The sequence below is a fragment of the Vigna unguiculata genome, chromosome 3 (assembly GCF_004118075.2).
Source record: "Vigna unguiculata cultivar IT97K-499-35 chromosome 3, ASM411807v1, whole genome shotgun sequence".
In the NCBI taxonomy this organism is placed as follows: Eukaryota; Viridiplantae; Streptophyta; class Magnoliopsida; order Fabales; family Fabaceae; genus Vigna; species Vigna unguiculata.
Window position 1 is genome coordinate 4,480,170 of NC_040281.1, and position 144,179 is coordinate 4,624,348.

Below are 144,179 nucleotides of genomic sequence, written 5' to 3' on the forward strand. Positions count from 1 at the left end.
TAATGGTTTAATGATTGATAAAATCTTTCAAAGCATTTGGAATGTCACATGCTAGTTAAATTAGGTACTTGATCTATTCCATCCATGGAGATATTGAATTCATAAATTGGAATGAAACAAAATTCAATTTTCATTCATTTTGTTTAATGACAATGATTAAAACTTTAATGTGACATAAAGTTGACACGGGAAAACCTTTAATATAAAATTAAAGTGTAGAAAATTCACAATTATTATTCTTTAAAATGAAGATACATTTTTTCTACTTTCAAAATTCTTGCCCTTCTTTAATTTAATTTTCAATTATTTTTTGCTCATAAACTTTTTTATTATTTTCTCCAATAAAAGATTTCATATAGTTTGACCTTGAAGAAATTTGAAATTATTGATTGTGATACAAAATTTGCATAGTTAACAGTTTATTAATTAATTAATTAAATATTTTAACATAGTAGTTAGTTGGCATCACATTGAACAAAATCTTAGAAGATAAGCAAAGAGCGTAATAAAAGGCACCGATCATGTATGTGACAGTGGCATTGCCTTTTTTCACCATTTTTTCACCCAAACAAACCCAACCAAATCATTACTTATAAAATTCAATTAATTCATGTTTCATTGGACCCACACCACCACTGTAACCCTAAACACATTCTATTAAAATAAAAATAAAAATTAAATCCAATCTTAAAATCTTGCACATGCATTTTACTCACCTGTCACTGTCTCACATTTTTTTTAGTAGCTTATGTTATCATATTTTATTAACATTTGTGTTTCTTTACAAGTGGAATAGAAAATTAATGTGTATGTTTTAATGTAATCAATATTGTGCTTTTTCCTAAGTGTCTTTTACTTTCCCCCCTTTTTTTTTTTATCTCGTTTGTTAATTTAATTTGGATACATAGATGCTGCCATAAATTTTATACTCCCAACTAGTTCAGATTTGAAAAATAGTTATTATCACAAAAAAAAATAATTATAGGCAAAGATGTAAGAGTATAACTTTATATTATTGATTATTGAAAATATCTTTTTACGATTGTTTGTCTTTTTTCTTTTGCTCATGTGGGCATGTTTTTTAGTGTTGAACGTCATGTTGGGATGATCTTTTCTGTGAACATAAAAGTTTGTAGAAAAAAAATTATATATGAACTAAAATTAGTTTATATATTAATTATAAATAAATTAAATAAATTATATGAGAAAAATTGGATAAATTAAAGGGAAATGGGTATCACTAACTCAATGGACATGATGATGAGAAGAAAGATATTGACTTGGGTTTGGTCACTCATAATTAGTTTTCTTTTTTATCAGAGTGGGAAAATCAATAAGATTTTTGAGTGGAATCTTTATAAGATTAGTCAACACAACACAACCACTCAATAATGCATTGTTTGGTACGAAATGAAATAATGGAAATATAATGTTTTTTTTTTACTACCTAAACCAAAATCTTAACCACTCATGTTCATCACGTCATATTATTAATTTTTTCTTATCTGTAGAAATAGTTGGCAGATATTATCACAAAGTAAAATCCTATTTTAAGACCCTTTTTTTTCTGAATAAGATTCTATTTTGTGGATATTATTACTAAAAAAAATCATATTTTTTATCAAATTTATTTAAATTTTTTTAATATAATATTTATAAATTTTGTCATAATATTTTATATAAAATATTTTTTACAATAAATTTTTTATAATTTTATAGAAAATAATTATCCACAAATAAATTATCTATCAGTTAAATTTTTTTAAAATAATCAGGAAAAATTATTTCATGCAAATTCTATTAATAAATTTATAAGAAAATTTACATGTAATATCAAAATTTTTAATAATAAATTTCACATTTTTAAAACAAAAACAGTTGATTTTCATTTTTTCATTTGGCGTTTTGTTTGAAAGCCAAAGAGTTTTAAATAATAAAATGAATATTTTTCACATTAATAAATTAATATATTTATATATATAAAGTTTAATTTTAGTATATTTTATGTATCTTCCTCCAAAATTTTTGTTTTTGAAAAGTGAATTAAAGTACACTCAAAAGCTGATACATAACTGTATCTAAAAGTTGATACATAACTGTACTTGGACGATAAATAATACACCTAAAAAAAACTTAGATATGAACAGAATACATAAGGGGGAAATATTAATAATTTATATAAAGAAGATAGTAACATTTTATATAGCATAAATTAAATACCTATGTCCATATTATTATATACCATAATTACATTTATAAGACATCACATATAGATCGCTAAATAATCGGTATATATACTTATTCGTGTATTTTGGTGGATCTTTGTTGAAAGTAAAGAAATATCGGTTTCCTAAATTCTTTTTTACATGTATAAATTAATATATAAATAAATATATTTTTTATTTCAGTATATTTTATTTATTTTGTATCTTCAAAATTTATGTATGTTTATTTTGACACTTTAATTTTTTCTTTAAATATCTGGTATTGTTCGTACAAATTTTAATTTAAATAATATTTTATTTCATTTAGATTTTCAAAATCTTTAATTAAGCTTGAACTACCAATTTTATTACTTTCATAAAAAGTTACATCTATACACGAAATACTCTGATCAACTATCTAAACGTACCAAGTTGCTAGTAAATTATTATTATTATTATTATTATTATTATTATATATATATATAAATAAGTAAATAAATGAATCTTTTAATTACGATAATTGTTGAGTAGTTTAGTATTTACTATGACATCAATAACATAAATGTACGATCTTAGTTTAAATAAAGCACAACTAAATTAATTAATGTTAGAGTAAGACACTGAAATAATAATCTAAGATCTGATGCAACTATTTGTCATCTTCTCAGTAATGGAGTGCATGTATGAGCATTGGAAGGATGAAATTAACACTGGTCTCAAATGTTGCACTATTTTTCTCATTATCTCAAACACCAGATTCAATTTTTTTAGACTTCACAAAATTAAAAGTTAAAATTCTTTATAAAAGAAGTTAAGTTGTTTATTGATATAATAAAAATGTAGGGTATATAAATAGATACAAATTTCTTTATAGTTATTTAAGTTAAATTTAAAATATCTTGAGTCAAATTTTGTGTAAAATTTAATCATAAACTAATTCCTTAGCCTGATGAGAAAATGTTTGAAATTTTCACACCTTTTAATTATGGATAATGATACTTTAACTCATTTTTTTACTTATTTTTAATTCACTACTCTTATCACCCTTAGATCATCGCATTACATCACTACAAAAAATTTAAATAGATAATCTAAAGATGATGAGAGTAATGAGTTAAAAGTGGATAAAAAAAATGGATTAAAATATATATTTTTTTAATTATATGGTAAAGTTGATGGCCTAGCTATATTGTCGAAAGTGTCAAATGATTCCTCAAACATTTCACGATTCTTTTGACAAATATAGTGTGAAAAAAAATAAATAAAATTGGTGTTTACTCTTTCACATCAAAGCTTTCACTTTGTTTTTTCCTCTTCTCTTCCCTATATATGTTAGCATGTCACATCGCATTTATACGCGTTATAATATTATAACATCCTAAAAAAAGTAGGTTAACTAAACAATAGTGTTTTGCGTAATATGTGTGTATTACGTAAAAAACATCGTAAGTTATTTCCTAGAGTTGTTTACCCATAAAAATATTATTTTAATATGGATTATGCGAATATAATTTTTTTTTAAAACCAAAATAACTTATTTACAATTAATTTTTTAAATTAAAATTATTTGTATTTAGGATTGTGTTAGTTTGACATTGACATTATTATAAAAAATAACGATATTTTAACAATTTTTTTAATCTATTTTTAATTTTTTTTTCTATCCACTTTTAACTCATTACTTCAATCACTTTTAGATAATCACATTACATCATTAAAAAAATTAAAATAAATTATCTAAGAGTGGTAGAAGTGGTGAGTTAAAAGTGGGTTAAAGTATCATTATCCTACTCTAAAATTAATAGATAATGATATTTTAACCTACTTTGTTGACTCACCATTAGATTATTACATCATATCACTAAAAAAATCAAAATAAATGATTTGGTGATGATTTTGAATCAATAAATTAAAAGTAAATTAAAAAAGATGAATTAAAATATCATTATCTAAAATTAATATTTTATTTAAATAATAATATTTTATTAAGAAAAACCCATATCAAATGGTTGTTATATGTGAATAGTGGTGTCAAAATATATTTTTCCTTGTATTTATATACTAATTGATATTTTAATATCATATTTGTATATTTGATTCGTTTTAGTTTTTTTATTCTTTTATTCTTATTTAATTTAGTTTTTATTAAAAAAAATAACGTGGTTTCCTATTTCTAGAAAACCAACGTGCTTCTTTAGTTTAAAACTGTTTTGAACGTGTTATTACATTTTAAAATATGGTTTAACTTTTACCTTTCAACTTCTGTTAGTTTTTTTTTTCCACCTTTCTCCACTTTCCACCACCTTCTTTCACCCTTTTTCTCTACTTCTTTCCCCTTCTTTTACTTTCGTAAATGACATTTTAAGTTAATATTAAACTGAAAAAAATGTCAAATGGTATAGATCACTCAAAAATTAATTTTAAACATCATTTAATACACACAAAAATTAACATAATTAAATTAGAAGAATTATATCATTTATTTTTAAAAATTGAAAATAAAACTATATAAATTTTTTAAATAAATGTAAGTTTTAGTTTTTACGTCAAAAATTAAAATATATTTAATTCTTTATATACAAAGTGTAACCAATTTCAGGATCAAGACAATAACCCATAGTGAGTTGACGGGACAAATTTATTAGATAATTTATTTTGTCATTTTTTCCGCTTAATTTATTAACTTGTAACTAAGTGGAACAAACCATGACAAATTGAGACGTGGTAGCTTATTAGCCAACCTTTTTTAAAGAAAAAAATAATTAACTTTACAAGAGTTGTTTATAAGTATAAAACATTATTTCAATGTCAATAATACGTACATCCGTTAATTAAATCCACTTATTATCTTAACCTCAATACCTTGAACTAAGAAATTGAAGTCTTTTAACTCGACTAGTAATATCTTAAATTAGTACTTACTAAAAGATAAAAGTATATTTGATCAATTCATATTGTTCTATATTAATACTACAATTCAATCAAGCTTATTATCTGTAATTGAATAAAAAATAATAATAATTATTTTAGAGAAATAAATAGCAATCCTTGTCAAATAATAAAAAGTATATATTATTTTAATTTCTAACCCTGTTTTCTTACGTGTGAATTAAGTTTGCAAGATTTATCATCACCGAGGTATGAATATTGGACACATCATATTCTATACAAAATCATAAATATTTGTGGTTTTTTATTTATTTTTATATGTCATCCAACTTCCAGATTCATACTCAATATAAAATTTATAAGTGTTATTTAATTTTTAACATCAATGAAGTTTTGTTTTATTTTTTAAAATATAATTCACAATTCGTCTTTAACTTATATATATATATATATATATATATATATGTTTTTTTTTTTAAATTAAAGACATTTTAGCTGTAGAAGAATATAAAATAGTTGAGAATTTAGCTACGAATACACAACTTATAAACGTTCAAAAGTTTTTTTTTTTCCTTTCAATATCCAGTTTAAGTGCTCATTAATAAAATTTTGTTATAAGATAACCCTTAAGTTGTTTGAAAAATGACCAAGAAAATATTGGTATCGTTGTTTAAGAATAAGTTTAAACCGTTCAATTTTAGACAACTTAATATGCAAATTTTGGAAGTTTGATTTTCTTTAATTGGATGGTTATATCCTAACTTATTTTCAATTTAATCCTTTAACAATACCTTCAAAATAAATACAAAACAACAAAATAAAGTGCAAAAAAAAAAAACGAAATTTCAGCCCAAAACACCAATTATTCAAAATTAATTAAAATAACAAAAATACAGAATGATTGTTTCTAAAATGTTGTAAAAAGTATGCGTTAAATGGAAAATATTAATTAGTAAAAAATATGTGTAAATCCTGTATTGATAATTCACTGAGAGAACTGGAAATATTAATTACAAAACCATGTGAAGCCTACATTTTAAATCCATATCATAACCTTCAATACAATATTTTAGGATATAATGTTTTTTATTTTATTAAATGATAATTTTTAGCAAATATACAGAACCATGGCATATTATTTATTTATAAATGATTGTTCATTTTAACTTCAAATTTAATTTAACAATCTAACAAACTAGTTTTATTAAAGTATAGTGACACTAATAAGATATTATTTATTTATAAACATGGAGAGAAATATACAGTTCTGAATTAAAATAATTTGAATTTGATAATGTATTATATATATGTGTTGGGAGACATATATATCTAATAGTGCGTAGACTTTAAGATAGCCAAAGTGAATGTAAGTGTGTTGTTTGGTGGAGGTTAATCACTCACCAATTCCACTTGGCAAAAAATGTTAGTTTTATATTCACAAGTGATATAATCAAGTTTTAAGAAACGAGTCTAAGAGTTACGGATAAAAAATATAAAACAATTCCACTTTTAATTAGCGATGACACGATTTTAAAGAAGATTAACATAAAAGTCAACAAATTATTATACACAATATTTCATGATTTAGATAACAATAAATAATTATACCGTAAATATATACATTAATTTACATCTAAAAAATTGTGACTGTTATAAAATGTCGGCAGACTCAGCTTATGCACAAATTTCTCCGTTTTCAAAGTTTGCTTGTGACTGCAACACTCATAATACGACAAAATTGCGAGTGGGCTACTGCAGCATAGGTTTAGGTTTCGAATACATTTATCACCACTACATTCTTATTCTTATCATAATAATATAATATACACAATGTGAAAGTAAACAAACAAATCCACGTGCATGGTTGATTTGTTTTACCTCATCAAATAACATACAATAAAATACTTTTTAAAAATTTTGTTACATAATTTCATATAGAAAAATATTAGGATAATTTTGATACCAAACATGTTGTGAAGTACTGTATTTAAACTATGAAAACTACATATTTCTTTATCATTTAGATTATAAAAGGTTTAATTAGTCGGATTAGTTGGATAATAGTCATTTTTGTTTAGATATGTCAGTTTGGTATTCATTTTTAAAAATGTGTTAATTTAGTCAAAATTTTTGAAAAAATGTCTTATTTAAGTTTCCTTCAAACAAAAATTACTAAAGCCGTTAACTTAATTAATAACTTTTACTATTAAATTTTAATATAAATATCAACACTTAATTTTGTAAGTTATTTTAAATATCAATTAAGTTAACTATGTTAATAATTTTTTGCTAAACAAAACCTAATTAAGATATCTTTTCAAAAGTTAAGACCAAATTGACATTTTTTAAAAAACGGTACTAAACTAACACATCTAAATGAAAGTTAGTATTATCCGACTAATTAAACCATTATAAAATTACGAAGAAAAACATTTTTTAAAAGTTAAAGATTAAAATTCCTAAGAATATATTTTTACATAGCTTCAAAATTCAAGTTCTAAACATATCTATCAAGTGACTTTTCAACAATTTCATAATTTAATCCTCAGTACAATAAACGATTCTAGAAAACTTACTGTTGAAAATGTTTTACGGACAATTTTTTATTTTATTTTTTATTTTTAACTAAGTTAAAATTTTATTTTAGCCTAAAAAAAATATATTCATTTAGTAAATTATTGAATTTGGATGTATAACCCTAGCCCAAACCTAATCCCGTAATTTTCTTAAATCGAGTGTTTTGGAGGGAAAATAATGGGAGCGAAAAGTCGTTTTTCTTCATTTTTACAGTTACTTAAATTCCCACACTCCCTAATTTCAAATTTTTGTTCTCATTCTCCTCTTCCATTTCTTCAATGGAATCTTCCACCATGATCAACCCCAATTCCAATCACAAGAGACCCTTCGCGCACGATTTTTCTTCATCTTCTTCATTCGACAATAACCCCAAAACTATCTCACTCTTTGTAAGAAATTTCGATGTCGCTCTCCTTTCATCCACTCAAAACGGCGCCGTTTCGCCCTGCGACTTTATGCGCCTCCGCGCGGACCACCCGTACTCGATCGGGCGCCGCCCCCGCGACTGCAGCTTCGTCTTCCGCGACCGGCGAGTGAGCAAGCGCCACTGCCAACTCCTCTTCGATTCTTCCCTCCGCAAACTCTACATCCTCAACGGCGTTCTTTTGACCGACGACTGCACCGCCGCGTGGCGCCTTGTCCACGAGTTCAGAAAAAGGGCCAGGACGTCGTCTCACGAAAACAACGATGGCTTCGTGCTTCGAGAAGCTTCCAACGGGGTTTTCGTGAACGGCGTTGAGATGGAGAAGGGAACGGCGGTGGAATTATCGGTTGGAGATAGGGTTTCGTTGGTTTGTGGGAACCAGAACGGTTCGTGTGGGGTTGGGAACGGAGTTGGGTTTGTTGTTGAGAGAATTGATTTCGAAGGGTGTGATAGTGAAATTGATGGGTTGAAAACATTCTCGGAACACTCGCAGAGTGGGAAGAGGAGTAAGAGGGTTTTTGCACTGAAGGCTAATGTTTCAAGGTATGAGGGAGTTGTTGGGAGAGGAAGGTTTCTTCTCGATAGGTGCAGAGATATATTGCTTAGTAGTGATCCTGTGTTGTGTGTTGTGCGTGATGGATCTGTGTGTGCTCCTTGCAATACTGAGGTGCAGTCAAGGTTGGGATTATTTGGTGAAAGTAAAAGGATGGGTTTGGATGCAAAAGTTGGAGTTGATGTTGCTGATAATGTTCCAAATACAAAGGTGCTGTTAGATTCTGCAGGGAAGGATAATCTTGATCATTCTTCTGTTGGTGGTGACTGTCAGGGACAGCTTGGCAGTGGTAACGACAATGTTTATCCCCAGCCTGGCAAGAATTTTTACTTGAACCGCCTTGAATTTATGAACCATGGCTCCTCGGCGTGTCATCGGTCGATATCTCTTCCTGAACTATTTCATCCTTTGGAAAACATTTCAAGGATATTTATAGCAACGTTTACAAGTGACATAAAATGGTGTGATTACCTAAAATTTTTCAATGTACTGTTTTCCTTTCATATTGCTCCCTTTTTAAACCGTTTTTGTTTTTTGCTTGTGTTTCCTATTGTTGTATCTTTACTTGTGATTGATTATGTGTTTTAGATTGGCTGGAAATGTGTCCTAACTGAAGTGTCTTGTTAGGTTCTTGACATATTGCAAGATTCCTTTTCACCTTCCAGTTACGATTGCATGTCATAATACCGAGAGATGTTGGAGTTCAAAACCCGAGGAAAGAGTATCTGTGCCTTACCAGGATTATCCTAACCTAGTTGTAGTGTAAGTTTTTTTTTTCTTTTGATTTCTTTGAATTTTTTTTTTCGAGGGTGAGGGAGATATGTAGCTTAAATTACGCCCTTGCGATTCACTACTTTATTTCTCCTATTTGTGAATGTCTTTCTTGTTGGATATTAGGTATCCCCAATTCCCCGAAACCATAGCATTTGGTAATGACCGCAAGAGACAAGGGATTGCTTGCCATCATCCAAAGTTGATTGTTTTACAAAGAAAAGGTAGCATTCGAATTGTTATCACATCTGCTAATTTGGTGGAAAAGCAGGTATTCTAATAACCTAACTTTTAGTTATTGACATTGATACATGATTTTACCTGATAAATTGAAGAGAAAATGTGTTTTCGCTGTTCATTTGTTTACATTGTTTATTTAGACATCACATACCTGATAGCTTATTGCCTTCACAAGATGAAATGTTTCTAGCTTAGGAGTAGTAAGGTGTTCTGGTATCTATATTAACAAACAGTAAGAATAATAATACTGAAATATCATAATTTATGTAGTATTTGAATTATTATTACTTATACTGATTTGGTGCAAAACTCAGTAATACTTTTATACTCAGTGACTCTTTGATCGGAACTAAGCGACACTAGAATCAGAAACCTATGGAAGGTACACTATACAGTGACACTACAAGTATGCAGTGCTTAACAAAACCCCACAGTCTGCAGCTAGCAGCTCTTCTCCAAGATAGAAGCCTTCCTAACCTTCTCTCCTCAAAATTCTTTGCTCTTTCAAATCCTTCCCTTCCTTCCCATTTCGCTCTCCTATCATGCCAGAATACTCTTCTCCAACCGAGAGGAGTGCTAGGAGCATATTCTCTATCACATATCCTTATCGGTTAAAAATTATTGAAAACTACAAAAATAGGATTGAAACTCAATAAGATGTGAGACTCTAAAAAGTTGTGATTTCTAATGAATTTCATTAAACAAGATTATATCCACAAAATTGTGATTTGCAATAAATTTCAGCCAATAGTAGAGAGTGTTCCAAACACTATATCAGAGTGTGGTGTCGACATTTATTCTCCAACCATGGTTTCTGCCTTATGTTTTGTTATTACATCCATCATGCTTTCCCTTGACCAAATCCTTCATTGTCTTATTCTGTGACATCAAAACTATATTGATTCTCAAAACTAAAGAATTAATAGAACATAACGCACACATACGGGGGGACATATCCAGTCGGATGAGAGGAGTAGGTTTTGGGCATACAACCACATATGGATGGTGAAAATTGTTTAGCTAGTTTTAGTCTTAACCATCTCTTTCGATATTATATGGTTGAAATATACTCCTCTTGCTCACACCTCTCACCTGATGCCATATCAACCGGAGAGTATTTTCTCCCGAGGAAAATATATATTAGTTGTTGGGTCTTACCATGAATAGTCAAAGATTAAAAGACAAGTTCTGTGAATATTTTAAAAAGTCACATAGCTTTTAAGAAATTTTTAATTTTGACCATTCATGTATGATTGTACATTCCAACTTATCTATTCGTATTCTCAAATAAAAATGATTTTCTCACTAGATACATTCTCGCTATCTCTCTGGATACATACATATATGCATGTATGTATATGTATATAGTAACCCAATGACTATACTTCATCTTGTATTTACTGTCCTTTATATTTCATTATTCATTGACATATAAATATGTTCTTTTTTGGATCATTTTATACACTATAAAAACAGTGCAAAATTTGTTTGGAGCAATAATGTGAAATAATGAAATAATCAAAACATAAGAAGGCAGAAAAAAACTTTTATTGTCCACCACAATCAAATAAGTTAATTTACATGATACTTGTATACAAACATTGGAGGACTCAGAATTATTCTTGTAAAATGTTTAGATGTAAGACATCAACTACTGCATTTACCATAGTTTCCCTAGTTTAAACTTTGAAGCCTGTAATAGCAACATTTGTATCATGTAAAATTATGTGTATTAGCATTTTAATAGGTATCCTTAGTCATGCTGATTGTAGGTTTACAACTATTCCTTGTTTGTATGTCATTATTCACTAACATGGCAAAACTATTGATTAATTTTTCAATTTTTCATGGTTGTGTAGTGGAACAGTGTGACTAACACTATATGGTGGCAAGATTTCCCTCATGCTACTTCTGTTGATTTTTCATCGCTTTTCCAAAAAATTGGCAATGCTGACATTCATCAATCAAAATGTGATTTTGCTGCTCAATTGGCTGGGTTTATGGCATCTCTTGTTATTAATGTACCCAGTCAGGCTCACTGGATTACACAGCTGACAAAATATGACTTTGGAGGCGCTACAGGACATCTTGTTGCTTCAGTACCTGGAATTCACTTTTATAGAACTTCTGTTTTGTCAGAATCTTTTCAGGCCTCTCCTGTTGTAAGTACTCAAGTATGTCATTCAATGATATTGCTTCTTTCAGCACTGGTTGACTGCCCTTGCCACTGCCTCTGTATTTATTTTTTGATATAAAGTATCATTTTTGTTCTTTTAAATTTAATATTTGCGAACTATATCCACCTAGCTTGGGTTGGAATGTTATACCCTTAAACGCCGACTTATGGTTAAGGTGATGCTAGTAGGATATCTTGGTTTAATATTGAATTCCAGCACTAATATTGTTAGCCATGTGATCATTTGGTGACTTTGGTGAAGCTACTTCTTCTATGGATTCTTTGACTACAATTTATACTCTGAAAGATGCTAATTTCTGTTCATATTTTTTTTTTTCTTTTCTGTTTTGAAGTTTCTTGGTTCAGTTGTGGCATCTGTGGTTGGTGTGAGCCATCTTTTCCGCACTGTAGTGGACTCAAACAGTGCTAGACTAAAATCACTGGCTTCATTCCTTGGAAAGTCCTGTAAGAATGCTTATGGGAAGTTGGAGATTGTTTTAAGAAGAAAGCCCATTGCGTCTGTTGATGAAAATGCTGTTATTGTTCTTGTTCCCAATCCTGATCAAGCTTTTGAGGGAGGTAAAAGCTACGTGACATGTGAATTCCTTTTGCATTATATTTACATTCGATTCTCCATTCATCTCAGGATTTTCAAATTAATTTTTTATTCTGTTTTTCTTAAATGTGTTTTGAACTTTCGTTATATTGTTATTGTTGTTTTGGACATGCCTGTATAGCGGGTGGATAGGGTTTTCATATTTTCAGGCTACCCATAATAATATCGATTGTTTTTGTTCCTTTCGGTAGACTGTGTTCAACTTGGTTTTCTGCCTAGAGATGTTGCAAAATGGGTTTCTCCTCTTTGGGATGCCGGATTCTTCACGTTTTCTGGATATGTTTGTGCAAAAGAGGCACTTGCTGCTGCCATGGGAGAAAACTCTAAGAAAGTTCAACTAATACTAAATGTCTCAGAGGTGTGTTGGATGTGTCTTCGAGAGGATTACTTGTTGGTTGCCTTCATTTATGTTACATGATTTTTGAGGCATTGTAACTTTGCAGGGGCACTATTTTAAAGATATGTCAAAGATGATGCAATCCGAACATATGGTGGCCTTTTGCTCACTCATTGCTTCCACTGAAAGATGTTATGGACTTTGGAGACTACAAGAGGTAAGTGGTGCCGGACCAGGAAGATCTTTTTGCATTGATTGTATTAAGATGTTCCACATTCAATATGAAATTGGCCAAAATGCCCCATATAAGACTTGTACAATCTTCTCTATTGAGCTACTTTCTTAATGAAGTTAGGCTTAACTCATTTCTGAGATGGTATGGGAGCCTATCTAATCTCTATGGTAGGCAACATGTAAGTTTAACTATTCAAATGTCTAGTTTTGGTTGTGAAGGATAGGTTTTAAGATGTCTCATTGGCTAGGCATATGGCGGAAATATTTCTTATAAGGCTTGTTATTTCTAATTTCTAATAGATCGAGATAGTCACACTTAGTTTACCGTTGAAATTAAGGTTAAGTTTGATTTCTTTTTCTACTTTTGTTATCTTGAAGTATAGTTACGAGTTTCTCTTTCTTTGTCACTCAAACATTCTTGATTTTGCATGTAAATGACGATGTTTATGCTATAAATAATTTTGAAAGATCCAGTTATGAATAATTATTATTACTTTTTTTCTACCAGATTCTAAATCGATACAAATGGCCCGAAGCATTAAAGTCTGAAATTATTTGCAGTAAGTGTTTTTTTTTTAATATTATTGAGTACAATGCCAACCCTACTAATTACAGGTCAAAATCGATAAGATGACCTCGTCGTTCTGTTTTCAATCTTCTGGACAATATTGTTTGACTCCTTTTCTGTCCATTAGGTGCATCTTCTATTGGTTCATCCATCAATTCAAAATTTCTTGCTGCTTTCTCGTCTGCTGTCGGGAAGAAATCATTGCAACATTTTGACTCTGAAGAGTCTGATCCTGAAGTAATCCGAAGGCCTTTGCTCTTTCATTAGATTCCCTTGAATTTTTTTTTTACATCTTTTCTACAAGAGGCATGATTTGTTTAGATTGTTCTTTTTTTAATTCAATAGTTTAATGATGGTTTGACAGTGGGGCTGCTGGAGTGCTAGTGAAGAACTAAAGAATCCTTCTGTTAGGATTCTATTTCCCACTATTGAAAGAGTGAAGAATGCTTACAATGGGATTTTGCCTTCAAGATATATCCTTTGCTTCACAGAGGTGATATGATTTTCTTTATGCTAGATTCCTTGGGTAACCTTGTGACAAGATCACGGGGAGAGACAGCCACACACTCATTCATACAAAGATTGCATGGGACAATTTGTAGGTCCCTATTTAGGATAAGTTAATCTCGCTTAACATGTGTAAAACACATTTTCAAAGGGTTATTTTAAAGGAATATATTGAGTCAGCGAATACGCTCCCCTTCCCTAACCATTTTCAAATGGTTAGTATTGAAACTTTTTCATCACAAATGTGAATACCATTTAGTTCGTGACCGTTTTATTGGTATTATCTCTTTTTTAAGAAATTGTTTTCAAAGTTATCTTCGGAAGGGGTAAAGTTTTGACTTGGTTTGTATAAATAAATTGTAATTATGTGTGAACAATGCATAATCGATTCTCTACTTTTGAACAGAAAACATGGCAAAGGTTGAAGACTTTAGATATACTTCGTGATGCTATTCCTCATCCGCCTGAAAGAATAGGGCATCCAATGCATATTAAGGTAAATTACTTCATATGGATTTATATTGATGTATCATGTATGTATTCTTGTTATGGAAAATATTCTCAAGTTAAATAGTTGCTGTACGCATTTATTCTTCCTGTGTTAAGGAAAAGTTGAGTTTGAGGGATTCGGGTACCTCTTTCCTCTTTGTGTCCTGTCATTCCCCATCTCTAGTTTTGATAGGGAAATTGGCAACTAATAATTCTTCAATCGGAATTAGAATGGGTTCAAATTGATGAACACGCTTAGGTTATTTGAATGGGTTTCACATTTTATGAGTACAACAATTAAAGGATTTCTAGTTTAGGCACTTCCCGGGTGCAGTTTGTCGATCTCATTTTAATCTTTAAAGTGTTAGTTTACATGCAATAACGGTGGTATCAATGAGCTTGCTATGAAGCTATAATTTATCCAATCCGTGAATCATTTATTTATTTTTGTTTGATTTCATCTGAGTGCAGTATTTATTATGCTAGATTTTTGGCTTCTTTTGTTGTGATGATCAGTGTTCTGGAGCTTTCCTGCCATTTATTTTCCTATTGTAAGTGCACCAGTTCTTCGTATTTGAACATGGCACTCATGTTTCTATGGAAAATGACAGCATTATCTGTCTGTAGGATGAGCTTTTGTCATGTCTTTTGTATTCTATTGCACAATATCAATGGCTTGCTTTCGATGCATTTTTACTCTATTTGTGTGAACAAGATTTCAGAGACCCCTTGTATGAATTGTACTCATTCATATGGTTGTCACCGAGTTCCTACATTAATCTATTTTTCAGATACTAAATACATATAGGATTTGACTTGAGTGATTAGCTTCTCAATTACTAAACCAATCTCTGCTTTTCCTCCCCACATAACAAATGTATGTTTGAAGTGATTTCATTGAAATTGGTTTGCGCAGGTGGTGCGTAGATGCTTCTGGTCTGGGAGGGATGCACCTTCCGTTGGTTGGGTATACTGTGGGTCTCATAATTTTAGTGCTGCTGCCTGGGGGCGACAGATTTCAAACCCATTTAGGATAAAAGCTGAAGGACCTAAAAAGGAGGACCCTTCTGTGAATTGTGGGCTTCACATTTGCAATTATGAACTTGGGATTATATTTACTTTTCCTCCTACAGAAAATAATGGTCGTCCTAAAGTTAAAAGCACAGAATTAAAGGATATAATTCTGCCGTTTGTTGTGCCTGCTCCTAAATATGGATCTAGTGATCGGCCAGCTACAAAGCAGGCTATGAGGGAGGTTATGGTTGAACTTGCTGAGCGAGAGAACGAGAAACGTACAGAAGAAGAAATGATGGAAGAGCTTGATGATGAAGAGGAATTTGTCGAGCTTCCAGAAGAACTGGAAGCAACCAATTATGTTGAACAGGAGAAGGAAGAGGAGAAGGAATATGCTGATATACTCTGGAGTCAGGTCGATTCATAGCAGTTGAGCTTCTGCAAGGAGCTACATTGGGAGCAAGAAAAAGTGATTATGGAGCTGTCAATAAGAGCATTTTATACAAAATCTTTAAGGTAAAAAATTGATTATAAAGAAACATGTGAACTATTTTTGACTTGTAATTCTTGCTTCGGGTCGTAAAATGTAGGCGACACTTGGATATAAATAGTAGCAGATATTCAACTTGCAAAGAGCGAAGCCGTTGAACTTTCAAAAGAAAGTGATTAGGAACACTCATCCTGGGTTGATTAAGTTTGGAGTAGAAAGTGGTATTTCGGATCTCTCGTGGTTCAGCCCATTTTAGACTTGATGGATTACTTAACCACTTTATAGCCCCAGGTCCCTTTCTTAGGTGGTGGATCCAACTCAATGTGGGTTTCTTAAGTAAAGATGGAAGATGGATTGATGGAGCAACTGTATCATTTCTTATAGTTCCAAGGATTCAAGTAAAGGATTTGAAAGTGGTGGCTAATCGTCAGGCAATAACCTTACGAATGAAATAATCCCAAGAAAATTGAAGCCATGGCCACCAGTCATGATTAGATGAAAATTATGTAAATTGTAAGTTTTGTGGGTGTGTTTCAGCGTATAATGGATTCCAGGCTGGCTTCAAGTTTCTCAACATGAATAGTTCAATAACAGGAATACCATTCTGTTGTTCAACTTGGGTTGGGGAAACGGTACTTGCAAAATCTTTGGCAGCATCAACATTCTACGTTGGATCAGTAAGGCATTATGTTGTACAATGTTTTAGCATTAATATCGAGTTCCGATACATTCTCTTTGACAAGAAACTTAAGAAAACGATGCGATCATCTCTTTGATTACAAGATCAATTGGTGTGTATTCCTATTTATGATGCAGCGGAGTGAAATGAGAGCTGTACCAGTAGACTCCGTTGTTCTGCTACCTCTGCAGCAGAGAAATTCAGGTGCAAATTCACTGTAACCATTCTTTTCCCCGTTTGATACTCTATGGAACCATTCTTTGGGAGTATTTATTCCCTATTTTTTATTTGTTAACTAGATAGGAATATATGCTCCAATCACGAGGGAATAAACATGTATATATGATCACTACTGGTATTTGGTAGGTGTAAGTGTAATTCATTTCTTATTCTTTTCACAATTTTCTAATTATATTTAAGACACTGATTTTACAATTCAGTTCTGGAGTTCAGATTCTTTATTAAATTTTTTGTATTTTTCTTTTGCTGAATATTAAAATTATATTATATTAATATTTTAAATATTTTTTTAATATATTTTAAAACGTCAATATTAAGACATAATAATGGAACAGAAAAAAAAAACTAGCAGAAAATCTAAATTTTTAGTTTTGCTGCCCATGTAAAATGCTTTTACATTAATTTATTTTATATTAAATTAAATTATAGTAAAAATCTGTGTATATAGATGTATGATGTGATGATTAGATGACGTGTTATATCGTCATAACTTTCTTGTATTCGGTTGTCAGATTTGAGATTATGTATGGAACATGTTTCGTGACAAAAAAATGGTCACAACTTCTCTTTTCATTAATTACACTTATTTTTTATTATTTTTACATAACGTTCATGGTTTTGACGCATACATTGGAAAGTCAATTAATAATTTCAATTTTATAAAACTATTATGTAATAACTTTCTCATATATATATATATATTAATTATTTATTTATTTCTAACGTATTATATGGAGTATTAACTAAAGGTTGTTCTGAAAAAAAAGTTAATGTAACATTACCTTTTGTAAAATGATAGCTAATTTAAAATATTATTGCTATATTATAAAATTGATATTTGAAATGTATTATACTCAGTCGATAAATAAATAGTTGGATGGTTAGTTATAACATTAGTTTAATATAATTAGAGATTTATTTCTATATATATAATTATAAGAAAATAGGAAAATGGCTAACTCTATTTTAAGGCATTTTTAGGATGTAAAACGGCATTATTAAAAAACAAAAAATAGTTCAAACTCTTTAGAGATTAATGTACAAATAAACATGTTTTAAGATATTTAACAAAGTCTCAACATTAGGATGTATTGTTTAAATGTGGGATTAGACGATCTACATTTATATCTAGACTAGTCTATACAGTATAGACTATTCAAACTTTAATTAAAGTTAAATGTTTATGGTTACGTATTGTTTGTAATTTTCTATGTTGTTTTTAAGCATTTACAATGAAATAATATATTGTCAAAAATAAAATAAGATAATTGGATCCATAATTAGAAGACACACTTTGAACTTCATTATCCTTATTTTAATTAAGAAACTCTAACTTAAATTTTATACTTGTTTATCTTTGACTTTGCAGGTTTTAATATCTTTTCACTAATCCTGTGATTGTATATATGTGTAAAGAGATTAAAAAAAAAACATACTTAGAGAAATAAGTAAAAATAATGTTTGAATATTTGACTAGAAATCCTATAAAGATTACTTATTGTATAAATTGATCTCTATAAAATAGAGGTTTCCAAAAACTATACCTAGATATCAGCTGATATTTTGTTTTTCTCTTTTTTATTTTTTCCAAATGAAGAAATTTTCTATCTATCAAAATATATATCTTTTAAAGAAAGAAGTGTATTAATGTTAAAAGTTTTTTAAAAAGCACACTTCACCTAATTTCTTGTGTCTTTATGGCTAACAAGTACACTATTTTATGACTTTATAACAAGTTCTTATATAATTTTAAAATTTTAATTCCTTAATGAATACCTTAAAACAGCAGTTAACACAATTGTAAAAATATAAACGGTTAATTAATTAAAATTATCATGAACAAGGTTTTTAAAACAACAATATTAAATTAATAATATTGTCGCACTCTATTACTAGAGTACAAAGCATAGAAAACTTAAGTGTAATAACTAAATAAACAGGTAATAGCAGCATAAAATGCAATCTGATATAACAGGTAATAGATAGATTCCGTAGATGATTGGGTGGATCTGACAGCGTTGAAATTTATGACGCACGTGAAAACTTCCGAAAAATAAAATTTGATAAAAATTTAAAGTCCGAAAACACAACAACATATGAGAGAAGATTGCGAGTCAACTTTAAGTTCACTTAGCTCTTCTGTTCTTCTTCCAACAACCTGCGATCCTTCTGATCTGAGTCTGAGGTACCATCTTCTTTCTTCTTCTCCAACCTTCTCTTTCTCTCTTAATCCGTTTTCCTTTTCACTTTTCCTTTTCTTCTTCTTCTACATGAGTTACCTGATACTGATATATCTGTATAGTAACCAATTTAAGCAGAAAAGAATCATCTTTCATTCATGGATCAGAAACGTCAGTTCCATACTGAGAACAGAAAGATACAACTAACTTTCCCATACCCGACAAACTGAATGTAACTGAAAATAGGCCATTTATGCACTTAATTAGACAAACTTCAAATTTACCTGCTCATTTACTGCTATTCTTAAGAAAAACCTCTCCTGTTGTTTCTATAATAAAAAAACTCTCGATTTAGTTTTGTATATGTCATTTTTAATCCTTTTATTTATCACAAGTGGAAGAAGAGATTAAAACAGTACGAGTAAAGAGTAAAATATGATGTTTTAAGTATAAGTACTGCAAAGATTTCTTTTTTATAGTATAGGATCAACTGTACTTAAATCATCAGAGAAAATTAGTTTTCTGAATGTTATAATAATCATCTTAAAATTATAGCAGTAATTATTTTCTATTTATTGTAAATGCATTTACTTTATTGCTGATGGATATGTTTCATAAAGTATTTTAAACTGACAACAAACAACTAATGTACACGAATTTGATTCTATTTTTTCTCGATGAAACATTATTTTAATGGTTGGAATTGAGGCCAATGGTTAACCCCTTTAATGGGGGGATTATTGCTTATAGTGTATATCAGTATTGCTTTATCTGTCAAGATAACTGCACTTGAAAGTAACCAACATGGTGCATGGTGTGTCACTCTAACTAATCATTCTGATTCGGTGAATTAAACTGCTATAACTAATCTGTGTTCGTATGTGGTATTATATATTATAATACTAGAAAACTTAATCAAGCTGAAAACAAATGAAAATCTTTGTTGGGAATCGTGTGTTTTATACTATCATTATTTGTTTAATATGAATTCTATGTTTTTGTGGACGATTGACGAGGTACAACAATTGTGTTCCAGAAAATGAGTTCAAAAAGAGGTGGGAGATCTTCCACTGTGGCAACCAATGGTGATTCTTCTTCCAAAGGGAAAAATGCATCAGAGTCTCTTCCAAAAGTTGAGCAATTGAGTCATGATGTTAACCTTCAGTCAGGAGAAGATGATGGTGAGTGGGTGGTGTATTCAAGGAAATCCAAGAATAGAGCCAAAAGCAGTGCTGCAAAACCATGGAGTCCTCCGGTTTCTGGGTATGATGGAGGAGTTGGAAGGGCTTCTGGTTCTGCAACTGGAACTGGAACTGGAAATGGAAATCCTTGGCATTCCAAAAATGCTAACTTTAGAAGAACTGCAGAAGGAAATGCAAGGACCCAGTTAAATGCAAGTAAATCTGACAGCAGCAATGTGATTTCTAGCACATTAATTCGACCTCCCTTGGAGCATGGGTGGAATTGGCAATCCAGAAGTGGTTCCATGCAGCAACGGGGTGATGATAGCATGGTAAAGGATGAGATTAGAGAAGAATCCCCTGTGAAGAATGATGGTGTTGATGAAGAGGGGGAGGAGGGATTTGATGCAATGGAAGATACTGATGAGGATCTAATGAGTGATGACTATGATTCTGATGCTAGTCAAAAGAGCCATGAGACTCGTAAGAAGAACAAATGGTTTAAGGTTTTCTTCGAGAATTTTGATAGCCTAACAATTGATAAGATTAACGAACCAGAAAGACAGTGGCACTGTCCGGCTTGTCGAGGTGGTCCTGGTGCCATTGATTGGTACAGAGGGCTTCAGCCTCTGATTACTCATGCCAAAACAAAAGGGTCAAAAAGGGTGAAGATCCACAGGGAGTTTGCAGAGCTTTTGGATGAGGAATTGCTCAGAAGAGGCACTGCAGTAATTCCACCAGGGGAAGTGTTTGGTATGTGGAAAGGCTTGAAAGATGAGGACAAAGATCATGAAATCGTTTGGCCTCCAATGGTTGTCGTTCAGAACACAAGACTAGAACAGGATGAAAATGACAAGGTATTGTTTTTATGTTAACCTCTTGTGATCATCAGTTACTTTTCCTGAAGTGGTTCTGGGTTTTGTGTTACATGTTTATTTTTTTCTTGATATGCAGTGGCTAGGTATGGGAAACCAAGAGCTTCTTAATTATTTCAGCACTTACGATGCTGTGAAAGCTCGACACTCTTATGGCCCCCATGGTCATCGAGGGTTGAGTGTTTTGATATTTGAAGCCTCAGCTATAGGTTATCTCGAGGCTGAGCGTCTTCACAAACACTTTGCAGAACAAGGAACTGACAGAGATGCCTGGTTTAGCCACCACCGGAGATTATTTCTCCCTGGTGGCCGGAGACAGCTCTATGGCTACATGGCAGTAAAAGAAGACCTGGACATTTTCAACAGACACTGCCAAGGTTTCTTTTTTAGTTCTTTTCCTTAATCTTTTTCTGGTTTTTGATGTCTTCTATGGAGACAGCATGTTGACTTTTATCTGGGGTGTCTTTTTATGTAAAATTGTGTTCAGGTAAATCTAGACTGAAATATGACATGAGATCATACCAGGATATGGTCGTAAACCAACTTCGGCAAATGAGTGAGGACAACCAGCTACTTGTTTATTTGAAGGACAGGGATGTCAGAAAACAAAAACAAACAAAAGCTCTCGAAGAATCCTTGGATATAGTGACCGAGAAGCTGCGAAGGACAATGGAGGAAAATCGCATTGTGAGGTTGAGAACTAAAATGCAACACGAAGAGAACAAGGAAGAGGTAACTGTTGGCAGTCAGTGACAAACTGTTTGATGGTTTATACTGTTTTCTTTTCTAGCTTATGAAACATTTCTTCTTTTTTTCTTGGTATCTTCTGATACTTTGTGTGAATGAAAGATGTACATGCAAGAACAATTTTTCAAGGAGCAGATCAGAATCATTCACGATTCAAGGGCTGCAAAGGAAGAAGAGTTTGAGAGGATGCAGCAGGAGAAACGTGAGAAGGTGAAGCCATTATGTTCCAGCCCCTTAAATGAAGAGGAAGGGAGAGTCAAGTAAGGACTAATTCTTGTGCATTATTTCAACCAAACCAAATTTCATTAAGAGATGTAAATACATATATAAGACAATGTTGGTGAGTTGTTAAGGTTGTGCAGTTGTAGTATTTAAATTTGTCTTTTGATTTTGGTTTGTTTGGATGATAGGGTTGATGAATATCTAAAATTTGTTGAGTTTCAAGATAAAGAAATGGAAAACTTTGTTGCTGAAGAGGAGAAACTTCGAGAAGCTCATAAAGAGAATGTTGCTGCAATGATGCGGAGGCACTGGGAGGAAAAGGTGGAGTTGGAGGAAAGTTTTAACAAGGGACTATCTAAGCTCATGGAAAAGTATTCACTTTCTCACCCAGAAACCAAGTTCAATGGTATCTGATGATAGGGTGTGTTGCACATAGCAGAAAAAGAGAGGATAAATACAGAAAAATAAACAAAAGATAAATGATTAGAGTGATTGTTCTGAGTCGAAGAAGGAAGAGCCATAAATCAGAAATTTAGTTCTTGAAGACAAGGACATTGCATATTCTCTCTTCTTTTATTACTGATTTTATATGTCTTGTTTAAATTTTCTCTAACACAGAACACACTTAGGTCAAAATGGTATATATTTACTATATATAATCTTTAATATTTTTTCTTTACAAATTAATTTGAAAATTAAAACAGAATTAGAGAAAACAATCAGATTAAAAAAATGAGAGGGATTGAAAAATGAAAGATGATGCTCTAACTTCATATTTAAGTTCCAACGATTAATCAATTCAATTATTTAATTTAATTGAATAAACATTGTATAATCAGAAAAAATATGAATCAAACCAAAATATGTTAATTTAATTTTTAAAATCAGAAATAAAAATTACGAAGAGTTAAGTTAAAAATGTATAATTTATTGTAACTAGAATAAGAAAATAATATATAAAAAAGGTTAAGAAAAAAAAATACACAAATGTCAAATTAAAAAAATAAAAAAATTAAACAATTATGTATATTGATCTCAATCTATTATAATTTAAAAAAATGAAAATAGAATATCTTTAAAATGTTTTAAATGTACAATAAAATATGAATGTATCTATATATATGTGATTGTGCAATATCAACTTCTTCATGTGACTGATTTTATGTATAACACCAAATTTAGATGAAGTGGAATACACCACTTAGGTTATCAATGGCTTTTGTGATGGAAATCAAAAGTCTTACATTATATATAAAGGAAAGTTAAGTAGTATATATAAATAAGAAAAACCCAAAAAATTTAAGATTTTCATGCTCTCATATTGTTGATTCAGTACCTATTAATGAAGATCTTCTAAAGGTTGTATTGTATTCAACAATGTAATAAATATTGTATTTTTTTTCTTTCACCAGTTAATATTTATGTTTGTTGTTGTGTTTTTCCCTAGAGAAGCAAGTTCCTCGTGTAAGAAATATAATGTGATGGCATTTTCAAATTACAGCAAGAAATTGTATTTATTGTTTCATAGTTTCATTTTAACGTAGTTGTGATTTGGTAGGTTGTAACCAATTTAAGAAGAATTTGGCAGATAAGAAAGATGAGAAAAGAAATGGTTGTGGACAGATGATGGTATACGACAGGTATCTTAAAAAAGGTAAAAATACTCAAGTTGTCTCTCTTAAGAATCATTGTTTTTTCTTCGAATTTGAGTTAAGATAATCCATTTTTGGCAGTAACTAGAAGGAAAGTGATAGGGTAGATTGCCCTTTACAACAGGTAGTTGATGTGGCAAAGCTAATACTATGACTACTTTTCTGAGGTCAGAGATTCTCTGTCTCAACTCTTTTCCAACCTTTGTACCAGAAATCTTTAACTACACTCACTTCCATTTCCCCTCTCTTCCACACTTTTTATTCTTCCTCTTCCTTTTCCTTTCTCTCTCAACTCATTCTCTTCTCTGCACATTCAGACACAACAACAACGCAACACCATCGTTTTTCTTACCTTAGGTAGGCCACAACATCTTCTTATGATTTCAAGTTTGACATGTCTTGTTTTATTCATGAAACCTCTGTTAATTGTTATAACTCTTAAGAGTTTCAATCGGTGTCATTCTTTCATTTTTGTATAGATAGTTTCTTGAAGTTTTATGGAATGCCTTTTTTCAAGCTGGATCCATATAGAAAACCTCAAAAGAACATTATTTGTGAGTTACCTGTTTGAAGGTAAAAAATGTCACGTTAGAGTAAAAGAAAAAAAACAGGCAAGTCCAATTCTAAGACCTTAATAGTGTTATGAGGTGCAAAATCTGATCCACATCCTATTATAAGAAAAACACAGTTCAGCATGGTTTTGAGGGTTGATTCGATAAATGCCAACCCTCCACCTAGAACATTATTGAGGGACATTTGTATGTTGTGGAGTTTCACATACATGTCCCGTGTTTATGGACACAGCTCCTAGGAAACCTTCTTTAACTCGTTAACCTTATCCCATTCCCAGAATTATTTGATATGACATGCTTTGGACAGAACACAAAACATTTGGTTTTCTCATTCTCCAAGGAGATGTGGGTCATCACGAATCATCAATTATTTAACTCTGCATATTTTCACACTGTCTATCCCTGGATCTCAAATCATATATACATATACCACACGTAACAACGCAGTGAAAAGTGCATATACATGATAATATGCTAAGTGATTGTAATTGTTCTCATTGTGAAAGTGTAGTGATGAGAATGGAGAAGGCAACGATCCATGGTGCAGCATCAGATTGCAGGCCACTGACCACCTTTGTTCAGACAAACTCAGATGCATTCAGGGAAGTGGTACAACGTTTGACAGGTCCATCGGAACCAAAAGTAGGAGAGTCTGCAAAGGTTTCGACCATGAAAAGGACAACCTCAAAACTCCATGAGAGAAGGAAATCCATGAAGCCAAAGCTTGAGATTGTGAAACCCATTTTGCATTTCAAAACAGGTGCATGTTCTTCACCCTCTAAGTCATCAAAAAGTTGTAGCTTTCCTCCGAGTCCTGGATCAGGAAGTTCAAGCCTTCTTCATAGCCCCACCACCCCTTCGACCTTGTTCTCCCATTTGAGCATTATGGAGAATGAAAAGAAACAAGAGTCGGTGATGCATGAATTGAACACAGAAGAAGAAGAGAAAGCTATCAGAGAAAGGAGATTTTATTTGCATCCATCACCACGTGCAAAACCAGGTTACAGTGACCCAGAATTACTTATTTTGTTTCCTCTGGCCTCTGCTAAACCATGTGAGAAACTAGAATTTTGACCATTCTCACATTCTACTCTGTTATCTTCACCATCATTACCAGATACCAATATTTAATTCATATAATTTTTAATCAAAATTATGCTTTTTAATTCATATGATTTATATTTAATTGATTCCATCCAGTTCATTTAAATCAAGCATATTAAGTTGGGGCTGTTAAACTTCCTATACTTCATAATTTTTTGGATGGAATCTCATTTATTTTGAAATAGACTTTCTAAGATTTAAAAAAGTTATTTCAAAATAGATTGAAGGTAATAAAAAAAAAGATGTAAAAAGAAACGTATTAAAACTAGATAACATGAAAGTTTGTTCAACTATGTATTCGATTCAATCCATTTAGCCCGTGGATTATAAGATTAGATTAAAAAAATTACATGACCATCATAGATTATTTATTTTTTCAAATATATAATTTTATATTCGTTACCTTTTTTTTGGTTTTTATAATTTTCGCGACCTATGGTAGTTTTTTTTTCTTATGATACATAATGATGAAAATTAAATATTTATATCAATTTACTATTTAAAGTTAATTAGTAAAACTATAAAAATGTATCCATAGAAAACAGTTATAAAAATAAATAAATTTTACTATTTTTTATATTTTTATGGTGGGTAATTTATTGTCTAGATAGTCGGTCAAATTAGTAAAGTAAGATTAATTGATTTTAAAAGAGAAAAACAATAAAAAAATACATAAAAAAATAGTTACTAAAAAGTAACTATTAGTATTACTGAAATTAATAACTAAAGATATGGATTCTAGACCGGTAAAGAGAGGTTAACCCAATTTTAAAATTATTAAAAATTCATTTAAATTTTTAAAATCACCAATTTTACTCAACTTAATCTTTATGTATATTATTTATATAAATATTTCGTGATTTATACTCCATCCACTACTAAAAAAACTCATATTTCATATCAGTTTTACTTTGAATTTTCTTTTTAGAAAATAGGCTTAAATACTTTTTGGTCCTCATTTTCGTAGTGTTTGTTGCGGATGGTCCTCATTTTCACAGAATGTTTAAAATGGTCTTCATTTTTACAGAATGTTTAAAATGATCCTCATTTTCGCAATTCGTGTTTTATTTGGTCATTGTCTGTAACACCGTTTAAATCATTAACGGAACATTGTACATGTGGCACGATTTGTATTAGGGTGTGTTACGTGTACTGTACAGGTGGCTTAATTAGATATTTGAGGATAAATAACTGAGCTAGGGTTTTGGTAGGGAATGTTTGGGCAGTTGGTGAGTTTTGGCAATCTTGTTCCTCAATTCCCAATTGGTGTTGCTGCAATCTTCTTCTTCCTGCAATCTCATTATATAGGTATGTTACGGTCCCAATCTTCTTCCTTTACCTCTGGCTGTAATTGTTGGAGACAATTGTGTTGTATCACTTCGTGCACTATTGGTGGTTCAACGAGAAACGAATTAACTCTGATTTGTAATTGCGGAGAGATGGCAACTTTGAGGATGACAAGAACTCCAAAGAATATTGGTAGAAAATTTTGGGTACAATCTATTTTTATTTTTGTGTTAATAATAAATATGTTTTAACTTTTGGTTTATTGATTTACAGAGTGGTGGTTCCAATAATGTGGGTTGCAACTTTTTCAAATGGTGGTGTTGATGAAAAGGATGTCATCATCATGACACAAATGAGGCAGATTAATGATTTGGAGAAGTCATTGAAGGTTGCTGAAAAGATGCTGCAATTAGTAATAGGGTTCACTTGTGTTGTTATTGTATTATTCGTACTGTTATTGTGTGTAATCTTTTAAAATCTATTTTGTACTATTCTTAAATGAAGAAATGAATTAGTTTGATTATGTTGATATTAGTCCCAACATGTTCAAAATGACATCTTAATCTGAACATTGAAGTAAGTGATATTGATCTAAGTTTGAGAAAAATTAAATTGATATAAGTCTGGAAGAAGTTAAATTCATAACGTTAATTCATCCTCATCAAAATGCACTACATCAATGTTTGGCAAGAGTGAAACTGAACGAAGTTTAAGGAAAGTCAAAATGCAGTACATCAATAATGAATTCTACATCAGAAATTCTAAAAAATAACTAAGACGTTTGTAGCTGCTATCATGGTCTCCTCCTAATCTGTAATTTCATCCTAAACTGCTGAGATGGCTCTTCTAGTGTTGGTAGTTGTGTTGCTTGACTCTCTACTTCATTCCTTGGTGGTTGAGTTGTTTGAGTTTCAGTAGTTGGTGTATTCTCGGCAGTTGGTGCATTCTCAGCAGTTTGGGCATCTGGTGCAGTCTCAGCAGGTGTTGCTGTCTGCTCATCCACAAGCTTATCTGGGAATTTGTTCCTGTTATGTCCAATCTGACGGCATATGCTACATTTTTTTCTATGACCTCCTTTGTTGATTTGTGTGTTATCCTTTCTCAACTCCCACTCTTCCAACCTTCTTTTTTTCTTGGGTCTTACTGGTAAGATCCTCTTATGTGATGGATGGACGTCAGGGTAGGGAGTTCTTTCCCATAAGACTTCACCATTGATTGGAAAGATGATGGATTGATATATTTCTTCATAGGTGGATCTCCTGAAACAGATTGGTATGAAGTCCTTAGCATTGACATTGATGAAATTCATTGCTGCAATAGCATGGCAGCAAGGGATAGCAGTCAGAAGCCATTTCCTACAGCTGCAATGTTGAGCATCCACATTCACTGTGTACTTATCTCCAACCATGGATAAGTGCCTCACTTCAAATAGCTTTTCTCCTGACCAACTGCAAATATCATTACACATATCAATACACGAATAAGTTGACTGTGTTAAAAAAAGACAAAAACCTAACTTTGGGATCCAATATTTGGTTAACTCCTTTTCCTTATGTAGTCTGTCAAGGACCTTGGGACAAATGTTTCCTTCAAAAGTTGTAACCTTTTTTCTCTTGGTGACCCACCTTTCCATTAAATAAACTCTGATTTCCTTGAGCATGGTGATTATGGGTTTGCCTCTTGCATCCACTATGACACTATTAAAAGCTCCACTCATATTGTTGACAATTGTGTCGCATATGGCTCGACCACTAAATCTAGACTTGGACCAGAACCTGCATAAATAATAGCGTTAGTATTGATATCATGTATTTGTACAGAAATCAGGTATTTGTACAAAAATCAGGTATTTGTACAAAAATAAGGTATTTGTACAGAAATCAGGTATTTGTACAGTAAAGATACTTTGGAGGTATAACAATAAGGTATCTGTAAGCATCAATATTTAACTCTTTAATTGTTAATATCACTCTTTCCCAAACTGTTGGGTGTGTGCTCCTAGCAGCCTTCCACATGAGTAACTTTAATTTTTGGTCAAAGAATCTTTTTCTGAAATTTGCATACAGATGCCTCATGCAAAACTTGTGCTCAACAGTGGGTAATAGGTCCTGAATGGCAGGTACTAATCCCTGTGCAATGATAAGATTATTAGTACTTACAACATTAAACAAAAATTAATAAATTGAACATATATTAAACATACCTTTTGTTGGTCAGACATAGAGGTCATTGTCCCACACACGTCAATACCTCCAAGATCACCAATAAGCAATTCCAATAACCATGTCCAAGTTTCTTTATTTTCAACTTCCACAACAGCATACGCTAAGGACAGTAACTAATCATTAGCATCTCTACCCACAAAAATCAACAACTCACCTCCGTATTTTCCTTTTAAAAAACATCATCAAAACCTATGATGGGTCTACAGAAGACAAAGGAATCTTTACATGCTTTTAAACAGGAGTAAAACCTCTGAAAAATTGCTTCATCATTATCATTTTTCACTTTAATTTTTATAGTTGATCCAGGATTACATTTTAGTAATTCATGTGCATAGTCATAGATTCTTTTATATTGCTCGCTCTTTAAATGACTCATCTACTATATTTGCAGTCATTGCCTTTGCTTTACGAGTTGTTGATATTGACACATGTGTATTCCATTTTCTTAAAGCCCTTTGTCTTACGTCATTTATCTTTAGCTTTGGATTCTCTATTAGAGTTTGGTCCAAGGTGAATGAACATCAAGTAGTTTCCTTAATTGCCAAATCTTACGGCTACGAACATAGGAACAATATGCGGACCATTGACATTTATTTTGTGCACCCAAACAACCAACCCTAACTCGCTTACTATCATTTTTCAAGAATTTCAAATTTCTCCTTGCATGAATAGCATAAGCCCTAATGGCATCCTTGAAGTGGTTGTTGTTTAGAAAAACAGTTCCTACTTCCCATTTGTAATCTGCCATACTTTTTGGCATTACAAATGTCTGGAATGGACCACATCCTGTCCTTTCATCATTTTTTTCTTCATTCCCAGTTGTTTCACTCTCGCTATCTGGCCCACTAAGTAATTCTTCTGAATGCCATTCATCATCAGATAACTCGATTAAATGACGTGTTTTATTTTCAAATTTACCTCTGCTAGAATCATCACTTTCAGGCATAGTTTCCACTTCAATTTCACCTTCCACTTCAACATCACTATTCAGACCACTAGCATCCCCAATCTCTACTTCAACAGCCTCTTCATGGGCCTCTACTTCACCACCGTGGTAGACAATAACATCGAACCTATCATCACTCATTGCCCTAAAGTAAATTAAATAGATAAAAAAGATGTATTATTAAGCCTACTTTAATGCAATGAGGGACCACTGCTACAATCAATTAAAAATAAAATATTGGGGACCATTACACCAACATCGACAACCGACAAACAAACCAACTAAAATAATACCCAGTGAAGTCCACCTACAGACACAAACTACACAAAATCATGGAAGTAATTTAAAAACCATGCAGAACATCACAACAATCGAAAGACAAACAAACCCAAAAATAGAATTACGAAAACTCTAACCCACGAGCAAACATAACCCAGAAAACCCTAAACCCACTTACCTCGTTGATGATGATTAACTGAAAAATTGAAATGAAGAGTGCAACTGCAATCCAATGATGAAATGACAAGTATTAGCTGTTTCCTCTACAAATCTGAGCTCAAGAAAGACGAAGATGAAGAAATTTCCCTAATTGTAGAATTTCTCCTAAATTTAAAAATTAACGTTAACTAGCCACCTGTACAGTACACGTAACACACTCTAATACAAACTGTGCCACCTATACAATGCTTCGTTAATGATTTAAATGACGTTACCAAAAAGGACAAAATAAAACACGAATTGCGAAAATGAGGATCATTCTAAACATTCGGTCAAAATGATGACCATTTTAAACATTATGTCAAAATGAGGACCATCCGCAACAAACACTACGAAAATGAGGACCAAAAAGGTATTTAAGCCTAGAAAATATTTATAAATTTTGTTATGAAAAAAAATTTGTAAAAAATTGCTGTCAAATTTTTTTGCAAAATATTTTGTATAAATCATTTTTCATAGCAAATTTTGTAGAAAATACTTATGAATTTTATAATTTTGTAGGAAATAATTATCCAAAAAAAATTATCTGTCAATTAAAATTTTTAAACAAAATAGAAAGAAAAAGCTTTTTTTACAAATTTTTTAAACAAATTTATAAAAAGAAAAAATTTATATAATATAAGAATTTTTAGTAATGATGATAAGTTGTTCTTCCCATATTTCCCATATTTACATAGTGAAAATTTTCTTTATCATTACTTATTCTCTTTCCAGACACTTATAAGCTCTATCGGAATCTGCATGGAGGATATATTTTCTTTGCATATTCTAAACATTCATCACCCGACTTGGAGTATCAGCTAGCACTTGGAACCTCATAAATCTTTGTTTTTCCTTTTATGGTTATTGATTTATCAACTCCTAGCACACCACTTTGAAAACAAATCACTTTTGGAATATGCTTTATGTTTCTCTCCTTTTATTGATTCAGCTATAGCCAAATTCTTGTCCATCACAAGAATAAATACCAGTGAGGGTGAAGTGACCTACAAGGTTGGTTCTGCTGAGTTTACTTTTTATGATTAACTTCATCTTCAATCAACATGTTATCATCTTTTTGATGTACTTTTTTTCTTGTGTTCAAATTCTTTATTCATTTTCATATCGGAAAACTCCATTTGCCATATTATATTTTGATCGTAAAATATTTCATATCGACCGACCGAATGAATATAAGGTAGATAATATTACATTAGATTTACGGTATATAAGTAAGGGAGTGTATCCTTTATCTTATAATATAATTTTTATAGAATTTAGTTAGGTTTAAAATCTATTTCTTAAAATAATATCAAAATTTTTTTAACATTGTTTGTTGACTTTTGTGTGTCACTTGAGACTACTATTTAATCATCTATTAATATTTAATTTTATGTACGATGTGTTAAAAATCTTGTATCATCTATTAGTAATAAAGTAAAATTCACTTTGTTATAGCCTGAACAGTGTGCATGTCCTTGTAATATATCTTGAGTATTCCTCTGGAGATTTGTCCACTAGTAATAATTGTTGAACCACAATGACCTCACTGCTACATAGAACCGACAATTTATACTTGATCGATTGTTATTATTAGAATCTTTTTCTTTGAATGGGGTGATAACTGGCACTTCTTAATAGTAGTAATAATTGTGGAATACATATGCTATAGTGTATGTGTTCTAGTTAGGGTTTTGAAGCAGTGAAGTATCAGTGATAGTAAACAAGGAAGTTGTATTATACAGGGACCAGTAGATATTGATGAAATTTCATTATCTAGATACATTTGTACACTAAATGATATAATTTAGTGGTGGTTGTGTAGTTTAAAATGATCATAAAATATTTTGTCATTTCAAGTATAAAGAAAAATAAATAAATTACAAGAAATATATGTAATCAAATGTTACAAAAGTTTAACAAATTACATTTAATTTCAAGTGAAAGAAGGATTTGTCGATAAGAACAATTCAATACAATAACTACAAAAAGATAATGAAGATCCTATGTTTCTAGACCACTAGTGAGCATCATTACATTCAATTAGTGGATATTCTTTGTGTAAAAAAATAATTTCTAATTCTTTTTACCATTTTTCTATAGACCTAATTTGCTTTAATTTATTTTATTGTATCAAAAAATTACTTGTCCTTGTGGTGTGGGTATTTCTTTTTCCTTTTCAACATCCTCTTGAACTTCTTGAAATTCAATATTATATATCATATTCCTAATATTTTGAGTCTTTTTAGTTTCAAAACTAATATCATATTCCGTAGTTAAAAAATAACAATTTATTTACATATAAAAGATAAAATTAGTTTTGTAGTATTTCCTATCTTAACATATCAATCAATAGAATAATAACATCCTTTAACATATTCAACTAGAGTTATTATAAAATTCAAAGGTATATTTCTTTCGTCTTTACAATGTCAAAATATCTTATTTTTTCAGTTGTTGCTTTCATGAGAACAAGTATGGAGATTTAAATTTCTTTAATTTATGTTTATGTTTGGGAGGAAAATAGGAAAAATGGGTGCCCCACGTGCCACGACATTTGTGCGTCATTTTCTTCTTTCATGTGACACATAATTCATGATAACTGCTACTGTTATGAAAAAGATGATAAATGATTCTACCAATCCCTTTCCTTAAGCTCAAAAAGAGTAAATAGTGGAAAATGACGGATTCTTATTTTTCTCCACATGAGCATTTTTTTTTCAGTAATAATCTTAAAACAATTTTAGTTTTAATACACTTTTAATGTAGCATTTAATATCAATATATGTTATATCAATATATGTTAGACAATGACAAGAAAAAAATCTTCTGTTAAATTTTATATGGAACATTTTCTATTAAATAACCTTTTAAAAGTAATAAATCTAAAATATATTTTTTTCAATAAATTGTTCCAAACAAGAAGGTTTTTAATGTATCTGGAAAACCCATACATTATAACTATCTACAAGATAAGAAAATAGCATGAAAATGCCCTTTCGAGGTCCTAAGATAAGGTAATGGGCCAATGACATGATATCTTGTAGAAAAAAAAGGCACCATAATTTTTCAACGTTTTAATAATCTCAGTAATGAATGCATAACAACTACCACAGAATCAACCATAATTGAGGTTGCTGATTAACAGTGAAAAAATTAAAAAAAAATGGTGAAGATGAAAAAAATTTCAAGAAAAGATGGGTCTTTTAATAGATAAGCAAAATTTGGTCAAGAAGCTACAAACAAGGTAAAAACTTATTTTTTTTGTGAATTTTGTCTCCAAGAAGTTACTTAAAGTAGCCCTCAATAACTTGATTGGACCCATTGTCTACTAACCCAAAAGCATCTCTTAAATTCAGTGTTTTTCTCATAGTTCTTCTTCCAATTCCTCCATTGCCCTTTCTCATCATGGCAGTGAATTCCCCATAATCTATTTGCCCATCCTGCACCACAGATCCGCCATTAATACCCCAACAAACAACTTGGTACCGACAGACACAATACAAGAAATGGAACAGTACTTACATTGTCTTGGTCAATTTCCTTGATCATGTCATCAATGTGAACATCATCTAAACCAAAGTCCTTACAAGCTTGTTGTATCTCATCAAGGGTTATGTAACCACTACCATCCTTGTCAAAATAGGAGAAGGCTGACACCAGGTTTTCCTCTCTCTCCAGCTTGTTTAAATGAACAGTGGCGGCAATGAATTCACCATAATCAATTGTTCCACTTTTATCAATATCTGCCTGTTCCATGCCATGTTACAAGATCTAGTGTCAGAATTAAAGGCAAAGCAGCATGAAAAATGGACTAGAAATTGATAGTAACAGACACATTTCAAACTAGCACCCTTTATGTTTGATTAAATTCCTGTGACCCTTAGTGAGGTCACATCCTATTTAGGTCAACACACAATCATTTCACTTCATCACAGTATGAGTCTATTTGGATACAAAACTAAAAGTGTTTTTTAGAGCTTTGTATCCAAACCACTTTTAACTTGTATCCAAACATGCCATATGTTGAGAAATGTTTCTGTTATTAGCATTCATCAAAAAATCTTACAGCATCCATAAGATCCTTGATTTCAGACTCCATGAGTTCAGATCCTACTCGCTTCAAGCCGTCTTTTAACTCATCAAACGTTATGGATCCACTGTTGTCGGTGTCAATCATCTTGAATAACTCTTTCAGGCCACCAATTTCTTCTTCAGACAGCCTCTCGGCAATAACCTAGGATTAAGCAAGCAAAAAACCATAAATGTTGTGGTATTAAGATGGCATGCAGAACGAATAAAAAAAAGTGGATCACTTTTGACTTCATGTTTTACTAACAACAGATAATATAATGGCATAGTGTTTCCTTTTTGCCGATTTGTCTTAATTTAATGGAAAACTAAGAATACCAATTATGGAAAAATATCACATTTTTTAAGATGGAATGCAAATAACCTTCTTTCAATATCTACTTATGTTAGCTTTCCAACCTTGGTATTTCCTACTTGAAGCAAAGCCAAAACTTCCAGCAAAGAATGGTTCAAGTTCCTTCAGAACTGAACCTTGTCTTCCAATTTTAAGGCTCATAGATATGAAAATCATGTAAGAATAAGGATGAGGCTGCCTCAAGATCCACATTCAATAAAACAATATATAACTCATAAGTCCAAACAGAGAACTGAAATTAAGAAACAGAATCCAAAAGAGCGTGTATAACCAGAATCAAAATACAAGTAAAAAGAAGCCACCATATCTATGAAGTGTATCTAACCAATGATAGCTGTTGAGAAATCCATTGGGACATAATCCAATTGTTTGATTTGATTCCAACCATGTAGCTTTTTCCGGCTCCAATACCCTTGGCCTTGCTTTGAGGGTAAGGGTGATCAAGAGTGAGAGTTCATCTTTATTTATTTACTTTTTTTAAGACAAAGTAAGAGTCATTAATGATACAGTTTTTTTTCTTCTTAATTTCCCAATAAAAATATATTAAAAATACCTTTTTTGACACTGTCAGTTTAAATATTTACATTATCAACTAATTTCACCACCATGCTTTGTAATAAACTTTACTACCGAGCAGCTTTTCTGGGTCTTGTTAAGAAGAATGCACAAGAAATTGAGTAACTACGAAAAAAAATGGCTTTCCAATGGATGTTGAAACAATTACAATCTGGTTAGCTGAAATTTATATTATATATGCATATGGTAACTTTTCATTGTAACAGGAAGACAGAGAAGTGAGTACTCTCGAAAGCAAACTTGTTCATCCATGCTCAGCATATATTAGAATATGTGGAAATAACCAAAAAGATCTCATCATATGTTGGATTATCTTCTAAATGTAGTTGTCTTATGTCATAATTATATCTTAGATCAGTTACCATGTTTCCTTATCTGGTTATGATTTGTTGTTGTAATTAATAAGGTTATGATTAGTATAAATAAGGGTTAGTAAGTACACTAGGTTTTATAAACACATTATTAAATAACATCAATACATTGTAACATCTTACATAAAAATCAAATCATTGCTTCATTATCTTTTATCCCTCTTCCCCTCAATACAAAAAATGTAAAATATCGTAATTTGGACAAACACAAATTCTCTAGCCAGCAAAAAGTTCTAAAGAAGCCTTACCCGCAATGCCATCTTTTTCAGTTTATTCATTGCAGAGAACTGTTTCAGGCGTGATAAAACTGCAGAATCTAGAGGTTTATCCGGTGCAATGCTGTCATCAACAATCCATGGGTGACCTGACACAGAAAGACATCTTACAGCTCTTAGGACATTCTCAGAATTTATGTAGTAACGTTGTAAACTTAATAATGTTATTTGCTCAACAAGAAGTTTTAGCAACTTACGGAGTACTTCATGTGCTGTAAGCCTGGTTTTTGGATTTTGATCAAGCATTTTCCGAATTAGATCCTTGGCACTGTCTGAAATGCTAGGCCAAGGCTCAGATTGAAAATCAAGTTTTCCCAATAAAATCTGTTTGAAGATCCCGGGTTCAGTTTCTGAAAGTAACAACTTGCAGATCAGTATCATCAATGAAGAAAACACAAATATGATAAGATCCCCAATTATTAGTTTAACATATAAATTGCTAGTAGTTACCAGCCCAAAATGGTGGCACCCCACTTAACAAAATGTACAGAATAACCCCTGCACTCCACACATCTGATTCAGGCCCATAGAGCTTGCGCAAGACCTCTGGTGCAACATAGTATGGGCTCCCGACAACGTCACAAAATGATTCACCTGAAAAAGGATCTCAGTTTATAAGCATTTGCAGTTTATATCTAACAACGAAGAAAGGAACAAAACATGAATTTTAACTGTAAGATGAGACTGCAAAACTTCTACTTAGTATAGTTTTACTGACAAATACTTTTCTCCATCCATAATATGCACAAAGATGAAACAGGTTGTTGCAAGGAAAAAACTGAGTCAATTATTCAGTTCATTCTTCAGTGCCCACAGGGATTTCTCACACAATAAGGTTCCTTATTCAATTTAATTGACGTCTTGAAAAAGGAGGACCATAATGTAGGAATGTCTACATTAAACACGACATCAGTGGACTATATTCTTCAAGGTTCCACCATGGAAAACCACTTGTGAACCCCCTCGTTGAAAAGGGAAAGGCAACATTCTCATCTCTAATTGATCACATTTCAAAAACAAACACAGACCACAAGCAACCACAACTATTCCCCACACCCCGTAGCTTCTTTAATTTCATCCTATCAGCAACCACCAGATCATAATCAATTCCACAATCACGCATCCAAATGACACAATCATACCTACAATATAACCAAACCCCTTTTTCACCATTTTCTATAAATAATCACCCAATTTCATTAAAGAAATAAAAACAGTGAAATTTTTATTGGAGTGAATCCAGATATTAATTTATCAATAAAACTCATTTAAAAGACCAACCTTTCATAACAAATACTCTACCAAGAATCAAATCCTGAACACTAACAACCCAAGAGATAAATAAATAAGCTTGGAATAAGGAATTCATCAATCCACCTCCAATCACAGCAACAATCTCCCCACCCCACTTCTAGAAACCAAAACACTAAGCAATGACAAGAAACCATTCACACTCTCACACATTAGAGAAAGCAAATTCAAGATTGTAAACACTAGTTTGAAGTATAACCAACGAATCCAGAATATAATCAGACCCCTTTCTCACCAAATTAAAAAACAGAACACCATTCCACCAAAAAAAAGTTGACAGCTTTTTTGAGGTGAACTCTGGTTATCTCTGAGCTAGAGTTAGAAACTAATTTCTCAGGACATTCTCTAACATATGTTCTTCCATAAACACAGAACACTGAAAACCCAACCCAAGAGACAACTTGGAGTAAGGAATCCATCAATCATCCAGCTTCAATCAGATCATCAATCTCCCCGACTGACGCACTTCCCAAATTTAGCAACCAAAAAACTTAAAAAGGAAAGAAAGCGCCAACACTCTCACATCGCATCACATCAACAAAGTAACCAAATTGAAGATTGTAAGAACAAGCGCACACTCCGATTGAATCCAAAACCCACCAGGCTTGTAAAAAACGGACAACCCGAAGTCGGTAGCTTTTAGCTTGGCATCCTCGTCAACAGTATCAAAGAGAAAGTTCTCGGGCTTGAGGTCCCTGTGCATGACTCCAAGCGAGTGACAAGCCTCGACAACCTCAACAATGGTCTTTATCAACCTCGCCGCCTGTCTCTCACTGTAGTGGCCCTTCTGGACGATCCGGTCGAAGAGCTCGCCACCCTCGCAGAGCTCCATCACGAGGTGCACGGCGGAAGAGTCCTCGTACGCACCCTCGATGCGAACCACGTTGGCGTGCTCCGACAAGTGGTGCATAATCTGAATCTCCCGCCACACGTCCTCGTAATCCTCCTTGCACAGAAGCTTCCGCTTCGGAATCGACTTGCACGCGAACTTTCCCCCAGTCGTCCGGTGCGTGCACAGGAACGTCGTCCCGAACTGCCCCTGCCCCAGTTTCCTACCCACCTCGTACACCTCCCGGATGTTCTGCGTCCGGTGCGGCAGAACCCACGCTGCTTTCACCGTCACGTTTGTCGAACTCGAACTCGATTTCGCCGCCATTGTTCTCTGTCGGGTCACCCAAAAAACAAACCTTTAAAGTAGTCAACGGCAGTGCAGTGCGTTAAGTTTGGAACAGAAAGGAAAGTTTTTGTTTTTCAGGTGCTGTGGTGGTGGCTACGAGTTACAAGTGAGAGCGTGCTCTTGGGCATGCTGTATTGTGTTCTCTCTCCTTGGAAGATGCCATGGTGATTTGATTTGGGAGCGGAAATGGAAAAAATTTAGGGGAAGAAGAAAGAAGGTGTGTGAAAATTTGTGCTTTTTGTAAGAACTATGGGAGTTTTGCTTTGAAGTTTGAATTGAATGAGTTGAATGAATGAATTGCGGAACATTGAATTGCGGACACAAGTTGTGTTGTTTTGTGTTGTGCTGTGAGATTATTAAATATCTGATGATGCTTTTCCCCAATTATATCCGCAGACATCTGCACCACTTGTCAAATAAATAAACCATATACCTTTATTTTATTTTAATCTTTATAAAAGTTGTGCTCACTGAATAATAGCAAATGTGTTTTAAGAAAATATGTTGCTATTTTTTTTTTCAGGTACTCTTTATCTGCTTTATAAATTGTGAAATATTTCACACTATGTATTGGATTTTCTCTTTACGTGCCTCATTTTCTTAAAATGCTTTCAAATAAATAAGAATATAGTCATATTTTAGTCACTATCACTTGTTTTAGAAGTGACAAAACTTACTTAAAAAAAAAAAAACATGATAAAAAATTGATCTGGAAGAGACACTAACACTGGCTGCGGAAATGAGTTCTGAAGAAGTCTAAAAAGTACAAAGAGTTGACTGATAAGAGAAAAAAAAAATGAAAGCTATAAGAGATATTTAAACCTTATCCTTTGATCAAAGATAACCACTTAAGTACTATTATTATTAAGTTGTTCGAAGTTGTTCATAACACAATATTTCTTCTGATTTTATATAACTTAATTAATCAATGATGTGTACAAACCAAATCTTATCGGAGAACTTTAAACTTGCCGAAATAACCATGTAAACTCATTGAATGGGTATTCTTTTTACTTATGGGATGTCGTTGTTATTCTTATTTCATGTTTTTTATTTTCCTTTTTGTTTCCATTTAAATTAACATTTTTAGTGGCTCCCTTGTCACTAACTTCACTACAATTAATTGATGATATTTATGGTTAGTGTTCTCATTTCACACAATTCTTATATTTTCTATCAAGTCATAATCGTATTGTCCAGTTTTAATATGGGCACCCCACAAATGTGGTCTAAATTAGAAGTTTGTAAAACCTAAGTAACCAAAAATATTTATTTCTAAGTAACCAAAAATATTTATTCCTTGTGAGAGAATTTCTCATCTATATTAAAGACTTGTCTTACCGATTAATCATTTCACAATCCATTTAATATTGGTATAACTCCATTTTTAAATAAATTTGATTAATTAGTGACTTTGACACATAAGCTTTAGTTTTTTATCTTCGACATGTTGTGACTAATGCCATGAGCTAGAATCAACCAAATTATGATCCAAATCTTTGTAGTACTCTAACAATTTGTTAGATTTATTTTCGTTAAATTTGTTTTTAAAACATATACTTAATTAGTCGGATGGTACCCACTTTTATTTAGATGTGTCAGTTTCATACCCGCTATTAAAAATGTGTCAATTGAGTCCCAATTTTTTAAAAGATGTCTCAATTAAGTTTTTTTCAACAAAAGAATATTAAGAACATTACCGATATTGACATTTAAAATGTCTTACAAAATTAAATATTTATATTTATATCAAAGTTTAGTGGTAAAAGTCATGAATTAAGTTAACGACTTTAGTAATTTTTGTCTGAAAAAGGTCTAATTAAGACAATGATTAAAACACTTTTTAAAAAATTAGGACTAAATTGACGCATTTTTCAAAACAGATATCAAACTGATATATTTAAATAAAAATGAGTATCATCCTACTTATTAAAATATGTGTTTGGCAACCTCACTTTAATATATCTATTGGCACAATCACAAAATAGTATATTAAATGAATAAAATAGTTATAATAAATCTTAAAAAGATACATTGTTAGAACCCACTAACTACCCCTCTCCCCACACTCTCTTCTACCACAGAAAACACTCCACTCCCTGTATTCCTTCTCTCTAAACCCTCTCACAACCTCCCTCTGAAGCAAACCATTCTCTCTTCTGATCACTTCCACTCTGTTGCAGCTGCTGGAACCCGGAACCAGGAGAGGAACTTCTCCTCAAGCTGAGCCATCTCCCCTTCCGGTAAGACAAATTCAGTTCCTCCCAATTCTCTTCAATTCTGGGATTTTTGGATTTTATGCTTACCAAACCGAATTAAGGTCTTAAACTCACCCTGAGTTATGAATTTCAGCCCCTTAGGTTGAGGACTTGAGGTGCCCTTGTGTTAGAGCCTTGCTTGTGGTGTTTTTTTTAAGGTAAAGGGAAAGCTAACCGATATTTTGTCCATTTGAGCTATAAATTATGTTTTGTATGAGATTGGTGTGTTGAATTGATTTCTGGAAATGTTTGTGCGCGTGTATGATCATGTTTGTCTTGAAAATTCGTTCTTGCATGTAAAAATAGTGGGATGATCTGTTATTTTCGCCTAGGCGGGCTGTTCTCACCTGAGCGAGAATATCAGGAAGACCCCCTCTGCTACTAAGCGAAATCTCGCCTAGGCGAGCTGGAGTCGCTTAAGCGAGACACACTCTCGTTTAAGCGAGCCAGTTTAGCCTGAGCGAGAGTTCGCTCAGTTTTAATGTTTGCCACTGTTTGATGTCTCGCCTAGGCGAGGTAGCCTCGCCTAAGCGAGATGGATATCTCGCCTGGGCTAGATTGCCTAGCTTAAGCGAGATTCACTGCAGTAGAGTACCTCAACTTCTGTTTTAAGGGAAAAATGACATGTTTTGCCATGATTCTATGCGAGGAAGCTTTCACATGTTTAATAAGTCATTACTTATTGTATTGTGTGATGAGATTTGAAGAGTATGAGTACTTAATGTGATGGTTGTAATGGAATTTCAAGGGAAGTTCATGTGAGTCGTTAGAGTGTAAGGACGTGTGGAATCCATATTTGGTTGGTATTCTGAAACTCCAATAATCATTCACGCTCAGATAGAGTAGAATGGATTATGTCGTGAGGAGTAGCAGGAGGTCCTAGTCTTTGGATTGATCTAGTCCTAGACGCGAAGGGGACTTACCCTGGGAACGGTCGGGTGATAACCCCTTGTGTCCAGACTCTGCAGAGTCTGGGAACCGTTGCAGGTGCAAGCCACCAAGAGCTCCAATGTCGCTTACACAATCCGGATATCGAGTCTAGAATTTTAATTACTAATCTATGTGTTGTGAGTGATGTACATGATGTTCTGCATTATCTTTCTTTTCTTTCAGTTAGCTTACCCTTTCTTTTGTTCATGTGGTTTTGCGCTCGCGGTTTCTCCTTTGCTATGATCGCCTATTGTTGGTGTGAGCAGAGCCTAGCCCAGATGATGATGCCCCCCTTCAGAGCAGGAACTGACCTCTCTTACTTATAGCTGTAGTAGTTTTGAACCAGGTTTTTGAGGAGTCTTAGTTTGGCAAGTTGTTAGGCCCTTCTTATAGTTTTAGATGACTGTACCAAACACTTATACTATATATATATATATATATATATATATATATATATATATATATATATATATATATATATATATATATATATATATATATATATATATAACTGCTAACTCCACTATCTGCTACCGTAATTACATAGATAACTGCTCCTCCCTTTCTCCGGCTTTAAGGCGAACCGTATGGCGGCCGGAAAGAAAAGAAAGACGACCTCCTCACCTTCTCGTAGATGGTGTCAGTGAGAGCAACTTTAGTATCCCCCGTTAACCTTCTTTTGTAGATAGAATCTTCAATGAGTGGAAACAACTTACTAATAAAGGTGCGCTTGTTGAGTAAGGCCGTTTTCTTGCAGGAGTGCTAACGCGCGCCCTTATTCTTCGCTTGCTCCGCAGTACGAGCCTCATATAGAGCTGCGCGATTGATCACGAGCTAATGTTTTGTTTGATAGTGTGAAAGACTATTAAATGGGATGTTACATACATCACACTTTTTATTGATATTATGTTTTCGGCAGTTATTTAATTTTCATTTCTAGTATATTAAAAAATATTCTTTATTAATATACTAACTTTTAACCCTTACCACTTATCTTATAGAACATTGCTTGATCCTTCAGTGGAATGACCTGAGAGATAAGAAACATAGAACCTCACAAAAACAAACAACAATTCCTGAGTGCTCAGATTTCAGCATCGAAAATCGAGACTTTGGTTAAAATAATTTATTTTATTTAGAACGAGTTTCTGTTGGTATTGTTAATTTATTTTATTGTATGAGTTTCGGTATTAAAGTTTATTAAATTTAGTATTAATTATTCAACTTTAGTATTAATTCAGCATCGAAAATCGAGACGTTGGCTAAAATAATTTATTTTATTTATAACGTCTGTTAGTATTATTATTTTATTTTATTGTATGAGTTTTAGTATTAAATTTTATTAAATTTAGTAGTAATTATTCAAGTTTGGTATTAATTATGATATTAAATAAATTTTGACCAGATAATTTTAATAAAATTTTACTTCATTCAAAAGATAAAATTATTTTAATATTTTATTTGATGTATATCAATAAAAAATTAATAAATAATAAAATAATTATATTATGTAATGTACCCAACTGGATCTGAGAAATGTCTTCTCAGAAGTGAGAAGATGGTGAAGTTGGTTTAGAATATTTCTTGGATTGTTTGACTTGGATAACACTTGAAGATTTCATATATTATTTTAGTTGAGTAGGTGAACAGTGAAATAAACATCAATTTTAAGAAAAAAAATTCTGCAAAATTAAAATGAGATGAAGTTGAAAGGGAAATTGCAATCGATCACATGTGTGACTGAATCAACGAATCAAAGTTAGGACAAAAGTCTTGTAACGTATACAATTGAGAGTTTTCTCAAAGAAAATGTTTTGTTGAATTGTTAACTCACTTCCATTATCTCCACGTTATTCTTATGCTCAAAATTTCAAACAAAATCATCACATAAACAACTTCTTTTACTTATGTTCCCCAACTAGCCTATTTACAAATTAAATATTCAAAATACCATGGGAATTTTTGTTTCTATTTTTTTTTTCTATGCACGTGAGTGCACCTGCCTCCATAGGGTGGTGTCCTCATAACAGGATAATAATAATATAAATTAATAACAAACAATGACAATTTGTGAATGATCCATCCTTGAAAAACGAGACTTAAGGATAATTAAGTTATTAAAAAAAAGGATTTGGTGCTTTCAAAAACATGAAATAGGTTTGAAGAATTATTTGGGAACATAAAAAATAAACTCTGTACCACGACAGAGAAACACAAAGTCTGAGGAATGATAATGTTATAATTGAGTAGTAAAATATATAAAGATGAAATAGGAGAAGAGAACAACGAAATAAAATATAAAGATGTCACATGAAACTTATGCTTTTAAGGAGGTATACATGCACACCATCATTGTTTCACTTTTTATTCATGTTATTGTGAATCTCATCATTATATAACACTTTTTTGTTAAAATTAGTTAAAAGTTTTCTTTTAATCTAATGATTTCTAAAATTTTATTGAGATTTTGTTGATAAAAAGGAAAAAGATAAAGTGGATAATAGTTATAATAGAATAGAAAACATGTGAAAAATAAAAGTAAAAATTAAAGATGCTTGATTGGAATCAAAGATAGACCTAAAGATATATTAATGATAAGAGGTGATAGACAAAGAGGTAAAAAATGTATTAATAAATCTAATTACTTTTAAAAATATTTTTATATTATTTCTACTGTACTAAATAATATTAATTCCTTCCATTCTCTCTTAATTTCTCATCATCCAAACAAGCTAGATCCTTGAATAACTTTCAATTTTTACATTTATTTATTATTTTATACAAAAACTCGATCTATAACGCTAAAATAATTAGTAGTAATACTAAAATCATATCAAGTGGGAGTTTAATAAGAATCGATTGTCAGATTTAGTTCAATAGAAAAATGTGAAAGAAAAATAGCAAATTAAAAAGTATTAAGCAAATGTCTCAGGAAAATAAGGTATGAACACTTAGGATATTTTTGGATTACAATTAAAAAAATTAAGTTTAATTAAATAAAATTAAAAATCTTATTCAATGAAAAAATTTAATGGTTTTGCTTTTTGAGCAGAATAAGTTTTGAACTCAATAAAACATAACAAAAATTTGTCAAAAATTTATTTATAACTTTCAATGCAAAATAAACCTCAATTTTTGAATTCCTAGACTGAAAACCAAACACACACTTAATTTTTAAATCGGAGAAAAAAAAAACCATGTTACATAATAGAATATTTATAATGAAATTTTTGGAATAGAACTTTTAAAACATGATTTTGGAATTTTTTTTTGTTTGAAACAAAGGAAATATATAAAGAATTTTTTCTTTAACACAATAATAGTGATGCAGGAAGAAAATAAGCCAAATTAAAATCTGAACCAACCAATCTCTATGTTCTAATGGTTAAACAGGTTCTTGAAGAAGAATCAACAACAACATTCTTACTCAAATCAACAACAAAAAATTGACAGGGAGGGACCAACAGGGTCCAAAAAGATAAATTTTCATAATGAAACAAAGTTTAACAGACCTACACTAGAATAAGCATATAAATTTATTGTGGGAAGGAAATATTAGAAATAAATGTTAATTTGTTATTGAACAACACTATCTAAAAACTTACACTGGTGGTTCATATATTATTTGTTTGATTTTAACAAAATGATTGTAAGCCATTAATTACCACCAGCTACAATGTGTCCAACTAAGTTACTAACAAACAGCAGAATTGTTACGGAAAAAACAAAAGGGAGAATTGGTTATATAATTATATAATCCAGCATATCAGATGAACTATACTGCAGAAATCCTACATATAGCAATTTATCCTCAAATAAGGTTTAGTACATGTTTTCATGGGTACTCGAGTCAAAAAAAGTTAAATTAAAGCCTACCAGAAGAGCTACCGAGAGGAGCTTAATTTACTTAACAAAACTAAAAAAACTGTCATTTGAAATAACAGTCCTACCGATAAAGACCTAGTAGTGAACTTTGAAGCGTGAATAAACTGATTGACTGTACTGTGAAAGGCCAGGGGAAAGTATCAACAATTTGCAGCTTACTGTAGGTGTGAAGCTTCTATTTGTGGTGGGAAAAAGGATTATACTTCACCATTAGACTGTTAAAGCTGTACAGTATCTAAACCCTACACTCTGAGAGTAACAAAAGAAAATGGTTAAAAATTAGAATCCTCAAATTAGGCTCCATACTTTGATTTCATGTACCGTCTATTCGGTTGTCAGCATGCCATATACAGTATTTGATATTTCCAATAACTGCTGGTCCATTTTATCCCTCCATGTAAATAATTCCAAGAACATTTCCTGCGAGATAAATATTATAAAATAAATATTAAACTGAAATTATAAAAATTGAGAAAATAGTAACACTATCAACATCACCTTATACAATATCAACGAATTGTCAAGGTCTGACTTAGAATTAACAGCCACAGAAGAATCAGGGATCACATTAGGTTGATCTTCACCGAGCTTCTTTGGCACCAAATCATGCAAATTGCTGTAATCAAAAGTTGGTAAAATAAGGGAACCACTGAAAGAAGAAAACCAACATTTTCCCCCCTTTGTCATTTGTTTCCGTGGAAGGATGCATGGAATGGCTTTAAAGAATATAATTTTAATTATAATACCTCTTCATGTTAGTCTGTTCTTCACTTTGCAGCTGAATTGGTAGGGTAGAGTTCGGCTCTTGAAGTACAATCTCTTGTGGAACATCAAGCAGCTCAGGATTCCCAAACCATGGTGAAAATTCGTTTCCATGAACAATGTCTAGGTTGGTGCTTTCTAGCCAATCCTCCCAGCTTACCGGAAGATAATTTGAAGTGGTGAGTTCTCTCAATGGTCGCACATCACTCAATTTATTGTCTATTTCCATTAGCTGTTGCTCAACTTTAGTTTTCCAAATCAACATGTCTTCATTAATACCCTGTCAGTATGTAAAGCTACAGTAAATCATATAAAAAGCGCTTATACATGAATATGTCTTCATTCAACATAAACTGAATCCCATTAAGGCCTAGTTTGTTTTAAGACATAAAAAGCGCTTACCTATATAGCTCACTTTCAGAAGCTACTATCTTTAGAAATCTCTTAAATGTATATTTTATTTAAGGAAGTGAACCTTTTCTTCAAAAAAAGACACTGCCAAACAAGACCTATAATCTAAAATAGTGGGAAGTGTGGAAATAAGCTGCTTAGATACCTGCACACCCTTCAAAAAAGTAAAAATCTCAGTTACACGCTTCTCAGTCATGGCTTTCCAATTCACAAAACTTTTCTGTGTCTCCTGTCAAGAGATAACGAAATAAAAGTTCATAAAGTTCTATTTGAGAGAACAGACCACTGAATTATGAACTTATTTACCTCCATCAAACACCTTTCCCTTTTTTCTTTCTTTTTTGCAATGAGCTCCTGCATGTCCCTGCTATGCAAACTAACATCTTAAAATCGAACATTTAACAGTAATCATACAGAATTATTTATGAAATTTGAGTTTCCAAGTTCAATACCTCTTCATCTGGGCCATTTCTATTTTGAGCATTTTCAGTTCATCAACAGAATCCATATTCTGCATAGGAACACTTCCTGCCCTTAATTTAGACGGTTGTATCCGATAAGGGTCTTGCATTCCAGTCTCCTGGCGAATTTCATCCAAATTAGCACTCTCGGACCAATACTCCATGATTCCTTTGGTGTTGAAACGCCGTCGGAACCGCTCAGTGCCTCCAGGTGCCAATCTACCATCAATGTGCTTCAGTAAGTGGTCTAATAGTCCAGTATCACCGATGTGTTTACGGACGGCCATTCTTAATGCAGGTCGGGTAATTGGACTTTCAAACGTTGCACCTTCACCTTTTAAGACCTCCCACATGCTTTGCTCAGCCAACGTATACCTACATTACATTACGGTCTAGTCTTAATATATTTTTAAAGAGTGTAAACAGAAAGGATATCATAAATTATTTACCTCTTAGTTGACCACCTATCTCTGTTTTCACTCTTCTTTGTTTCAGGCATGACGCTGCTACTTTCCCTTGTACTGGCACACATATCCGCTTTAATCTCTCTTAGACGATTTAGGCTAAGGCGTTTTCTTTTTTTAAATTTTGGCATGAAGATAGGTTCACCTTTCGTGATATTTTCTTTATCATTTGATTCCTCCACCGTAGGAATACTGGAAGAAAGTTTGCTTCCATTTTCCTCATGATGAGCAATGAACATGACTCGGTGAGAAACACCCAAATGACCCATCGTGCAGCTCTCTGTTAAACTCTATCGGTCCCTCACAGCTTCCGTAAACTCAATCAGCTGCATTCCTGCATTACAAAACATTAAAAGCAATTCTTTCACATAAATAATCCCAGAAATTAAGAATCCAATATTTGTACTAGCATTACCATTTAAAAGTTCAGAGAAAGAATCAAGTGGAACCAAAATGCTTGGCGCTTACCTAGATGTGTCATTTTATAACCAACAGTGTACATACAGGAAGCCAAAATATTACAATTATAGAATACGAATTTTGGTACTATTTAGTATGAAGCAGAAAAGGAAATGCAGGATGGCAATACAATTAAATTCAGGGATAAACTTTGATGAAGTCGAAAAAAGATGTCCATCCCTGTTAAAATTCAGAGTCCTAAGGTTCAACAACAAAGCAAACTCAGCTTGGTAACTATGGAAGTACATAGATATCAGAATATGTATTACAGAATTATCATTGTTTATACCCCAGTCAACTTATCCAAAATAACTGCTTGGTGTCTGAATAGCTATCCTGTGCAAGTTATTCAATGTCTCGATTCTAATGCAAACACATGGGTTCAAGGTTGTTGGAACAGAATAATACTGCAAGTAGTCATCAGCATACTTTTATGGATTATTTTGCCTTGCAAATAGATTAGCCTAGTAAATCAATGGCATGAGCTCAATTTCTCCAACTAAAACAACTTTGTCTGAATTAACTCTTCCCTTTTATAAGATGGCCACTAAAATTAACAGAAATGTAAACCGTGTCCATAATTACATGAGTTCAGTTTATCAAACTACACCAACTTTGTCTGAATTATGTATCCATCTTTATATAAATAGCCAGTAAAATTAAGAGAAATGCCCCAGTCAATTTATCCAAAATAACTGCTTGGTGTCTGAACAGCTATCCTGTGTAAGTTGCTATAACAAACTCCCTCCATGGTTACAGTGCATGATAGTAAACAACACTATTTCATCAATCCTATTATCCCTTCATTAATCATTTTCTATCCATCATCACAGATACTACGCTCTTGAACACGAGCAACTTCATCTCAATTACGTCTTACTTTGTATCCAGTGTACCCCATTCCCCTAGAGATGATCTTGATCAAAAAGAATGACAAAATTAGTAAAAATTTGAACCATACCTAAATGCCTTTAACTTCTATGATAAGCCATGAACAGTCTAGCACAATGATGTGGAAACAAAAATGAAGAATATATAATATTGCATTGCATACTCAAAAAGAACATGGTAATCAAACATTGAATATTTTCAGCAATAAAATCAAACAGTAAAATACAGAACAAAAAACAACCACAGTCCACAACAATTAATTTGTAGGTAAAAAAGAAGTTTGGTTGATTGAATAAAAGCAAATAGCTGTGGATAGAAACCACTGGAAGCAAAGGTCAAGCTAAGCACAATGTAATAATCAAATAGAATGAGGACGAATCACCGATTAAGAGTGCAAAACAACGAAACCTTAATGAACGAAGATGGGACGAGAGGAAGGGCAAAGAGTTTTACAATGGCAAGAGTGTGAGAGGCGGACAGAGTACCAAGAAACCAAGCCAGCGAGCTGTGAAGCTAACTAACGAACGACATGGCCTCAAACCTTTCTTTTCTCACTTTTTTAAACCCTAACCGCCAAAACCCACAAAACTCTCTACTTATTAACATGTGTCATCATAATCTTAATAATAATCATAATAATATTATTTAAATAAATAATAAATAACTACCACATGCAAGCCATGCTTCTCTCAACACCTCTCTCATCTCTCATTCCGATTTTATTTATTTATAGAAAATATAAACATTTACATGAAATATATGTATTTAAAAATTTGAAATATATATATATATATATATATATATCAAAAAAAAATTGGTACAATATTATAAACAAATATATATGAATAACGAGTGTAAATATATTTTATACTCGCATGTTAATCTATATATAATAAAATTTATATTTCGAAATTTTACTAATTATTGAAATTTATTAAGTGATTGTTTATTTTTTAAGTGACATTTCAATAGTTATAGATTACAATATGTATTTCTTTTAGTTTTTTCCCATCAATTTTTCATACCTTTTTGTGTTAAACATTTTTTCCATTTTGATCTTCGACAAAACTTATATTTTTAAGTTAATTTTTTTATTTATTAACATCTTTAAATAAATTGTGTATCATATAAGATTAGACATAACTAAATTAGGCTGGATTCGAGTCTAACAAGACCAATTCAGCCCAACCCAAATTTTAATATTTGAAATTTATACCGGACTATTTTCGTTTCCAAATTAAACAAATTCAAGTTGATTTATATAGTTTATGTTATTTGTTGTACCCATAGGATTAGAGGTTTTGAAAGATTGTTGCATTGGTTTTCAAAAGTCCCAAGTGTATAAGGTTGAGGAGATAGGTCGTAGCAAATTAGGTTAGGAAAAAGTTATAGTTAGTGGTTCTGAGTTAGATATCCACAAAAATATTTAAAACAAATTTTAAAAAATTAAAAAAAAAAACAAAAACTAATAACACGCAATTAACGACATTCATAATTTGCTTGAATCTAATTAAGACAATTTTTTAATAGTTAGAACGCAATTTACACTATTTAAAAAATAGAAATCAAACTTAATATTATAAAAGTATCACTAATTAAGTCTTTTTATGTTAAATAAGGAAAGATATAAAGAAAAAAAAAAAGTTAGGTAATACAATTCTTTTGACCGAGGTGAATGACATTGACATTTTTTCTATCGCATAAGTTACTTTTATTTTTTTTCCTTAATGAAATAATTTTTAAAACATACAAATATCATTTGTTTAATGATATGATTATTTAATGAATAATTCACGACTTAAAAAATGTCGATATACCACAAAAAAATAAAATTAAAAATCATTTTATTAAAGACTAAAAATAAAATATAAAAAATTATTGATATAAAAAACAAAAACAAAAAAAAATTAATACCAAGCATGTTGATATGTTCATGCAAGCTTTTGAACCTATCAATACCAACAAAACCTTTAAAGTTTGAACTTGAACCTTTGTACTCTCCACTTCACCGACCAAAGAGGCTATTCTTGAGGCCTTTCTTGTGATCAATGGAGGAAAGGGGAGAATGCTCGTCTTCAACTTCAGCCAATAACTTAGATGAAATTTGGGCCAAACTTGGTAATAATAATTTCTTATCTTCAATTTCATTCCTGTTATTCACAGTCGCACTCACATTTTATAGATACCAACCAAAGTTTCAAACTTGGTGCTTTCCATTTCTCCCCCTCCCCACCTAATTGGGATATCACTGTATGTATTCGAATTTAAGTGGATTCTGAAGTCTGAGCATGAAAAGGCTAAATTTTTTTGATTGGTTTGATGACCAAGTTCACATTTTTGTGAAATGTCGAAGCCCCCATTTCATGGTAGGTTACTGCATAGTTCCTCTTACTGATTAATCGTACCCAGGCTGTAACAATTGGTAGTTGTGGATGTCTTGGGGCTTTGAAGAATTTAAAGGAAGTTGTTAAACGTGCATCCCGTTATTGGGGTGCATGGCAGAAAGAAGAGAGAGATACGCAAGAAAAGAAAGAAAGGAGAAGATAAAAAATGCTGGATGATGTGATCGGAAATAATGAGAAAAGTAGGAAGAAAATGAGGCGAAAATGAGAGATATAGAGAGTGGATGTATGGTAATTTTAATCTAATTTGAAAGGTGGTGCTGTTTTCGCAATGACAAGAACTTGTAGGGTTGGATAGAAAAAAGAGTTGGATTTGTGTGCCTATTGTTTTGAAGTGGGTGGCAATGAATGGAGATGCTAGTGGTAGCTCGCTGTTCTATTGGGTTTATACATTTCAAGGGGTTGCTGAGAATGTCATTTGAATGCTTTTTACAAGGATAGTTATTTTAACTGTTAGTATCATTTTTTGTTCCCCTAAAAGTAAACCACCTAAAACGCATGTATCTGTATGAACTTTATTTGGAAATTTGAATGAAAAACACATCTGATTTTTTTCATCCCACATTTTAAGGGGATGCCAAATTGACTCCTAGATATAAACAATTGAAGAGGCAAATAAAGTGTGAAGTTTTAAACCTCCTTACGTTTCTTATTTTAATCAAACTATTTCCTTTTTATAGTTTCATCAGATGAGAGATATTCAGATGTGGAGATAAGGTCAGATGAAAAAGTAATAACTTCAGAGACATCAGCTACTTCTAGTGACACACATAGCTGGTGCAAAATAGTAAGGAATCCTGACCTATGTTCGGCCACATTGGAGAACAAGAGGTAAAATCTTGACTAGTTAACAACTTGTATGTATTTGAGTAAATCATGTTCCCTATTATCCATTATAAATATCAGTCCTTTGTTAGTTTGAGAAGAATGTTGGTAATCCAAGGGGGAGAAACACTAGGAAGATCTTTATCAATAGATCATGAACCAACATACCGGAAAACATGACACCACTTTCATGAACCAACATATTTAACCTGTCCTTTACTGCACAATGTATGAGTCTCACTTACACTTGAACTCTAGCAAACCCTCCTTCTAGTGAGTTCCTTCCATACTGTAAACTCTCCCTCAAGTTACTTGTCCATTACTTACACTTCTGTTCACCGCAATGGCACACTTTTTGGATTCAAAAGGGATCATCTGCAAATGTGGGTCCAACACCAAATCCATTGTATTTGTCTGAATTGGTCACTAGGACTAACCATCAACTATGATACTACTGCTAAGAAATCCAAGGGGAGAAACACCTGGGAGATATTCACTAATGTGGATCAAGAACCAGCTACATAAGTGAACAAGACACTACAGTCAACCCAAAATTTTAGGATAATAGGTCTGGAGGTCTTTCTTATTTATATATTTCTTAGCTTGCCCATTTCTAAACAATATAGGATTTCAACTCACATTTGAATTCCATTAAAATCAGAGGAACAACTGTATTATTAGAATCAGTTCTCTGCTTTGCTAGGTTTGAAATCCCATAACATTTTTCTGCTTCATGATCATGAATCAATACCAATTTACTTGTAATTAATCATAATGATGTTCTTACAACCTCCAACCTCATTTGAACTATTAAATGTTTATTTATCTCTTCAAGAAGGGTGTTATCTCCTTTCCTTTGAGTATTTTACTCCTTTTATTTTAATTAATTTGGTTTTGGGTGTATCATGTATTCCTGCTGTAGTCAAGATGCAATTCTTGTTGATGGGGCTGTGATACACAGTGATGACACCATTGTCATTAAGGATGGAAGCCAAATTATCCCAGGTCCTGATAGGGAAGGTCAGATTCTTTTAATATTTATGCCAGCGTAACAATTTCTATTACTAACAACATTTATGTTTTACAAATTGTAAAATTGTGTTGTCTATCTGTTGTAGTTCCATAAAGTAGCGTTGCCATTGTGCTACTGTCAATCCATTCATTTGTTTCAAGCAAAGTTGTTATCCAAGTTTTCTTTGTAGTGAGCGGCAGGTTATAGTGTTCTCTTTAATGTGATTCAAACTTGGTTTGACAAAAGTGGTAATATTTATTATTCAGCATGCTAAATTACTAAGATAATGGATGGCCTAAGGGTGGAAAATGGGTGATTGATTGTGCATCAATTAACTTGGACAGTGATGTGGCCAAAAACTCTAGCACAGTAATTTGTATCAGTTTTACCCACATTATGAGCCGTGAGTGGGAATTACCTGTCTCAATAGTATTATGCTACCATATAATTAATTATAATTTAAGATGATTTTTGGGTCTTTTGAATAATTAGTAAAGATTTTTAATTTAGAGTGTTGGACAGAACAAAATCTGTCTGCTAATTATTAAGTTTTTGATACTGTTTTTTAAAAATTATAAGATGGTTATTAATTGCTTTAATTCTCCATTTCTCTCTTCATTGCATTAGGATTTGTAAGCTACAAATTTCATATAATGTCCAGCCCAGATGGCTCCCAGAGGCAGCTAAAGGTTGGCATTGTCTAATATTCTCTGCCTCCTTAATGTCTTTAATAATGTTTTATCTTTAGTAATATTGATGACTGGCTGTGTTTCTTTTCCAGATATGTGTAGATGCTGATCACGCAAAGTGTAGCATCTGCTTAAACATATGGCATGATGTTGTTACTGTAGCACCATGCCTTCATAATTTTTGGTATGGATACCATTTCTCCATCCTTTTCTTAGTATTGTAGTTCTGTTTCAGTTCTTTGACTTTTGCTTGAGTTGCTATGTGGCCCTACAGCAATGGTTGCTTCTCAGAGTGGTTAAGGAGATCAAATGAAAGACATTCAGCTGTACTTTGTCCTCAATGCAGAGCAGTAGTTCTCTTTGTTGGAAAAAATCACTTTTTGCGTACAATTGCTGAGGTAAGTTTAATGCCAAATTATTCTGTGTGGAGGAGGGAGTCAGATGTGTTTATTACTGAATCGGAGTGTGCTTATCTGCTTATGGTAGTTACAAAAGATGACGTTGGGCATAGATGAGAGGATAGTTTGATGCATAAACCAAAGTTTAAGCCTTATTCTCATGCACAATTTCTAGGAAAAGGACATGTCCAAAATTATGGTTTTCTAAAGCTCTCATGCTAGTATTTGTTAACAGCTTTACAAACAAAATATTAATCAGGCAACTTTTTATTGTTGTTGTTGGTGGGGAGATGGAAGAATGGAACAATGAAACATGTGTAATTCTTTCTCTGCCATGATGTTCCAATTTTATTTAATTACAAGTCCAGATCTTTTGGGTTCAATAGCCCCTCAGCTCTTAAATTATGTTTACCGGGTTTGACATGATATATTTTGATCTCTAAAAGCTCCATCTGTTGATTTGTCTTTATTATAAATCTGTTTTATTTCTTTTGCCTTGGCAAATAGAAACTCTAAAGCTTTGCATGTGCAATAACTTCCCATCTATTAACCTGTGGGCCCATGATGGAGGAAGGGTCACTTGTTCCGAGTAAAATGTGTTCATCAGTTCTGATTCGATATATTATTAAACTTAAGTTTTATCTATTGACTTTTCTTAATGCTCTAGGTCACACACTTTTGAATACTTTATATATGCTCGTCACTAATGACACATTCTTGTTAAAACTCGAACTAATCTACCCAAATGTTGACATCATTTATTAGTGAAGGATAGCATCAGGACATGATAATTAATATTTGTCTGCATTCATTGAAGCTGACATATTTTGCCCATTATTTTCATGAACTCTAGGCCGTAGATAGGATAGTTCTATTTTCAATATGTTGTTGTGCCTTGTGATTTATTAATTTTCTTTTCCTTTTACCTTTAGTTGATCCATCTAATGTAATAAATTTTTGTTGTCACTTAGTACTTTTCTATTTTCTAATATACATATTTTTTTTTAGGATATGCTGAGGGCTGATTCTTCACTGAGACGCCCAGAGGACGAAATTTCACTTTTGGACTCTTATGCATTAGTACGATCAAACCTTGTGAGTAAGATGATCCTTTGAGCGATCAAATTTTACCTTCCTTTGCTGTATTAGGCCGATCTTGTCCAACCTTACTAAAAATTGATACACACACACGTGAAGTTATCTTAATGATTATTTGTATCAAAATGATTTAGGTATTGGTAAATTTGTATGTTAAACTATAGGAAATACGAGACAATGAGCTGAAATATTTCTGAGACAACACATGTTTTTTTATTTTTCATTGAGAAAACATAATTCAATAAAATAAATAGAGGAGGTTTGATATATAATAAATATATGATATGGGAATACATAAAAACATTCTTAACTAATAAATAGAACAGTTTTTAAATACCTTTATTTTTAGGATTTTATGATTTTGTATCATGGTTCTGGTTTTAGATATTGTGGGCTTATTCTTTACTTTTTTGTTGTTTATTTTTACTATTAGGTCATTGGATCTGGAAAGAAGAATCGAAAGAGGGCTTACACACCACTGGATGATCAAAGTGATGGCACATATCATCAGTGCCCACAGTGTGGTAATAACAATACAGCATTAGATCTGGAATAATGTCTCTTGTACAATGCAATCTATGTAGCAAAACGTTTCCTCCAGAGTCTCCTTTGTTTGCTGTGCTTATTATTCAGGGTGTTCAACTATAAGTTATGCTGTTCATATGAATATCAGTGTTTGTAATGTAGCCTGAGCTGACCTGCATGAAAGATATTTTTATCGTCTCTTTGAAAACGATTATTGAGCTTATATGTTTAATTAGATATGGTTGTGCCTTGTCCGTATACTTGAAATAGATTTGAAGTTTTTTTGTTTGTGTAAACAAAATTGTGACTTTTTTCTTTATTTCATGTTCTCATCATACTCATTGAATTCTTTACTTATTATTTTTAGTTACTGAAGTTGGTGACTTTGGTTGCAAACATGACACTGTTCATCTCCAATGTCAAGCATGTGGAGGAATGATGCCTTCCCGTACTGGTTTTGGCATTCCTCAGTATTGTAAGTTATCGTGTTTAATTTAGTCAATGACATTGTCAAATTTATGATTTTGTTTTTATATGAATAGCTTTTTGATTTGGGTTAAAAGTATTTTTGTGCAGCTTGTAATAGTGTGACACCTTGTAGGTTATTCATTGATAATGTCAGATAATTCATGTTTTTCTTTCCACAGGTTCAGGATGTGATAGGCCATTCTGTGGGGCTTACTGGCATGCTCTAGGAGTAACTGGGAATGGCTCTTACCCTGTTTGCTCCCAGGATACATTTAGGCCTGTATGGATTATTGTTCATCACAGTTGTTAATTTTAACGAATGTTTCTATTACTTGCCTCATAGATTAAAGAACAAGATAGAGCAAAAAAAAAAACAAGACCCTTTTTCTGTATTATTTCTGCAATTGTCAACTCTGAACACAAACATCACCTTACAAAGGAAATCTATTCCTTTCACACAGGGAATTCCCTGTTGCAACAATTAAAACTCTTATTGTCTGAACACCCACAAGATTATAATATACAGACTTTGTACAATTTAACTACTTTTTTAAATTTCTTCCTATAATACACTTTTCAAACCCTCTCATTACTTCCCTGCCTAACAGTTTCATTCTAGAAAGATCTCTTGTTTTTGTGTAATTATTGTGGTGCCATTACATGCTGGATATTTTTATCAATTTCCATCATCAAGTTAACTGCGCAAAACAATATTTCCTTTCTTGGTTGTTTTATGCCTTGTGAATTAAAGGTAGTGGATATGGTATAAAGGTCACTTTAGCCACGATCTTTGTCCCTTTTTTTCAGATCTCAGAACACCCTATTTCGAGCATTCCATTGTTGACACATGAAAAGAATCTCCATGAACAGAAGGTATGTGCTTTCTGATCCCTTTATTTTTATTGCTTTTGGTCTGTTTTTTGAACTTGCATCTGTTATGATGATATTTTGGTTTGTGGTGTTTTAGATAACTGATAGTTGCATTAGACAAATGGGAAGGACATTGCCGGATGTGATATCAGAGTGGATACAAAAGCTGGACAACAGAGAAATCGGTAAAGTGATAAATTTACCATCCATGAAATAGTTAATAAGAAGCATTCCTCGTTAAATGTCCCTTGTTTCCTTGTTTCCGAAGCATTTCTCAGAGTGGATATGTTTTAGTTATATTTACAAAATGTTAAGGTTCAATGCAATGCTGAATAACTGCAGCAAGAGGACTGTACTACTGAAAATGAAAAGAATAAAAAACAGGCCCTAAGGTTTCTCATGAAAATTTATTTGTTGTTGTAAATTGATGTGATGTACAGTGACAATGTCAACACATTTTGACTTACACCGTGTCTCCTTTTTTCTCTTGGCAGATAGATCGCGAATGATGCTAAATCATGCTGAGATGATTACTGCTCGAACTTTTGTGTGCCGGTAAGCTTTGTCCTGAAATTTCTATCCATATATTTGAAGTTATTAACACCTTGAGCTAGTTTGATATAAAAAGTGACTATAATAAAGTGTGGAATTAAGTCAGAATGTCATCACATTATTTTCATATTCATAATGCTTTAATGTAATCATGCAGTGACTGTCATCACAAGTTGGTGTCATTTCTCCTTTACTGGTTTCGCGTCTCTATACCCAAATATGTAAGTACTTTCAACCCAAAGCATTATGCTAATCATGATCTGTGTACTCTTTAGTGATAAATTTTCACTTGTTACTAATATTTGGTGAAAAAAAAATGGCTGACCTGATGAATAAATAAAATTTTTCCCTTGGATAATCTATGTTGTGCTTATGAAAATTCCATCTATTAAATCTGAACAAACAGAAAATAACTCGTAAGTTTTTTTTTGTTCTATATATACTATGAAACTGGTGTGCAAAGTTGACCAAGTTTTACTGTTTTTGTGTATGTTACGAAAAGCTTCTTCCACCAGATGCATCAGCAAGACAAGATTGCTGGTATGGATATGCTTGTCGAACACAGCACCGTAGTGAAGAGCATGCTCGTAAGAGGAATCATGTGTGCCGTCCAACCAGAGGCTCAAACGTTTGACTATAATGTCACCATTTTTCTTTCTAGTTCCAACTGTTTTCTTGTTCTTCCCCTTTTCAACAATACTATGTGTTGTGTCAGTTAGACTTTTCCTTTTGTTGGATTCAAAGCAGTTCAAAATTTAAAAAGTGCTGATTATCTAGCAAGTTGGTTCTATATTGCAGAAACTGTAGACTATAAGTTTTTTTTTTTTTTTTTTTTTATAATGCTATATTCTTTGTTGTTGGTCATCATAAATTTTATTTTCATGACACCCATCATTGCTTTAAAAAAATTTAAATAAATTATATGCTCCTATAGAACAGAAAATTGACTAGGAAAATTTTGAAGGATGAAGAATGGTCAATGCTATATCCGATTAAATCTGAGTTATTTATTGGTTTTACTATATAGTTTTATTTTATTTTTTCTTTATTTACAGATACAGGGTAAGTTTAGTAGTCTAGAAGGGGATATATATGTATTTCACAAATTAAATTAGGCATAAAGTAATTTTAATTATAAGTATTTAAAGTGTTTTTTCTACATGACAAACAAAAGTAAACTATAATATAATTTTTACATATCGTCGGAAGAATACTTAACTTATGCTGGACAGTATACTTTATAATTTCATTTAAGAAACACAATTTTCTATAATAATTTAAAAATGAAATATATATTTAACAATTTTTTCATAGTTATCTCAATAGTTTTAATAGTCTATAAATATGATAATATTGAAACATAATTTCCACAATATTATTCTGAAATTGAATTAGAAAATATCACTTCAGAAGAAGCAAACTCCATACAATGCAGCAACATAAAAAAACATGAGTCCCATATAATTACATTAACTTCAAGTTTAATATATAATTTTCTTACCAATAAGTATAGTTTCTAGTCATTATTTTAAGTTGGTATGGATAAATATTTTTATTTTTATGAACATTATGTTTATGAATTAAAACATCAATTGTTAATTTTTTTATATTTTAATTTCGTAACTAAAATTGAATTAGCATTTCAAAAACAAAAGTCAAATTAATAAAATCTCTTTTAAAATGTACTGAAAGTTAGTGAATATATTAAAATGAGATATACCATAAAAATAAAAGGTAAATAAAATATTCAGAAATCTTATATCCTATTTAATAATATAAAAAATCCCACGAGAAAAAAGTTATACACAATTTTAAGATAAGATGGTTGTAAAATTCAATGTTGATATTTGGTACATTAGAAAAAAAAATACTTATATAGTCACTATTATTTACTCGTGTGAGTAAATATTTTTTTTTTAGATAATATTACAAATGATGTGATGTAAACAAAAAAACATTATAGAAATAATATAACAATTATTAGAATTAAAGGGCTAAGGTGATATTTCAAGGAATTATTATAAATTTAATGAATTAATTATATATATTTGATAACCATTTATAAATTTATCTATTTCATCCATGTTTAATTATATAAATTTGAGAATTTTTAATTGATTCCCTAATAAATTTTGATAGTATATTAAGTACTTAATAAATTTAATTTTTTCAATTGAATTTTCGCATTTGACTTATTTTGCTAATTCGGTGACGTGGTTGTTAATTGGTGGGGACTTACATGTAGAGTAGTTGGAGCATGGACAAAGATTCCTTGATTTATTAAAATTGTTACCAAATATATGAAAAAAAAAATATTTTGCTCCCGTTAATTATTTACTTCTACTTTAAAAGGGTGTTTGATTGAGACCCAACTAATTTCTATTTGTCTCCAAAGACTTAGAGTCTTAGATCCATCATTGTTTATTATTTTGTCTTGTCAACGTGCTTAGTTGTCGTCACATGTAATTTTATTATTTTATTACTCTAAAATTTTATAAATTATAATTTTAAAATTGTATAATTGTATAATTGTATAATTTTATAAATAGGACAACATGACGATACAACAATATGATACGGTAATATAACAATAACACGATATAACGATATGATGATAATATGCCAATATAACGATATGATGATATGACGATATGTCGATATAACGATATAACAATATGATAATATAACGATATGACAATATGAAGATATGATGATATATGATATGACGATATAACAATAGAACAATATGACAATATAACGATAAGACGATATATGATATGATGATATGATGATATAATGATAACAATATGATGATATGACAAGATAACGATATGACGATATAACGATATGACGATATAATATGATGTTATGATGATATAACAATATGACGATATGACAATATAACGATATAACGATGTGATAATATGACGATATGATGATATAACGTTATGATAATATGACGATATAACAATATGACAATAAAATTATAAAATTTATAAAATTATAAAATCATAAATTATAATTTATAAAATTTTACAAATAATAAAATTACATGTGACAACCATCCAGTAATATGACATCACAAAATAATAACCATGTCAACTACTTAACAGTTACATCACTAAGTTACAAAAAAATTAGGGGGGCGAGGATTCAATTGAAAAATTCATATTTATTGAGTATTCAATAGATCATAAAAATTTATTAGGGACTCAATTGAAAGTTCCCAAATTTATCAGAGACTTAAAACATAATTAAGTCTTGTATCTATTATTGCGTTATGTGAAAATACTCCACATAGTATAAAATGATTGTAATTTTAAATCCTTTTACCTATAAAAAGTTAGAAAAAGATAATTGAATATTGTTCCTACCACACCCAATAATCACACATCGCTTAAATACTTCTTCTCCCTTTCACCCTCAGAGGCGCCTTTTAAGGATAAAACTGTGACGGGATAAAGCAGACCCTAATACCTAAAAAAATGGGTGATTGATCCTAACGATGTCTTGAGATCAGAACACATCTTATGTTGCTTTGACTACAAGAAAACTCTAAAATGATGACCAATTTAGTGACCAGAAATATGTTTAGAGACTAATTTTTTAATTAGAGATTAATTATTTTGATAACCAAAATCTTAATGATTATTGTTAATAACTAATTTAGAGAAATATGTTTATAGACTAATTTTCCAATTAGAGATTAATTCTTTTGATAACTACAACTTTGATCATTAGTGTTAATAACATATTTAGAAAATAATTCTTATTTTTTAAAATTATTTTAGTTACTAATAATTTCTAATTTATAAATTGATATTTAAACCAGTTATTATAATTAAATTAGTTATAATAATAATTAATTATTATTAAAATTGATTATTATTTAAGATTTTTTTATAATATTTTACTTTCTATTAAATTTATTTTAATAAAAGAAAAAAAACCATAGATAGTATTTAATGCTCATTACGACATGGTTATAAATATATGTATTTGTGCTTACTAATGCTTTTGTTTGGATTCTCATCTTGGAAATTGCAACATCTAACATGTAACATCACATCACATAAAATTATAATAACAAGAAGAGCCGCCAGTTAACAATACTTTCAGAATGACCACTTTCTCAGTAGTTTGTGTGCATGAGGTTTTTGAATCGGTCCTTCCTGAAAATGTGTTTGCTTTTAACGTTTTTGTTCTAAGCAGTTTTGCATGTAACTGCAATGAAATAAATAGTTGTGATTCACGATGAAACAAACTCGCAGTTGTTCTTGTCTGTATCTTTCTCTTACCATGTCAGGTTTGGTCTGACCCCACCAAACTCTTCTTCTCTGTCTTCAATCATACATAACAACACAACACAAGCCAGTTCAGTTCTGTTCTGTTCTGATATATGACGTGACTCACATGCATTCTCCTTCATCTATGCTTGCAAGACCTTCTATATCACTATATCTTAGGTGTAAATGATAAATATACACATGTATAACTTTTCTTTAGAAGGACAACATTAATGTAGTTTCAATGTTGTTTTAAAATCAGAATTAAAGTTTTGTCTGAGTTATTTATACAATTTCTTTTTTTATTACATAAAGGTGTAACCATTGCCACTAAAAGAATTTATTTATCTTGGTAATGTACTGGAAGAATATTTGAAACCACATCTAAAGCTAGATATATTAAAATAGAGGTTATGATATGTAACCATCCGTTTCATAATTTTTAACTATTATTTTTATAATAATATTCAGAGAATTAAATACAGCACTCCAATAAATATATAAAATAAATTACAAAAATAAAAAAGTGAGTCAGCACTCACCCACCATGATGAATCAAATTAGATTACAAAATTTATGACTCACCAAAAAATAGTTAGAGCTTTAGGCTGTGTTCACATGGAAAGATAGATTTAGGGGAGAGTGTGAAGATGAATTTGTGTGGATTTATGTAGATGAATATGTGTATTTTTTTGTGTGGATTTATAAGGTAAAGTGAATGGATTTGTAGATAAATTGTATGAAAGTTAGTGAATGATTTAAATAATGTGATAGATAAAATAAAAAATTATAATAGATAAAATTTTAAATTTACTAAAATACCCTTAATATAAAAATATATTAAATAATTTTTATATTAGTTAAAAATATTACATTTTTAAAAACTATTATTTAATAATACAAAATTATTATTTAAAATTATTTAATAAACTATTATTTAATAATAAAACTATTATTTAATAAATGATATTATATTATTATAATTATTTTTATAATAATAATTATTATTTAAAATTATTAGTTAATATATAATATTATATATCTTTTTATTATTTATTGTGGTATGCAGTATTTATTTTTCCTTGAAAAATAATCGAAAAAACTTTTGAACTTATTTTTTAAAAATTAAAATTATTATTAACAAATTGAGAGCAAATCAATTCACGTTGTACGTTGCATTGCTGTAATAATCTATCTACAAAACACATATTTCATGAGGTCATAAATGTCAAATTGCCATTAATCGTTTCAAATTTGTGCCTTTACGGAGAGATGATATTTAAATGGTTATTCGCAAATCCATCTTTGGAAATCTGTACAAATCACCTAAAAGGAACACATATTTTTTTAATAATTCATCTTCGCAGATCCACTGATTTTAAGAGTCATCTCATACGAACACACCCTTAAGGATGTGTTCCTTTGAAGGTATAAAGTTGTGGGAGAGTGTAAAGATGAATTTGTGTGGATTTGTCCGGATGAATTTGTGTGCTTTTTTTAATGGATTTAGAGGGTTAAGTGAGTGAATTTGAAGATAAGTTTTATGAAAGTTAGTGAGAGATTTGATTGATATGATAGATACAATAAATTGTAAAAATAGATAGAATTATAAAGTTACCAAAATACCATTGTGTAATAAGAGAATGACTTTGTAATTTGATGTTATAAAAATAATTAATATGAATTAAAAAAATTATTAAAATAATTAATATGAATTAAAATTATTTCCTGCAAAAACACAAACACAGTTAAAACAAATAAACACACACACACACACACACACACTGGTTATGTAACCGGTGTCACTCTTCCTTTTGCACAGGCACTGGTTATGTAATCAGTGCCACACACACACACTGCACTACACCGGTTATGTAACCGGTGTGCATCCCCCTTCCATCAGCCTTCCTCCACCACCATCTTCCTCCACCACATCTACTATCTTCCTCCCCTACCACAGCCCATCACGTCTACCATCTTCCTCCCCTACCACAACCCATGTGTCTTTCTGCACTCACAAACCCATACCACACACCAACACCGGTGCATTCACTCGTGCAAAATGCAATCACATGACACCACCACACCAATGCTTCAATTCACACATACACACACACACCACTTTTGTTCTTACGATGAAATAAGACCACCAGTCACCTTTGAACAAATGAAAGACCAGGGTGGGAATGTCCAACTCCAAAGCATCCACGAATATTTACAACCACACATTCGCACAACAACCCATTTTAAATGATAGGGCAAAGTTCAAACGGATAAGAATCTTGTTAGCAGGAATGTTTAGGTGTAGGTTCAGGAATCTAGCAGGTTGGAAGTGCGAAAATGAAAAGAATCTTGGCAGCTTGAAGCAAAAAGGAACCTGGGAAAGGAGCAGCTGGTTCACTGGCACGAGTTTAAAATAAGGGTTAATTTCGTAATGTTACCCAAAATGCACTCAAATCAGTTCACTTTTGGGTGGATGGAATAAACACTTCATCCTGCAAATCGGCACCCGCAAATCGCTGCATATACTCTGAAAAGAACACAAGCAAAGTCAAAAAGTCATCACCAATACACATAAATAGTACCATCGCCTGAAAGGAACACCGCATAAGTGAAATATTTTATTTTGGGTTAAATATCATTATAGTTTTAAATTTGGATGTGAAATTAGAATTTATCATTCTTTCAAATTTTGATATATTTTAGTCACAAAACTTAAAAAATGAATGGATATAAGTATGATGATAGAATATGACATCTTATACTTGTCGTACATATGCATTTCTTTTGCTGACGAAGAAAATGGCTACTTAGCATAATTTTAAATGTTCAAATTTGTAAACCAAAGTCCCCGTTCATTCTCAAGTCCATGAAGATCAAATATTAAACAAAGACCTCAACACGTTAGAGATGAAATTTAGAGAAAAGGAATTAAATTCAAAATGTTCAAGTTAAAATTTATTCTAAGAAAATTATAGATTCATACAAAAGAATTCATACAAAATTTGTATATATGTTAGATAACCTAATTGTTTCCTTATATATATATATATATATATATATATTTTTTTTTTTTTTTTCATAAAAAAGGAATTTATTGTAGATCTTTATTGTACAGAAGAAGAAAAAATAAATCAAAAACTCAAAAAAAAAAAAAATCTACGAGAAATTTATTGTAGATCTTTACTAGCAACACTTTCTCTATTGAACATATGTCAAATAAAAATATCATGTTTAAAAATGTACCATTTAAAAACATTAGAGTTGATTAAAACAAAAAAGCGACGAAGACTCGGCAATGGTTTTCTATCTTCACCATCAACAACTAAATAAATTAATGTCTCAGGAAAAAAAAAGGAAGCAGAAACCCTTGTACATAATTAGCATTCATAAAACAGTGTACCAAATCCATAATTTTACACCAAGATCCTACTGTTAATGTTGGTTGGCCTGTCTCATTGACATTAATTGTCAGTGGACATGTAAAATGAAGTTTTTCAAGTTGATTCAGTGAAACCAAAATCATCTGAAAATTTCTAAAGTTTCTGGAATTCAACAGCTACTAAGCCTTCGATTATAAACCTAAGATGTTCATGTTTTCGTCCCATGAGATGATCCTCAGTAATCATCACTGTAGTAGCATCATCATCAATCATCACTGCTACCCTTGTCTTTGCGGCTACAAGCATGGTTACTTTGCAACCCTAGACTGCACCACAGACACACACCTCGGTTACCACCATCAACATTCATATTCCTTGCAGACAAAGCTCGCTCCTTTTGTTGCCCTTGTGGTTGCACCCATTCAGGGTTCATGCAAAAACCTTGGGGCTTTGGTGGTGGAGATAAGGAAAGGTTCAAGTTGATTCGAGGCTGAGCTTCCTCTATGGTAACACCACTACTGTTATTAGAGCATTCACCAGTTGAGTAACCATAACTTCTGATCTGCACCTTTGAATTGAGAAAAACATTGAAATAGCTGTTGTCGTTGTTGTTGTTGTTCTCACTTGTGGTGACAACCTCAGACACTTGAGAATTCGCAGGTGGATCTGTCATGTCCTTGTTGAGTGGTTTATGGGTCACAGGGTCGATTCCGTTGGCATAGAGCTGACGTTTGATGTGGGTGTTCCAGTAGTTTTTTATCTCGTTATCTGTTCTTCCAGGTAAAATTGCTGCTATCTGTGCCCATCTGAGAAACCATAACAAAAAGCACAAAACATCTCAAATCTATCTCATCACAAAACCTAAGGACAAGAACCCTACGCATGAAGTCATTGTTTGGTTGACTTGACGCTGTTTCTTCAATTAAAATTAGAGAGTAATGAACACAATTCATACACACACCAAAAGCTTTCTAATTTTTCTTGTAGAATTGGTAAAATCAAACAATTATTTAGTGACGTGAAGGAGATACTTGAATGAATGTGCATAGAATCACTTGGTTTGTGTTCATACTTGTTTCCCAGTAAGCTATGGTGGTGAATGATGAGATCAGTTTCTTCTTGAGTGAAGTTCCCCTTCTTGAGGTTGGGTCTCAGGTAATTCATCCATCTCAGTCTGCAACTTTTACCACACCGAAGCAAACCTGTGCAAATAATATCAATCCATTGATTATTAGAATTCAAGAGAAAACTCAGATTTTCAGATATTAATTATTTTTGAAATTCTATTGTAGAATACACGTTCGATCTATATATATCAAATTTTGTATACTTTTTCTTCTGTTACAGTTTCATTTCAATGATACACAAACTGATATGTCAGCTTTTACTTCAAATTCTGATGAAAGAACAAAAACAAGAAGAAAAAAATGTAGAACTTGAAGTGTTGTAAAAAATACCTGCTGCCTCAGGAAGCCATCTCCAGTTTCCTTCTCCATGACGGTTGATATAATGAATGAGGAGTTGATCTTCCTCCTTAGACCATGGTCCTTTAGAAAGGTGGTGTTTTTCAGTGCAGGGTGTTCTACCCATTATTTGGTGTTTGAGAATTGAAGAGAGAAAGAGAGAAGAGAGAAGAGAGAATGGTGCAATTGAGTGAGTTGGTGAGAAAGGAGGAGCAGTTACAATTAAGTTTGTGCTCCACACTGGGTAGGTAGCATCACTTTTTTCTCTCTCTCAACTTCTTTCCATTTTTTCTTCACTACCCTCATTTATTTGTATTTCTAATACCACCTCTTCTTTTATTTACACTTTCCACTCATGCTAAAGCTTCTTTTATGAAAGCATTTATTAAATCATTTTCTAAATACCTTTTTTTTTGATTTTTTTTTTGTCACGTTTGTGTTACTTCTATGTTGTCTCTTCAATATTATATATGTTTGTGGTGTTATTTCTAACTTTAAAGTAAAAATGCATGTTAATTTTAATGTTTTAAAATATATTAAACATTTTTAATATATCAAAATAGATTTAGTTTTTGAGAGAGAAGCAACAAGAAAAAAAATAATTTTTTGACACCAAATACATGAAAAATCAGTTTTAAGAGTAATATAATTATTAAGAATTGAAGTTTTCTATTTTAAAAAATTAAAAATAAAATAGTGAATATATAATCAAAATAAAATTTGTTCGACGTCAAAATAATAACGAATTTGGATTTCAATTATTAATTTTTTCATTTTTCTTTAACAATTATTACTTTTCATTTTTAACATTTTTTAAATATCGAGGAAGAAATGTATATTTTAGGATAATTAGGCTCCATACTTTGATTTCATGTACCGTCTATTCGGTTGTCAGCATGCCATATACAGTATTTGATATTTCCAATAACTGCTGGTCCATTTTAAATATCGAATTTGGATCTCAAACTGTTTTTTTCACGTTTCTCAATTTAGTCTCTATTTTAAAAAATTTAATACAGTCAAGTTCTTGCAATTAAACAATGACACTGTCACGTGGTATGACAGTGACATGTGGCATGTCAGCATCATATTGTCATTGTCAAGTGGTACGACGTCAATTTCACACGTGACAAATTTTATTTTTTATTTTAAAATATTTTTTTTTAAATTCAAATAAATTTTAAAAAATAAATAAATAATTTTAAAACAAATCACAAACGGACATATGACATATCTTTAATATTGTTAGTACAGTACTAACAAAAATAACTTATTATATCAAATTTCCGAAAATAAGAATCACATTGAGACTAATAAAAACAGACTAATTTGAGATTTTCCTAATAGGGATGAATAAAATGATTTAACTTTTTCATTATTATCTCTATGTTACACCTTAAAAATATGCATTTATCTCTGGCTTCAAATTATATTATGGTGTGTTGATTTTAATGTATGTTAGACATTCTTTTTTAATATATCAAAATAAATAAAATTTAAAAACACAATAAAGTGAAAACAAAAAACAACAAAAAAATTCTGGACTCTGTTCATTTTCCTTAGATAAATATTACTTGTCATGCAAAATTTCTCGAGATTCATATTTTCCTTTAAATTTAAATTGAAAGAATAATAAACATGTTTACATAATATTTTAAGATGATAATTCAATGCTAGCAATATATTTTGAATTTCATAAAAATATAATGGCAATCACACTCCCTTCTCTTTTCTTTTTAAATATCAAACTAGAGATTAAGAACCAATTAAAGTCACAGCAATGTTTTGAAAATATTGAAGTAAACTTTATTCAAATTTAGTACCAGCTTTGATGAACGGTCTGTCATTAGATTTTCATATATATATATATATATATATATATATATATATATATATATATATATATATATATATATATATATATATATATATATATATATATATATATATATATATATATATATATATATATATATATATATATAAAGAAAATTATTTAAGTTAAATTAAACATTTAATGACATTTTCAATTTCATAAAATAATATTATATATCAAGTTTTCCATTATTTAAATTTTTATATATGCTATCTAATAATGAGTGTCTAAATATTATTAAATATATTATACATTCAAATTTATTAAGTGGCATGATAAACTTACAAATAACTTTAAAGTTATGCGAAATTTTGCATGCCTAATCTAATTTATAAGTATATACAATTATGGTTAGATCATTAAATTTATATTTTACAAAAAAGTATTAAAGCCTTAATTCGATCACTTTTTGCACAAGTATAAACCGTTTTAATTTTGAAGAGTTATTTGCATACCCACAAACATATAATTTTATAAATTTTCATGTTTTTTAAATAAATAATAAATATTAAAGAAGATAAAATTCTCTTCATATTAATCCAATATAGTCAATTATTTCTAATTATTTCATTTGTCAAACGTAAATGAAGTTTTTAATTCTCATCTCATTTTGAGACCACCATGTGAATTTTTACGAACTTTTTTTAGTTTTTGCTGCTTCTAGAAACTTCACAGAAAAAATATAAGTGTATAATAAGATCACCAACCTTTTCACACGAGACTTTCTGATACTCTTCCTCACAAATGCTTTTTGCTGGTCAGAATATAAAAAACACCATTATACTTAACAATTATTTTATCAATAAAAAATTTGTTGGTTAAATTTTAAATTTTCAATGAAATTTACCAATACAATTTACTCAAAAAATTTAATGTCAGATACATTTTGATATAAATATTCCTTAATAATACAAATTTTAATTTATCGATGAATTTTACTCACAAATTCATTACCATTTTATATTTCTACATGTAATTTAAATTCTTGTAATGACTCTTAATAAAAACTTCATTGGTTAAGTTTTTAATGATTCCTTTTCTAGTTATATATCTTTTTAAACTTAATTCGGATTCTTATTCATAACTCAGTTTCAGTTTCAATAACTTAAAATCATCATTACATCCAATAAATTATAAGTTGAAGAGAGGGAAAAAAATTACGTTTTGTTGATTACTATATAAACTATTATATGCGTCATTTTTAAATACTGTTTTCGTCTTTTATATATACTTTCAACTTTAAGAAAAATAAATTAACTGATGATACTAATTTTTAACAAAAATAGTAAAATTATTTTATTTATTGTCCCAAATAAATTAATTCAATATTGATGGTTTTTAGTGCCGTAAATATTAATGCAAAGACAGAGAATTTTTCTTCTCCAAATACAAAATTGGTTACCTTAAAGTATGTACTTTGGACAGCTAGATTAGAATAACTCATTTGTAGTGAAAAATGACAATTTGGGCCGGTTTCTAGGCCCTTTTAAAAGGAAGTGGGCTAGCCCGTGCGTAGCCCGCTATTAAAACGGGCGCCTTCTCCTTGCACCTCCAAGAAATCTCCTGTACCCCCAAAATTTATGTTTTTGCCCTTATTTAATAATCTGTGAGAATGGGTGAAAGTGGGTACGGACGCAGTAAATTTCATTTACTGCGTCAACGTCCCTGCACCCCCCAAAACACGTTACTATACGTTCCTATTTCATATTATGTCTGTTCTCCATCATTTTCATTCGTGCTTCTTCAGTCCTTCATTCTCAGTCCTTCATTCTCTCTGCAGTGGTCCCTCTCATTCGTGCTTCTTCAGTCCTTCATTCTCTGCAGGTCCCTCGTGTCTTCGTTCGTTCATTCTGTCTGTGGTGGTCCCTCGAAGAGGAGGTTTGTATTGTATGACTTTGATTTATGTTTTTTTAAGTAATTCTGATTTGTTTATTCTGTTTGAGTATGCATTTGATTATTGTTTTGTTTATTCTGTCACACTGAGTATGCATTATTGTGATTATTATTGTGATTGAAGGTTGATAAGTTCTTCTGAGTAACTATGTTAGCTCCTCCAAGTGGTATTTCCGTCCAGGTTAGCCTTCATACCACCATAACTTTGTAAATGGAATTTGTTTGAAGGGATTATGTGGAATTCAAAATGTATGGGAAACGGAACACAGAATCCGTTTCAGAACTGTATGAAACGGATTCTGTATTCCGTTTCATAAAAAAATTTGCAAATTTTTTTATGAAACGGAATACAGAATCCGTTTCAAAACTGTATGAAACGGATTATGTATTCCGTTTCATAAAAATTATGATTTTCGTGCATGTATCATGGTAGAATTGAATAACTTATTTGGTTGAAATTTCCGCTCCTTATTTGTATGGATGTTTTGTCCAACACACCAAACACTTGAAGTCCAAACACTTGAACATGAAATAGAAACCACAAATTTGGTTTTACCAAACGGATTACATAATCCGTGTCTTAAAATGTGAAACGGAATAGCTATTCCGTTTCATAGTATTCCGTTTCATACTTTGATTTTGTGTGTTGGTGTGTATATTGTGTTATTGGTGAATTTTTAATGTGAGTGAATATATACTGTGTGATTGGTGAATTTTCTAACGTAAATTATGCAATGAATATCAACATGCAATTAGTTTTCAATTTTTGATACGTGTTGCATTCACTCGTTTTCTGTGATACGTGTTGCATTCTTTATGCATTTAGATGGGTTATTTACTTATTAAAATTTATTTTTTTATTATAGTTCATTATGGAAGATCATCATTTTAGTTATTTGAGTTTCTTGGATTCTCAAGCGGATTCTCAACAAAATTGTAGTCTCATGTCAGAGTTTTCTGATTTTGTTCATGATATCTGCGAACAAGATTATACATCTCATTTTACAACCGATGATATTTTCTCCACACGTGAAGATTTAATTAAATGGGTTAGAGGGGTTGCTTATAATCTTGGGTTTGTCGTTATTATTCTAAGATCGGATAAATACAATGGACAACCAGGAAGAAAGACCCATGTATTATTAGGTTGTGAAAGAGGTGGAAAATATAGAAAATACAAGTGTGATGCAGAACCGAGTTTATCTGGGACAAGAAAATGTGATTGTCCCTTTAGATTGAGAGGGAGACCCATCTCTCAAGGGGAGGGATGGGTGTTGAACGTAAAATGTGGTTACCATAATCACGATGTCTCTTCTACTCTAGTTGGTCACCCCTATGCGGGTAGGTTGAAGTCTACTGAACAGTCGTTGCTTGTTGATATGACCAAAAGTCAAGTCAAACCTGCAAATATACTTCTCACTTTGAAAGAGAAAGATGATTGTAATGTTACAACTCTGAAGCAAGTGTATAATGCGAGATATAGGTACAAACGTTCAATAAGAGGTTCAAGAACTGAGTTACAACAGTTAATGTTGATGTTGGAACGTGATCACTACATCCATTTTAGTAGATGTCTTGATGAATCTGATGTGGTAAGCGATTTGTTCTGGACCCATCCTGATGCTGTGAAGTTGTTAAATTCATTCAATATTGTGTTCTTAATGGATAGTACCTATAAAACCAACAAATATCGGTTGTCATTACTTGAGATTGTTGGTGTGACCTCAACAGGATTAACTTTCTCAGCCGCTTTTGCATTTTTATCTAGTGAGAAGCAAAATAATTTCATTTGGGCTCTTGAAAGGCTCAGAGGTCTATTTATGACGTGCGAGGGTGGTCCACAAGTCATTGTAACTGATAGGGATCTTGCTCTAATGAATGTTGTTGGCATTGTGTTCCCTGAGTGTTATCATCTTCTATGCCGTTTCCACATTCAAAAATATGTGCAGGCAAAGTGCAAAATGTTAGTAAATTCTGTTGACGCATGGGATGTTGTACTTCAAGCCTGGGAGAATGTCATGGACTGTGAAGATGAATTAAAGTTTAAGGAGTGTGTTCATCGTCTTGAGCTTGTTTGCCAGCCGTGGCCTGTATTCTTTGAATATGTTAACGACTCGTGGATCATTCCTTACAAGAAATTCTTTGTGAAGGCATGAACGAACAAAGTTATGCATTTGGGAAATACAACATCAAACAGGTATATTTGCATTTTGCTATTAATTAAATTTATTTATTAATGGTTTATATGATTTCCTTGTATAAATTGTACTAGGGTTGAGTCTGCTCACTGGAGTCTGAAGAAAGTTCTTAGCAATAGTATGGGAGACCTTTGTTCGTGTTGGGATGACATTCACAACGTCATTATCTTGCAACATAACGAAATTAAAGCGTCTTTTGAAAGAAGTATAAATCTGATCAGTGACTCTTACAAGGCATTGAGTTATAGAAGATTAGTGGGAAATATTTCTAGATGTGCCTTAGAACTCCTTGCTCCAGAGTTGGAAAGAGTAAAGAAGATTGGATTCGATAGTAGTCGTTGTGGCTGCATTCTCAGACAAACTTATGGTCTACCATGTGCGTGTGAATTAGCACGATATGATCCTGGGATTATTCCTCTCCAAGAAATTCATGTCATGTGGACTAGGTTGAGCTTCTCCAATGTCTCGTCTTCACAATCTGAAGGGCAATTATCTATTCAGAGGGAGGTTGATCTACTGCTTAATCTTTTCAAAGAAGTTGATATTGCAGGAAAAGTGACCATAAAACATAAATTACTTGACATAGTTAGCCCTTCCATGACATCGATGTTACCACCACCGAGTAAAGTTAAGACGAAAGGTGCAGCTAAGAGTCATAGATCAAAGAAGTCAACGAAACGTGATCCCTCCTATTTTGAGCATGTGGACGCCTTCATTGAGTCCTCAAGACAAGACACATGTGTTGCAAAAATAGAAAACAAGGTGAAGAGTAAACATGTAATTGAAGAGAAAGTAATACCCATGCTAGAACAGTTCAATCCTGTATTTCATCCTTATATACTCGATGTTGTCGATGTTGTGGCGGACGGTCATTGTGGATATAGATGCATTGCTGCATTGTTGGGTATGGGTGAGGAGTCGTGGCCTCTAATCAGACATGATCTATACAAAGAACTTAGCCAATGGCGAGATGAATATGCAACGTTAGTTGGAGGCTATGATCGTCTGGAAGAACTGAGAAAGTCTTTGCTAGTTCAATCACCATCAGGGGTATAATCTCTATACACCACTGTTGAAATTTATGTATTACAAGTTTTTTATGATTTTGTTTTATTATAATCTAATTAATTATATACAGGCTAATCGAGACAAGTGGATGACTATACCAGACATGGGGTATGCGATTGCTAATCGGTATAATGTAATCCTCTTGTGCTTGTCATCAGTTCAGAATTTGACTATATTCCCACTTCGTACATTCCCACCTATTTCGCAAAGTCAACATCGACTAATTTGTATCGGACATGTTTACAATTCTCATTTTGTGCAGGTATATATGTTTATATATATTATTTTTATAAAGAACTTTATTTCTCTATTGACTAATTGTGTATTTACAGGTTCGTCTACAAGAAGGCTGTCCATTACCGACAGTGGATATCATATCATCTAGCAATTGTTACCCAAAGGCAAAAGGGTGGGCATCATTTTATAGAGATAGGATGCAAGCATTCCTAGATTTACACATAGTGGATCGTAGTTATGTAGATCTCATGGAAGACTGATATTTGTTGATTGTATTTAAGTATTCCTCTAGTCTCTTCTTCTTCAACGCCATCTTGAGCCATCTGCAATAACTCATGAGTGCGATCCCAGGCAACTGTGCCCTCAGTAACGTCTCTACAGTCTATCATCCGCTGAAGACCACCTACGATGCGTTTCACGAGACCCTGTCATAATAACAAGTTAATGTCAAATATTAAAAGTTACTAATAATATGAACAACTAAATGTGTTACATACCAATAAACCACTGGAAGATGATGACGGTGACGTCCTCTGAACTGTTATGTCATCTGGAAAATTCCGACGAAGTCGGGGCACAAGCACAAGGCTAGGTCGGTCGGCCTCAGCTCCACGTAAAATGTATGGATGGGAGACTCTCCTAAACCACTGCAAATATCCATCAGAACATGAAAAAGGAGCTGGTGCTTGGACCACTTGATGTACAACAAACTGCTCGTGCTTTTTCCACCGATCATCAATAGCCTCAAAGTCCATCATGGGAATCGAACTAGGCGGTCGTGGAATAGGCTGGATGAAGCCAAATTGTCGCAACACACGCTCCGACAAATGACGTTGTACGACGGTCCCAACCCTCAGGAAGCCAGAAAACATGCCATGTGTTACCAGTTGTCGAGCAGCTCTGTGTGCTACATATGGGTTCCAAATCATCCCATCATATGTCAAGCCATCCAACTGGACTCTAACATCAGCTATAGCGGAAATGGCGCGTCCAGTGACATAACGTAGAGCACGGGGTTCGGTCTCCACATATGTATCCCGTACTTGCTTCCTTCCCAATGTAGGGAAGTGCTCGTATATCCAAGCCTGTATCAAATAATATTTCATTTAACCATTGTCATATAAAACTAAAAACAAGTCAAATAAAGAATAAAATGTTATATAAATGGGTACCTGCAGAAGAGATAGATATCCAGCTAATTGCTTTGTATTTGCAAAGCTGGCATCTCCTAGCTGCTCATATAAGTGGACAAGAGCAGCAACTCCCCAACCATATGTACGACATGTGGAGAGATCTCTAAATAGCTCCAGATAATGTGTACGAACATAGGTGGCGCTTTTGTTAGCAAATATCGTGCACCCTACAAGATGCAAAAGATATGCACGTGCAGCAAACTCCCATTGCTCGTTTTCACAACAGCTGTGATACAAGTCTCTCAGCCAGCTCAGTCGGACCTGTGCACCCCGACTTTGATTCAGCTCCACACATGCCATGGCCCGGTCAACACCAAGAAGTGTCGTCAAAATCTGAACAGAATCTTCATATTCAAGATTTTCAGTTGAGCAAAAGTTTCCACTGATGGAAACATGGAGAAGTGACCATACATCATCCAAAGTGATGGTCATCTCCCCAATGGGTAAATGAAAAGTATTAGTCTCGGGATGCCATCTCTCCACGAAACCCAATACTAACCCAAGGTCGATATATTCATATAAAATGTCGCACAAAGGCGATAATCCCGAAGCTAACACAAAAGGTGCAACAGCAGGGTGAGGACGTCCTAATTTCTTAACTTTTTTAATATGGGAGACCACTTTCACAATTCGATCCTAACAGAAGAAACAAACAACAATAAAAATACTTAACAACAACAAAAAATTAAACCTATATAAAAACTTCTTACACACCTGACCATCCCATATCATGCGTGCAACATGATCCTGGTACTGCGTCAATAAAGATGTATCATACACCATCGTTATCAATGACCTGCTCGTCCTCCCGAGGAACGTCAGGAACCTCATTCTCAACAATGTCATCCTCAACAACATTAGCCTCATGCTGACCTCTTCTACGAGCCGATGCTGTCGGTCTCTTTCGTGCAACACCCTGTCTGGAACTCTTGGGTGCATCATTTGAACCACGTCTAGATATATTTTCTCTGGTCCTAACCATATCTATAATAAAATAAAATACAAATTAATAAATAAAAAAGAATAAATACTCGCACTCATACAAACACAAGTGCACGTTCAATTTCATCAAACGAATTTAAATAAAAAACATTAAACGCATCCAAAAAAACAAACAGAAACGGATTTTGAAAAAAAAAAAATTAAACGTCAAACGGATTCCAAAATCCGTTTTCTAAAAAAAAAAAGTGAAACAATCCGTTTCAAAAAAATAAAAATAAAATAAAGAAACGGATTCCAAAATCCGTTTTCTAAAAAAAAAAAAGTGAAACGGATTACACAATCCGTTTCAAAAAAAAAAAATAAAGAAACGGATTCCAAAATCCGTTTTCTAAAAAAAAAAGTGAAACGGATTACACAATCCGTTTCCCAAAAAAAAATAAAATAAACACGGATTCCATAATCCGTTTTGAAAAAAAAAATTGAAAAATGGGGAAACGGATTCCACAATCCGTTTCCTTAGAAAAAATAAAAACACCACCTTCTTCCTCTCCAACACACACCACTCATCAACACAACCCACCGTTCCAGATTTAACAAAAAGCTACATGTAAAAACCTTCAAATAAAAATATAGACATGCATTCAAATAAAAATATACATTGTCTAATATTAAAAAACAAAAAACGAGTATGACTTACCTGCAAAAATTGAGAAGCCGCGGGAAAGGATCAAAGGTGGTTGCCGACGGTGGGGAGAAGAATGGTGTGTGGAGGAGAAAAGGAAAAAAGGATGGCGTGGCGGCGAGAATGGTTTGTTGGAGAAGAGGGAGAATGAGTCGCTGCAGTGGGGGAGAAGGATGTTTTGTGGGGTGCAGTGGGGGAGAAGGAAGCTTTGTGGGGAGGCTAGGTCAAAGATTCCAAGGGTGGTGCAGAGTGCGTGCAGCGTGCAGAGAGAGGGAATCTGCTTTTTATTGGGGTGCGGGTAGAGGGGTTTTGGGGGTGCAGTGTGGTGAGGGGTGTGAGGGGTGCAGGGGTATTTGGGGTGCGCGGTGAAATTGAGAAAAGACACACACAGTAACTTTTTTTTAACCAGGGACAACGTTGGAAATAAAGGAGGTTTTGGGGGTACAGGAGAGTTTATTGGAGGTGCAGGGAGAAGCCCCCATTAAAACGAAGGGAGCCTTCTCCCTGTACTTCTAAAGACTTATTCTTTACCCTTAATTATTTTTCGAATTCCCAATTTGCCCCATTGACTTTAACTAGTTAAAATTTAATTTATCTTCTCCCTCCTTTTTCCTATTTCATCCCTATTTACCTATCTCATCCACACTCCCAATTTTTGCGAATTTGGAAGGATGAGCTTTTGAGTATATGAACATGTTACAGATATTCTTTTTCATAATTAATATGTTACCAGATATAAAAATCTGGTTTATAACTGATTTTGAATTCCGACATTGAGTGTGTTTGAAAATATTTTAAGAAAATTGATTCTATTTGATGTTAGAAAATCAATTTTAGTTGATGAAAATAATTATTTCTTATGTAAATTTTCAATTTATAATTGATTTTAGAAATTAATTTTGGGTATCTCTAAATAATTTATTAATATGAATTGATTTTAACAATTGATTTTGGACGTTTTCAAAGTGAAACCAAACATTCACATTAATGATAAATCCATCTTGTAATAATTATCAGATTTTGAAATCTTATATATATATATATATATATATATTTTTTTTTGTTAGTTTTACTTTTATGAAGATTTATAAAAAGTTAAAAAAATAAATAAAATTAACAGGATGTCAACATAATTAACCACATAACTGAAATTTGAAACCTAGTAGAATTGTTAATCGAATTTTAAAATATGATATGCATCAAGAAAACAAGTGTCATGATGTATACTAGATTTCAAAATTCGGCTAACATATCTACCGGATTTCAAAATCTTGTGGTTAATACAAGATGCGTTTATCACTAATGTCGAAATTCAAAATCAATAGCCTCATAAAACAGATTTCAACATCTGATAGCCTATTATTCATGCAAACGCTGAGGTGCATGGAAAAGGCCCCAAACAAAATGGGTTAGATATTTAAATCTCTCCTCCTCCTCAATTTCTTTTCTTCTTTTTCTTCCTCTTCCTTCTCTACCTTCTCTAACTCCAACAATCACCATCTGACCACCTCCTCCGCCTTCTCCTCATCTTTTCTTATTTTCTTTTTCTCAACCATCTTTTCTTAATATATAAATTTAATGATGAATTTATTAATAGAAAAATCCATCAAACAAAAGTATCCATCGGTAATGCATATTCTAATTTAATGATAGATCTAACCAACGAATCTTACCAACATATTCAATATCAGTGGAAAATTTTGTCGATAATTTAAATTCTATAATTCATTGGTAAAAATATGTTTGTAAATTTTACTAACATATCTATATATGTCAGTAAAATTTCGCTGGTAATTACGAAAATTCTTGTACTGCCTATTGTTCAATTTTTCTATTAACTCTAATGTGAGTATTAATTGGGTGATATGATTATTCTCTTGTCTCGTCACCTTACATAGTTATGGTCAAATGTAAAATTATTATTTTATAATCTTATAATCTTGTAATCTTATAATCTTATAACTTATAATCTTATAATCTAAAAGTATGGGGTGCCTAACTAAGGTAATCTTAAATCAATTATATTCATTCCTATGGTCTATGTGAAAGTGCTAGAGACTGCATTATTTGAGAGGTTAAACTTTATATTCAAATATCTATGTGGTGTAAGGATTTTGGTTTAAACAAAGTTTTTAATGATTTCCATATCTTTACGGGTGATGTTGATTTGTAGCATACACTTGATGAAATTACATGTATGAGTGTTGAGCGAGGCCACTTGTATGAGATTTTGACATGATCTATAGGCCATGCGCGTGAATATCATACATGCACATGGCTAGTAAGAGCAACACAAACGATAACAACAATTGTGCGGGTGTATTGTGATTGGCAAACTACTAACACATACTAAATATTTTTTGTTTATATAGCTTGTTATACCAACTACATTGTGTATTAAGTGTCTCAATCTAGAACTGGTTCATATAGTTTGTTATACCAACTCCTTAAGTGTCTCAATCTAGAACTGGTTCATATAGTTTGTTATACCAACTCCGATGCATTAATTACATCTTAAATGAGGCTTAGGATATTTTTTTTTCAATTTTTCTATATTTTATCTATTGCAATAGATTGTTATAAAAACAGAGTTTGTTGATGTATTGCAAAAAGTTATTTAAATCTTCCGGAGAAAGATAGAGAGTACATGGTGAGTGGGAGATTTTTTCATGAAATCTTCTCCCTTTTCTATAGCAACAATCACAGGATTTTGGTCCATCTCGATACTCTTTCTCCATCTATAAATAAATGCCTTTTACCTCTTCCAAAACAACAACTTTCACTTCTTCTCTTATCTCTATCCTTCTCTCATTCTCTTTTTCTTTTTATTTTATTTTATTATTTGGGTTTACTATTTTATCTTTTCTAAAATTTCTTGTTAGTTCTGAAATTCTCAAAAAAATAAAAAAAAAATTGAGAAATTCTTGTTGTATTTTGAAAGACTTACTTATGCACAAAATAAGTCATTGAAGACAATGATTATTCTTACCTCAGGAATCAAGATTTGTTCATGTTTTCGGCAACTTTTACAACACTAATAGCATAGCATATATTATCTTACAAAGAAGCCATACGGTGAAGATGAAAATCAAGCAAATCTGAATAGAAAAAGCATGGTTGGAGAAAGACATAATTAGAAGTTCTCATTAATTAATAGTTTTTATAACTGCATCTAAAAATGACTACATATGAAGTTTTTATTAATGAAAAAAGTTGGATGAGTGAATTAATTTCAACAAGGTCTAACGCAGTGACAATGGAGAAGAAAGCCTTTACATTTGCCACCGGCGGCACCTTCAGTACGGCACACGATTGCACATACATGACTGTTCACACATAAACCCCTGAAAGAGTAGCTTGGTGACCAACATTCCTTCGCCTCTGTTCTCTTTACCGTCACATCTATTTAATCATTCCATTCATCAATTTCGCTTCATTTCATTCAGACAAAACAACATTAATAGACATTATATCTTACCGGCAGATAAGATTAGGAAGAGAAGAAACATGGTAAACCTTAGCACTTTTGTCTCCATCACACCCCAATTGTTGTTGTTGTTTCTTGTTCAAAATGAAGTTGGATCTTTCTGCTCTCCACTTCTTTATATAACAGTTTCATATGCACAAGTGCCACGTGTGAATAGAGCATGCAACACCATTTGGGACCCAACTCACATCTTTACATGTGCTGTCAACATTTCTTAATTACTACATTAAATACATTTATTGCTTTTTTTCTTATTACTAAGTTAGATGAGTTTTATTTATCAATATAAATTAATATTATGTTTAATGTAAAATGGTAAGTAAACCTTGTTACTTTAATTGAGAATATATTAAACTTTATTTTGATGTTTTTTTCTAAATGAAATTTGATTATCAATTTTTAAAATTTATAATGTTCGTTTTTATTTTATTTTATTGTGAATGTAATATGTGTACGTTATAATAACTAAGAAACAAGTAACAAACGTTACAAATTTTAAAAAATAATAATTAAATTACACAAAAAATAAAAATTTTTCCTTGAAAATTAGTTTGTTATTAAAATTTCTCATCTATTAATATAATACTTTAGATATATTACTTTAGTGCAAGTTTAATAAATGTAAGTTTTTTTAGAATTTTAGAGGGAATATCTTGCGAAATTTCTTTGCAAATAAAACACCATTTTAATATATGTACATGAATTTTCTAAAATTGAAAGACATTATTTATGTAATAAAATATTTTTAATATTAAACATCTCATATTAGTTGTAGACAATATTAATAATTTTGTATTAGTGAGAAATCTTTACTGCATCATGAAAATATTTTTATGAGAAATTGAGTTTGATAAGCAAATGTAAAACTTTATTTTTTTAAACGGAAAGAGACAAATATAACATATAACATATCACGAATAATACAAATATTAAAGAGTTCATCAAATTTTAGTTTTATATTAAATATTCATAGATCACACATGTCAATCAGATTTCATCTTAAAAGTTAGAAAACATTGACTTTGCTAACATCACCTAGAATTCAACGTTGAATTTTGTTTACCAATGAATTTAGTTTGGTCGATAAAAAATTATTTATTATTACAAAACTCTTATAAAGTAATGCTTGATGTTAAATTTTTTTGTTAAATAATCGAGTGAGAGTGATACGACTATTGTTTTGTCTGGTCACTTTACATTAGTGGTTACATATAAATTTATAATTTTATAATTACATAATTTTTGAAATTTATTATTTTATAATTTTACAATATAAAAATTTTATAACTTTATAATTTCATAAATTTATAGTTTTATAATTTTATAAATTTATAAATTTTTAATTTTATAAATTTTGTAACTTCTTAATTTATGCTGATCACACTCCAGTCAATTTTAATGAATCAACAAAAATAAATCAACCCTACCTTTTTCTTAAAGTAATTTTACAAATGTAAATAAAAATAATAATAATTTTTTTCTTCAATTACACTCTTACATTTCTTTTAATATAATATATTTTTAAATAATTTAAACATGTATTTATTATGTAAATTCAATTATACTTATTTTATATATATATATATATATATATATATATATATATATATATATAAAATTTAGAATATAATACATAATAAATCGAGAGAAAAATAAACTAGTATATAATTATTTTATTAGAGTCATAAAAGTTATTGAATTTCTTAGGTAGTTGAATTTTACGATGTAACATATATTGTTTTAATAAAAAGAAGGGATGGAGTGAGCAGGGATAAACATGAAAATTAAGCAAAATGTGAGTAGAAAACATTATGGTCGGAGAAAGACATGTTTAGAAGTTCGAAGTTCTCATTAATTAATATTGTGTATAACCGCAGTTGAAAATATTACATACGAGACTTTTATTAATGAAAAATATTGAAGGAGTGAATTAATTTCAACAGACATAGAAGCAGTCGCAACTGGGAGGAGAGCCTCTACATTTGCCACCAGTCATACCTTCGTTGTAGCACATTTTTGCACAGAGGTCACTGTTCACGCATAGACCCTTAAAGGTCTTGCTTGGTTGCCAACAATCATTCGCCTCTGTTCTCTTCACCGTCACATCTATTTCATCATTTCATTCGTCAATTTCACATCATTTCATTAAGACAAAACACAAGTCATTAAACATATATATCTTACCTGCGGCTAAGACTAGAAACAGAAGGAACATACTAAACCTTAGCATTTTGGTCTCCATCACACCCTAATTGTTGTAGTTGTTCCTGGTTCAAAATGATGAAGTTGGATCTTTCTCCTTTACACTTCTTTATATAACATCATTCGTCGGACAATGAGATGTGTACAAGTGCCACGTGTGAATAGAATGAACATGCAGCACCATTTGGTCAACTACTGATTCACATTGACGTGTGCTGTAAACGTTTTTTATTTAGGGTAACGTTATTAACTGTTTTCAAGTATGTGATTAAGAATAATTAATATATATATTAATATTATAAAAATTTATTGGTAATTGTGATATTAAATAAAATTTGATATAATAATTATTAATGTAGTTTTATTTTATTTGAAGGACAAAAATGTCATTAAATATTAGAACTATGTTTAATATTTTACTTAATGTTCAAAAATAAAAGTTAAAGAATAATTAAATGATAAAATAATTATATTTTAATATTATTAAAAATTAAAATGTAATTAAACTTAAAAAAAGTTTAAATTAATAGAAAAACTAAAAAAGAACGGTGTTAAACGTCTAAAAAGTTTACAAAAAAAATAATAATTAAAGTATTAATTTTGAATTTTTTTCTCTAACTTTTCAATAACCTTTTACGACATTTTTGTTAACTTAACCAAATATCGAAGAAACAGACAATATTTCAATATCTGAAATTATTAATTATAAACATATAAAGCTAGTAATATAAAAAGAATTAATTATATAAACTTTTAACAAAGACCTTAGAAAATATAAAGTGCTTATTTTGTATCAGAGTTATTATTTAACAATTTCAAAAGATAGTTTTGTCTTTATAAAATTTGTGATATGCATTTATATTATTTTAATTAATGGACTTAATTATTCCAATTTTCAATGTAAAAATGGTGAAACTAATGCACATTAATTATTCATTAACCAGTGTCGCTGATTAGCATTCTCCATTTAATTATCACATTAAATACATTTATTATTTTGTTATTACTACATTAAATTAGTTTTAGTATTAGTATAAATGCTTAGGAAAATTATACTATTGACTTCCTTTGTTTAAATTTCATCCTTTACTCAATGACGTGACTTAGTGTAAGTCATTATTTTTTCAAAAGAGAAGATAATGATACATTCCACAGGAAAAAAGATAATGATACATTAATCAATGATTCACACTAAGTCATGTTAGAAAGTAAAGGATGAGAGTAAAAAAAAAATGAGAGTCATAATATCATTCTCCAAAGGCTTAATACTTAATTTCGTCCTACAATTTTAGTGAAATTCTCAAAAAGACCTATAATTTTTCATTTGTCCAATTTAGTACTCTAATTTTTCAAATAAATTCAATTAAATCCAAGTTATTGATACGGTTAGAACAACTAACAAAATAGTGAATATGATTGTATATATGGCACATTTTTAGACAACTTGAAAAATTCATATTTAATTGATCAGAAAAGTGTTTAATTGTGTTTTTAATACTATGTAAAATGAAAATATATTAACTTTATTTTTGATGTTTTTCAAATGAAATTTGATTATATTTTTTAAAATTTATAACGTTTTTTTTTTTTTGTCAATGTAAATTTTACGTTATAATAACTAAGAAACAAGTAACAAATGTTACAAATTTTAAAAATAATAATTAAATTTTATTAAAAAACACAAAAAATAAAAAATTTTCCTTGAAAATTAGTTTGTTATTAAAATTTCTCATCTATTAATATATTACTTTAATGCAAGTTTAATAAATGTAAGTTTTTTTAGAGTTTTAGTGGGAATATTTTGCCAAATTTCTTTGTAAACAAAAGACCATTTTAATATGTATATGAATTTCTTAATTTTTAAAGACATTGTAATAAAACATTTTTAATATTGAACATCTCATATTAGTGTACACAATATTAAAAATAATTTTATATTAGTGACAAATCTTTGGTGCATGATACAAATTTTATTGTTATGAGAAATTGGGTTTGATTGACATATGTAAACCTTTTTTATTTTTTCTTGAAACGGAAAGAGACAAATATAACATATAACATATCACAAATAATTCAAACATTACGACGGAATTCATCAAATTTTAGTTTTATATTAAATATTCATAGATCATCACACAAGTCAATCATATTTCAAAGTTAGAAAACATTTTTGTTTTACTAATGAATTTAGTTTTGTCGATAAAAAGTTATCTGTAATTACAAAAATTATAATATGTAATGCTTAATGTTTATTTTTTATCAAAAATATGATGTGATTGTTAGTTGAGTAACGTAAGTGTTAATGAAATGATATGACTATTTTCTAGTCCTGTCATCTTGCATCACTTTATATGCACTTTATATAATTGTTACCACGGATACAATTTATACATTTATAATTTTATTATGTTATAGTTTTATAATCACATAATTTTATAAATTTTTTATTTTGTAATTTTATAATTTTAAAATTTCATAAGTTTATAATTTTATATATTTATACTTTTGTAATTTTATTATCTTATAATTCCATAATTTCACAATTTCACAATGTTATAATTTTGTAATCTTATAAACTTAAAACTTTATAATTTCTCAATTTTAATGAATCAACAAAAATAAATCAACCCGCATTTTATCATTTTTGAATAACTTTATAAATGTAAATACAAAACATTAGATCCATTTAACTCATTCTTTTTCATCAATTATACTTTTAAATAATTTAAACATGTATTTATTATGTAAATTCAATTATACTTTATATATATATAATATCTAAAATATAATACACATATTTACCGTATAAAATAAAGCGAGCGAAAATAAAATGAATATTATATAATTATTTTATTATAATCATAAAACTTATTGTATTTTGTACTTAGTTGAGATTTACTATCTAACATATATTGGTTTAAAAGAACGATGGAGTGAGCACCAAGAACGTGAAAATTAAGCAAAATTAAGCAAAGTATGAGTAGAAAAATTATGGTTAGAAAGACATATTTAGAAGTTCTCACTAATTAATATATTTTATAACAGCAGTCGAAAATATTACATAGAAAGCTTTTATTAATCGGAAACGTTGAAGGAGTGAATTAATTTCAACAGATGTAGTAGCAGTCGCAGTGAGGAGGGAAGCCTCTACATCTGCCACCAGTTTCACCTTCGGTGCGACACACTATTGCACAGTTGTTACTGTTCAAGCATACACCCTTGAATGTCAGACTTGGTTGCCAACATTGTTTCGCCTCTGTTCTCTTCAGAGCCACATCTATTTAATCGTTTCATTCGTCAATTTTACATCATTTCATTAAGATAAAACACAGGTTATTAGACATGTGTATATCTTACCAGCGGCTAAGACTATAAAGAGAACCAACATACTAAACCTTAGCATTTTTGTCTCCATCACACCCAAATTGTTGTACCTGTTCCTAGTTCAAAATGATGATGTTGGGTCTTTCTCCTTCACACTTCTTTATATAACATCATCGTAGCTGCAACCGGAATGAAATATACACAAGTGCCTCGTGTGAATAGAGCATGCAACACCGTTTAGGGAACTCTACTAACTCACATCTTTAGAGCATGCAACACCATCTGGGGAACTGCTAACTCACATCTTTGACCTGTGCCGGAAATGTTTCTTAATTACTACATTAAATACATTTATTGCTTTTTTTATATTACTAGGTTAAATTAGTTTTAGTAATAGTATAAATTAATATTATGTTGATACTATACATATATTGAATATGACATGTATACCAATATGTTTTTATTTATTTAAAAATCTAATAACTATATAATTGTATTATATGAATTTAAATTAAAATCATATCTATTAAATATTGTCATAATAAAAAATTATAAATTATTGTCATCATAAAAATAATACTATTTTACAAATTAGATATTTTATTATTAAGTATCGAATAAAAATAAGATACAAATATGTATCAAACACAAATACGTGACTCACTTTAAATTATCGATGATGTGAGTAATGTTTGTTCTCATGTCTTATTCAATGTAGCAAATAACAAGTATGTAACCAGAAAACTCAAACAAACGTTACAAATTTTAAAAAATAATAATCAAATTTTCATTTTAAAACACAAAAATTTACTAGAATTTAAAACTTTCTTGAAAATTTTTGTTATTAAAAATTATCATCTATGAATATATTATTTTAACAATGATCATATAGTATAAATGTAAGTGTTTTTAACAATTTTAGTGGGAGTATATGCAAAATTTCTTTGTAACTAAAACACTATTTTAATATGCATGTCGTACATGAATTTGAAAGACATTATTTATACGTTATAAAATATTTCTAATATTAGACAACACATATTAGTGGAGACTATATTAAAAATAATTTTGTATAACTGAGAGATCCTTAGTGCAGATAAAAATTTAAATTTTATAATAAACAGGGTTTGATTTGTGTAACATCTTTTTTTTAATAGCATAATTTCACTAAAATAAAACATGTAATTATGAATATTCTGAAAAAATACATAACTCAATGCATATTTTATATTAGTATAGTCTTACCATATATGACTATATTGTATATAATAATATTATTTATATACATTTTCAAGCTATGTTATTATAATTTTGTCATAAGACCATACCTAAGAAGATCTAATATCATTCACGACTCAAAATACCGGCTCTTCATTCACAAGAGGTATTTTCAATTTGCTCACACAAATAATCATTGCAAAGAAAAAAAAAACACAACAACCACAAAACTCACAATAGGGTAAGCTAGCTGAAAAAAAAAGGTAACACAAATCTAAAATATAATGATTCATTCAATTTCCATAGAGAAGCATATATACAACCAAACTCTTCTAGATTCAATCATCCAAATACAAACATTGATGTCAAATCTCGAAAGGGTTTTGCACTTGTAGTGACCTCTACTACACCGTAGAAGATAGGTTTCACCCTTTCATTCACAAGGTTAATCCTCTACTATCACAAGAACTACATTGTTCTTTAGATTAGGACCGCTTATAATTCTTACCACATATCTCATTCTATTCTATCTGCCTGAATGGTTATTAGAGTGTCAAGATAACCTCCAACCATGGACTCCCACATCAATACAAACACTAAAGAAACATCGTCAATGGAATTTTCTCCCTAGAAATACCTTATAAGCCAACCATTCATACCTTTGTTTTACTTCACAAACTAAATACATTATTAGGATAACAGTTGATATCATAAAAGCATGGAAAAACCAATAATACATGTAGAACAGATGACGACTAACAACATCAAAGGTGCGCCCAAAGCTAACCCTTCAAGGGCTTGGTGCCCAACGAGCCACACTGATGCCCGATGAGATAAGGCCCCTGGAACACCTCTGGATAAAATAAAAATGGCGTCCAACGACACAAAGTCCGTGAGCTCACTGACTTTGGTTTTGCCCAACGGAGCACAGGTTGGTCCAACGAGAACCAAGTCAGAGGCTCACTGTCAAAGTGACACCCAACAGTGCCTTCCTATATCCAACGCCCTAAAACGAAATGCTCCTACTAGACTTTGGAATATCAAGTTGGCACTCAACGCCCCTCTGCTACCGTCCAATGCGGTATCGAAAACCAGAAAATAAATAGGAAGGATCTAGCTTGATCAATTGACTCTTATTGATATCTATACTTTTTTCTTTTAGTTTAAACAACTATAAACTAGACTTTAATCGATACCAATAAAGACAAATTGCTCAATTTAGAGTCTTCTCATTCAATTTCCATATCAAATCACCAATTTATATAACACTTAGTTAATAAAATTTGCACTCTATGCATATGATTACATACTAGAACAAATTTAACAGAAGCAAAAACATATTGTCCTACTTCACTCTAACATCAACATACCGTAGCACAATTAAACTAATTTCACAAATTCATTTACCAAATGCTAGCTTCCCTTACATGTTAGAATTGTTCAACTAGCTCTAAGACACCAAAATACCCTTAACTCCACATGATACTCTATCTACATAGATAATGGCGGATCTTCAATCAATATTTTGGGGTGTCAAAATTTTGGTTGAATTATTTTTTTGGTCCATTCTTTCGTCAAATGGTCCATTTTTTGTCAAAAAATGTCAAGTTACTTTTCTAGTTTTTTTAAGTTTCAATTTGGTTCCAATATTTTAGAAATTGATGTACTTTGATATTTTTTGTTATATTTTTTAAAGTAGAAGAAAGATTTTTCATCGAAATTGACACTAGGATTATGTCAATTATACCAACAAATCAAACCATCCTTATTCAACTTTAATTTTGAAGAAAATTTTGGTTTAACAAAAATGAAAAAATTGCATCATCTTTCATTTTTTTCAAAAATCATGATCAAATTGAAAAAAAAAAAAACTGAAAGACTAACTATATATTTTTGAACAAAAATAGAACCAAAAGAGTAATCTCAAATTATAAAAAATAATAAAAACTAGTAAAAACATTGTATTTACTTTTTTCATGATAATAAAAAATAATAAATTATAATCATTGTTATTATTATAATTATAAAATTAAATATAAATAATTTTATAATTTTATTATAATTAATTTTCATTTATAATGATTAAGTTTAAGAAAATACTTAAATTATACAAATAATCATTTAAAAGATAATGTTAATAAAATAATTATTTTAATTTAAAAATTATTTAAAATTTATAATTTAAAAATAAATGTAGATAACCAAAGAAATAAGAAATAAGATTTATAAAACATCACATTTATTCTCGCAATTTCCAAAAACGCGGGAAAATTAAAAGTTCAACATCGCTTCCGTAGTAATTAAAATCGTACTATTCAGTTATTACAAAACCAAACCATAAAAAAATACAAAAGAAAATCATAATAAAACTGAGTAAATAATCCCGTCGTGATCCCCACTCCGTCTCTACGTATCCGCTTGCTCACCTGCATTAACATCTGCTCCTATGTAACAAGTTACATGATCATCGCCACACACACACAGATATGGTGAGCTCATTTAAATAAAACCAAACAAATATAATATTAAATTCAACGTCGACATTAAAACTCCGGGTTAGTATTCTTCTCCCTTTTTCCTTTACTCTCCACTTCCAGTACTTGCATTTAGACATCTATCATTTCTATACCCTTTAGGTGAGAACAATGATCGATCTTTGCTGCACGAGTGTCTACTCGCCCCTCCAACTACAGGCCACCACCTGATAGTCCACACGTGGGAATAACCTTGCCAGAGCATCTCACCGTGACACCAAGTGGAGCTCCCCGGAACAAACATAAAGTTTGTAGCTGTTCCAGACTACCAAAACTCTATCAGAATACTCTGAAGAGGGCAATCACCCGAACCTCGCTGTACGAGCCACAACTCGCACACTCCACTGGACTTCCTAAACCACCAGGCTACAACCTAGAGTGGTCACGTGTTACTCCAATATGGGTTACACTCGTAATTGGACCCCCAGCCAAAGCCTCGCATCATGAACATAACCTGAAGTTGTTTAGAAACCTTTCCTCGCGCACCATCACTGAACCAAAACCGTTTGGCGCGCATCTCAAGTCGCCAAGCACACACTAGGTTCAGACTGCCTGGCGGGCATCACACACCGCCACGCGCCACGCGCCTGCAGCATCATCACTGCATCGTCACCGCTGGGCGGACCCACCATGCCGCCAGGCGCCACTCACCGTCACCGCCTGGCGCACCTGCCTCGCACCGCCAGACGCCACCGCACCATCAGAGTCTCTGCTGCACCATTTCGCCTGGCGGAACCCTCCCTACTGCCAGGCGCTATGACCATTGTCGCTGATTGCGTTCCGTCCGCCTGGCGGCTCGCTCGCGCCGCTAGGCGCCATACCAGTAGCGCACTGTTATTGGTTCCTTGGCACTTAAACAGATCCCCAAGGGATCCCAATCATACAACATAACAATTTACAACACAACCTGGTTTTCCAGTCATACAACTATAATAAGATTACACCACACCCATTCAAACATGCCATCAAATCAAGTATTGTCATGAACTCCTTCACTTACCCCTTTAAACATGCCACATACACCCCATCATAGGATCATACAGTCTGATATTTTTATAAACTCATGACACCACACTTTTGTCAATATTGCATATGTACCTCAATAAAAATTCACAAGCACAAAACCACGACTAGGGTAAAGTTTCACCATCCATACTATATCTCACATAATTATCTCACTCGTACCCAATTAACATACATTCTGAATTTAACTTACCACATGCACCCAATTATGCTTCATTAGAAGTTACTTGAACTTATCAAAGGCTTATTCATGTATTTTACAAACTCCAAAATCAGCAATATTAAGTAATGTATATCTCTAGCTACTGACCTCCAAATCCAATCTCCACCGTTCAAAGTGAAGAAACACATGTTATGGACCACTTGTCAAAATTTCACCTAAATTGACGGTTAACGAACCGAGAAATGCAATTTTACGAAAACTGCGCGAACTAGAAAAATTAGTGGCGCCTAGCGCCCAAAATCAGACGACTGGCGCCCGGTGGGACTAAAATACCGCCCGACGGTTACTATTATGCGAAAAGTACGAAAAACAGCGTTTTTCGTGAATCAACACACCACGCACCTATGGTGTGGCGCCTGGCGGCCAATATGGTGCCGCCAGGTGGTTCCTGTAGTTCCAGGAACCCAGAAATATCCTCAACACCTACAAACCTTATTCCAACCCCTACAATTCTGATTCCACTCGATTTACGATCCAATAGGCTGCCTTCACATGTTTATATTCATTATTCCTTCGTAATACTCCTCCATATACGAAATTCCACTAACCTTACCACTTAATCTAGTGCGACTATGAAATCCCCAATTCATCAACCCACCAATTGATATTCATGCAATTTTCAAGTTCATGCAATGTCCAATCAATTTAGTAACTACAATCCCATAATTCATCATGCCAATTAAATATGTACAATAGAAATACAACCCAAACACCGCGGCATCGCGGACAAACCAACCAAAACGAGAAAATGAGAAGACGCACGCTGCGTCGCCTGGCGAGCCATCCTCAGCCGCCAGGCGGTTCATAAGCGAACCCAGGAAATAGACTAAAAACACATAGGCCGCCTGGCGGCACATGACCTACCGCCAGGCGGTTTCTGGAAAACCCAGAAACGCGAGCAAAACTTGATTTTTAATAGAGATGTAGGCTTTACTAGTTTCATACATTACATGATTACACAAAATCACTATTTAAAACCATGAAGGAACTCCCCTAACCTCGATCCTTTTGCTTAAAACTTGAATGGCTCTAGATTTTCACTTGCTTTCAAAGGTCTCTCTTAGCCCTCCTGAAAAATGCCTTACAGATTCACCCAACTCACTCTCTTCACTCTGATTTCTCTCCCTTTTCGTGCAGTACCAGTCCAGACCAAGAAAAACCTTTTTCTCCCTTCAATTTTTGTCTTTTAATTACTTCTTAATGAAAGTTAATTAGCCAAAACGAAAATGGGTTTTATTGCTTGTGATAAGTGTCATTCAAGACCATTATGGGGTTGTTTTTCAGCCCCTTTGGATGCCTTAACGTGGCTGCTGGTTTTCTACCTCCTCTCTTCTTTGCCAAAAGTCAAGTTTAGCAAAAAGAAAACTTAATTTAGGTCTTACCAAGGTTTGAACCCCTAACCATGCAAATATTAAGTCAATGCTAACCATCATGCCAAATCATGTTTCATGCTAAACTAACATAACTCAATTACTATATTCTTACTTAACACGCACATTCATATTATTAAAACAATGATAATTAAATACACATAAGTGGCATACACAAGACTCACACCCAAGTCCTCTTACATAATAAAGTACTCTCAACCATTTGAGCTAGTACTTTTCCACATCACATTAACCACTATTAAATGTCATAAAGGCTTCCACGACCCGCATTTATTAATTAATTATTTATTTAATTAATTAAATTTCACGGGTCTTACAATTTTGGGGTGTCAAAATTTTGGTTGAATTATTTTTTTGGTCCATTCTTTCGTCAAATGGTCCATTTTTTTGTCAAAAAATGTCAAGTTACTTTTCTAGTTTTTTTAAGTTTTAATTTGGTTCCAATATTTTAGAAATTGATGTACTTTGATATTTTTTGTTATATTTTTTTAAGTAGAAGAAAGATTTTTCATCGAAATTGACACTAGGATTATGTCAATTATACCAACAAATCAAACCATCCTTATTCAACTTTAATTTTGAAGAAAATTTTGATTTAACAAAAATGAAAAAATTGCATCATCTTTCATTTTTTTTCAAAAATCATGATCAAATTGAAAAAAAAAAAACTGAAAGACTAACTATATATTTTTGAACAAAAATAGAACCAAAAGAGTAATCTCAAATTTTTATATAAACTAGTAAAAATATTGTATTTACTTTTTTCATGATAATAAAAAAATAAAAAAATTATAATCATTATTATTATTATAATTATAAAATTAAATATAAATAATTTTTATTTATAATGATTAAGTTTAAAACAATATTTAAATTACATAAATAATCATTTAAAAGATAATATTAATAAAATAATTATTTTAATTTAAAAATTATTTAAAATTTAAAATTTAAAAATAAATGTAGATAACCAAAGAATTTTTTTTTCCTTATATATAAATATATTTATTGTGTGAATTCAATTATACTTTATATATATATATATATATATATATATATATATATATATATATATATATATATATATATATATATATATATATATATATATATATATATATATATATATATATATATATTATACAAATATAATTATCGTGTGGAATAAACAAGAGAAAATAAAATAAAATACTATATAATTATTTATTGGAGTCATAAAACTTATTGTATTTTTCAGTTAGTTCAAATTAACTATGTAATAACATATATTCTTTTAAAAAGAACTCGGTGTAAGGCCTGTTAATATTATTCCTTTTTTTGTTTCCTGCCCTAAACTAAAGGGCTGCCCTTGTAAGTGGGCCTAAGGGCTGGCCCAGTAGATAAAACCCTTCTCGGTTGCCTTAAGTCACATTTTCATTTCATTTCAAAGAACTTAAGCTACAGCCGTCAACCCCCTCCGCTAGGGTTTTATTTCCACTGTCACATTGAGCTAAGAGAACTCGTGCTCCATGTAAGTATCTCTTCTAGCCGTACTGGTTTCCTTTTTACCATCTTTTCGTGATTTCGGTTGAAAGCCTCTGTTAACGTCATTTGTCTGGTTCTGTTCCACCCCTATTTCAGCCCATAGTCCATCCTTAGAGTTGTTACGTCCGTGGTCGTGCTGTCAAGGTTCTGTTAACCCTTTTTTCAGGTACGAGAAGTTAGGGTTCGAGTCTAAGTTGTGTTTTATGCCTGTTCTTGAGCTTGCGAATCGTTTGTATGGAATAATCGTGGTTCTTGGTATGTAAGATGCTTTGTGTGATTGGCTGGGTTGAGTGATGCATCTGTTGCAGGTGAGGCTATGGCGATGACTGATAATCTCGTCCAGGCGAGTCGGACTCGCCTAAGCGAGTCTGGTGGAGGCTCGCCCAAGCCTTTTTCGCCAGAGGTCGCCCAGGCGGCCAACTCTTTAATTTTGAGCGAGCTGACAACTCGCCCAGGCGAGAGGGGTCTCGCCTAAGTGAGATCCTGCATTGTTTCCTGTTCCTGTTTTGAGCCCTCGCCTAGGCGGAGGGGGACTCGACTGAGCGAGACTGTCTCGCCTGAGCGAGACCCCTCAGCCAGAGCGAGGTGCTGGATGATCTGTTTTGGTTGGGTATGAATGTTATGATGAGGGACATATATATAATGGAGTATGATGTATACGTAGCATGATTCATGAATTATAAATGATGGGTTTGGTATGAGTATTGCCATGTGAACTAAATGAGATTGGTGTTATTAAAGTGGCATGATAATGAGATGAGTTGGATTCTATGTACATGGATGGATTATGATGAGTTGGAATGGGTTGGACCTGGAAATGTGAAAGGTAACGACTTTAAAGGTTGACATAATGAATGTATTTTTGCATGATGAATATTATTTGAATGTATGATCGTATTTTGTCTGTGTCAGTGCATAATTCCTTGGGGTCTCTAGGTGAGACTTTCAGGGTCGCGCTTCAGTGGTCGGAACGTAATTCCATGGCCCCTGTTAGTGGGTGTCCATGGTGGTGCCCCATCTGTATAGCTAGGTAAGGATTCAAGATAAGGTTGCATCCTGACACTCTGAGGAGTCAGTTAGTCTCACCTAGAGCGGACTAACTCCTGTGGTGAGAGTAGCAGGAGGCCTGAAATTCATTAAGGGCTAACCTTGTGGTGAGGGAGAATTGATCCATTGTAACACTTGTAACACATAGCTCCGGGTGAGCAGCTCGGGGGTGAGCAGAGGTATCCACCACAAGCGCAAGCATCCGCTACCAAGTTATACGTATCCGGATGAGTCGAGTCGTAATGTATCGATTGAAAGTCATAACATGCTTGGTTTTTGTATGGATATTGAATTGTGAAAATATATTTGACTGTATGATGAGAGTATTGTTGGCTCTAACTTACCCTGTTTGTTGTATGGTTGTCTTGTATGTGACTATTCTTTCTTGCGATGATCATCAATTTAATTGATGGGAGCAGATGGGCGAGGTTCCCGCGGTCAACAAGGGAATGACGATTCCGCAGCTTAGCCATCTGGGTTGGACTTTATATTTCTTTTCTTCATGGTTTTCGTTAGGGCTATGACCCATGTATTGTTTCACGTCTTGCTATTCTTTTCTCTTTGCTAGACTTGTATTTTGGGTTCCGTTGACATCGTGGTGTGCCCAAGTTGTAGGGATTGTGTTAAGGATCCCAGGATTTCGCTACAGTACTTTCTTGTTGTGTGACGTTTACTTTAATTTCGCATAATAATTAAATGGGACGTTACAGCCAGTGAGCACAGCTGGATATGAAAATTAAGCAAGTCTTAATATAAAAACTATGATTAGAGAAAGACATAATTAGTACTTCCCATTAATTAATAACGTTTATAACCGCATCTAAAAATGACTACAATTTGTGAACAGAGACGGAGGATAAACTTTTATTAACCGGAAAGGTTGAATGAGTTAATTAATTTCGACATATTTCACTGCAGTAGCATTTGTGACGAACGCCTTTGCATTTGCCACCGGAGAAACCTTCAGTGAAACACACGGCTTCACAGTTACTGCTGCTGAAGCATAAACCCTTGAAGGTCCTGCTTGATGTCCAACATTCTCTTGCCTCTGTTCTTTTCACAGCCACATCTGTTTAATCATTCCATTATTCAGTTTCACATCATTTCATTCAGACAAACACAAGTTGTATAATAGACATATGTGTCTTACCAGCGGCTAAGACTAGGAAGAGAAGAAACATAGTAAACCTTAACACTTTTGTCTCCATCACACCCTAATTGTTGAAGCTTGTTCCTAGTTCAAAATGATGAAGTTGGTTCTTTCTCCTTTTCACTTCTTTATATACCAGGGATAGTTTTACATCTTACATGCAGAGGTGCCACGTGTGAATAGAGACATGCAACACCATTTGGGAAACTATCAAACTCACACCTCTGTCCTGTATATATTAAACTATTAAAGGTTGCCTTCTTCTTAATTACTACATTAAATACATTTATTGCCTTTTATAATCACTACAATAAACGCGTTTTAGCTATTAATACAAATTAATATTTTATTTAATGTAAAATGGTAAGTAACAGCTGTTACTTTAATTATAAAGTTTATTGAATAATAAGGAACCATTGTGATCAGTTACATCAACCATGTGATCAATAATAATTACCACACTTCCTTGTCCTGAGATAGAAATCATAAAAAAAATAATAATAATAATCTTATTGTCTAACGCCAATTAAAATAATATAAATTACTTATTATTTTATTGTGTTAATTATTAACTATAAAAGATTATACTTATTGATACATCGAGACAAGTAAATAAGATGTAAAATAACGTTTACTTGATTAATGAAAAAAATAAATAACAAATACTCAATTAAAATATATAAAACTTTGAATACTCAAAATTTTCATTAAAAATTTAATTAAAAATATTTATATTTATAAATAACTTAAAAATTAATTGAATTTAAAATTAATTTGGGATTTTTACTAGCTCTCTTCTCATTGTTTCACATTTAATTTAACAATATTTGATATATTGTTTTCGATACAAAAAGTTGATGATTTCAATAAGTTCTACACGTTCCGACCAACTCACCTTGTAAGAATTCGATTTTTATTCTTAAAACATACTTTAAAGATGCCCTTACTAATAAAAAGAAATGCTATGTAATATAGTTTCCACGAACATGAGTTGCTTAATATTAAAAATAGTTCATCATACAAATACATTTTTGATAGAATAAGTTATAGGGAATTCGTACACCTACGATATGGATTACAATAACATCTCTAATTATAAAGTAATATTGTAAAAAAAATCTTATTAAAATTGCTCTGAAAAATCTATATAGTTGTAAGACTATCATTAAAATAATATAATTTAGATACTAAATTTTAATAAAAAAACTAAATTTCAATGAAATTTTGAATTCTCTAGACTAAAATTTATTTATGTATTTTTTTAAATGAAAATTAAGAATTTTCCATTTTTAAAATATATTTCAAATTCATGAAATTATTTATTCTTCATCAATTACACTCTTACTACCATTTAATTTCTAAACAATTTAAAGATATATGTTTTGTGCATTCATCAATTATACTTTACATGTATTTTAATTTTAAATAAAATACAAACATATTTATTAAGTGAAATAACGATAGAAAAAATAGAATAGAAAACGATTTCATTATTCGATTAGAATCATAAAATTTATTGTATTTCCTCCTTGTTCAAGTTAGCTACGGAAGAACATGTATTTTCTTTCCGGGAGAAAGGTAGAATTAATACTAAGATGAGTTGCCATGATTTAATATTTTTTTATCAGCATGAATTATAACTATTAATTTGTAATCGCATATAGAAATGATTAAGCTTAGTAGATAGAGCGAGAAGCTGTGTAGACAGAGCGAGATATATAAAATTATTGATAAATGGATTTATTCAGTTTTTATATAAGATGATAAGTTGATTTATTCACAGAAAAGTGAATAAATTTTCAACAATTTCTGATACACATGCATCGTTGACGGAGACCTTCGCACTTGCCGTTGGGAAAACCTTCGGTGTTACACACAGCTTCACAGTTCCTGTCGCTTATGCATAAACCCCTGAAGGTCTTGCTGGGTGTTTCACATTCTCTCGCCTCTGTTTTCTTCACAGCCACATCTATTTCATCACATGATTCATTCATTTCACATTTCTTCATTCAAAGAACACAAAACAAGTTAATGAATATAATATCTTACCGGAAGCAAAGATTAGGACCAGAAGCAGCATAAACCCTAAGATTGTTTTTCTCTCCATCGACGCTAATTCTTCGAGCTCTCTAAAATCACTTCAAAGGGAAGATATTGGGATTAGTCTCTTCTGCGCTTCTTTATATAATGAGGTGATAGATGTAGTTGCACGTGCAAAAAGAGGACACGTGTGTGCACGTAGAGACATGCAACTCCATTTGGGAATTACTCTCACTCGTAACTAGAAATGACAAATAAATTTATTTATGTAGATGTTGTTTGAACTCGTTCTCGTTTTGATAAAAAATTCTTGGATTAATTGGGTATGAGAAATTTTCGACTTTTTCAATTGAGTATGAAAATGAGGAGGACTGTGTACATATCTGTCTCGTATCTGTCCTCATACCTATTATAATACTTATCTTTGCATATCCCATCCCAGTTTAAATTATTAAAATATTTACAGTTAATAAAGTAACATCATATATATATATATATATATATATAATACACTTTCTATTTTTTATTTCTTTTAATTGTTTGGTTTGTCATGAAATTCATTTGCATCTCCAATATATTTTTTATCTTATCATAACCTTTATACAATTATATTCAACTAATGTATGCCAATTAAATATTTTTTATATCTCACATTTCAATATTTCTATTCATTTTTAATATTTTATTTATTGTATATTTTTCTTTCGCATGAAAATGTTTAACACTCTCAATTTAAGTGTTCTATAGTATAAACCTTTCATTTATTATGTAATATGAAAAATTTACCTTCTTTGCTTTATTATTATTATTATTAATTTTTGTTTCATTTTGAAGAACTCTTTTGTTTTGCTAAAACAATTTTCGCTATTTCTCAACCATTGACTTGACTATGTTGATATTTGAAAAGTTTTCTTAAATCCCTAATATATTTTTCATCTTTCATCTTATCATACCCTTAATTATATATTTGTTTTCCTCTGTGTGATTTCATTTAATAGTCTCTCAAATAGTTTTTAAGACACACATTTGATAATTTTTAATATTTTTATTTGTTGTTTATTTTTATCATATAGAATAATATTTTGATATTTTTTATATAATTATTTTTAGTTTCCTAACTTATTATCAATCAACTGTAATTTTGTCACTATAATTGTCTAAATCAATTTTATTTACTATAGTATAAAAGTTTAATGTAATTGCCATGATTTTTTTATCACCATCTAACATATATTGAAGTTCAAAGGATACAAGATCTATATTAAAAGTTTATTATTATTAGTTTAATAATTTTTTTTTGCGTGATTTTGATCAATTTTGATTGAGTGATGTATTATAACTTATTAGGGTATAAAAAAAGATTCATTGAAATTTAAAAATTTGAAGTAAACAAATATTTAAAATATATTTTACTTTGAATATTTTTTTTTTTATAATTTCTTAAAAATATTTTTAAAAATTTTATCATCTAGGTTCCATTAATGTTTGTCATTAATGTTTGCAAATTTCATAAATGTTTTGGCTCTTATGGGAATTTATTTGGTATTCTAATTTGAAATGTATATAATTATAATTTCTTTCTAGGTGAGTATTTGATATCGAAGAAACAACTCTCCTCTTAATATTGAATATTTGATAATATTATATTTTATTTACCGTGATTTTTTATCATCTTATAAAAATTAATTAATTAATATTGAAATAGTAAAATGAAGAGTATGAGTATGGGTACAAGAATATACTCATTACTCGTACTCGGTAGAGATAGGTACGTGACAAAAATTTGATATCCCTTGAATTTGGTTTGGATATGTGAATAGAAGATAAATTTTTTCTATGAAAATGAAAATTGGATAACTAAACTCGTTTTCACCCGTCCAGCTGTATTATCATCCCTACTCACACTTTCACCTTTCGCGTACTGCTAAAATTTATAAAAAAAAAATTCTTCTTTGATACAGACAAATCTTAATATTGTATTAATTAATTTTTCGGCTACTGAATATTAGAAAATCACTTATTTCCTAAAATTTTTACGTGAAAATCCGTAAAAAACTAGAAGTGGATTCATCAAATACCCGTAAATTTTTATGCGGATTCATAAAACCATGCATGCGTATTCTCTTCTCTTTTTTATACTATTTTCAATTGCTTCTTTTTTTATGCTTTTTTGGATTTTGAAAATAGTTTCTGCACTCTCTGTTCAAAACATGTTTTAGCCTTTACTGTTATGGGAGAAAGCAAGACAGAATTAACAGTTCACCAACTAATCCTGATCATAATTAACCCCATTTTAGATTGATTAATCTTTTGCAAAAGATGGTAATAACTGGTAGAAGATTACTATTAGGTACGTAACACTTGATATGGTGTGATGAGTCACATATTAATGGATTCAACAATTCTTGCTGCAGAAGCATAGGCGACGGGAGCCTCCACAGTCGCCGCCGTCGAAACCATCGCCCTTACAATAATTTGCACAGATTTCGTTGCTGTAGCAAGGACTCGTGTACACCCGGCTTTTACTCCAGCAAACTTTTCCCTCCACCTTCTTCACCGCCACATCTGCTTCATTCATTCATTTGTTCCATTGAGAAAAATAATACTATTGTATAAAAATAACAATTAAGACGCAAAATATGTTAATGTTAATCTTCATTACCAGTAGCGAAGACAAGGAAGAGCAAGAACAAAAACCCCAATGTTTTCCTCTCCATTAGATGATAATCTCTCTCTATATATGTGATTCAATAGTTGAAGCTCTGGTTATGACAGAAAGTGATGATGAAAATGTTGTGTTTTGGAGGTTCTTATATACAGTAAAATTGCAGTGATATATATATATATATATATATATATATATATATATATATATATATATATATATATATAATCTTCTGTATTTGATAGTAGTATTTGACTTAACATTAAAATAAAAATATGTCAAACCGTATAAACAACTCAAATACATTTCTGAAATGTGTACGAAACATCAAATAAACTTAACAAAATTTGATTAAAAGAACTAAATTCACGTATTTCGAAAGATGAAGAACTAAATCGGTCTAAAGTTTCAAAATTGACTAATTTCAAAATTTATTAAAAGTCAAGGGATCAAAAACATATTTAATCCTAATTGTTGTTGATATACTACAAAAAAAACTTCTAAATAGTAATTAATTTTAGTGACAAATAATTATTAGTAACTATAGTGACCAAATTAGATGTCAATTTACAAAACTAAAATTTATTAATTATTAAAATAATCACTATTATGAATAAAAAATTATAATTGGACACAAAATTGGTCTATAAAACTAGCTATTATGATTTTGGCTACTAAAGAAAATTAATCACTAAAAATTAACTATTAGGTTTTGGCTACCAAAATGACTTGTTTCTAAATTGGTCTCTAACTAATTAGTGTTAATTTAGTGATGGATAGTAATTTTTTATTTATAATAATGACTATTTTAATAACTAATAATTTTTAATTTTGTAAATTGGTATCTAAATTGGTCACTGTCACTACTAAAAAATTCATATTTCCTGACAATTTTATTTGGAATTTTTTTTGTAAAAAATACTTATAAATTTTGTTATGAAAAATATTTTGCAGGAAATTGTTGCCAATTTTTTGTAAAATATTTTGCATAAAATACTTTCTCAACAAATTTTGTAAGAAATACTTAATTAAAAAATATAAAATTTTGAACACTAAAAGATTTCAATAAAAAATCAATTAAAAATACTCATATTTATACATAAGTTAAAACTTTTTAATTAAATTTAAATTTTATTTTAAGATTTTTACTAACTCTCTTCTCATGTTCAATTCTAAAATTTGATGAGTTCAAGAACTTGTTCTACAGGCTCCAACCAACCTATCACCTTCTAAGAATTGGATTTGTATTCTTATAACATACTTTAAAGAAGCCGTTACTAATCAAAAAATGTTATTTTAATATAGTTTCTACGAATTTCAGTTGCTTAATATTAAAAATAGTTCATTACATAAATAATTTTTTGATAAAATTATAAGGAATTCATATACCTACGATATGGATTAGAATAACATTTCTATTTATAAAGTAATATTGTAAAAAACTATTATTAAAATTACTCTGGAAAATTTACATTTGTTAAACTATGATTAAAATAATATATTTACAGATAAGAAATTTTTATAAAAAGAGAATTTCTCAAGGAAATTTTAAATTCTCTAGACTAAAATTTTATTTAGGTATTTTGAAATGAAATTTAAGAAGCGTTAAATATGTTTTTTATCCCTCAAGTTTGAGTAAAATTCGGAATTAGTCTATGTTCGAAACTTTTGACCAATTTAATCCTTTATCTTTAGAAAATCCATGAATTTAATCATTTTAACTAAATTTTGTTAAGTTTATCTGATATTTCAAGCATATTTTACGATAGTATTTGAATTGTTTACGACATTTGATATATTTTCTCTACAATGTTAACTCAAATATTATCATAAAATGCTTTTGAAATATCAAATAAACTTAACAAAATTTGGTTAAAAGAGCTAGATTCATATATTTCTAAAGATGAATGACTAAATTGGTCAAAAGTTTTGAAGAGGGACTAATTTCAAATTTCATTACAACTTGAGGGACCAAACTTGAGGAACCAAAAACATATTTAACTCATTTAAGAATTATCAATCTTTATAATATATTTTAAATTCATGAAATTAATTAATTTTCATCAATTACATCTCACTACCATTTAATTTCTATACAATTTAAAGTTATATATATGTTGTGCACATTCATCAATTATACTTACATGTATTTCAGTTTTAAATAAAATACTCACATATTTATTAGGTGAAATAACAAGAGAAAAAAATAAAATAGAGAACGATGTCATTATTTGATTAGAATGATAACATTTATTGTATTCTTTGTTCAAATAAACTATGGAAGAACATATATTGTTTTTCGGAGAAAGGTAGAATACTAAAATGAGTTGCCACTAATTAATAGTTATTAATAATTGTTATAATCACACATAGAAATGATTAAACTGTGTAGACAGAGAGATATATAAGATGATTGATAAATGGATTTATTTGTTTTTAATATAAGATGATTGATAAGTTGATTTATTCACAGAAAAGTGAATAAATTTCAACAATGTATGGTACACATGCATTTTTGACGGACACACTTGCCGCCGGGGAAACGTTCGGTGTTGCACACAGCTTCACAGTTCCTATCGCTGAAGCATAAACCCTTGAAGTTCTTGCTCGGCGTTGAACATTCTCTCGCCTCTGTTCTCTTCACGCCAACATCTATTTCATCACATCATTCATTAATTTCATCATAAACAATACTATTCTATAGAAGTAACAATTAAGACGCAAAATATGTTATAATGTTAATCTTCATTTACCAGTAGCGAAGACAAGGAAGAGCAAGAACAAAAACCCTAATGTTTTCCTCTCCATTAGATGATAGTCTCTGTGATTCAATAGTTGAAGCTCTGGTTATGACAGAAAGTGATGATGAAAATGTTGTGTTTTGGAGGTTCTTATATACAGTAAGATTGCAGTGACACAGTTTGGCGTATAACTACAAAACCACACTTTCATACACATGGCTGGATTATTGAAGGAGTAGGGCTGCCATGACTCCGTAATTATAAAATTATGTTCAATGATGGCTAGATGAAAGAAAAAAGTTAATTATAAAATTTCATGCAAAATTATTATTTAATTGTTTTAAAGATACAATTATGTTAAAGTTATTTTATTATTTCATTATTTTTTAACTTTTTCCATAAACTTCAAATAAATTATACATGATAATTGTATAACACTTACAAATATTCACTACAACAATTTATAGTTTAGACCACACTAAAATAGATAATGGTTAAATAAATGTAGCCTAAACATGTAATAAACAATATTTTTATAAATGATGTATAAATATCATGAAAGTCCATGATTATATAATTGTTGCTTTAAACTATGTGGGCAAAACTAGTAAAAATGTGGTCTAAAAACATAGGTAAGGTATAAAATCAACATGTCAAATTGTTGTCTATTGTGAGAATTTTAAGCAACGGTTTTAAAAATATTGTCATACTAAAAACCAAACCGTTGTCTATTATCTATAGCTACACTCACCTATACCACACCTAAAAAATTGTGGTCTAATCTTTAGACCACAGTTTTTATAATTTATATCATAATTTTATGTCGTTGTCTAAAGTGATTTTTGTTGTAGTGATTTTTATCTTTTAAATAAATTAAAACTATATTAATAATTATTAAAATTAAATTATAAATAATAATTCTATAAATTAAAATTGTATTAATAATTATTAAAATTAAATTATAAATAATAATTATATAATATTTATGAGCATTTATGTATTGCATTAATTATTATAGAGGTTTAAATTAATTTAATATTATAATTAACTATAAAATTTAATATTTATTAATTATCATAACCGATGATAACCTCTAATATAAATTAAAACTGTATTAATAGTTATTAAGATTAAATTATAAATAATAATTACATAATATTTATGAGCATTAATGTATTGTATTAATTATTATAGAGGTTTAAATTAATTTAATATTATAATTAACTATAAAATTTATAAAATTTAATATTTAGTAATTATTCATAACCTCTCTAATTGAAATGTTAGAAATAATTTTATTTTATTTATAGGACGAAGCAAAAACAATCTATTTAATAATTTATTTGATACACACTTATAAAAATTTAAAAAATAATTAAATAATAAAATAACAATATTTTAATACAGCTAAAAATGAAAATATAATTAAATGTAAAAGAAGAAAATTAATTTGAAGGAGTGACAAATAATATATCCACCAGTGCAGTAAAGGCTTTCTACCCTGATTATTTTCCACAATTTACCTCGGGTCTGGAACCGAGACTTATTAGCACCCGAAGCCATATATCCAATTTTATGCCTCAGTTATTTCAAAACCGGTGCCATATACCCAGTTTTCTGCCTCGGGTCAGATAGGACCGAGGCCATAGGGTAAAAATATTTTTTTTTTATAATTATCATAGATCTAAATGAAAATCTGAAAATTATAGAATCCACGGGTCACTCAAGATGCAAGCGACATACAAGATCATCCAATCTAAACCCACACTTGTCAACGTTGTCTAATTGAGAGACCACAAAATCAAATTGACCCATCCCTCAACGTTCTATCTACTCCCTAGTTTCCAACTACAACAATCAAATTTTCAAATTTTTAAATTGAAGTTGTGTTTTCACGACAATCCTTGACAATACGGATAAATGTAGCCAGTCTTAGAGAGCTCCAAACCCTGACATAAACCCAGCAGTCTCGTTAATCACTGGGTGGCATCATCATTATCTTGCTCTACTTCAGAAGCTGGCTCATCTTCTTCTTCGAAACCATCGATGCCATAAGCTGCATGGCCACTTCCAAAAGCTTTAATATGGTCTTTAAGAGATCTCTTGTGCTTGAAATCGGAGTCACAGATGCAGTACCAGAGCTTGCCACGAGCAATTCATAATCTTGACAAAATTATTGAGACTCCCACTTCCGCCTAGCGAGCCTCTCCTTCTCCCTGCGGCGCTGTCTCCGGGACCGGTCCCCGCCAGGACTCCGCGGATTCGCGAAATGCCGGTAAATCTCCGCCATCAGTTTCTCCGGCGGCGATCCACTCTCCACCACCTCATCTCCGCAATCATCACTGATAGAACCCCTAAACTGCTTTTCCTCCACAACAAAGTGTGTTTTCCCCATTAAACTAACCTCCATAGCAACCAATTCGCTCTGAATCCTGCGTTCCACCCCGGGTTTTCCATCAGGATCGAGAAATGTAACCACGTCCCCATCTTCCGAGAGACTCATCCATAGGAAAGGCGTTTTGGTGACTCCATAGGCGAGGGATTCGGAAGGGGAAACCCTAGACGCAGAGATAAACGAGGGACACCATTCGAAGAATAGCAACAAAGGGGTTTCAGATCCGCTTCGGCGCAAGAGAGAGAGACGCGCGAGAGAGAGAGAGAGAGCGAGAGAGAGAGAGAGAGAGACGCGAAATGGAGGTTCAACACAGGGGGCTCGTTCGCGTGGTGGTTGCAATGGCCGGAGGTGGTCGAAGGTGGCCGGAGGGTGTGGTGGCAGTGGGTGCAGCGAAGAGAGAGAGAGAGAGCACGCGAGAGAGAGAGCGAGGGGAGTGAGTTGCAGAGGCGCAGGCGCGGGAAAGAAGAAGGGTTCGCGAAATTCAAACCCTAAATAAACCCTATGGCTTCAGTTGTTAGGGGAACCAAAGTCATAAACCCCTTTTGGCACTAGGTCTCCTTGGACCGATGCCAAACAGCTAACGTCCAGCCACTTTTTGGCTTCGGGTCTTACTGGACCGATGCCTATACCACTATTTGGCACCGGTTTTGGGTGAACCGGGGCCTATACCCCTCTTTGGCTTCGGGTATTTGGAGAACCGAGGCCTAAAACTTGGCTCTAATTGCAAAAATGTCGTCGCGCCATTATATGCTTCGGTTCCTGGCCAATCGAGCCATATAAGGCGAGGTAAAATGGGAGTTCTGCACTAGTACTCGTCACACTTAAAGAGTTTCTCTATTGAAACTTGAAAGGTTTGAAAGATCCAGTTTTTAATTTTTGCAACAAAAAAAAAATCTCTTTGAAATTTATAAATTTTTAAAATTTGTTTGTGATGAAAATATTACATTTTCATGTAAAAAAATTTCCTTTTTATTTATAATTTTTTTGTCACTCTTTCAAATTATTTTTCTTTTTTACATTTAATTTTATTTTAACTTTTAACAATATATAATTGTTTTATTATTTTTAACTTTAATAAGTGTGCATCAAATAAATTATTAATTAGAATTATATTTATTTTTGAACATTTTTATCATTAAAATAAAATAAAATTATATTTACAATGCTTAGGTCAATATTTATTTATTATTCTATTTCATAATTAACATAAAATAAATTATATTATTTTATGTTAATTATGAAATTGTACGTTTATATATATATATATATATATATATATATATATATAAATAAGCGGACAAAACAATGAGTTACTCTAATAAAAAAATAAAACAATAAATACTTAATTAAAAAATGTAAATTTTTGAACACTCCGAAAATTTCAATGAAAATTCAATTAAAAATGCTTATATTTATAAATAGCTTAAAACTTAATTAAATGTAAAATTTATTTTGAGATTCTTACTACCATTTAATTTCTAAACAGTTTAAAGTTATATGTTGTGCGCATTCATCAATTATACTTTACATGTATTTTAGTTTTAAATAAAATACTCCCATATATATTACGTGAAATAACGACAGTAAAAAATAGAAAACAATGTCTTTATTTGATTAAAATCATAAAATTTATTGTATTTCTTACTTGTTCAAATTAACTATGAAAGAACATATATTGTTTCCGGAGGAAGGTAGAATACTAAAATGAGTTGCCATTAATCAATAGTTATTAATAATTGTTATAATTAATCTATAACCATAAAGATAATTTCTCTTTTTTTTCATATTTTATAATATGCGTTTTATCTTTAATTATTTTAAAATTAATTATTTTTTAAAAAAACTTTTTTCTTTTAAGTTATTATTTAAAATTTTCTTTTATATATATTTTTTTTTAATTTTATATTTAATAATTATTCTAAAAATTATATATTTATTACTGATCTTAAATTTTTTAAAAATAAAAAATTACACTCGCACCTGTGTTCGCTAATGGCATATAAAAATGATTAAAATGTGTAGAGAAAGCCAGATATACAAGATAATTTATAAATGAATTTATTAGGATTTTATATAAGATGATCGATAAAGTGATTCATTGACAGAAAAATGAATAAATATCAACAATTTGGTTGGATACACATGCATTGTTGATTTTCACATCTGCCGGTGGGAAAACCTTGGAGTTTACAGATAATCTCACAATCCTTCTCGATTATGCATTGACCCTTGAAGATCTTCGCCGTTACTTCACATTCCTTCGCCTCTGTTCTCTGCACGCCCTCATCTATTTCATCACATTTTTCATTCATTTCACATTTCTTCATTCAAAAACACAAAACAACTTAATCAATATAATATCTTACCGGAAGCAAAGATTAGGACCAGAAGCAGCATAAACCCTAATATTGTTTTTCTCTCCATTGACGCCGATTCTTCAAGCTCTCTAAAATCACTTCAAAGGACGGAAGATATTGAGGTTTTTCTCTTTTTCTCTTCTGCGCTTCTTTATATAATCAATGAGGTGATAGATGTAGTTGCACGTGCAAAGATGAGACGTGTGTCCATATGGTAATTACTCTCACTCACACTGCACGTGTGTGCTTGCAACTCCATTTGGGAACTACTCCCACTCACACCTTTTTCATGCTGTTATAGAATTTGCGTTTAATAATAAAAATGTTAAATTATACTTTTGATTTTTTCTTTATTAAGAAATGTCAAGATCATCTTCTATTTTATTATTTTCATGCTGTTGTAGAATTTGCGTTTAATAATAAAAATCTTAAATTATTCTTTTGATTTTTTCTTTATTAAGAAATGTCATATGATCTTCTATTTTATTTTTTTCTCAATTTGATTATGATTTTGTTAAAATTGATTTAATTTGGTCTTTCTCGTTAATTCTTTATAAACAATGTTAAAGTCAGTGTTACGTATCAATTTGTGATTTGTTTGAATTTAATACAATTTGTAAAAAACTAACAACAATGACCAAATTGAATCAATTAAAAAAAAATGAATCAAATTGAGACTATAAAGATTGAAGACCAATTAAGATTTTTTGACAAAAATAAGAACTAAAAGAATAATTTAACCAGACAAAAACTTAAAACGGAAAACAGCTTTTATAAATTTTTGTGGATTAGAAAATAAAATACTGAAAACAAAAATAAAGTCCCGTGAACTAAAATTTAGGAAATTAAAACTTTTGGAATTAAAAATAGATTTAATCGGTGATTTGGTTTTTATATTTAGATATTTGACTCAATTTGATTTGTATATTTGTTTTTTATGCAATTGAGTTTAATGAATTTGTTTATCTATGATGCAATAAACAAAAACTAATATCTTGAATTTGTGATCTTGAATATAAAAGTCGATTGTAAATATGAAGATGATGTCAATAAAATTGTGTTGCCGGAGATAAAAGAATTTGAGAGAAAACAAGGTTTGGATTCACTTCTCTCCTAATGATGTTAATGTTTATTTCACTAATGAGGACATATCGTCTTTATTTAAACATTATAAGGATTCAATTAAGTAAGAAAAGAGACATAAGGATTAAATTAATAATTAAAAATTTTATTAAATTGATACGTAGTTATCTTCTTGGTGATATTAACGCTAATTTAATGGTCACGTCAATTCAAATTAACAAAAATTAAACTCAATTACTAAAATGTAAATACAAGGTACAAAATGAAAGAAAGACCTAATTATAAAGACAATATTGTTAATTAAGCCTTGAAAACATGTATTAAAATAACTTTCATAAAAGAGTAACATTAATATCCTTAACACTCCAATAACATCATACAATTAATTAATGTTTAAGTATTTGACCTTTAAAAATTATAAAATTGTTTTTTTAATAATTATATTATTCTCAAATGTGTTAATTTTTTTACATGTGAAATGATAACATCTTAACAAGAATGTGTCAAATGTGGTAAAAACTCAAACATTAACCCAAAACGTCACTTGGCATGTCAAAAAAGTTGAACACAATTGAGTTAAAAAAATTTATTAATTCATTTTTAAAATTTGAGGACCAAATTGTATTAAAAAGTTTCAAACATGAACAAATTTCAATTTAATATTAAAATTTAAGGATTAACAATATATTTTTATTTAACAAGTTCAAAAAGTATAATTATCACAAATCCTACTTAAATCAATCTTTTTAAACACAAAAAATCAATTAATAATAAGAAAAATTAAACATTAAATGAGTGTATAAATTTGCATTCATCACTTATGAATATGGGATACATGTATGACAACACAGCAATAACAACAAGGATTGTGCAGGTGTATTGTGATTGATAAAACGCCAACACACACTAGGTGTTTTTGGTTCATATAACTGACTATACCAACTCTGATGCATTACATCTTATATGAGGCCTAGGGTTTTCTTCTTTCAGTCTTTCTATATCTTATCTTTTGCAATATGTGAGAGATTGTTATAAAAACAAAGTTTATTGTTGTATTGCAAAAAGTTATTTAAATCTTCTAGAGGAAGATAAAGAGTACATGATAGTGGGAGATCTTCTTCACGAGATCTTCCGCCTTTTAGCGAAAATAACTACTTGTGCAGATTTGTCTGTTGTTCGTTTTGTCTCCATCGTTGATCATCCTCAGATCATGGAGAATGTTTTCAGGTTGTTATCGTTTTCATCCTCCGCAAGTTAGGGGTCTTCCGCAAGTTATGGGATTTCGGCCCATCTCAACCCCCTTCCTCTATCTATAAATAGATGTCTTTTGCCTCCTCCAAAAACAAAACTCATTCTTCTTCTCTCTCGTTCTCTCATTCTCATTTTCTCCTTTCTTTATTTTATTATCCTGGGTTTAGTATTTTACTCTTTTTAGAGTTCCTCGTTAGCTTTGAAATTCTCAAAAAATCCGGAAAGTTTCTATTGTACCACTATAAAAAATTTGTATATTATTTATAGAAAATTTCTTAGCTAATATTTAGTGAATTCTTTGCTAACAACTTTTGCTATAGATTAACTATGAAATTGCTAGGAAATATTTCATAACTAAATCCAAATAGCTAAATCCAAGTGATTCAATTTTGTACTCACTACAAAAAATCGTGTAAATTATAACAATTTTAATATGATAGTTATTTAAAACCGTCACTTTTTACATAATAATATGATAGTTTTAAAACTGGCATATTTTACATATAAAATATGACGATTTTAACGGTCATCTTTTGAACCGCCATATTTTACATGCAACATACGACCATTTTAATTGTCATATTTTAAATAAATATTATAAACAGTTTTTCCCAATTTTACTATCCCCTGAAAATTTAATCCAAACTTAAATGTTTTGGCCCTCCACTCTTACTCTTGTTCCAAAATTTCATTTTCCCCCTTCTACTAAACATTGAGTCAGACCAAACCCAAGAATCATTTACCTTCGTCTTCTCCAAAAGAGAACACTCAAAGGTTTTTTCCATTTTCATCTTCAACTCGCTGTACACTAGTACCAAGGCAGACACAATGTCGCTTGTCACTAAGGTCGTTGCCCTATCTTTTTCCACGCGACAAACATCTTCCTTCTCTTCGTCCACGCACAAGCGCAATTCCTCTTCCAGTTTTAGGTATATGAAATCTCTCCAACACTATCATTCAACTTCTATGTTCATCTTTCCTTTTTATTTTGTAGTAGAATGGTGGGGAACGAGAATATATTTAGGGTTTTACTCTTGAAAATTTGGTAATTGATTTAGGGTTTTCATAGATTATCACTACCAAAAGTGATTTGGAATCAAAGGAACAAAGTGAGATAGATGGGTGGTGCATTGTAATGGAGATCATGAGAAGCATGACTTTGGAGGACTCCTTTGGAAGAGAAGCAACTCACCACACCTGTAAAGCCAGTGCCGAGGAGCGCCCGCATTTTGGAGGTTCCCATCTCTCTATCTCTTTATCCCTCTTTTGTGGGGTTTTGTTTTTTTTTCTTCTTTCTCCACAATCACATATTTCTTCTATTCTTCTAAATTAGATTTTGGTTGGAAGAAGATGCAAAGGCAGTAAATTGAAGAAGTATGAAGAAGGAGAGAAGGAAACGAGTTGTGATCATCCACTCATGAATTGTTTGTTAATATTCTTCTTTTAGTAATTTGAGTCTAGTTTGTTTTATTGAGAAACTATTTGCTTTATCGTTGTTGTGATATTTCTTGCACCCCTTTTGTTTCGAGGATGCACCATTTGGTCATCCTCCAATATCTAGAGTTGTTAATTGTCGCACCATTACTGCCATGACAATAAAAATATTGCCACTACCATTGAATTATTCTATGTTACAAAAATTTAGTTCATATGCTAGATTGCTAATAAGAAAGTTGTGAACAATATTATTTAAATGTTTCATATACTAGTCTATTTCGTGGACAACTCACTAATAAGGTTGGTTACATTGTATTTTGCAGGTTGTAAGCTTCATTTAGTAAAAGTGTTATTTTGCTTAATGCAACACCTTTTAGGAGGTTTCTTCGAATCTGATAAAAAACCCAAGACTAGTCAAAGTATTTCCATAGGTTGGAACATTTCTCATCCCTTCAAGTATAAACAATCTTACAAAGTTTTTATTTTGTAAGTATGGATTTATGGTTATTTATTGCTTCATTTCTTTATTTTTCACATGGTTTCAATATTTTAGTTAAGAACTTGTATACATATAAATGAGGTACTAAGGAATGTAGTAGAGCTTAAGCTTGAACTAAGGGTACATGTTATGTGAATTTAATTGAAAGTGTACATCTCACTACATTAAAATCTTTCATTAATATTGTATTTTCAACAATAGAGCAATATATAAAATTGTTGCTGCATATTCTTATACTTTTTTGTTTTGCAGAATTTAGGTTCCACTCTATCTTAGTACACTTTTTTAGGAGAAACTGATGGTGAAGGAATGAGTATTGTTTTGTACTTTAAACTTTCGGAAAGTTACTCCAAGGAACTTTCACTACCTTTTGAAGAAAGTATCAGATTAAGATAGAGTCTTCATGTGTAAATTACTTGCTCCTTAGCAATATGTTCTTCAAGTTGATTTGGAGCGTCTCTCAAAAGTTTAGAAGCTTTAAGCTTTATGAAGATCACTTGATAAAGAGATTTCACGTGAATTTTTTTTACATTTACATAAATTAAGAATGAGGTTTATCCATTTATTAGTAAGATATACTTTTGTTTGTTAATTTCTCTTTTTAGTGTTATAATTTTTTATATACTTTAAATTATCATCAAAAATTAATTTTATTGAATTATGAAAATATAAATGTTTCTAAAAAATAATAATAAAATATTAAATTACAACACTTGATAATGATGTAATTTATCTAAGAATTAATTATAATAATAATAATTAAAAATATTATAATATAATGACAATAATGTCAATTCTAAGCGTCATTTTTTTCATTAAATTTGTTCTTTAGTAAAAATATTACGTCAGTTATAAGTGACGTTATTTACCTCTTCAAAATGATGTCATTATATACATAGTATAAAATGACGGATGTTACGACGGTTCATCTAAAATCTTCATATTATATTTTATGATGACAAGAATTACAACGTTTTTAGAAACTGTCGCTCCAGTCAAATACAACGGTTAAAAATGACGCAAGATACATAATTAATTGTCATTATTTACATCTTTTTTTATAGTGACTTCCTCACATATTAACAACATATTAATTACAAATATTTTTCTTCATTAAATTCTCTAGTAAAATATCTTTTTGTAATAATCTTGGAAGATTCACGCAACATACCTCAAATAAATTTTTAAAGAAAATGATCATATACGCATCAAAATTCAAAATTTGTCTTTATTTTTGTCAGTTTTTACAATAGTCAATAATATATATATATATATATATATATATATATATATATATATATATATATATATATATATATATATATATTCCTTTACAAAGAAGCGATCGAGTAAGCACGGGTGGACATGAAAATTAAGTAAAGTTTGAATAGAAAAACTATGGTTGGAGAAGGACATAATTAGAAGTTCTCATTAATTAATAATTTTTGTAACCACAACTGAAAATGACTACAAATGAAGTTTTTATTAATGAGAAATGTTGAATGAGTGAATTAATTTCAACAAGGTCTAACGCAGTGACACCGGAGAAGAAAGCCTTTACATTTGCCACTGGTAGCACCTTCCGTACGGCACACAATTGCACAATCGTTGTTGTTCACACATAAACCCTTGAAAGAGCTGCTTGGTGACCAACATTCCTTCGCCTCTGTTCTATTCACCGTCACATCTATTTAATCATTTCATTTGTCAATTTTTAATCATTTCATTTCATTCAGAAAAAACACACATCAATAGACATATATATCTTACCAGCTACTAAGACTACAAAGACAAGGAACATGGTAAATCTTTGCATTTTTGTCTCCATCGCACCCTAATTATTATACTTGTTCTCAAAATGATGAAGTTGGCTCTTCTACTTTCCACTTCTTTATATAACAGTTTCACATGCACAAGTCCCGCTTGAAAATAGAGCACCCAGCACCATTTGGGATCAAACTCTAATCTTTAACATATGATATCAATGTTTCTTATATCTATGATGCACGGATACAATATGTGTATCAGACACGATACATATCTTATACGTTAATATATTTATTTTGAAGAAGATAATAAGATATAATACGTGATAGATACGTGATATATGGATATTGAAAAAATGTATTGATAATTCTTAAAAACATAATAAATATATGATTATTATTGTGTGAATCAAAATTAAAACTATATGTACTAAAGTTGTCAACATAAAAAATATAAATTATTGTCATCATGAAAGTACTGCTACAATAAAACTTTTAAATAATTACCAATTTTAGTAACCAAAAATAGGTTAGAGATCAATTTCCTAATTAGAAACCAATTTAGAGATAAATTATTTTTGTAGTCAAAACCTTGGTAGTTAATGTTATTGCCTAATTTAGAAATTAATTATTTTGATAGTCGAAACCTTTGTAGCTAATGATAATGATCAATTTAGAAACCAATTCATAATGAATACTATTTTAATTATCTATTTAGAGACCAAGTATAATTTTGTGGAACTATTTTAGTTGCCAATAATTTTTAGTTTTTAAATTGGTACTTAAATTGGTCACTGTATAGTAACTAATTATATTTTTTTTCATAAAATTGGTCATTATTCAAATATTTTCTTGTAGTGTCCTATGACTTTACAAATTATATACTTCATTGATAAGTATCGATAAAGTATCGAACACGAATATGTGTTGGACACAAATACGTGACCCAAGTTGAAGTATCGGTGTATCATAGCTTATCGTAAATTTCACTTAAGTCCGTATTCATTTAAGTTTATATTCCGTCTAAATCCACATTTGAAAAAAGAAAACTTTTGAATCAATAATTTTGTGACTTTATTTTCACAAAAAACCACATAAAGTCAGTTGACTTTACATTTTATTATATAGTAACAAGTTTCTTCTGTAGTATATGTTTTATATTTATCATATATCATATATCTCTCATATTTTTATAATCTCTACAAATCCACAACACTCATAATATTTCATAGTATAATTATATGAACCATAATATCCTATATTATAATTTGACTCTTAAAATTTTATAAGTCCGCATTCCAATTAAGTCCGTATCAAACTCTCTGGTCCAAAATACAAACTTAAACGAATGTTTACTTATAATTAATTTTATAATGTTTACTGTAATTACTGCATTACACTTATTGCTTTTTTCTATTATTAAGTTAAATCAGTTTTTGTTATCAATATAAACTAAATATTATGTTTAATGACGGGTAAGTAGTAACACTTGTTACTTTAACTGAAAACTTGAATTAAAAATATATTAAACTTTATTTTTGATGTTTTTTTTAATGAAATTTGACTATTATTTTTTATATTTTATAACGTTTGTTCCTTATTTCTTGGTTATTGTAGTATGTGTAAGTTACATTGATTGAGAAACAAGTACATTGACTAAGAAACAAGTAAACGCTACAAATTTTAAAAAATAATAATTAAATTCTATTTAAAAAGCATAACAAATAAAATTTCAGCATAGAGAATTTAAATTTTCTTGAGAATCAGTTTGTTATTAAGAATGTTCATCAATTAACATATTATTTTAGTGCAAGTTTGATAAATGTTTTTTTGGAATTTCAGTGAGAATATCTTGCAAAATTTCTTTGTAAATAAAACACTATTTTAATATAATGATTTTTTTAAATTAAAAGACATTATTATTTATGTAATAAAATATTTCTAATATTAAACATCTTATATTAGTGGAGACTATATTAAAAATATTTTTTATTAGTGAATAATACATGATAAAAATTTAATTTTTATAAAAAGTTGGATCTGACTGGCATATGTAAGACCATTTTTTTAAACAATTAATTAATGTAAAGGAAAAAAAGAAATACGAAAAGAAATATAACAATCATGAATTATTCAAATAGTAAAGAAAGAGTTCATCAACTTTTAGTATTAAAGACAAAAATTTAAATATTTATCAATAGATCATGCACACAAGTTAATCGTATTTTCCATCTTAATTGATTTTATTAACGTTAGAAAGATGTGTCGTTAAAATTAATTTTACTAACGAATTTAATTTGGTTTTGATAAAATATTATTTGTAATTACAACATTTGTTGTAGTTGATATGCAGGTTGGTCCTTCGTTGTGATAGAATTTTTTTCATCTTTATATAAATAAATATATAATTTAAATTATCTTAAAAAATTCATATATTTTATATATTTAACATTCAAAAAAATATTTCTACATTTTTATAAAATTTGACACCTTTATAATATTTGTAAAAAATATGTCACTGATATAATTATTATCTTTATCTCGTGACTTTACATACTTGTCACCATAATTAAATTTATAATTTTATAATTATATCATTTTACAATTTTATAATTTCATAATTTATAGTTTTGTAATTTTATGATTTTATAATATTATGATTTTATAGATTATATAATTTTTTATTTCATAATTTTATATTTATATAATTTTATAATTTTATGATTTTGTAAATTTTTATTTTTATAATTTCATAATTATCTAAAGATTTAGCTCCCAATTTTTACTTTCATCTCTATGTTATATTAGTTAATAATGCAACTCAATATGCATTGCTATCACATCCTTTCCTTATGTTTGGCTTAAGAAATTTTTATTTGAAAGTGTTAACAGAATGGAGGAATAAAGGCAACCATTATGGAGGAAGTTGCCAATTAGTCTAATCAAGATCAGTTCATGAATGATTCAAGTGAATACTATTTTGGTCTGAAGTCTACTTGCTCAAAATGTTGTATATTTTGTGATTAAATCAGCAAAATGTCGTATATTCTGGTCTGAAATCTACTCGGTGATACTTCAACAGTCTATATTTTCACTTTTTTGTACACTATTCTTTGCTATTGAACTGACACTTCTCTTTTCAGGTCTCAAAGTCTTATATTGGAGTTGCTTTAAAGGTTTTAAATTTTGCAATATATCACAAAGAACTTACAGAAATGGAAAAGTGAGACGGAAAACGCGAGACTGATCATAATAAAATGATGGTCCTAATCACGGTTCTAAAGATAGAAGGTGAGAAATAATTTAAACAAATTGAAAAATCTGAATATAATGCAAGCATCTTTTCGTTCTAATTACTACTATAATTAGATTACACAAAAATTCATTTATTGTCATATTCTACCACAAAAGTGTTTTTCTTTCTAACTCTCATAATTTAGCATCTTTGCACCTTTGTAAGCATTAAGCTTTTACGTTGCCATGCAAATTTTGAGGGGTCGATGTGTCTACATTTCTTCAAATATATTTGTTCATTATGAACTAATAATACTAGTACTTTCTTTTTTCTAAATTAAGTTCATAATTGAATGCATGAAGAAAAATCTTAATCTTAATAATACTAGTTCTTGCATAACAGTTTGAAATTTGGAGTTATGAATATCACTTTAACTTTGTTTTAATTTTATAGAGTTTTGATAGATTAATGCCTCTAGAATAAACTATAATAATCTGATAAACAATTTTAGACATATAAGTTGGATTACTATCTAAAATTTTATCCTTCTCATTGTAGATTTATATTTTTTGTTTCATTTTTTCTAACTTCTAAATTTTAAACTTTATTTCACTTTAATATTTTTCTTTTATCATTTCAGATAGTTGACGATACAAATGAGTCCAAATTTATATTGAGGACAAACACTTTGAAAAAAAATGGTAATGAATTAGGAAGAACAACAATAAAGAATCAATAATTTTATCTTTGTATAAGTAGGTTTAAACTCTAAACTCGGATTTTTTAATATTTAGAACATTATGTATTTTCTTTTTCCTAACATTATGTATTTTCTTTATTTATATTTACATTGTAATTGTTAATCATTTATCTAATAATTAATAAAATTAATTTTGGTTAATTTCTGTATACTTTACAAATTCATATATTTTGTTTATTTTTCATTATAAAATAATTTTATTAAATTAATAAATTATAAATGCATATAGGCAATTACAAATAAAAGAAGTTTTAAACCTCTACAAAATAATAATCATTGATAAAAGAGGTTAAAACCTTTCATAAAACAATCTCCTCAATATAACTCAAATATTAGGGGTCACTTAAATCTCTACAAATAATTTGTGATGACTTCAATTGTGGAGGTTTAAAAAACTCTTGCAAATTAATTTGCGAGAATAAAAATCCCCGTAGATTAAAAAAAAAAACTCCATTAAATAATTTTTTCAATTATATGAAATGAGTGCGTCATATTAATCCAAAAATTGTATGCCCATCACACTCTGCAATCCATTTTGATGAATCAAAACAAAAATAAATTGACCTGCATTATAAGTGAAAACCTTTTTTATTTTAAAGTAATTTTACAGATGTAAATACAGAAAATTAAATCCTATTAACTCATGAATTTAATTATTCTTTTTCTATCAATTACACTCTTACATTTCATTTAATATAATATATTAGGTTGTTGTCATTTTCCTCTTCCGCAAGTTGGAGGTCTTTCGCAAGTCATGGGATTTTGATCATCTCGACCCTCGCCTTCATTTATAAATTTCTTTTTCTTCGTCCAAAAACACAACTCATTCTTCTTCTCTTATCTCTTGTTCTCATTCTCATTTTATCCTTTCTTTATTTTATTATCATGGGTTAAGTATTTTCTAAAATTCTCGAAAAAATTCAAAAAGTTACTATTGCATATTGAAAGACGTATACAAGATATCCCGAATAAATTCTTAAAGACAATAATCATACACGAAATAATATATATATATATATATATATATATATATATATATATATATATAGTCATATATATTGCTTTTTAAAAAGTGATGGAGTAAGCATGGGTGGACGTGAAAATTAAGCAAATAGAAAAACTATGGTAGGAGAAAGACATCATTAGAAGTTCTTATAAATTAATAATTTTTGTAACCACAACTGAAAATGACTACATATATATGAAATTTTTATTAATAGAAAAGGTTGAATGAATGAATTAATTTGAACAAGGTCTAGTGCAGTAACAGAGGAGAAGAAAGCTTCTACATTCGCCACCGATGGCACCTTCCCTACGGCACACAGTTGCACAATCGTCATTGTTCTGACATATACCCTTGAAAGAGGTGGTTGGTACCCAACATTCCTCCGCCTCTGTTCTCTTCACTGTCACATCTATTTAATTATTTCATTTGTCAATTTCAAATGTTGTATTTCATTCAGACAAAACACACATTAATAGACATATATCTTACCAGCGACTAAAACTAGGAAGAGAAGGAACATGATAAACCTTAGCACTTTTGTCTCCATCACACCCCAATTGTTGTAACTGTACCTTGTTCAGTATGATGAAGTGGGATCTTTTTGCTTTTGCTTTCCACTTCTTTATATAACACTTTCACATGCGCAAGTGCCACGTGTGAATAGAGCATGCAGCACCTTGGTGAACCACCCAATTCACATCTTTGACATTAAATATATATTTATTGTTTTTTATTATTATTAAGTAAATGATATTTAGTTATTAATAATATAAATTAATATTGTATAATGTAAAATGGTAAGTAACACTGGTTACTTTAATTGAAAACTTGAATTAAAACTATATTAAACTTTATTTTTAATTTTTTTTAAATGAAATTTGACTATTATTTTTGTTTAGCAGTAGTATAGTAAGACACATATTATTTTTATTTAATACTGAATCATATTTCAAATACTTGAAATTCTTTATTTGTTTTATTGTTGATTTATCTTTAAATCTTTGAACTTAAATAGTAGTTACTAAAATTAGCAAATTAATAGAACTAAAAAAATATTTTTTACTATGATAATTATATTACAATTAATAATAATTATTATTATATTACTATAGTGATATTGTTGTTATTGTTATTATTATCACTACAAGATATTATTATAGTGATATTATTATTATTACTATTGTTATTAGTATTTTTATCACTATGGGATATTATTACAGGATATTATTACAGTGATATTATTATTACTATTATTATTATTATAGTTAAACACACATTTTACTTTTGTTTACTACGGGAGCTTATATAAATTATTTTCAAATTTTATTTATTGTGTTGTTTATTTATCTATATATCTGAGTATTATTTGAATTCAAATAAGTAGTTACAAGTAGAAAATAATGAAATTGAAAATAATTTTTTTATTGTGAAAAATTATTTAAATTTAAAAAACAACAATTACAAGGATAAAATTTTTAAAATAAAAGGAAGACACTGAATATGTGTATCAATTTACATATATGTAGTTGATGTATTATTATTATTATTTTTTATCACGAGATATTATCATAGCGATATTTATTACACGAGATACACATCTTACTTTTATTTAATATGAGATCATATCTTAATTACGTGTATTTTTTATTTGTTTTGTTGTTGATTTATATTTAAATTTTTGAATCCAAAAAGTAGTTACTAAAATTAGTAAATTAAAAGAACTAAAAAATAATTATTTATAATGATAATTATATTGCATTTATAATAATAATTATTATTATATTACTATATAGTGGTATTATTATTATATTATTACATGATATTATTATAGTGATATAATTATAATAATTATTATTATCATAGTTACACACACATTTTGTTTTTGTTTATTACGGGACCATATTTCAATTATTTACACTTTTTATTTGTTTTGTTGTTAATTTATCTCAACATCGAAATAATTATTTGAAATAAAAAATTAATTACTAAAACTAGTAAAATGATAAAATTGAAAAGTAAATTTTTTATAAGAATAATTATTTCAATTTAAAAATAATAATTTAGAAGATAAATTAAAAAATTTAAAAGAGGACACAAAAAATATGTATTTTTTTATATATAGTTATAAATTATTTTTGTTAATATTAGTCTTAGTATTAATATTTATATTAATAATTTTAGCATAAACATTTTTATTATTATTGTTGATAATGTTGTTATTATTATAAATATTTTTTTAATTATAAAAAATGTTATTGTACTACATAATTTTATGAAATAAATTTTTAATTTTTAAATATTTATAATTTATAATTATTTATAATATAATTATTAGTATTTTTAATTATTAAATATACAATTTTTAAATTCATTTAAATAAATGTAATAAATATTATATTGTTATTTTAAAAAAAACAGAAAAAAAATCCGTGCATATGTACGGTCACAAACTAATTTAAAATAAAAATTAATTCTAATTTTTAATAAAATTCGATGAATCAAATATATATATTTAACCCATAAAAAATTTATAAATATTTATAAATATTTCATCAAACTGTTAGTATTAAAGGCAAAACATTAAATATTTATAAATAGATCATGCACACAAATTAATATGATTTCCATCTTAATTGATTTTATTAACATTAGTAAGATTCGTCGTTAAATTTTATTTTACTAACAAATTAATACTATGATAAAAATTATTCATAATTGTAGTTTTGCTGTTTAATTTTTCTGTTGGGTGTTGGGTTTATCATTAGGGATGGCAACGGGGCGGGTACGGGTATCATGATTCCATCCCCATCCCCATAATAAAAATTCATCCCCATCCCCATTCCCAAACCCAACGGGTATACAACTTTTGACCCATCCCCATCCCCACCGGATAACGGGTAATTTCTTATACCCATACCCATACCCATTTTTTTATTGTTCCATATATCAATTAAATATTTTTTATAAAAAAAATTTAAAAATCACACCAACGGAATCATGATACTATCAAAATATTCAATATTAAAATAACATACTCTTTTTGATTTTCATGATGTCAAATATTAAGAAAAATATTATAATAGTATAAATCTCAAATTAAAGTATCAAATAACAACTAAATAAAATTCAAATAATTATATAAAAGCTAAAAAATTACACATTACTAAAATTTTATAATAACCAAAATATTTATTAATTTTACAAATGATCAGTGGTTTCATTTGCATTCGATCCACCTACACATAGAAAAAAAATGAAAAATTAGATATGATATAATAATTGAAATTGAAAATTTTAATTACTAGAATATAATGTACCTTCTTCATCAGATTCATTTTCACTCATGAGAACATCTTTTCCTTTTAATTTTTTAACACCTACAAACACCAAATGTAGAATATTAGATGAGAATTCACAAAAAATACTAACAAAAAATATTAATAAATTTGAGTAACTTACCTAGATGGTTTGAGTTCCATATCCAACTTCTTGTACACATCAAAGCCTCTATAGTAAATAATTAAACATTATCATGAAACAAAAAATAAATAATAAATAAAATTATCATAAAGGAGTAAAGATAATTAAATGTGTGACCCAAATTTGAGAATATCCATTTGAACATAACATAACGGAAAAAAAATGTATAATTAAGATTATGATAAAAGGAAAAGTACCTTGAAGATCTGCTTAAACCTTAAAGAACAAGCCAAACAATTAAAAAGAGAGTAAAAAAGTGTATAACCAAAGTAACAAAAAGAAGAGCTACAAAATAAGAGTCAAACATTTTCATGAAAATAAATAAATAAATAAAGATAATCAAATGTGTAACCTAAAAATTATTTCATAGAATGAAATTGAGGAACACCTATTTGAACATAACCATGTACAGAGAGTAAAAATTATGTAATAAGAAGAAGAAAAATTACCTTCAAAATTAAATCTTGAAAAACAAACCAGACAATTGAGAGAGTAAACAAAGTGTATAACAAAAAACAAAGAGAATGAGAAATATGTTATATATATATATATATATATATATATATATATATATATATATATATATTATATTATATTATATTATATTATATTATATTACTATGTATATATATATTATATGTGTGGATATCTTATGTTTATATATATATATAATTATTTATATATATTATATTATATTATATATTATATTATTATTACTATGTATATATATTATATGTGTGGATATCTTATGTTTATATATATATATATATATATATATTTATAGATATATATTTATTTTAAGTATATATTATATTATATTATATAATAATATAAATATAATAATATATATTATATTATTATATATATATATATATTATATGTATATGCGTAGATATTTTATGCTTTTTTATATATATATATATATATATATATATATATATATATATATATATATATTTCTTTTAAATTTTTATAAATTTGTCATGTTATAAATTTGTTTATAAAAGATCTCACTAGTTAAATGATTAATTTGTTTTATACGTATATATTATATATATTATATTATATTATTATGTATATATATTATATGTATATTATATTATATTATATTATATTATATTACATGTATATGTGTAAATATATATATATATATATATATATATATATAAAAGTATATTTTATTTATATGTATATATACTATATTATATTATATTATATTATATTATATTATATTATATTATATTATATTTTGTGTAAATATATTATTTATTTATATATATTTTTTAGATTATTTAATAAATTATAAATAGTTTAGTAATTTAAGCGGGGACGGGTATTTGGGCGGGTATATATATATCCCCATCCCCATCCCCAGTTGAAAATTTCGGGTATTACCCATACCCATACCCATACCCAGTCAAAGCGGGGATTCCCCGTCAAAACGGGGACGGGTTCGGGTGATACCCACGGGCACGGGTTTATTTGCCATCTCTATTTATGATGTGATGGTTAATTAGAAGTAAAGTGGATGTTAATGGGATGATACGTAGGGTACTCCATCATTGTGATAGAATTTTCTTTATCTTAAAATAAATTAATATATAATTTAAAATATTTTAAAAAATTTAATATATTTGGTATTTCAAATTTTTTTATATATTTATATAAAGATTTTAACATCCTGAAATATTTATTAAAAATTCGCTACTAACGTGACTATTCTCTTAGCATTTGTTACTACAAATAAATTTATAATTATATTATTTTACGATATTATAATTTTACAATTTTATAATTTTCAGTTTTATAATTTTATAAATTTATTACTTTATGGTTTTACAGATTACATAATTTTTTTATTTCATAATTTTATATTTATATAATTCTTTAATTTTATTAAATATGTTTTTTATTTCTGAAGTTTTAGTGAAAATTAGAATTAGTCACTCTTCAAAATTTTCAACCAATTTAGTATTTTATCTTTATAAATGAGTGGATTTACTCCTTTTAACTAAATTTTGTTAAATTTATCTGATGGTTCAAGCATATTTCACGATAGTATTTAAGTTGTTTGTCCCGATTGACACATTTTTGCTTCGATGTTAATTCATATATTATTATAAAATGTGTTTGAAAAGTCAAATGAACACAACAAACTTTGATTAAAATGATTAATCCACGCATTTTTAAAGTAGGTTGAAAAACTAAATTATATCAAAGTTTAAAAAAAAAAACTAATTCCAATTTTTATTTAAAATTAAGAGATTTAACCCCAAAATAAATTGACCTGTACTATACTTAAAGTGAAAACCTTTTTTTTTATTTTAAAGAAATTTTACAAATATAAATACAGAAAATTAAATCCACTTAACTCGTGAATTGACTTTTTTTATCAATTATCCTCTTACATTTCATTTAATATAATACATTTTTAAATAATTTAAACATGTATTTGTTAAATAAATTCAATTATACTTTATATATATATATATATATATATATATAATTTGAAATATATTAGAATAAAAAAACAAGATAAAATAAAACGAATATTATTTAATTAGTTTATTAGAATTATAAAAGTTGTTGTGTTTCTTAGTTAGTTGAAAGTAATTATGGAACGATATATATTGTTTTGAAAAGAAGCAAAGGAGTGACCACAGCGAACATGAAAATTAAATTAAGCAAAATATGAATAGAAAAACTATGGTTGAAGAAAGACATATTTAAATGTTCTTATTAATTAATAAATTTGATAACCCGAGCCGAAAATGACTACATACTAGACTTTTATTAATGAAAAAAGGAACAACGAGTGAATTAATTTCAACAAATGTAGTAACAGTCGCAGTGGGGAGGGAAGCCTCTACATTTGCCACCAGTTTCACCTTCGCTAATGCATGTTTTTGCACAGTTGCCGCTGATTATGCATACACCCTTGAATGTCAGACTTGCTTGCCAACATTCTTTTGCTTCTGTTGTCTTCACCGCAACATCTATTTAATCATTACATTCGTTAATTTCAATCATTTCATTAAGACAAAACATAAGTTATTAGACATTAGACATGTATATCTTACCTGCGGCTAAGACTAGAAACAGAAGGAACATACTAAACCTTAGCATTTTTGTCTCCATCACACTTAATTGTTGTAGTTGTTCCTAGTTCAAAATGATGAGGTTTGATCTTTCTTTCTCCTTTACACTTCTTTATATAACATCCTTTGTGGGGCAATGAGATGTACACAAGTGCCACGTGTGAATAGAACATGCAGTACCATTTGGGAAACTACTCATTCACATCTTTGACCTGTGCTGTAAACGTTTTTTACTTACTACATTAAATACATTTATTGCCTTTTTATTACTACATTAAATTAGTTTTAGATAAATTAATATTATATTTATTATAAAATTGTCAACAATGGTTGTTACTTTAATAAAAAATGTATTGAGTTTTATTATTATTATTTTTTCTTTTTAACCAAAGCTGATTATTATTTTTTAAAATTTGTAACATGAATAACGAGTATGTGTATTTTTTATACTTGCATATTAATAGGGCAGGTACGGGTATTTTTTATACCTGTATATTAACGGGACAAGGATTGGAATCTTCGTAACTCGTACCCGCTATACTCTAATTTAAATTAAATAAAATTAAAAAAAAAACATGATTAAACATTAACCCATTGAATTTGAATGAGTTATTTTTTATCAATTGATTTCACAAAATCTTCATTTCTTTGTAAATTGTCATTTAACACTAAGGATTATGTGTCCTTGCATTTTGTTTGAAATCTATGAATATTATGCATTGAATTTTTATTTGAATTTATGGTTAAAATATGTTGTTAAATATTAAAATTATCTTTTATAAATACCCACGGGTACCCATAGATATTCGTAGATATTAAAAAAAATATTTGGATACTTGCATAACGAATACCCACATCGATATAGATACGGGTACGAGACAAATATTTTATTCAGCGGATATAGTACAGGAGAGCTATTACCCGTATTCTACCCCTATTCGTTCCGTTGACATCTTTATATATACATTACATTGATAGCAAAACTGAAACAAACGTTACAAATTTGAAAAAATAATAATCAAATTTCATTTAAAAATACAAAAGTTTACTGGAATTAAAAATTTTCTTGAAAATTGGTTTGGTATTAAAATTTCTCATCTATTAATGTATTATTGTAATGCAAGTTTTATAAATGTAAATTTTGGTGGAAGTATGTGCAAAATTTCTTTGTAATTAAACACTATTTTAATATGCATGTCATAAGTATATGACTTACTAAAATTGGAAGACATTATTTACCTTATAAAATATTTCTAATATTAGACAACTGATATAGTGGATACTATATTAAAAATAATTTTGTATAAGTGAGAGATATTGAGTGCAGGATAAAAAATTTAATTTTGTAATAAATCGGGTTTCACCGGCACATGTAAAACCATTTTTTTGTCTTAAAACAACGAATCAATGAACAGGAAAGAGACAAACGTATCAAAATATTATAACATATCACTGATATCTCAAATAGTAAAGAGAGTTCATCAAATTTTAATATTAAAAAAATATAAAATATTCATAAATGGAGTAGTATGTACACACGTATGCACACACGTGGGGGTATCAGTCAGAGTAATTCCCAAATGGAATTGCATGCCTTTACGAGCACGAACGTGTCCTCTTTGCACGTGCAGCTACATCTATCATCTGATTTCAAGTTGCATCATTATATGAAGAAGTGCAGAAGAGAAAATTTTCAATTTCTTCTTTTGAATTAATTTTAGAGCTTGAAGATTTGGAATCGATGGAGAGAAAAACAACACTAGGGTTTATGGTGTTGAAATTTGGTGTTTTTTATATGAAATTTGAGTATTATTTTTTTAAAATAGATTTTATAATTCATACGTTGAAATCTTTGTTTCTCTTTTTAATAATTCTCTTATTGATTTTAAACACTTTTGTTTGTTTTTTTTTTTATAGGTTAATATAATAGTTGGTATTATTATTTCGTATCTTGATTTTTTTTTCCTCTCATTTTCTCTTAATTATGTGATCCTTGTTTACTTTTTTCTCTCGTGAAAATGGAACTGTTAGAAATTAAGTGATATATACGTATGACGATGAAAATATACTAGAGTATGTCATATACAGATGACAATAAATATACTAATATTACATGAGAAAACGTCCTATGCTTAGAATGAATAAGACAAATTTTATTGTAAAGGTTAACTGCGTGAAGAGAAGAATACAAAAAATCCATTTTATACTGGAAGAAAAATCTATGTTAATTTTAATTTGAATTAATACAAAAAGTTATGTAATTAAAACTTTGGTGATAATTTAGAGATTATTTAGAGATTATTTTAATTACCAATTGTCTACAAATTAATATCTAAACGGGTTATAATAAATTTTATTCTTATACTGATCATTAATTAGATATTATTTTTAGTAATAATAATAAGTGGATTAGAATCATATATGATAGTAAGTTGTCACTAAAAATCAATTTTTTTTATTAGTACGGAAAAATAAAATAAAAATCAATATTATTTGGTTAGAGAAAATTAGAAAAAATAAAATAGAAATTTATTCGATAGAAAGAAAGGAAAAATTAAACAATTTTAATTTAAATTACCGAAAACATCTGATGTACTATTTAGACAACTTTTTTCTACTCATAATCAGTAATATAATGAAAATAAATCAAATAATTAACTACAAGAAATTTAATTATATTAATATCTTGACGTCTAAGATGTGAGTTAAGAAGTTTATAAATCCTATAATTGGAAAATATCTCTCACATTTCTAAAAAACACTCATTCGACATTCAACATCACAAATATATATATATATATATATATATATATATATAATCATTATAAAAATTTTCGAAATTTTAAACGGATAAATTTGTCCAAAAATTAAATTTTAACAAATTTTATCAAAAATTCTTAAAAATTATTTTCGACGAATTTATTTTTATAGGTAAAATTTCTCATTAATAATACAAATTTAAATTACAAATAAAAGTTTTCGTCGATAAATCTATCAATAAATTATTCTTTTAATTTTTTGTTATAATTAAAATTTTATTTATTTAAAGTTTATTTATAAAAATAATTTTAATTGCAAAAAATATTTATCTCAATTTTTTTTATAAAACTTTTTCCATCATTCATTTTTATTTTTGTTATGTTAATTAATTAATTTATTTAAATTTTATTAATAAAAATCAGTCTAGTTATAGAAAATATTTATCTCAAATTTCTTTCTTTTAAGGTATAGGATACTCATCATTAATTATTGATATTATTTTGCTAATAATTGTGTCTTAATTAATTAATTCATTTAAATTTTATTGATAAAAATAATTTTAATTATAGAAAAAAATTTATCTTAATTTTTTTTCTTTTATAGTGTAAGATTTTTCTCACCATAACTATTGATATTTCATTACTATTTTAATCTTTATGATAATTAATTAACTAACTCATTTATTTAAATTTTACATATTAAAATAATTTTAATTATAGAAAAATATTTATTTTAAACTTTCTTTCTTTTTTTATAGTATAATTTTTTTTCATTATTAACTATTGATAGTTTATTACTCTTTTATGTTTTGTATTAATTAATTTATTTATTTAAATTTTATTGATAATTTTTTTTTTAATTTTGCATTATTTAATTAATTAATTAATTTATTTATTTAAATTTTATTGATAAAAAAATTGTAACTGTAAAAGAAGATTGATTCCAAATTTTCTTTCATTTTTACACTATAATTTTTTATCATTAATTATTGATATTTTATTACCTTTTTAATTTTTTTGTTAATTAATTAATTAGTTAATTTATAGAAAAATGTTATACCATTTTTTTGAATTTTAATTAATTCATTCAATCAGCATTAATTTTTTTGAAAATTTAAATTATTTTTTTGAAAATTAAAACATAATAATAATAATTATTATGATTATTATTTCGCTTAAATATACATTATGCAAATTAATTCTTTTAAATTTTATTTATAAAAATAATTTTAAATGTACAAAATATTGACCTCAAATTTTGTTTACAGTGTAATGAGATTTTTATCATTATTGATTATTGATATTTTATTATTTTTTTTGTTAATTAATTAATTAATGTAAATTTTATTTACAAAAACTTGCGTACCTGTATACATTGAGAGAGCTTGTATTTTTTTTTTTCTATAAAAGTTGTTATGTTAAATAATGGAATATTTTATTTACCATTATTGAAGGAAAGTTCTTACATGTTATATTTTGAAATGGACAAAATTAATTGAATTGTATTAAATTATCAATACTTTACTAAACTTAACTAAACTTACTAATTAAACTTATCTAAACTGTTTAAAGTGAAAATTAAATTGAAGGCTTAAATATCTTTTTCGTCCTCATTTTCATAGTGTTTGTTGTTGATGGTCCTCATTTTTACTGAATGTTTAAAATGGTCCTCATTTTCGCAATTCGTGTTTTATTTGGTCCTTTTCTGTAACGGCCGTTTAAATAAGTAACAGAGCACTGCACAGGTGACACTGTTTGTATTACATTGCATTGGGATGTGTTATGTGTACTGTACATATGGCTAATTAAGGTTAACTTTTCAATTTGGGGGAAATTTTGCAATTAGAGCTTGAGTTGGATTGCAGTCGCGCTCTTCATCGTTGGAGGCAATTTCTTCATTTTTGTCTTTCTTGAGCCCGGATTTGAAGAGGAAGCAGCTAATACTTGTCATTTCATCGTTGGATTGAAGTCGCGCTCTTCATTTCAATTCTCCAGTTAATCATCATTAACGAGGTAAGTGGGTTTAGGGTTTTCTAGGTTGTGTTTGCTCGTGGTTTAAGGTTTTTGTAATTCTATTTTGGGGTTTGTTTGTGCTTGGATTGTTGTGATGTTATGCATAGTTTCTAAATTACCACACTTGTACAGTACACGTAACACACCCCAATGTAATGTAATACAAACAGTGTCACCTGTGCAGTGTTCCGTTACTGATTTAAACGGCGTCACAGAAAAGGACCAAATAAAACACAAATTGGGAAAATGATGATCATTCTAAACATTCAGTAAAAATGAGGACCATTTTAAACATTCTGTCAAAATGAGAATTATCCACAACAAATATTATGAGAATGAGGACGAAAAAGATATTTAAGCCTAAATTGAACTATTTTAACTGAAATATACTACTTCAGTTTCAAAAAACTCAACTAATCTAATGATAAGCTCGTATGCATAATATGATCAGTAAACACTGTAATCAATAATTTTAGAAATTACAAACATAAAAAATAGCAAAAAATTTAGCATTATTCGTATAAAAAAAATATTGATATTAGTTTTACTTAATTCAAGGAGTTTTTTTATTATTTTCTTCGCAACGAGATGTTAAAACCAAAGTTATACTTTCAATCATCAACTTGTATTGATCTTTTCAAAAATTAAAATAAGAAAAGTAGCATTATAAATGAAATGGATTAAAAAATATGAAATATTATATATATTTTTAAGATAACCTCTCAATATAAGATGGAACTTTTTAGGGCTATTAATTTGGATGATGGAAGATGTGTTGATAAGTTGTATTGTATAATGCAACTTATATTTCAAGATATTGATTTTTATGTTTACTTAGTTTTATGTATTTGAAGATGTATTCTTTAGTAGGGACAAATTTTTCCTATTTATGTAGTTTTATGTCTTTTTTTATTTTAGTTTACGAGAAACCTATTATCATGAATGAAGTGGGTAAATTCAAAAATAAGTGTAATTCAAAAACAAATCACAACCATTTCAGTTTAAAAATATTATAGTTCGGTTCAAAATTAGTGCAGTTCGATTTAAAATTAGTGTAGTTCGATTCAAAAGTAGTACAATTCAGTTCTAAAATAGTGCAGTTCAACTAAAAAATTGTGCAATTCATTTCAAAATAAGTGCAATTCGGTTCAAAATTTGTGCAATTTGATTCAAAATAGTACATGTCAATTCAAAAATAGTCCAGTTCGATTTAAAAGTAGTGTAGTTTGGTTTAAAAAAGTGAAGTTCGGATAAAGAATAGTGCATTTCGATAAAACAGTTCAATTCATACCAGTTCAGCTCAGTTCATATTGCAGTGCAGTTCATACGTTCATACTGTAGTGCATTTCAGAGTTCAACGCAGTTCAGTTCAGTTTATTAAAACAAGAAATAGTTCAATTCGTCTGAACTATTTATTAATTCAGTTTAGTGCAGGTGAATTAGTTTGTAGTTCACTAATAATTTGTAACAGTGCAATTTAGTACATTTTGGTCGACCATACTCTTGAAAGTAAGGTTTGGTTGATGACATTGTTTCACCCTTGTTCTCTTCACTGTCACGACTATTTTATCATTCCATTCGTCAAGTTCACATAATTTCATTTAGATAAACCACAGGCCATTAAACATGTATATCTTATCATCAACAACTAAGGTCTACTTAAGGGTAGAGCGAGTAAAGCTCTCGCTTTAGACCTCAAGGATAAGAAGGCCTCAAAAAAAAATTTTTACTACTAATATTTCTAATTTAAATTAATTATAAAATTATGTTTAAGAAAAAAAAGGGCCCAAAAAATATTTTATTACTAATATAACTCTATTAAATTAATTATAATTTATGTTTGGGAATAAAATTTAATTAGATTGTTATTAGTGTATGTTAACTTTTATTGGTAGTAAAATGATAACTAATGAGTTAAAACATTTTCTTAGTAAATTATAATTTTATTTACAAGAAAGATAATGATCAACTATCTTTATTCTCTTATAATTGATCTGGATTATATTTTCTTCTTTTATGTCTCTATGACTTCTCTTACTTCTCCTTAATTTATTTCCTTCTAATTATGACTTCTCTTACTTCTCCTTACTTTATTTCCTTCAAATTAGGGATGTCAAAAAAATCCGTACCCGCGGATATCCGTGGATAAAACCCACAACGGGTAGGAAGTGGATATTAAAAATGGATACCCGCTACCCGCGGGTACGGGTATTTTTGATACCCGCATGTTAACGGGGTGGGTATGGATATCATAGTATCTGTACCCGTGGAGACCCGTACCCGCTAAACTTTAATTCACAAAAAGTACCTTATATATATATTAGTAAAAAACATTCTAGCCTAATTTTTTCTAAGTTGCACATCTTGTCTTCTGTCTTCATTCTTCAAACTTCAAGTATTGGTACGTTGTCTTCTTCCAAGTACACCCATTGACATTCTTCTCTTTCTTTTACTTGAAATTGGGCATATACATCAAATCCTAGATAGATAATGACGTTTATGGTATACTTGTTGTCAAATGATGGAATCAAAATAAGAATACTTGGCACGTGACAATTGAGGTTTATTATTTGTTTATTTTGTTTATTTTTTAAGAATCAATTGGAGAAAATGGACTTTTTGATCAAAACACTAATTAAAGAATTTTAATTGTGTTGAATGTCATTTTATATTTACTTTTATAATTATTTGGACTTGTGTGAACTTGAATTTATTTGAACTTTATTTAAAATTTATGACAGTGGTGTATTTTATTTTATTTTATTTCAATTTATGATTAAATATTTGTTTTTTAAATAATTTTGTAAATACCCGCGGGTACCCGTGGATACCCGCGAATATGAAAAAAATAGGCGGATACCTGCATAACGAATACCCGACGGATATGGGTACGGGTACGGGCAAATATTTTATCTAGCGGGTAGGGTACGGGGGAGCTACTACCCGTACCCTACCCGCCCCGTTGACATCCCTACTTCTAATAGTCCTTCTTTTAGGGTTTTGGCATACTACATCCCTTAAATCTCTTGAATCTCTGGTTGCCTGTGTGTACCAATTTTTCATCCTCTCATATCTCGTTGGTATGTTTTTTCTTTCTATTTGTGTTGTTGTTAATTTTGTTCTGTTTTGGATTTGTATTAGAATTAGAAATATGTTTCTTTTGCGTAGTTTTTTGTCGGTACTTTCATATTTATGGGTTTCGAGAATTTTTTTTTTTTTTGCATATATCCTGAGGAGAAACAATTTTTTTTTACAAAACTATTAATTAGATTATGGTTTAGTCTTTTGGTGGATAAAAGATTAATTGAAGCATAATTCAAAGCTAAGTTTTCTATAGAAAGATAATTCAAAGCTGAGTTTTCTATAGAAAGATAATTCAAATTTAGGAAAAAAAATACTTATTATCGAGTTTAGAAGAGCAATATTTTTTTAGTTATTTTTATTAGTGATTAATCTTAAAATAAACAACTTTTCAAGTTTGTAAAAAAGTTGAGACTTAAGAACGAAAAAGAGACTTGAGACTTCAAGATATATATATATATATATATATTGTAAGTCTACTATCGAATTCATTTTCTTGACAACCAGAACTAGGTTTTACTGTTTTAATTCATTTGTTTTATATATTTATCTTTAGTAGTGTTTTATATATTATCATATTTTATTTCATATAAAAATAAATAGATATGTCAACGAGAAAATTTGAATCAGACTATTCAAAAATTCAAAAGAAAAAGAAGAATTGAGACTTTAATTGCATAACAAAAAGGAGCTATAAACAAAAAAGAGCAAATGTCTTCTGTATTACAATGTGTAGATATTTCATTTTTGAAAGATAAATGCTTAAACCTTGAAAAATCTTTAAAACATGATAATTTGTTGGATATTGATGGATTTGATTTAATTTTAGAATTAAATATCTTAAGGAAAATTATAGGTTTAAAAATTGATAAACCAATTGACATTCTCAATCGTATAAAAAGAGTAAATTCTTTTCCAAATGCATATATAACTTATATAATAATGTTAGCAATTCTAGTGTTAGTTGTTTTAGTCAAAATAAGTTTCCCAAAACTAAAGATAATACAAACTTATTTAAGATCAACAATGTCTCAAGAAAGATTAAACAAATTTTGTTATCTATTAAAAAAAATGTTAAATAAAATTAATTATGACAATTTAATAAATAATTTTACATAAAAAAAGCTAAAAAAATAAATTTTAAATAAAAAACCTCGTTCGTTAAATTTGTTTATATCTTCCAAATCATTGAATCGCCCTGCCAACAGCTAGGACAAGGATTAGAGAGAACAGTAAACCTTAGCACTTTTGTCTCCATCACACACAATTTTAGTAGTTGTTCCTAGTTCAAAATGATTCAATTCTTTATATAACATCATCCTAGTTAAAGATTTTTTTTCACCATTAATTATTGATATTTTATTATTCTTTTAATTTTTGTGTTAATTAAGTAATTAATTCATTTAAATTTTATTGATAATAATAATTTTAAATACAGAAAAATATTTATCCCAAAAGTTTCATTCTTTTATAGCATAGGAGTTGTTCAGTTACTGATATTTTATTACTCTTTAAATTTTCGTATTAATTAATTCATTTAAATTTTATTGATAAAAATATTTTTAATTATAAAAAATATTTATTATAAGTATTTTTTTCTTGTATAAGATTTTTCTCATCAATAATTACTGATATTTTATTATTATTTTAATTTTGTGTTAATTAATTAATTAATTTATTTAAATTTTATTGAATAAAATAATTTTAATTATAGGAAAACATTTACCCCAATTGTTTTTTCTTTTTTATAATATTATATTTTTTTATCATTAAATATTTATATTTTATTCATTTTTTAATTTTTTTGTTAATTAATTAAATCATTTATGGCAAAAATTTTATTCTGTTTATTTGTATTTTAATGAATTCATTCAATCAACCGTAATTATTGATTTAAGATTATAGAAAAAAATTTATTTTGTTTTTTTTAATTCAATATTTGCAAAATTAAAACATAATAATAATAATAATAATAATAATAATAATAATAATAATAATAATAATAATTTAATAGTGTGAGAAAAGAAAGAATGGTCAAATGCTAGACCAATACAAAGATTCATTAGCACAAAAAACTCTAATTATTTTAGTTTCTCTTTCAAACCCTACTCAAGATGTGGCAGCCCGAATGTTTTACAGGCGGCAAGTCAACAAAATCCTAACTATTTTAATTTCTCTTTCAAACCCTACTTAAGATGTAGCATTCAAAGTTTCACCCGCGCCTCACGAATGCTTATGCACCATAAATTCTTTATACTAAAATTTTACTTTTGGTGTGTTTCATACGGAATTTGAGTATTATTTTTTAAAGGGTTAAATATGTGTTTGTTTAAAGAGTTAAATATGTGTTTGTCTTTTAATAGAGTGAAAATTAGAATTAGTTATTCTTGGACACCTTGAATCAATTTTACCCTTCAAGTGTTTGTAAATGTGTGAATTTAGTTTTTGTAACTAAATTTAGAAATTTTGAACCAATTTGATCCCTCAATTCTACAAATGTGTGAATTTAATCCGTTTAACAAATTTTTATTAAATTGATTTGACGTTTTAAACACGTCTCATCATAGTATTTTAGTTTTTAAACCATTTGACATATGTTTATTCACTCCAATATTAACTATTCTAATTTTCACTAAAAGTTAAAGAATCTAAAATATATTTAACCTCTTATAAAATATATTTTATAATTCATACTCTGAAATCTTTAAAATAAATAGTATATAATTATCTTATTAGAATTATAAAAGTTATTGTATTTCTTAGATAGTGAAAATTAACTATATGATAACATATATATTGTTTTTAAAAAGAAGCGATAGAGTGAAAACGGTGAACATGAAAATTATACAAACTCTCTCTTAAGAGAAAAATTATGGTTGGAAAAAGAAATAATTAAAATGTTGTTATTAATTAATAATGTTTATAATCGCATATGAGTGGATTAACTGGAACAAGGGAATTTGCACTCGCAATGGGGAGGAGAACCTTTACATTTGCCAGCGACATAACCTTCATACTTCAAGCACTCTTTTTCACATTTGTCATTGTTCAAGCATACACCCTTAAAGGTCGGACTTGGCTGCCAACATTCTTTTGCGTCTGTTCTCTTTACTGTCAAATCTATTTTATCATTTCATTCGTCAATTTCACATTATTTCATTTCATTCAGAAAAAACACAAGAAGTCATTAGACATGTATATCTTACCAGCGGCTAAGACCAGGAAGAGAAAGAACATGGTAAACCTTAGCACTTTTGTCTCCATCACACCCAGATTGTTGTAGCTGTTCCTAAGTCAAAATGATGAAATTGGATCTGTCTGCTTTCCCCACTTCTTTATATAGCATCATCCTGGTATAACGTTTTTTTTTTTCACCATTAATTACTGAGATTTTATTTTATTTTATTTTTAATTTTTGTGTTAATTATGGACAAAAATAATTTTAGTTATAGAAAAAAATTCACCCATTTTTTTATGTAGTATAAGATTTTTGTTTTATCTTTAATCGTTGATATTTTCTTCCTCTTTTAATTTTTATGTAAATTAATTGATTCAATCATTTATAGTAAAACTTTTATTCCGTTTATTTAATTTTTAATTAATTCATTCAGTCAACATTAATTCTTAATTTAACATTATAGAAAAACTTTTATTCTGTTTTTTTTTTAAATTCAATATTTGCAAAACTATAAAATAATAATAATAATAATAATAATAATAATAATAAAACATTTAGAATTTCTACATCTAGAGTTTAAAAAACGTATGCACAATGGAGTTATGATAAAATATCAGAATCGAAATGGGTATTCATACATTTTTAATTTAACAACCCGTTAAAATTTATTTGTGTCAGTTTTTTTTAGGTCCGGCTAAAACCATTAAACATTAAAATTAATGAACATTAATGCACTAAAACCACCGCAAAAGAATAATTAATAAAATGTTATAAATATTATATTGACTTAATTAAGTTTTAAGTGCTTCCTATTCTATATTTTCAATTGAATTTTTGTTATATTTTTTCTATTTATTGTATTCAAAATTATTATATTTTTTAAATTCAGTTTTCATTGTTTTTTTTTTAATTAAAAGACATGATTGTTTACCATCTTACTTTGTTGCTTTTATGTGTTAAAAGTGTGAGATTTTTTATCTGGTTTTGCAATTTAGTTTTGATCCGATTCGATCTGGTTTTGGATTTGGTTATCGATCTCGTTTTAGACGTGTGTGGCTGGTTCTAGTTATGTAGGCGGTGGTGTTGTGTTCGTAAGGGAGCAGAAGAAAATTAGAAGATCCTAATAAAATAAAATTTTATTTATTTAATTTATATCATTAATTAATGTGTTTCTCTTATAGCTTATAAAATAATTATATTTGGGTTTTTTAATATATAAAATAAATATATTTGGTTTTGAAATAAATAAATATTCAAGTTTTGGTAATTTAACATTTTTTATGAACAAATTGAATTAAAAAGTTACAAAAGTGACCTATCTTGAATAGAATATTCGTGAAAAATGTTAAATTATGCGAGGATTAGTCCACTCAAAGAAAGATTAATATTTGGTCGGATTGCATACACACATGTGATAGTAAACATATGATAATTGTAAGATTTTGCTTTGTCAATGATAAATCAATCCAAAGATGGGTTTGTTGTTGCACATGTTTTATTATCAATGTTTAATCATTACAACAAGATGTCACTAGCAGTTAATATTGTTGTCCAAAGAATTGATATTAATAGAGCATTAATTAGGTGTCTTAAGATGTGTTAGACCATTATTTGAATTTATTTATTCTTTTTATGATGTGAGCTTAATTATATTTCTCTTATTCTAAATACAGTTATAATTGCTATTATATCTGTCAATCTAAATTTGATTTCGGTCCTCAATGAATTTTTTTAAGGACTCGAAAGAGAACAAAAAAATTGTTCTTGGTTGTATGGATTTTGACCTTGCATTAATTAAGGATTGGGGAATCCACTTCTCATACGGACTCTACTACCTTTGAAGAGAGGAAAAACTATGAGGAGTGTGATCACTCAAATCGCATGAGTCATTTTCTGGTATGTTCTAAGGTCAATTTAGTTTCAGTACCTACAAATAGTTGGTGGTCAAATTCTGGTGCAACTACCATCACTAGTGTTTCAATGAAGAGTTACATAAGCTACCGAAAGCTAATTGATTCTGAAAGATGGATCTATGTTAGATATGACAAATCGGTGGAGGTGGATATGGTATTTTAGATTATTATTATTATGCACCCGTTTTTATTTGGATTTGAAAAGCACTTTTGTTTTGTCGTCATTTAGACGAGTTTCAGTTTTCTATTTGGACAAATTAGGTTATTTGTGTTTGTTTTGAAAACAGTGAATTCGCATTGTTTTTAAATTCAAATTGTTGGAATCAATTCACTTTTTGACTAATGATAATCTATATATGCATGATACAATGACTTCCTTAAATACAAAATCATGTGGTACTAAGTAAAATTGATCATATTGATTCAGGAGCATTATGGCACAGACATGTAGATCACATCTCTAATAATAGAGTTAAATGACTTGGGTCAAATGGGATCTTGGATTCCATTAACTTCACAAACTTTGATGTTTATGTTGAATGGTTAAAAGTAAAGAGACAAAAATAACAAGATTATAAAGACTAAAAATTCTGTGATCCCAATTTTTTTTTTTCTGAAACTAGAACTGCCACATTCTATGAGGATATTGAGTTTGGAGGAAGAATAAGATTAGAGACTTTGTCTTCGAGAAAGAATTGGTGACAATTCCAGACTGATTCATACAATTGTTTTTTGATGAAGCGAGTTTAGAACCTTGAGAACAAACTCAAGATCCTCAAGAACCTATGTTTCGTGAGCCAATATCTTTGTGGAGATCCATGAAAGAAAGGAAAAGTACTATTCCAAATGATTATGTGGTATTTCTCCAAGAAAATGAGAAAATTAATGGTATGATGGAAGATAACCCAGTTAATTTTTGTCAAGCTATGCAAGATCCTAATTCAAAAAGATGGATCGAAGCAACGAATAAGGAGTATAATTTCATACAAAATAGTAAAAAGTCAAAATCGTACCAAGTCTTCATGATTTATGTGTATTATTTTGAAATTCAAATTCGTCTTTTGTAGAAACAATTTTTTTATTCAATATTAATTCTTAGGCACCTAACACGACTTACAAACTGGTAAATTTTTTATAGTTTGTCATTTCGGTAAAATTGGTGTAAAATTACACCATCTTCATAAAAGAAATAGTAAAAATTGAGATATTGTTTGACACACCGTTTGACATGCGTATTCTCTTCTCTTGGTACTATTTTTCTTTTATGCTTTTTGGACTTTCAAAATAGTTTCTTCTATGCTTTATTAGTTACATTAATGAGTGTGATTAACTGATAAGTATCAATAATTGTTATAATGACATATCGAAATGATTAAACTATGTAGAGAAAGCATGATATATAAGATGATTGATAAATGGATTTATTGTATATAAGATGATTGATAAATTGATTTATTCATAGAAAAGTGAATAAATTTCAACAATTTTTGGTACACATGCATCGATGAAGAACACCTTCACACTTGCCGCTATCAAAACCTTCGGTTTTACATACACTGTCACACTGTGTGTCGCTGAAACATAAATACTTGAAGGTCTTGCTTGGCACTGTACATAGTGTGGCCTCTGTTCTCTTCACACTCACATCTGTTTCATCAATTATACATTAATTTCACATCACTTCATTTAATATAACACAAAAACAACTTAATCAATATAATATCTTACCCGAAGTAAAGATCAGGACGAGAAGCAGCATAAACCCTAAGATTGTTTTTCTCTCCATATCTATGTCAATTCTTCAACCTCAAAAATTACTTCAGATGGAACAATTTGGGGTTTTTCTCTTCTGCACTTCTTTATATAGTGATGCAACTTTACTTTATTCAGAAATTTTAAGTTCTCTTTACTGAAATTTTATTTTTGGTATTTTTTTAAAATGAAATTTGACAATTACTTTTTAAAATTTCTGGCAATAAATCCATCCATAAATTTTTAATTAATTTATTTATTCATTTAAATTTTATTAATAAAAATAATTTTAATTACTAGAAATATTTATCCTAAATTTTGTTTCTTAATATTTCTTTCACCATTAATTATTAATATTTTATTATTTTTTAATTTTTATGTTAATTAATTCATTCATTCGTTTAAATTTTATTGATAATAATGTTTTAAATATTGAAAATATTGAACTCAAATTTTCATTCTTTTATAGTATAAGATTTTTGTCAATATTAATTATTAATATTGTTTTACTCTTTTACTTTTTGTGTTAATTAATTAATTAATTCATTAAAGTTTTACTGATAAAAATAATTTTAATTATAGAAAAATATTTATCCTAAATATTCTTTCGTATAAATTTTTATCATCAACAATTATTGATATTTTATTACTTTTTTAATTTTTGTGTTTGATAAAAATAATTTTAGTTATAGAAAAAAATTTATCCTAAAATTTCTTTCTTTATTATATAAGATTTATTTTATTATTAATTATTGATATTTTATTACACTTTCAAGTTTTAATTTGAAATTATAAACTTTTAAAAAAATTATAAATATTATATTGACTTAATTAAGTTTTAAGTGCTTCCTATTCTATATTTCCAATTGAATTTTTGTTATATTTTTTCTATTTATTGTATTCAAAATTATTATATTTTTTAAATTAAATTTTCATTGTTTTTTCTTTAATTAAAAGACGTAATTGTTTACCATCTTACTTTGCTGCTTTTATGTGTTAAAAGTGTGAGATTTTTTATCTGGTTTTGCAATTTAGTTTTGACCCGATTCTGATCTGATTTTTGATTTGGTTATTCGATCTCCTTTTATAAGTGTGAGGCTGGTTCTAGGCGGTGTTGTGTTGATAAGGGAGAAGAAGAAAACTAGAAGATCCTAATAAATCAAAATTTTATTTATTTATTTTATATCATTAATTAATGTGTTTCTCTTCTCGCTTATAAAATAATTATATTTGGATTTTTTTATATATAAAATAAATATATTTAGTTTTGGAATAAATAAATATTTAAGTTTTGGTAGTTTAACATTTTTATGAGAAAATTGAATGAAGTCTCTAAAGTAACTTATCTTGAGTAGATAGTTCGTGAGAAATGTTAAATTATGCGAATATTGGTCGACTCAAAAAAAATTAATATTTGGTCGAATTGCATACACATATGTAATGGTAAACATGTGATAATTGTAAGGTTTTGCTTTGACAATGATAAATCAATCCAAATATGGGTTTCTTGTTGCACATGTTTTATTATAAATATTTGATCAGTACAATAAGATACCACTAGCAGTTAATATTGTTGTCCAAAGACTTGATATTAACGATGCATTAGGTGTCATGAGATGGATTAGACCATTATTTGAGTTTATTTATTCTTTTTATGATGTGAGCTTAATTATATTTCTCTTATTCTAAATACAGTTATAATTGCTACTATATTTGCCAATTTAAATTCAGTTTCAGTCCTCACTGAATTTTTTTTAAGAACTAGAAATAGAACCAAAAAATTGTTCTTGGTTGTATGGATTTTGACCTCACATTAAGGATTGAGAAATCCACTTCTCAAACGGACTCTAATACTTTTGAAGAGAGGAAAAATTATAAGAAGTGAGATCACTCAAATCGCATGAGTTATTTTTTTGTCTATTCTGAGGTCAATTTAGTTTCAGTACCTACAAATAGTTGGTGGTTAAATTCTTGTGCAACTACTTTCATTAGTGTTTCAATGAAGAGTTCCATAAGCTACCGAAAGCTAATTGATTCTGAAAGATGGATCTATGTTAGATATGGCAAATCGGTGGGGTGGAAGTTATACGGAATTTTAGATTATTATTATTATTATTATTATGCACCAGTTTTTATTTGAATTTGAAAAACACTTTTGTTGTGTCATCATTTAGACAAAATTTGGTTTTAGTTTCCTATTTGGACAAATTAGGTTATTTGTGTTCGTTTTGGAAACAATGAATTCACATTGCTTTTAAATTCAAATTGTTGGAATCAATTCACTTTTGGCTAATGATAATCTATATATGCATGATATAATGACTTCCTTAAATACGGAATCATGTAAGCGGCGTAAAATTAATAGAGGTCGTACCCCACCAAATTAAAACATATTAAATATAGTATATGAAAGGTGAACCAAGTCGTCTCCCAACGACCAATATTTTCATTTAAAGCGAAATTTCCAGATGAACACAACAATAAAACACAAAAAAAGGGGGGGGGGTTGGCAGATTCACACAAGTTTGCTAAATTCTAATCAAAACTGAATTAAACACACAATTCAAAACGTACTGGTCCCTTGATTCCACTGAAAATCAACCAATCACAGGTTACTAAATCAAGTCTCTTATCCAATTTACTCTCATGAAATCCGAATTAATCAACTATGCGAAAATTAACACAGCTTCATTATGCCATTAAGCATAGCACACATCCTTCTTTCAATTTCACACACACACACACACAGATTAAGCAACTGTGGCCAAAACCCGAACTCACTAAGCATGACAAGGATTCTGAAATTGTGCAAAATATGAACCCACAATTAAGCATCACAAATTCCATTTCAAAAGCTACGAAATTGAATAGGATGAAGAGAAATTGGGAATTGGAGTGCATTGCTAAACATCAACCTCATGGTTTCAATTCAGTTTCTTCAAGGAACCAATACGAAAAACTTAGCTATACATGGAAAATGAACAATCAAACACTTCAAAACTCCAATAACAAAACAGAACCAAGAACCCTATTTTATGAAATCTGAAAAACGCAATTCAAGAGCAAAAATAGAGATTTCAAAGCTTAAATGGAATGCAAAACGGTGTTGTCATATATAAATGCGAAAACCCCATGAATGGGTATTGTTCCAAGTCAATAAAACTCACAAAATGAACTGCCCAAGCAAGAAAACGAATTCCAAACGTAAAACCCTCAATGGGTGCTGTCAAATATGCATAAAAACGATAAAAATGAGCCAAAAACGTGAAAAACCGCAAGGGGACGTCCATGGAAGCTTGGAGAACGAAAATGGAGGTTTTGAAGAGAGGTTGA

The 144,179-nt window shown here is 29.7% G+C and overlaps 9 protein-coding genes and 5 long non-coding RNA genes across 25 annotated transcripts; 5 read left to right on the forward strand and 9 right to left on the reverse strand.

Annotated features, from left to right (window-relative positions):
- The first annotated feature begins 7,893 nt into the window (after positions 1–7,893).
- Positions 7,894–17,203, forward strand: LOC114178827. Of its 3 annotated transcripts, XR_003603388.1 has the most exons (13): positions 7,895–9,108; positions 9,275–9,409; positions 9,545–9,689; positions 11,518–11,832; positions 12,188–12,413; positions 12,642–12,808; positions 12,894–13,004; positions 13,530–13,581; positions 13,717–13,826; positions 13,954–14,082; positions 14,503–14,592; positions 15,502–16,115; positions 16,190–17,203. XR_003603388.1 is itself a non-coding variant. In XM_028064940.1 (12 exons), the coding sequence occupies exons 1-12, from the start codon at positions 7,949–7,951 to the stop codon at positions 16,024–16,026; spliced, it is 3,165 nt and encodes a 1,054-aa protein (XP_027920741.1). In that variant the 5' UTR covers positions 7,894–7,948; the 3' UTR covers positions 16,027–17,203. The 3 variants fall into 3 exon arrangements, 2 of the variants coding, with proteins under 2 accessions (XP_027920741.1, XP_027920742.1); XM_028064940.1 differs by having other exon boundaries at positions 7,894–9,108; positions 15,502–17,203; XM_028064941.1 differs by having other exon boundaries at positions 7,896–9,108; positions 11,518–11,820; positions 15,502–17,203.
- A 1,870-nt stretch (positions 17,204–19,073) lies between these two features.
- LOC114178463 (protein SUPPRESSOR OF GENE SILENCING 3-like) lies at positions 19,074–22,774 on the forward strand. Its single transcript, XM_028064382.1, has 6 exons — positions 19,074–19,193; positions 20,225–21,226; positions 21,324–21,621; positions 21,732–21,976; positions 22,094–22,251; positions 22,402–22,774. Exons 2-6 carry the CDS (start codon positions 20,228–20,230, stop codon positions 22,625–22,627), a joined length of 1,926 nt encoding a protein of 641 aa, XP_027920183.1. The 5' UTR covers positions 19,074–19,193; positions 20,225–20,227; the 3' UTR covers positions 22,628–22,774.
- A 554-nt stretch (positions 22,775–23,328) lies between these two features.
- Positions 23,329–25,607, forward strand: LOC114179411 (VQ motif-containing protein 31-like). 3 transcript variants are annotated; one of them, XM_028065748.1, is made up of 4 exons: positions 23,776–23,867; positions 23,947–24,032; positions 24,183–24,222; positions 24,949–25,607. In XM_028065748.1, exon 4 carries the CDS (start codon positions 24,951–24,953, stop codon positions 25,509–25,511), a length of 561 nt encoding a protein of 186 aa, XP_027921549.1. In that variant the 5' UTR covers positions 23,776–23,867; positions 23,947–24,032; positions 24,183–24,222; positions 24,949–24,950; the 3' UTR covers positions 25,512–25,607. The 3 variants fall into 3 exon arrangements, with proteins under 3 accessions (XP_027921548.1, XP_027921549.1, XP_027921551.1); XM_028065750.1 differs by lacking the exon at positions 24,183–24,222; XM_028065747.1 differs by lacking the exons at positions 23,947–24,032; positions 24,183–24,222 and having other exon boundaries at positions 23,329–23,867.
- Positions 25,608–33,596: 7,989 nt separating this feature from the next.
- On the reverse strand, positions 33,597–38,993 carry LOC114177753 (calcium-dependent protein kinase SK5). Of its 4 annotated transcripts, XR_003603201.1 has the most exons (9): positions 38,057–38,992; positions 36,596–36,739; positions 36,343–36,495; positions 36,119–36,234; positions 35,249–35,341; positions 34,968–35,097; positions 34,546–34,713; positions 34,002–34,226; positions 33,662–33,919 (listed from the first exon to the last, which is right to left on the reverse strand). XR_003603201.1 is itself a non-coding variant. In XM_028063259.1 (8 exons), exons 1-8 carry the CDS (start codon positions 38,610–38,612, stop codon positions 33,764–33,766), a joined length of 1,611 nt encoding a protein of 536 aa, XP_027919060.1. In that variant the 5' UTR covers positions 38,613–38,987; the 3' UTR covers positions 33,597–33,763. The 4 variants fall into 4 exon arrangements, 3 of the variants coding, with proteins under 3 accessions (XP_027919060.1, XP_027919061.1, XP_027919062.1); XM_028063259.1 differs by lacking the exon at positions 34,968–35,097 and having other exon boundaries at positions 33,597–33,919; positions 38,057–38,987; XM_028063260.1 differs by lacking the exons at positions 34,968–35,097; positions 35,249–35,341 and having other exon boundaries at positions 33,597–33,919; positions 38,057–38,986.
- Positions 38,994–40,769: 1,776 nt separating this feature from the next.
- On the forward strand, positions 40,770–42,195 carry LOC114176499. Its single transcript, XR_003603009.1, has 3 exons — positions 40,770–40,876; positions 40,986–41,049; positions 42,088–42,195. It is a non-coding gene; the product is annotated as an uncharacterized LOC114176499 (long non-coding RNA).
- Positions 42,196–45,632: 3,437 nt separating this feature from the next.
- Positions 45,633–49,719, reverse strand: LOC114179898 (protein DYAD-like). Of its 5 annotated transcripts, XM_028066391.1 has the most exons (9): positions 49,608–49,719; positions 47,790–48,138; positions 47,332–47,715; positions 47,186–47,243; positions 47,025–47,108; positions 46,453–46,748; positions 46,205–46,322; positions 46,028–46,126; positions 45,633–45,955 (listed from the first exon to the last, which is right to left on the reverse strand). In XM_028066391.1, exons 2-8 carry the CDS (start codon positions 48,071–48,073, stop codon positions 46,031–46,033), a joined length of 1,320 nt encoding a protein of 439 aa, XP_027922192.1. In that variant the 5' UTR covers positions 48,074–48,138; positions 49,608–49,719; the 3' UTR covers positions 45,633–45,955; positions 46,028–46,030. The 5 variants fall into 5 exon arrangements, with proteins under 5 accessions (XP_027922192.1, XP_027922189.1, XP_027922190.1 ...); XM_028066388.1 differs by having other exon boundaries at positions 45,633–46,126; XM_028066389.1 differs by having other exon boundaries at positions 45,633–46,126; positions 49,563–49,719.
- Positions 49,720–51,083: 1,364 nt separating this feature from the next.
- LOC114179897 (E3 ubiquitin-protein ligase CHFR) lies at positions 51,084–58,794 on the forward strand. The gene is made up of 15 exons (XM_028066387.1): positions 51,084–51,272; positions 52,237–52,387; positions 53,304–53,401; positions 54,021–54,082; positions 54,175–54,266; positions 54,357–54,480; positions 55,489–55,575; positions 56,012–56,102; positions 56,471–56,578; positions 56,751–56,851; positions 57,379–57,444; positions 57,539–57,626; positions 57,936–57,996; positions 58,151–58,214; positions 58,496–58,794. Exons 1-15 carry the CDS (start codon positions 51,203–51,205, stop codon positions 58,625–58,627), a joined length of 1,395 nt encoding a protein of 464 aa, XP_027922188.1. The 5' UTR covers positions 51,084–51,202; the 3' UTR covers positions 58,628–58,794.
- Positions 58,795–65,735: 6,941 nt separating this feature from the next.
- LOC114179899 (myb-related protein 308-like) lies at positions 65,736–67,252 on the reverse strand. The gene is made up of 3 exons (XM_028066393.1): positions 67,120–67,252; positions 66,735–66,864; positions 65,736–66,468 (listed from the first exon to the last, which is right to left on the reverse strand). The coding sequence occupies exons 1-3, from the start codon at positions 67,250–67,252 to the stop codon at positions 65,928–65,930; spliced, it is 804 nt and encodes a 267-aa protein (XP_027922194.1). The 3' UTR covers positions 65,736–65,927.
- A 7,360-nt stretch (positions 67,253–74,612) lies between these two features.
- LOC114178408 (protein MAIN-LIKE 1-like) lies at positions 74,613–76,572 on the reverse strand. The gene is made up of 5 exons (XM_028064280.1): positions 76,387–76,572; positions 76,305–76,343; positions 75,570–76,226; positions 74,895–75,482; positions 74,613–74,822 (listed from the first exon to the last, which is right to left on the reverse strand). The coding sequence occupies exons 1-5, from the start codon at positions 76,570–76,572 to the stop codon at positions 74,613–74,615; spliced, it is 1,680 nt and encodes a 559-aa protein (XP_027920081.1).
- A 6,035-nt stretch (positions 76,573–82,607) lies between these two features.
- Positions 82,608–82,998, reverse strand: LOC114175771. The gene is made up of 2 exons (XR_003602906.1): positions 82,886–82,998; positions 82,608–82,807 (listed from the first exon to the last, which is right to left on the reverse strand). It is a non-coding gene; the product is annotated as an uncharacterized LOC114175771 (long non-coding RNA).
- Positions 82,999–95,961: 12,963 nt separating this feature from the next.
- On the reverse strand, positions 95,962–96,451 carry LOC114179635. Its single transcript, XR_003603493.1, has 2 exons — positions 96,338–96,451; positions 95,962–96,256 (listed from the first exon to the last, which is right to left on the reverse strand). It is a non-coding gene; the product is annotated as an uncharacterized LOC114179635 (long non-coding RNA).
- A 6,994-nt stretch (positions 96,452–103,445) lies between these two features.
- LOC114175386 lies at positions 103,446–104,000 on the reverse strand. The gene is made up of 2 exons (XR_003602830.1): positions 103,796–104,000; positions 103,446–103,694 (listed from the first exon to the last, which is right to left on the reverse strand). It is a non-coding gene; the product is annotated as an uncharacterized LOC114175386 (long non-coding RNA).
- Positions 104,001–105,772: 1,772 nt separating this feature from the next.
- Positions 105,773–106,343, reverse strand: LOC114175618 (F-box protein At3g12350-like). The gene has a single exon (XM_028060379.1). It carries the CDS (start codon positions 106,284–106,286, stop codon positions 105,957–105,959), a length of 330 nt encoding a protein of 109 aa, XP_027916180.1. The 5' UTR covers positions 106,287–106,343; the 3' UTR covers positions 105,773–105,956.
- A 19,419-nt stretch (positions 106,344–125,762) lies between these two features.
- LOC114175716 lies at positions 125,763–126,230 on the reverse strand. The gene is made up of 2 exons (XR_003602897.1): positions 126,133–126,230; positions 125,763–126,048 (listed from the first exon to the last, which is right to left on the reverse strand). It is a non-coding gene; the product is annotated as an uncharacterized LOC114175716 (long non-coding RNA).
- Between the last annotated feature and the right edge of the window lie 17,949 nt (positions 126,231–144,179).

Bases quoted from the DNA above. Each gene is read 5' to 3' on its own strand.
- LOC114179411 (XM_028065747.1), top strand. From the start codon at position 23,837: ATGATGGTATACGACAGGTATCTTAAAAAAG. The intron at 23,868-24,948 runs GTAAAAATACTC...GTGAAAGTGTAG, and splicing joins CGACAGGTATCTTAAAAAAG to TGATGAGAATGGAGAAGGCA.
- LOC114178463 (XM_028064382.1), top strand. From the start codon at position 20,228: ATGAGTTCAAAAAGAGGTGGGAGATCTTCCACTGTGGCAACCAATGGT. The intron at 21,622-21,731 runs GTTTCTTTTTTA...AATTGTGTTCAG, and splicing joins TTTCAACAGACACTGCCAAG to GTAAATCTAGACTGAAATAT. The intron at 21,977-22,093 runs GTAACTGTTGGC...TGTGAATGAAAG, and splicing joins ACGAAGAGAACAAGGAAGAG to ATGTACATGCAAGAACAATT.
- LOC114179898 (XM_028066391.1), bottom strand. From the start codon at position 48,073: ATGGGTCATTTGGGTGTTTCTCACCGAGTCATGTTCATTGCTCATCAT. The intron at 47,716-47,789 runs GTAAATAATTTA...AATGTAATGTAG, and splicing joins GATAGGTGGTCAACTAAGAG to GTATACGTTGGCTGAGCAAA. The intron at 47,109-47,185 runs GTAAATAAGTTC...ATCTCTTGACAG, and splicing joins GGGAAAGGTGTTTGATGGAG to GAGACACAGAAAAGTTTTGT.
- LOC114178408 (XM_028064280.1), bottom strand. From the start codon at position 76,572: ATGGTTAGGACCAGAGAAAATATATCTAGACGTGGTTCAAATGATGCA. The intron at 76,344-76,386 runs GTCATTGATAAC...TTATTGACGCAG, and splicing joins TTCCTCGGGAGGACGAGCAG to TACCAGGATCATGTTGCACG. The intron at 76,227-76,304 runs GTGTGTAAGAAG...TTCTTCTGTTAG, and splicing joins GCATGATATGGGATGGTCAG to GATCGAATTGTGAAAGTGGT.
- LOC114175618 (XM_028060379.1), bottom strand. From the start codon at position 106,286: ATGAGTCTCTCGGAAGATGGGGACGTGGTTACATTTCTCGATCCTGAT.
- LOC114179899 (XM_028066393.1), bottom strand. From the start codon at position 67,252: ATGGGTAGAACACCCTGCACTGAAAAACACCACCTTTCTAAAGGACCA. The intron at 66,865-67,119 runs GTATTTTTTACA...TTATTTGCACAG, and splicing joins ATGGCTTCCTGAGGCAGCAG to GTTTGCTTCGGTGTGGTAAA. The intron at 66,469-66,734 runs GTATGAACACAA...ATGGTTTCTCAG, and splicing joins CATAGCTTACTGGGAAACAA to ATGGGCACAGATAGCAGCAA.
- LOC114178827 (XM_028064940.1), top strand. From the start codon at position 7,949: ATGGAATCTTCCACCATGATCAACCCCAATTCCAATCACAAGAGACCC. The intron at 13,827-13,953 runs GTAATCCGAAGG...ATGGTTTGACAG, and splicing joins CTGAAGAGTCTGATCCTGAA to TGGGGCTGCTGGAGTGCTAG. The intron at 14,083-14,502 runs GTGATATGATTT...ACTTTTGAACAG, and splicing joins ATATCCTTTGCTTCACAGAG to AAAACATGGCAAAGGTTGAA.
- LOC114179897 (XM_028066387.1), top strand. From the start codon at position 51,203: ATGGAGGAAAGGGGAGAATGCTCGTCTTCAACTTCAGCCAATAACTTA. The intron at 53,402-54,020 runs GTCAGATTCTTT...TCATTGCATTAG, and splicing joins CCCAGGTCCTGATAGGGAAG to GATTTGTAAGCTACAAATTT. The intron at 56,579-56,750 runs GTAAGTTATCGT...TTCTTTCCACAG, and splicing joins TTTTGGCATTCCTCAGTATT to GTTCAGGATGTGATAGGCCA.
- LOC114177753 (XM_028063259.1), bottom strand. From the start codon at position 38,612: ATGGCGGCGAAATCGAGTTCGAGTTCGACAAACGTGACGGTGAAAGCA. The intron at 36,740-38,056 runs GTGGGTTTTGGA...ATCCTTTTTCAG, and splicing joins GTCCGTTTTTTACAAGCCTG to GTGAATCATTTTGTGACGTT. The intron at 34,227-34,545 runs GTAAGATTTTTT...GGCATGGAACAG, and splicing joins TCAAGGATCTTATGGATGCT to GCAGATATTGATAAAAGTGG.